The sequence below is a fragment of the Anarhichas minor genome, unplaced genomic scaffold, assembly GCF_050575085.1.
Source record: "Anarhichas minor isolate MPS153535 unplaced genomic scaffold, ASM5057508v1 ptg000012l, whole genome shotgun sequence".
Classification (NCBI taxonomy): Eukaryota; Metazoa; Chordata; class Actinopteri; order Perciformes; family Anarhichadidae; genus Anarhichas; species Anarhichas minor.
Window position 1 is genome coordinate 5,500,001 of NW_027466458.1, and position 118,609 is coordinate 5,618,609.

At 44.2% G+C, this 118,609-nt stretch overlaps 3 protein-coding genes across 11 annotated transcripts; 2 read left to right on the top strand and 1 right to left on the bottom strand.

Moving 5' to 3' along the window:
- Nucleotides 1-13,501: 13,501 nt before the first annotated feature.
- On the bottom strand, nucleotides 13,502-89,922 carry add3a (adducin 3 (gamma) a). Of its 7 annotated transcripts, none has more exons than XM_076090395.1 (15): nucleotides 89,766-89,922; nucleotides 39,252-39,498; nucleotides 30,250-30,388; nucleotides 29,168-29,319; nucleotides 28,594-28,674; nucleotides 26,706-26,855; nucleotides 26,384-26,527; nucleotides 26,145-26,243; nucleotides 24,640-24,816; nucleotides 23,316-23,570; nucleotides 22,568-22,672; nucleotides 22,389-22,475; nucleotides 20,568-20,691; nucleotides 17,917-18,009; nucleotides 13,502-16,308 (listed from the first exon to the last, which is right to left on the bottom strand). In XM_076090395.1, the coding sequence occupies exons 2-15, from the start codon at nucleotides 39,444-39,446 to the stop codon at nucleotides 16,058-16,060; spliced, it is 2,052 nt and encodes a 683-aa protein (XP_075946510.1). In that variant the 5' UTR covers nucleotides 39,447-39,498; nucleotides 89,766-89,922; the 3' UTR covers nucleotides 13,502-16,057. The 7 variants fall into 7 exon arrangements, with proteins under 7 accessions (XP_075946510.1, XP_075946512.1, XP_075946509.1 ...); XM_076090397.1 differs by lacking the exon at nucleotides 89,766-89,922 and adding an exon at nucleotides 89,687-89,705; XM_076090394.1 differs by lacking the exon at nucleotides 89,766-89,922 and adding an exon at nucleotides 64,978-65,313.
- A 3,622-nt stretch (nucleotides 89,923-93,544) lies between these two features.
- Nucleotides 93,545-104,632, top strand: cusr (Copper-only SOD repeat protein). The gene is made up of 10 exons (XM_076090400.1): nucleotides 93,545-93,809; nucleotides 96,062-98,147; nucleotides 98,680-98,779; nucleotides 100,749-100,823; nucleotides 100,977-101,078; nucleotides 101,607-101,739; nucleotides 102,039-102,153; nucleotides 102,672-102,796; nucleotides 103,922-104,002; nucleotides 104,169-104,632. The coding sequence occupies exons 1-10, from the start codon at nucleotides 93,770-93,772 to the stop codon at nucleotides 104,258-104,260; spliced, it is 2,949 nt and encodes a 982-aa protein (XP_075946515.1). The 5' UTR covers nucleotides 93,545-93,769; the 3' UTR covers nucleotides 104,261-104,632.
- A 742-nt stretch (nucleotides 104,633-105,374) lies between these two features.
- Nucleotides 105,375-114,584, top strand: xpnpep1 (X-prolyl aminopeptidase (aminopeptidase P) 1, soluble). 3 transcript variants are annotated; one of them, XM_076090402.1, is made up of 20 exons: nucleotides 105,375-105,522; nucleotides 106,599-106,723; nucleotides 107,056-107,119; nucleotides 107,689-107,793; nucleotides 108,000-108,092; nucleotides 108,595-108,738; nucleotides 109,007-109,102; nucleotides 110,040-110,121; nucleotides 110,261-110,471; nucleotides 110,885-110,974; nucleotides 111,083-111,133; nucleotides 111,619-111,677; nucleotides 111,946-112,023; nucleotides 112,138-112,209; nucleotides 112,369-112,429; nucleotides 112,639-112,708; nucleotides 112,989-113,162; nucleotides 113,375-113,451; nucleotides 113,893-113,991; nucleotides 114,287-114,584. In XM_076090402.1, exons 2-20 carry the CDS (start codon nucleotides 106,607-106,609, stop codon nucleotides 114,404-114,406), a joined length of 1,863 nt encoding a protein of 620 aa, XP_075946517.1. In that variant the 5' UTR covers nucleotides 105,375-105,522; nucleotides 106,599-106,606; the 3' UTR covers nucleotides 114,407-114,584. The 3 variants fall into 3 exon arrangements, with proteins under 3 accessions (XP_075946517.1, XP_075946516.1, XP_075946518.1); XM_076090401.1 differs by lacking the exon at nucleotides 105,375-105,522 and adding an exon at nucleotides 105,602-106,321; XM_076090403.1 differs by lacking the exons at nucleotides 105,375-105,522; nucleotides 107,056-107,119.
- The last annotated feature ends 4,025 nt before the right edge of the window (nucleotides 114,585-118,609 follow it).

Here is a 118,609-nt window from a genome sequence, read left to right on the forward strand (position 1 = left end):
CTTGCACCCCGGTTATGGGTCCTCTGCAGCTAAATATGTGTCCTTACTGAACAGCTGTGCTTTATCAAAAGCAAACAACTCTCCTCTATTCATGTCCCACTCTCATAGCCCCTGAATGGCGATTTGATGTGTATTGTTCAGCTCTGTGGTCGTGAACCCTGCTCTGTGATATTTTACTCCCAGGGAGGTTTTTTTAAAAGAAAGTATCCCATTTCCATGGCTGATTACATGTCACATGTCACCTTTTTTCCTCTATTTCATCCATTCTGCTTCTCGCCGGACATTAAAATGAGTTATGAGTTAAGCCGCGGCTGTCAACGGGGAGGCGTCTCTTTTTTCTTTTCTTCTTCTTTTTTTTGTGCCTTTGCATCATGTTTGATATTCAGATGAACAAATCTTAATCCACTGTTGGTTGAAAATGACTCTGGTGAGAAGTTATTGCTCTGTTGAATAATTCAAACATTATCTTTTAGGGGGGGTGTCTGGTCTCCCCCCCCCCCCCCCCTCCCCCCCCCAAAAAAAAGTCTGGGCAGAGACAATGAGCTATGTGAACAATTTCTTTCAGCAAGTCAATCGGCAACTCCCAGGAAAACACAGCCTCTCATTGTGTGCCAGTGTGATGGGAGAGACCGAAGAGAAAAAAGACGAGAGAAAAGTTGATATTTCATACTGAGTGAGTGAGAGGAAGGGCAGAGCTCAACACAGCCAGCTGCAGATGACAAGAAATGGCTACTCCAATAAGAATCCTCTCCTCTTTTCTTTCTTTATTTCCGTCCGTCCTTCTTTTTTAAAGTGGAGAGAGACGGGTCAAACAAACAGATAGACAGAGAGGGGTGGGATCCCTTCCACCTTGAAGAAAATCTTTAATTCTGCTGTCCTTCTTGCAGTTGTGTTTGTGTGTCTGAAGGAGTGTGTGTGGAGAAGAAATGGGGAAGCTCTCCCCCTCCGTAGACAAAGGGCGCAGATGGCTGGCCCTCCTCAGCTTTGGGGTGGGGTGGTGCAAGCAGACGCCTGCGACGGAGCGCCGTTCCCTCCCATGGAGTTCATTTCAGTTCCCCACTGAAAGAGACAGCAGACAGGGGGGCCTTGCTCATAACAAGAAGGGCTTAGAGACCCTGAACTGCCCCCCCTCAACGCCCCGACGCCCCCTCACTACTGGCCCATGACCCTTGCTCCTAACCAGGTCACATGCACAGCTACGAAGGTGGGAGGAATGCCGAAGCAGAGGAGGGAGAAAGGGAACGAGACATAGGGCGACAGAGAGCACACAACCTGGCCATAAAAACAACTCGTCTAATCGTCTTGCAACAAAAGCAGAGTGCGCTCAGTTTGTATTCTTCCTCTTTAATCTGTAAGAGAGATGAGAGCCCGAAAAAAGGAGTACAACACACTCTAAATTTAATAAAAAAAACTTCCTTATCAATGAGTTTGTGGGCAAATTCTTCTGTAAATTTGCCAACTGTGGTTAAAATAATAAATTTATCCCAACAATACATCTGTTACATGTTGAATTAACATGTTGAATTGTTTGACATTTTGACGATCAATAGGCCAACTACTCTCGTGTTCATTCACCAAATATGAAGCTAGAACCAGTTAGCTTAGCTTAACTACCCAGAGTTCCAGCAAATTGACGTTGCTACATTTCAAATACTATTTTATTTTCAGAATTAAACAAACAATATATAACATGTAAATGGTGAGCTTCAAAGAGACCGGTAGGTTGATTTGTTTTCATTTTGAACAGAGCCAGGCTATCGCTGTTTCACCCTGCTTCCTGTCTATGCTAAGCTAAGCTAAGAGCCTGCTAGCTGCAGCTTCATATTTACCAATCCTCCTATCTAAGTCTCAGAAAGAAAGTCAATAAGCATATTCACCAAAATGTTGAACTTTTCCATTAAAAATGCCAAATAATTTGATATGTCAAGTGGTGAATTAATGAGAAGAAGAAGAAGAAGAAAGTTATCCACTGACCCAGACTCATCAGTCCCTTCCACCTATCTCAAATATTTGTTATCTTTGGAGGAGGTGGTTTGTTCGTGTCATTGTGTGCTCGTGTTCATGTCTCAATAATCCCTCCTTAACTTGACCCAGAGCACTCGGGCACCTTGTTTTGTTAATTTAACCCAATTCAGATAGCTTGTTCTTGTTTTTTGGGAGATCTCCCAGGTCGGCTGGCGTAACACTGTCAAACTGTTTCAATGTGGCTGATTAGCAGTGATCCCATCCCGCTCATGTTTAGGCTACCCCAAAACATGTCAACATACATCGTCTACTTTCCTTAAGCGGAGTTTGATTAAGGGCAACATTCGATGAGGGATAATCTGCAGGTGATTATCTGTGGTGGATAGGGAAGAGGAGACACATTCATAATTCCTATGTAATACACAGCACTTAGTCCCTTTGACCCAATGACCCATATCCTGTCTTGGAGAAGGGGGAGCCTATATTTTGATATTGAAAGGCTTACAATGGCTTATTGGGAGGGACCTCAGGCACAGTGAGGCGCTTGTCAGCCCACTCCAGATCCAGGGGGATTGGACCACAATGTGTGCATTATAATGGGCAGTGGGATGTATGTAGGCGCTCTGGCAGCTGTCCCACACACTGTACGGAAAGTATAGTAGTTGTGTGTGTGTGTGCGCGCTAATGGAGGAAGAAAGGGAGGGAGGGAAGACTGTTTGCAAAGACTAAGTGTGTGTACGTAATAAAGATGGAAAAGGTGGTAGAATATATTGTCTGCCAGTCAAAGGGGGCATGTGTTGTGTGGCATATATTAGTGTGTGCCTGTGGGCATCTTTGTAAGAGCCTGTGTGTGTGTGTGTGTGTGTGTGTGTGTGTGTGTGTGTGTGTGTGTGTGTGTGAAATGTAAAGAAAAGGGAGAAAATACTTAGTCTTAAGTTTGTGTGTGTGCATTGTGTGTTTTCTGAGAACATGTCTAAAAGCTTAAGTGTGCATGCGGACAGTGTGTGTGTGTGTGTGTGTGTGTGTGTGTGTGTGTGTGTGTGTGTGTGTGTGTGCGTGTGTGTGTAAGAGAGATTGACTGAGTGCATAGACGAGTAATGCTTGTTTAAAGCAGTTCCTGCTGAGCCGAAAGGAGGACATGCACATGCTTATGAAACATTTATGCATATGTTACTCGGATTGTTTGCAATTCTGAGTATGTATTATACAGCATGTGTGCATTGGTGTGTGTTTGTGTGCACATGGGTGTGTGTATTGTACAGTGAGCGGGAGGATAAGGGACGGATTGTTGTCACGGCTGTGTGCATGAAAACATTGTGTGTAACTGGAATGAGTGAGTAGAAGTGACTAAGAAAAGGTTTTGTGTTGCAGTTGTACAGTGTGTGAGTGTGTGTGTGTGTGTGTGTGTGTGTGTGTGTGTGTGTGTGTGTGTGTAGAGTCCCAGAGTGTAGCGTTACAGTAGACATGGAGCCCCTGTTAGTAGCCTGTGAATGGAGGTCAGTGTGACTCCTGAATAGAAGAGAGAGCAAAACATGACAGAGGAGGAATCAACAGCTCTCACATATCTCTCTCTCTCTCTCTCTCTCTCTCTCTCTCTCTCTCTCTCTCTCTCTCTCTCTCTCTCTCTCTCTCTCTCTCTCTCCTCCCTTCCCCCTTTTGTCTCTCCACTCCCTCCATCTCCAGCCACAGCCATGTTGCAAAGCAGTGTTGACTGGAACTGCCCTGTAACCGATAGTGAAGGACTGTTATTTTACTGTGTGGCTGTTCCATGTGAACAGCGTAACTTTATAAATGTGAGGCAAGAGAATAAGTCTGAAGAAAAAGATCTAAAGCAAAACCTAAAAGGAAATCATCAAATACTGTAAAACATCATGAATTACTGCACTCAAAATGCTAAAGACTCTTTCGCTATTTTGAGGCCACTTCAGTGACCCAAGATTGTTTGAAGTTGGTGTGAATGAGCCACATGACACACAGGTGAACGGGTGAACAGACGAAGAAGGGATCGTTCAAATGTGGGTTGAAAAGCTTTTGCATGATCCCACATCAAACACAGTGTTATTGTGTTAATGAAGATGATTTCCCCTGTGGGAAGCATGAAATTGGGCAAATTCTGCCAGCAAACGCGATTACAAAAAAAAAAATTAAATCCATATAAAATCCCCAATTAATGTGACATTAATTATTCCTGCAATACACAATTTTTACAGCAGTATTTGCTATTTAACCTTCTGCCTTCATTCTTCCTCCATGTAATGCCATTGTGATGTCAGCCTGGATATGTCTTGCATCAGCTAAACGTCAGGGCGATATACATGCAAATGAACCGGGGAGGTAAATTGATTCGGATGCAGTCATATTCATTTTTTGACTGTTAAGCTGTCAAATGAGATATCTGCTATTTGAAAAGTGACAATCGAAAAACTCATCTTGGTAAACCGCTGAAGTTATTGCCGTCATTACGTGCTTTGGATTGAAATAAATTGATCTATTTGAGTGATGCTTTTAAAAGTGCAGGTTTAGAAAAAATAAAATACATAAATACATGAAACCATTCCTCATCTTGCTGTCTCTCCTCTGCCCTGTCTGTTTAATCTCTAAACCGCACTCTGCCATGATGCCTCTCACATAGCAGGGGCTCAAATTCCACGAGAGCATGAAGATATGACCGAGCAGAAACTTTATCCCGATCCATATTCCCCCCTCTCTGCAGTCCTCCAGCTCTTCTCCACGTCTCACATCTCTCCCCTGTCTGCTACACCACTACACCACCCTGTGCCCTTCATGGCCTCCATCCACCTCTCCCTCCCTTTATTTTCCCCTCTCTCGCCTCAGCAGAGAGATGGTCACTGGGGAGTCCCATTTCTGCCTCCCTCCTCCCTTCAAAATCCCCCACTGTTGTTGTTGCCCTCCAAATCTCTGCTGGAAGACTATGGAGGGAGCAAGATGGCAGACAGAAAGAAATAGACTTCTGCTTCCCCCCCCCCTGAAACCGTCCTCACCCCATCATCCCCCCGCTGGTGTTATGTTTGTCGCCCCTCCAAATTTCTACTGGCAGGCCAAAGAAAGAGATAGAGAGGGATGGTAGGAAGGAGAGAGAGGTTTGGGAGTCTTCGCAACAGGGGGATAGTTCTCAGGGCGGCAGGAAATTACCCATGTTGTTTTTTTTGGTAATCCTTTTTTAATATCAGGTTTTGGGACAAGGGGGTTGGGAGAGGATAAGAAGGCAGGAGGAGGGATAGAGAGAGAGAGAGAAGGAGGGAGACAAAAGAGGGATCCGGGCCAGACAAAACGATTGGCGGCTCCCAGGGGGACGATATGGTGTCTGTGTGTACATAACACACATCTCAAGCGCTGGAGATGAATAGCATTATGAGACTCTCGCAGTATGTCGTTGCTGCACAGTAATACCATTGGTATCCATTGAAATGAAAATACATGAATGAGCTAGTTTTTCCCTTTAGAAAGACCTTTCACCCCAATTTTTTTTTTTACAGTCCCAAAGCTCCCACTCACAAGGCTTTGGTTGTAACAAGATAAATCATTGAGCGTAATACGGCCCAGTTTAAGTCCGAATAATTCTGCATGAAAATCCCCTCAACGCGATGGTTTGAAATGTAATTAATGTTGGCTTTTCTCATTTGCCACTAACTTTTAAGACGTAAGCTGTACATCCCATTATTTTTCTATGATTTGCTAGCATTGTTAACATCCTACAGTTTGATCAAGGTATGAAAGTTTAAAGTTGCAACATTTATTTTACATTAACAAAGCAATCATATCACTTTGTGAAAGATGTTGTTAGAGTGACAAAAAAAGCTCTGATAAACCTACTGTAGTTACTTGCCCGGCACCAACAAAGTTAACAACTTCATACATCTAGAGTTATTGACCAAGATATTGGTTAGATAGTGAATATTGGAGATACATTCATCAGGTGGCCAGAAACAGGACTCAGTGAAGGTTAAATGTTGGTCTCTGTCTGTTGGATGTTTATCGGCAACTCGAGATTTGGCTATTAGTGCATTTCACAACTTTTAAGACCTATAGTTTTAAATAAGAGCTATTTCAGTGGAAGTTAATTTACCTAAAAAGAAAATGATCTGTTGATTAACAGACGTCTCTTTCCCAATGTAAGTCTATGGGACTAAAGTCTTTTTGGGCCCCATGACATCACCGGGGAATTATTTGGCCACTATGTGAAATTAGCTTCAAAGCCCAGCGCACTTCATGGGGGCTATAGGGAATGCAACTGTGGATTGTGGTTTCCTTTCATTACAATAATAAACATTAAAAACATTTGTAAAGCTGCACGAATCTATATTTTCATATCAACAATGGATCACATGTAATGTGAAAGATGTCAATTGAAGTCAAGAACCCACAGATATTTATCCAGTGACTCTACAGTTTTAAACGTTACGTTAGCATCTTTCAGCTCAATGCTTTGATTTTGCAGCTGTCAGTGCTTTCAACATCCTGATAGCAGCAGCAGAGATCTGCTACCTACTACCTACTCAGCACCAAGTGGCAGACACCTGGAAGTGAGCGACCAGCTGGTGAACATAGTGGAACATTTAGCAGCTAAAGAGCCAGATTATCTCCCTCAGGAGCTGGTGGAGACCAAAAGCAGAGCTAAAAGAAAGTGAATATAGGAGTTACACTTATTGAGTGGCCAGAGAAATGTCTCCAAATCATATAGACTGTATTAAAGAAGTGGATGTCGTCACTGTGACGTCACCCTTTGATTTGTGGACCACGGTTTTGAAGCTTCGAGTTTGGGTTTTTAGCTGTCGCCATCTTGGTTTTAGGTCGTAGGCAGAAATGACACAAGAGGGTGGAGATGAGTACTACCGAATGCTGAATAATCTTCAGGCGACCAACGTGTTACAACTTTCATGAAATGAAAACGCACTGTGAAAAGGTTAAAGTTGTAAGACGCCTAATGTGGCAAAACAACCCAACTGTAGCTGCTTTAACTTGTCAAGACATTTAAATGTAACTTTTCGAAAATTCAAAACGTTCCTTCAAAGGCACACTTCACCTCATGTTTCAAGGCTAAATAAGTTTGGGCTTGTACTGATAAGGAGAATGATCTGCCTGCATTCTCAGCCATTAATCAGTGTCACTTAGGGAAATCCAAGCCTCCCATCAGCGTGCCATTGAAGATAGTGGCTGACACAAAAGAGGAGGATCAACCCACAGTAGCCTGTTGGTACCTTATTAACCCCCTTCATGGCAGATGCACCCCTTCAGGGAGCTATGGCGCTGTCTTCCACTCCTCCCCCACCCCCCTTTCTTCAGTGGGGTGTGGCAGATAGTGAAAGAAGGAAGGATGGGAGAATAGAGAGAAAAAGAAAACTATACAGTGTCTCTATTAACACATTGTCAGCGAAGATGTACACCCTCTTTTCAGCAGGCCTCCTGACCCTGGTATTTAACGCAGGGATGTTATATAGTCAATCCCATGCAACGCACACGCCACGCACACACATACAGACAAATGTGTGCACCTTTTTTATCTAGCAGGAGTCGGACAATTGCTTCAATTCCTGGGGGTCGGGGTAGGAAGAAAGAAAGTGGGTGTTTCACTCAACTTAGATGGCATACTGTTAACACCAAAACACCAGTAAATGTATCTTGGGTGACTATTTGTGACCGGATTTCACTTTCGGGAATGGTGGACTCCGCCACGTGAGATGAAAAATACGAAATAGAACGGTAATTATTGCGCATAATACATTGAATGGCTACTGTTAGAAAAAAACACATAAATAGTATCAAAATTAGGGTTTGATTTAACTGTGTCTCAGGATGACATTTCCCCTCCTAAAATAATCCAACAGACATATAATTCAGGTATATTTGTGTCTGTCCAGTCTGGTCCAGTCAAATCTAGTTCAGCTGTCAGTCTACTGGTCCAGCTAACTAAGCCATTCACAATTTAGCCTACTTCAGCCCACTTCAGTCCAACCCAGCAGTTTGGCCCAGTTCACCCTCGAATTGTCTTGCCAGTTCTTCTTAACCTGAATGGCAAAACAAGCCCTTCAAACCCAGCGTAGATCAGAGCGCTTCTCTGTCTCTTCCATCCTGGAGCCCTGGTTTGTGCTGATAAGGAGGTTAAAGGTCAGCGTGTGTGTGTGTGTGTGTGTGTGTGTGGTTGACATGGGACTATAGATCACAGCGAGTAACCATAGCTCTTCCTTTTTTTTTGCAAAGGATGCACAAACATGTCCCTCCATCATCCCCAGTGCAAAACAACATTGATCCGTGAAACAGTTTATAGTTATATTAATTAAGAAACAATCAGGTCAGATTGGTCAAGGTGGTGTGGTGCATATGGTAGGAATGTTCTGTTAATAACCAATAGTAAATCATCATCTATGGTTTGGGATCCAATAAATCCTGCTTTTTTAAAACATTGAGCAGACACCCAGTCCACGCTAGAAATCTATTGAATCCTTGACAAGGGAAGAGGAAATAGGATGCTATTGATCTCCAATGGAGGATTAAATTTCCTATAGCAAGAGGATGCAGGTCTCATTCGACAATGGGAGGAGCATGTGACAGAGTGGCCTATATATAACCCATAGAAGGGAGTCAATAGACAGCAGAACAAATGATACTGTGGCTGAAGGCAATCCATGCCACTAATTTCTCTGTCCCTGCGTTTCGTCACATGGATCTATCAATCGTAGGAAAGCTTATGAAGCAGCTTTTCATAGGTTTCCAGAGCTGAAGTCAGTGGGAGCTCCTGCATGGCTTTGGTTGAAGGGCACTCCATGTGCATCACTTCACTATTGGTTAGCTCCAACATGTAGCCACTGTTCCTTTTTGCTGGTTTGTTGGGTGTTGTTGTTATTCTGTTATTTTGAAGAATCACTCTTTTGTGGTTCTTAGTTGTATTCTGTATTTCTGCTATTTAACGTAGTAATTCTGCCACTGCTGGGCCATATAAGTAAGTGTCTTGATTTTGTTTTCACTCAAATGCACACCCATACAGAATGTTCATACCCGATGAGCACCAAACAGCAGGCAGTCAAAGTTAGCGACTAGCTGGTGAACATAGTGGAGCATTTAGCAGATAACAGCCAGATATTTCAGATAATTAACACAGTTTACTGGTGACCACTACTCGAACCTGAGGACTATCGCACACTGAAGAGGGCATAACTCCAGAAACACACCAGAGCAGTGGCAAGGTGTGGTCACACTGAAAGTTGGGGATAGTTTGGCTGCGAGTTGTGGCCAGCCAGAGCTCCAGCCAATCAGTAAACCCAGTCATGTGATTCCTCCATCAGGTCATTGTTGACGACTCCCTTTTGTCCCCTGCCCTTGAATGTCGATGGTAAAAAAAATTGCACCGCGTTGCCTGTTGGGGGAGGAATGATAAAACACCAAGATAATGCTGCTCAGCACATTTCCTTGTCTTGGTTTCCCAAACAACATCTATAATGTCGGCCATCAATGAATTAAAGATTAAGGGGCCATAAGTGAGATCCTTACTGCCCAGCAGCACAAAATGAACATAATACATCTTCACGGATTTGACAGAGCAGTTGATCAATACCACAAAATAATCCCCCCCAACCCACACACACACACACACACACACACACACACATACACACACACGTACACACCCACATGCACACACACTGACTTGCACTTTTCACCCGACCCACTCAGTGACGCAGGACAGTGCTATGAGGGCACCATTATGTACTCAAGCCAACAAAGCCACTAACACAGCAGTACTGTACTCCCAGTGTACTGTATCGTGATTACTTCATCACAAGGCACTTTTGCAGACAATGTTACTTTATTAGTTCTGTTGATTACAGGCCACTGAGGTCAATAAAGGATGTCGATTTCATAATACTTTACTAAAACTGCATTAACTGATTATTTTTGGCCTTATGTGGGCAGCAGAAAAAACGTTTACGTTCTCTCACACAGAAGGCTTCATGGATGAACAAAATTTACCACCAGCTTGTATGACTGTGTGTGTGTGTGTGTGTGTGTGTGTGTATGTGTGTGTGTGTGGTCCCATGGGGTGTGCATTTGTGCTCAGACCAAACTGACCTCTCATGTTGTTTATAAGTCCCTAATTCATCCCAGAGGCCTCTGGGCATAACTGCATTCTCTGGTAGCTGAGAAGCTTGGAGTGCTGGGGTGTCTAGCAGGGTCTGTTGGGGTGGGGCGGTGCTTGTGTGTGTGTGTGTGCGTGTGTGTGGAGGGGTATGGTTGTCCTGAAAAAAAAGGCCTATCAAGGTTTCCACCCTCCGCCAGCGGATCATCCATCTGGACACAAGTAGGGTCATTGTTTTGACACTCCCAGCGTGGTGCTGTCTGGAGAGGAGAAAACCCCTCTTAACCTCCTTAATTGTGCAGTACATGATGCAATAGGACGGATGTGCGTGTGTGTAATGTATGTGTGTGTGTCTGAAATGGGACACTCATGTGAAAGAACGGTGGCCCTGAAGGCTCACTGCACGGCAACTCAAGTAAACACACGCAGATAGAAAAAATACGAGCAAGCGAAGAAAACACCTTCACCAACTTGACGGCTCACGCGCAGCATGCACACTCAGAAACACACTCAGAAACACTGCAAGTCAAACAAAACACAACTGATGATACAAAACAATAACAGTCTGTATGGGGACACTAAACATGGCCGGTGTGTTTTAATGAACGTCCCCTGGTTACTTTTTCGTGACTTATTTCCGTTGTAACTTTAAGCATTTTTTCTGTATTCGGTTGAGGTTTCTCACTTTGAAGCGTTGTTTTCTAGCGGTTGTCAAGTTGGTGAAGATGTTTGCATGCGCTTTTCTGAGTTGCAGTGCACTCAGTTTTCAGGGCCACTAAAGTAATCAGACATATTCCAATATAACTGTGATTAATCTCTGTTTTTGACTAAAAACTGGATGATTAAATTGTTTTGTTTTCCTGAATTGATAGAATTGACAATATACTGTAACTTCCCAACATAGAACTCGTGAATATACATTCTCCACTTATCTTCTATCCGTCTAAACAGGAAGAGGAACACATTATGAGAGATGAAGCTTTATCGAGCCAAACTCAATTTCCCAAGGGATCAATAGTTTCCTCTCTTATATTGTTTTTTTTTTTGTCTTTCCGTGAAGTCTGAACAACAAACCAATCAAATGACCTCAGAATCTCATCCACACCTCATGCTCTTCCTCCAGTCTATTTCCTTCACTGGTTTCAACTTCACAAAGGCGTACCATCCCACCACTGCCACCACACGGAGAAATTCAAATCATTTCAGTAGGTTTATTTGGAACTGAACGACATTACAGCTGGTTAAAGTGGAAGCGCACTGCTTCTTCTTAAAGGGTCAGGCAGTTGAAGTCCTCCCACAGAAAACCTTTACGCAGAAACACAACAAGCATTTCTCAAACATCACAAGTTCACTGCTCATATAAATATATAAATTGAACGTGAATTAACACCACGGCACTGATTAAACTGCCAGTAACAGACTTCACATTTACACAATCATGAGACACACAAGTCACAGGATTGCTCATACGCTTTTATTGTTCATATCAGGAACGTTGCCAAATAAAGTGCTGCAGACTGATATCATGTTCACTGACGCCAGCACCGGGTTACAGATATATGGAAGCTACATGTAAAACAATAAATTATCCTAGATAAAGGCTTTCCCACGACATCCTCCCCTCTCACTAAAACACTTCCTGATGGGGCTCTTAGTGCCTTTAGCGCTCATGCTTGACTTTCCTTTTAAAAAAAATTACATTCAAGTAACTTTTTCTCCAACCATTCAGCCGTTTCTTAAATTGTCAACTAAACTATCTGCCGTATATGTCCTGAAAATGATGATCTTTGACGGTAGTGAACTGAACTGTGTTGTTTTCCCAGGTAGAGAACAAGTAACAACAGGCTCAGGTGAGAAAAGGCACCATTACTTTGATGACATTTCTAATCCTTTCTTAAATAAAGTGACATCATCAGAGGCAATGGACAGTCCACAGTGGACATCACCAATACTATCTGCAGCAGCTTGGTATCATAATGATAGATTATTATTATTATCATGATTTAAGGTCACTGCAGGGTAAGGACAGGTTTGGGGGTAAACTAGTTCTATGTCAGGATGTAAATATTAAGTCAATCCTCCCACATCGTACGGTTAGCACACACCATTATGACACACATACTGTAGGTTTTGCATATTTAGTTTTGCATCTGAGGATATCAATGCAGTCAAGGCACACCGGCTGCTCGCATGCACACAAAGTTGCCTGTATACTCTGCTGGACAGTCGCTGTGCAACACAGACGCCACGTCGTGTCCATCTGCGACAGGTTTGCACCGACATGAGACGGGCGACCGCGCTGCGGGAGGAGTGCAGCTGATTTCAAAGTTTAAGAGAGAAGCGGACTCTTTGGCAGTAAAGTGAACATCTGTGGACACATCATAAGGACGCCAGACGAAAAGTCACACCTACTCATACAAAGAATAGAACATAACCACTGTTTAAAGCAGCGGCTCCTTCCCTCTTTCTTTACAGGGGAACTCCACTGATTTTACACTACAGAGTCTGTTTACAGGTCTCGGGGACTACGTTGTATTTGTAAAAAGTAGTTTAAAGGCTTTTGTGGCTTGTGAGATCTGATTAATGTCCTCATGTGATGTCACTTGAGTGAATTGGGACTACAAATAAAAAAAATCAAATAAAAAATCAGGGGTGTGAAGTTCGAAAGAAGTGAGCTGACCAGACCTCTGTAGCCCACTCCTCATCTCGTCTTGAGGCTAATTCTTTTTTCTTAAAACTAGACGGTATTTCACAAGAAAAAAAATCAAAGCTTATAAAAAAGGTGGTGCAGCAGAGTTGAGATATTCTTATTTCCTACACCAGTAATCATCTTGCAATCCACCGTGGCAGTCCCAACACTCACTGGAAAACCACTGCTCTGAAGAACACAAAGAATACAACAATGACACACAGTATTTACAGTATGTCACTAACCAAATACATCTCACACAGAACGGTGCATTTCAGGTAATGTGTACCTTCTGTTGGAGAAACCACTTCTTATACACTGCTCTCTCTGTGTTCACAGAGTAATGCAGATCTCAGTGTGTCCAGTGTCATTCTGCTCACTCCGCATTTCACAGCACGTCTGCTCGAGTGCTTCCACGTTTCCTGTGCCTCTGTTATCATCGTCACATTTGCCATAAATGTGTCATGACTTTCTGATTGAACTATTCACACATACAATATATTCATTCTCATATTTCAACATCTTGGATGAAGGTTTAAAATAAGGCACCAGGTACTGTGTGTGTGTTTCCTGCTCATTTAACAGCAAAGCCCTGTATTTCAGCACATAGGTGCTTCACTTTGAAGCCGCTCTACTCTGCTGAATTCATGATCGTGGCATAAAGGAAAATGAGCGTGCATGGATTATGTTGAACTTAAAACTGTTTTGAGGAATGAGGCAAATTGTGATGAACAAACATGAAAAATGAGCTTCCGTTTCTTAAAATACAGCTTTATTTGTGAATTTACACTGATTAGCAATACATCTAAAAGCAACTCCATTAGATAACCATTTATAGAGGATTTTCACAGGTCACAAAGTAGCTCGGCTTATTCTGGCATGCCGAAGCAAAACTCGTTATTTATTTTTAAACAGAAAAAGAGGTGGAGAGAGAGAGAGAGAGAGAGAGCATTAGTGAAGCAAGGTGCAAACAGTCGGAAACAAAAGTGGAGAAAATAACATTCAGTTCACCTCATAGAATGGTTAATAAAAATGAAATAAGCCTAGCGCTCTCTGCAAACTAAAAGAACAAAAAGAAAGCGTATACTGCGATAAACATGGAGGATGAAAAAAAGAGAGAACTTTCCAGGAAGAGGAAGACGGTCCGAGTGATGAAAAGATGGTGCGTTAGTGTCAGGTTGTCCTTACCCACTGCCCCTCTCTACTACACACACACATGTATATAGATATATACACTATATATTCACTTCCATTTCCAAACTCACACCTCCCTTCTCCATCTTCCAGTTGTGTGACCTCAGCAGCTCGTTGCCCGGAGCCAAAAGCCATCGTTTAACACAGCTAAAGATGTGTTCCTCCCTCCCCCCCAAATCCAATACTTCACATTGCTAGTTGGGATATTGGTACATCTGGTTAAACTGCTGGGGGGAGGACATGTGGCAACCCCTCACACTTTGGCTTTGCAGAGTTCAACTGTGGGTCATCTGACAGTTACAGCACCATCGTGTTTACTGGAGAAATGACACGAGGGGGGGGGGGGGGGGAGGCTTTAGAAGCTGAAAAGAAAATGTCCTTATACGACCTCCTTGTAATGTTCCAGTTCCAGGAGAAAATAAATGGCAAATAAAGCTGCAGTGGATGTAGCTACTGAAAAAGAAATAAAAGTTTCCGGGGGCCTGAGGGGTGTCGATGCAGTCACGGGGGAGATTTAACAGCGGTCTCGTTAGGGTCCATTGACTGCCGAGCAGGCAGACGACAATCGCAACCCTTGTCTCATCATTAAAAACAATGGAGGAAAAATAAAATTTGAATATGGCTTTAAAAACAAACACAGAAACACATCAAACAAAAAGGTCCTCAGTCCACGACCCGCGACTCTCATTTCAGCTGGCGACTGCAGATATTTGGACTTAGTATTTCGACACTACACTTCCTGTTTTGTTCCGTTGAGAAGTAGATGATTTCTCACGAGCGACACCAATGAGAGACTATTCTTGTCCCGCTTCATTCGACTCACTTTCGGGGTCCTCGACCTTCCTCCCGACACCATGCCTCGCTTGCTACTTTGCACAACTTTTATCAAATTACTTCACAAATCTCCTTCACTGGTGAAACCACCTGCAACTGAAACAGGTTATATACCACAAGAAAAGTGCAGCGCAATACAATAAAAAATATAGTTAAAAATCTATAGCCAACATATCCAGTTTTCATATATCTGTGTTATATAGTAAATTTGTGTACTCTGAAGATTAGAATATAATTTCAGCAATCAGGCATCACTAAAGAACATAGTCGGCCATATAAGAGAAAACGTGCAGAACAGCTGTAATTCTCTGTAAAAGCTTACAAATGAGTACAAAACAGAGTCGACTAATACCGAATGTGTGTAGAATAAAAAAAAAAAGATCACATTTCATGAGATGACAAACTAGACACAAACGGTGAAGCGCTACTGAAATGAGGTTGTGTCTTCTTCTCGTCTTTTTAGTTTTGGCAAAAACAACATTGAGATGAAGAGGAGATGTGAAAATGCCACATAAATAATTTGAGTGAGAGTCAGTGGCTCTTTGCGATTATGTCAACCTGGTTGTGATAAACTGCCGGCCTTCATCCTCACTATGTTGTTCCAGTCGGCTGAAGAGGAGGTTTGTGTCAGAAGCCTGTGAGAGAGCAGAGACAGAACTCCTCACGCGGTAAATAAATCAACACAAACCCTTCGGCTGTCAATTCTGATTCAATAACAAAACTTTAAAAACTAATTTAGTGTCAACTTTTAGGTTAACATCACTCAATGTTGCAACGTAATCATTGAACACAATTGGATTTTAAAGCGAGATACACGCGAGGTGGTTTCCAGTTCTATTTTCAGCCTGGGAAACAACACAGGAGGAGCCAGTTATTCAGGATCTAAAGGGCCTCACGTGACACCGAGGAGCCCTGTTAGAGGACTGCACAGGTGATCGCGTGTGCAGACACCCAACACCTTGGACGCATCCAAGTCACCTCCAATCTGCTGCAACTTTAATCTGTGCGCCCACATGCCCATCCCAACACTTCACAAACATTCTCGTCTCGCAGAAGGAGAGATCTTTCCTTTTTTTGTTGTTGTAGAAAACCCAATTCATTTTCTCTACGTGATCCGTTCTTCTGCCTTTTGCACATAAAACCTTTTGTTAGAAATTTGAATAAAATTAAAAACATGAAAGGACATTGAAAACGGAGACATAATATAAACACAGACATGAAACAGAAAAGGTGGCTGCCGCCCCTCTTTCTTCTTCCGTGCAGACGGCCTTTCCTGTCTGCTCTCAGGCCTCCGTCTTCTCTTTCTTTTTGTTCTTCTTCAGGAAGGACGGCGTGCGGAACTTCTTCTTCTTCTTGGTGTTGGGGGACTTGGAGGGTGAGCTCTCGGGGGACAGCGCCTCCTCGATCTTCTCGCCGGAGCGCACCTTGATCTCCACGCTCTCCACGCTGGTGGTCAGCCGGCCGACGCGCTTGGCCAGCTCCTCGTCCACGTCGCCGTGGTTGTCTTTGCCGTTCATCAGGCCCGTGTGGTTGTCTGAGGGAGAAGCAGAGAGACAGAGGTTGGGGCGAGGACAGGGATCAAGGAACAAAGGAAGGCCACATCACTCAACGCTTATAGACGCACCCTACTCACAGACAGCACCCATAACAAACATAATAATAAGGACGACGCTTCATATGACTAACCTCAGCGCAAAGTCAAAGGGAACTAATATGTAAGTGGAGATAATGTGGGAAATAGCGAGACACAACTGTCCACATGAATACACAGAATATATCAGGCTCATGTCCATCACACAGGGAGGGATGTAACAGAATCCATGTATTTGGACAAAATGACAGAAACAGCTTGTAAAATGATACGGTATCTGGTTAAAGTGAGACTTTCATGACCCTTGTGTACCAAACACACTGATACTATTTGAACTGTGCGTTGAACGTCACACAAAGAGACACGGTGTCCTAGTGCTCTACATATTTCATATAGCCCAGAGAGCCTGTCCTCCTTTCACCTTAACATAAATGGGGCATTGAACAGTGGCTTAGAGCGACTGCCTTAATGAATGTTCACCAAACAGGCCTGCCAGTGTCACATCTCTCTCTCTGCGTTGCAAATGCAGATTAGGGAATGCAGAGCGGCGGCATCATGTTGCATGAAAACAGAGACGGTTTCTTGTGTTACTTTTACACAAAAAGAACACGAAATTAAAAAGCGGCTCACGCAACAATTGACCTGGTCTCAGCACAACTGTGGGCTGACGTCGTAGCGGTGGTGTCAGATAATACGTGTCCCCTGAGCCAATGTGCTGTCGTGGGTTAATTGTTACTCATTGTGTGGTTGTGCGTGTTAGTGCTGGAGGGCAGCTGACAGGAAGTCAATCCATCAGTGTCGTTATTTACAACCCGTAAGGAGGCCGCTGCGATGCACACCGACTGGCCTCAGACACAAAAATCTCCTGGTTAATAGCTACGAGACTGTAGATCCAAGAGGCGACTATTCAATACCCAGAAATCATGTGATGCGACATTATAGCGCGTTCACGTACGGCAGGTCTGTGATGTTTTACACCAAAAGGCAACAGAGAGGCAAAAGATCTCGTCCTGATGTGAACTCGTTTGAACTCTAGTTTGTGGTGCGTTTAAGGACGCTGCGACACTCGAGGTTGAGGACAAACTTTGTGATCTATGCCCTTTAAAAAGCAACAGTATGACACTCATGTCATAACTCATGTCGAAGCTTTAAGGAGAGAGCGACAGCTAAATGTCAAACTATTCCTTTAAAGTCAGACCCAGAAGACTTTTACGAATAAGCAAATATTTACGTACGGAGGGGATGGGACATTATAGACATGTTTTTACATGAAAAATCATTCGTGAGGTACAAACTCATAGCACATTAACAATTAATTTGCCCTCTCATGCACACACACTCAAACACATTCTGACAGTCTCTCTCTCTCTCTCTCTCTCTCTCTCTCTCTCTCTCTCTCTCTCTCTCTCTCTCTCTCTCTCTCTCTCTCTCTCTCTCTCTCTCTCTCTCTCTCTCTCTCTCTCTCTCTCTCTCTCTCTCTCTCTCTCTCTCTCTCTCTCTCTCTCTCTCTCTCTCTCTCTCTCTCTCTCTCTCTCTCTGGGTGAGTGATACCTTCTTTAGCTGGAGTGCTTTGCGGGGACTGGGTGAGAGACAGAGACTGAGAGAGAGTGGAGCCGTCGTCGGAGGTTAGCTCGTGCTCTCCATCTGCAGGGAGGGTGAGGAGGGAGGGTGAGGGTGAGGGAGGGATGAGAGGATTGCAGGGCGGTGTGGAGGATTGAAGCAGTGGGACGACAGCAGGGGTGAGAGGTTGGGGGGGATTTGGGATGAAGGGTCAGGGGGAGGGAGTGGGTGGGTTGGAGAGATTAGTGGTAACACACATGTTAGAATCAGGCCATGCACAGCTGCTTTTACACAACATTTCCCAAAATCCTTGTTGATCGTTTGTGATCCGTGTCTCCTGGTGTCTGAGTGTCCCACTGACGAACAGAGACTTCTGGGCTGCAGGGTGGACATTATGTTGTCCAAACTTCAGGCTAAAAATGAACAAAAGGAGCAATAGCAACTTTTACCGCCCCTCATATCCTTAAAGATGTTCTTATTTCCTAACCTATCTTTTTATTATCATCTTCAAAAGCCCTTTGTGTTCCTTCATGGCTTTTAAAGCAATGACACTAAATGATCACGAGTGTTTTTGTATCTCTTAAATGATCAAATAACAGCTTTTGTACATACGGAGAATGTTACAGTCGAGCTCCGCATTAGTAGCTTTATTAGTGTTGAACACCGATTCGTGTGAATGCATGACATTCCCATCTCCTTTTTAACACGTTCATTAGCACATTCTCCACAGCGTATAGAACGTGGTTGCATAACAGCCTGGTCCGTGCGGTGAGAGTGTGAATATGTCCTCCGTCAGGTGTTACATGCACAAAGGCCTGAACTCAGCTCGAGGTCAGGGCATAGAATGAGCTGCGTGGGTCTCATCACGTCGAACGTTATTAAATCCAATGAAAGTGCACCTCACGCACTGCTTACAGTGGGTCCTTTTATTCAGTCAGTTTTGACATTTAATGTTAAAAATGGACTGGACTCTACTAATCAAGGGTAAACCTATACGTGTGTGTGTGTGTGTGTGTGTGTGTGTGTGTGTGTGTGTGTGTGTTGCCCAGGCGTATATGAGGCCATGACAGACGGTCTCCAGCTTGCTTCCAGATTGGCCATCGGGGGATTCGTGGGCCTGTGGAGGCAACACTGTCATAGCAACGGGCTCTGCTCATGCGGTGGGTGTGAAGACCCGCTGTGTGTTCGGTCTGCCATCTTTTAGTCATACCGGCCTCTCGCACAGTACATGTGCACACACACCACGTTTCATAAGGACGATCGATTTTGGTGAACACGCATGAACACGTGTGCCCGCTGATGTACGCACACGCTAATCTGCTCCAACGTGGCAGAATGGGGACTAGTGATCAACCCCCCCCCCACACTATCTGTTCACTATTGATTTCCCCCCCTGCCTGTCTGAAAGGCAGTGGGACAGAGGGATAATATGATTAGCATTGACAATACTGTGTGTGTGTGTGTGTGTCCACTGAGATCGCCGCTATGGTGACATCACTACAGACCGTGAGATTATATGGATGTTTATTAACAACAAAACTGCTGAGAGAGCACAGAACTAACTCAACGTGTACAGTAATCAATCTGCAAGTCAAGATTTTAAGGAGGAGGAGGAGGGGGAGGAGGGACAGATTTGCCAGTTTTAAGAAGTCCGGATTTGGATCGAGCTCAGTTTGAAATCTGCTCCGGCTGTTTTAGCCGATTCGGAGCACTTGAAAACGTCAGATGGGGCTTGTTAACCACTTTCACAGGCTTCAGCAGGACGTGCTCACATCTGGCTGTTAGGCTCTTGTCTTTTCTACGGTTGAATGTGTTCGCTCACGGAGCACACTGCAGGAGGACGGAGCCTGACACTCGTTAGAGAGAGGAACCTGCTAGGATGAGACTTCAGGTCAAATCCAATAGATTCTTAGAACAATATATAGTCAGTTCTTAAGGCCGAGACCATCATCTGGGAACTATAGAAATAAGATAATGTTATATCGGGTATGTGTGTAAACATAATATATAGAATTTCAGAGAACTTGAGGTGACAGTTATCTATAAAAACATTAACTATGAAACATATTTTGCTGCAGTTGATTACTGCCAAAATACAAACCGATATCTGTGATTGACCGCTCTTGTCTGATACTATCTGCCCCGCTGACACGTCAGCAGACTCTAATGAAAGACGGACTAACATGAGACGCACACATCTTTTGAAGACGGCAGAGAGCTGCGGCTCAAATCTAGTGTCGAGTCTGTCCGGCTCAAACTAATCTCTTCCTGCGAGCTTCCAAACTGTGGCTTTACGGATTGATTATTGACTGATCGTCTAAAAATCAATAAGTAGTTGTTAAATGAACCTTCACAGATTTGCATGATTGTTTACTGCTCACACACGAAGTACAAGTCACTGTGTGTGCGTGTGTGTGTGTGTGTGTGTGTGTGTGTCTGTGCCAGTGTGAGCAGTCCATATGTCTCTCAGTGGGACTGAGCTCTTGTGGCGTTTGCAAGTTGAGCGTGAAAGAGTTAAAAAAAACAAATCCACACACCTATGAACATACACACACCAGTCCATGAACTCATGAGTTTGCATGTTTGCTCAAGTGTGTGTGTGTGTGTTAATGCATGTGTGTGTGTGTGTGTGTGTGTCGTACCATTGGGGCCTAGATGCCTCCTCTCCACGTTTGTGCGGTACTCCTGCAGCTCCTTCTGTGTCTGCTCACTGAAGGGGTTGGGAGGCAAGGGAGCCATCTGCTCCTCCTCTGTGGGCACGTATGGCTGGTGAGGAGACAGGGAGAGGGGTGAGCATGGGCGCGCACACACTCACACACACACACACACACACACACACACACACACACACACACACACACACACAGTCAGGAGGGCACACACACACACTTTCTGAGATGCTAAAAACAAAACTCACACACAAAAACTGACACTGTACGCATCAGAGCATAAACGCATGCACACAACCACTGATTTAAACACACAAATGGAAACAAAGAAAACACACTGGTATCCACACAGACCCAGTGTGTGTGAGAGGGACAATCATTCATTACGACCCAACTGAGGCTGCTCACATAAAGATGAAAGTGTCGACCACATCGCACAGAGCTCATATAATCACCGACTAATTAGTCTGCAAGCCAACATCTTTTTAACAGACTGTGGAAACATAAACACCGAGCATGAGACACGCACTAATGCAATTAACACGATAGGGGCACCGGCATACTCACAAAACACACACAAAAAACACACATTTCACAAGATCTTTGTGTAAAGAAACATCCTCTGAAGACCATCATGCTCCAACACAACATGTCATTGTCAGCGACTCGTGCAATTCCGTCGACGGCAGAAATAAAACGGTTGAAAATGAATTCAAAACTGGCGTGACTACATTAATAAACACATGCAATGTTTTCTGTTCTGAACGGGCAATAATGTATAAAATGACCCCACAGCGACGGCAACAATTAGAAAACATTTGTGGATATTTACCAGAACTTTTGTCTGCGCCAGATCCTTCAGGACAAGAACACCAACCACAAGACCATCAACATGGAAATGTCTAAATGAGATATGTTCTACCTTATTCTTTCCTATGTATTCATCATTGTCTATCTAATCATTTATCTTGATAACTAAGTCCAAACATCAACTTACTCGAGGTTCCTTTTGCCTTTTCAAAATGTTCTCCTTAGCTCCACCTAGTGGTCAAGAGGTGTCACTACACTGTCTGTGCTTTCTGGTGATCTACTGAGGAAGGCGATTAAAGCTCCTTACACAACGATGGAGCGCAGACACCGGTGTTTTCACTGGTGTCTAATCAGCCGGAATAACTGAAAAACACCTTTGAGTCATTGCTCAATAACCAGTAATGAGGGAAATCTGTATTGTTGGTCCAACAGGCAATAAAGCACTGCATGCCCACAAAAAGACACACACGGGACCCTTTTTCTGGAGCAGAATGGAAACGAAATGTCTCCGACTCTGAACACAAAGAAAAACAAAAACACCCTGAGAAGCAGCTGCTGTTTGTGACGTTGCTGCTGTGTATTATGTGCACATTTAAAAAACAGCTAAAAATGGATGAAAACTCTCCATGAAGTCCAGATTTTTTTATATTTCTTAAAATGCCTGCATTGTCTGGTGCGTGACAAACAGATGTAAAAGGGTTATAAACAATACAAAACAAAACACAATATAATCTCAGTCATAGAATATGCTATAGCCCTGATGGGCTGCACAAAATACATCCTCAGCACTCCCAGTTCTGCCCAAGATGTATAACTGGTAGAAGTGTGCTGATACACGTGTTCTGGTCCTGCCAATGTCTAAATTCATATCAACTTCTTTCCATCTGGCACCAGTGAGTGAATGGATCTACATCAGGCCGAAAGGCCAGCAGACAAAGTGAATTTTAAAAAAATGTCAGAAGGTCCAAAGAGAATGATTCTCACCCGTCGCGGTTCATCAACAGGGATGCCTGCGAGGTGCTGAGAGCGCGGCCCTGACGACGTCATATCGAAGCGGTTCTGTTCTCTGATCTGTGATAGGACGAAAACGCACAGCGATGTCATCGGAAAGCATTCGGTGTCGGAAACAATGCCGACCGAGAGGAGACGAGCGCTGGACTCACTTTGTTCCTCTTCTGCAGCACCTCACTGGGGTCCGTGTTGAGAGGGACAAACTGATTGGGGTCCTCGATCCGGATCGGGGTTCCCGTCTCCTCCGCCTTCATCCACTGTAGAAGGAAGGAACAACAACCCAGCACTGTAACACATGTACCATCTCTATTGTGACTATTATATGTAACACTATTTATATAGATCTCACACTCAAATTATATTTCTAATCAGAAGTGTGGGTTATTAAACGGGGGTCTGAAGAGAAAGGCATCCAGCGGTCAGAGAGGGTCTGGTGAAACACTCTACAGCGTTGCATTAAGGGAACTGTAGGATCCACCATCATTATAAAAATACAGTCAGATATTTCAGTGTCTGCTCGTTGATTTTGATCATTCTTTTCAAATGCGTCTCCCGCGAGACATCCAACCTCGTAGAAGTGCAATACTAAATCACTGGACTACTCTTTTATAAAATCACGAAGCTAAATGCCTCAAAGATCAAAAAACAATGTAGATCTCTGTTCAGCCTGTAGGTGGCGACCTCACATCAGCTGAGGAACAACTGCCGACCAAACAAAGCAGTCAACAACAACCGACATTGAACTTCACTTTGTCACTGCGTGTTTTGGGTTTATTATATAAACTGCGTTGTAACACACAAACATAAATACACACAAACACGTACGTGCAGAAATCAGTATAAACACTAAAATCTTTCTTCCTCCTCATGTTTTTCACATCAACACACACACACACTCACCGTGGTTGTCCGGCTGTTGTAGCGCTCCTCTCCGCCCTCCACGCTGACCTTGGTGTAGCTGTTGGGCGAGTTGAGCCAGCGCGTCTTCTCCCTCTGCTGCCGCTGCTGCAGGAACTTCAAGGGCAGCCGCGTGGCGCAGTCCCCGTCCTCCTCGAACATGAACGCCGTGACCGTGGCGGGGATCTCCACGTCGCTCTTGTGCCTGGGCTTCTCTCGGACGATGACGTGCCGGTATGTGTAACCTGTCCTGTAGCCCTGCAGCAGGAAACAACGCCAGTTTGACTTCTTTGATCGGAGACGATTTGGTTTGTTTCGTCTCGCAATGACCAGGAAACAAAACAAAAGCTCATGGCCACACGGGAGGCTAATTCATACATTCGTACTTGTTGTATTTATGTATCCGCTGTTGTAACTTTACCCCACGAATGCTATTCAGTAGATCACATCATTATACATTCCCCTTCCTGCATCCCTGGTTGAGCTGCCAGTTCCACAGTTAGTCAAATGAAAGCAATAGAGACACACAGTGTTGTGAGCACGGGGCTTCTGGCAGCACAGAGGACGGAGTCAGAGAGACATTTCCTTTCTGACCCTTTCTCTCTTGTCCCTCTCCCTTCATCCGCCCATTCCACTCACCCCTCTCCTCTTCCTCTCTCCTTTCTTTCTCACACATCCCATTTCCCGGCCCTTCTTCTCTGTCGCTGAACTCTCACATGGGTCCCGCTGTTTGTTTGTCGGCTTCACACTGGCATTCCGTTTCTTTTTCATTTTGTCCTTTTTCTATTCATCTCAGTTCCATGCTTGAAGTTGACCTTTCAACTTGACTCGATCACCCTTTTCTGTCCAGAGACCGTCATGCTGGTGTGCTGGCATTCACTTTTTTCTACAACGTCCTGTTTCATATTACGTTTTGTTTTTTACACATTCAAATCAGGAAGGTCTTCGCATTTGTATGCTGGGTTGTAAGAGGGCGATGTAGAGAGTAACTAGTTTAATTCTGACCAATGCTGAGTTCATGAGGGGTCAGAAGAGAGAGGGATGAGACAGAGATGACATGCTGAGAGAGAGAGAGAGAGAGAGAGAGAGAGAGAGAGAGAGAGAGAGAGACCTCTGTTTACACCTTTTTTTTTGTCGAAAAACAACCTCTCAAAATGCCAGAGTGCTGAGATTCAAGAAAGGAGAAGAAATCTCGAGTATCCTTCTCTTCATGTCATTTTTATATTTACCTCCGAGCTTGTTTGTTCAAAGCGAACACACAGAAGTGAAGTGAAAAGTGTATTTAATGAGCCTGATGATGATGATTACTCTCACTTTGTTGACTCACCAGGTTATCCAGCATCCTCATCAGAGCCTCAAACTCCATCTCGCCATTCTTCCACTTATGGCCGCCACACATGTTGACATCATCTGCTTTGCCAACAGCCTTTACTTGTGCTTTCAACTTGGCCGAGTCCAGCACTATCAGGTTGTCCACCCCGCCAGCACACGCCATGGCCTTCACCTGCAGTCACAAAGGACAGAAGGGAGAAGAGTGTGAGACTCAGGACTGACGGCTCACGCGACACAAAATAGACAAAAACACTTATATCTAGGAGGAAGACGTTGTTTACCAAAACCAAAATGGGCTACCCCTTAATCTAAAGCTACCGCAGCACCAAGGAATATACAGTACTGCACAGGGCATACAACAAACACGACGGGGGGATTTATTTATAGAAATTAAGCTGGGCTTTGCAGGATGGATTAATGTTTTCTTTTGCTCGACCGGGGAGAGTCAATCAGGAGATTTGATATGCCCGTTACAGCGCGGGACGCAATAACATCTCTAAAATCCTCCGTAGGAGTGAACACAAAAGACACGCAAGAGTCTAACGGTAAAACACCGGAGAAACCCCCCACAGGACACACTAACGTTAATACAAGCATTGATAGATCACGACGTCTCTCAGAGCACAAGTGACCACATTTAATAGCTTTGAATCTGTTGATCCCAACACTCCTCGACATCACACCCTTCATGTTCCAAATGTGTTCCTTTGAAAAGACATTACTCGACCATTAATCATATAAGTGGATATTACAACGATATTGTCTCAGACAGTTGAATTGTCGGGGTTTATGTTGAATTGGTTAATTTTTGGATTCTCAAACATTCATCCAACCGTTTGTCCGTCACTAGACTGTCTCGACTCTTTCTTTTGGCTAACTGTTCCATTCATCCGTTACTGCTTCAACTGTTCATACATCACCTTAAGATAAACTACTCCACCGAACCGTTACTTTAACCGAACTGCTCCAACTGTTCATACATTAACTAGTTGTTTTAAATCAGCTGAGCTACTCCACAATCTTTCCACACATCCCGTTCACCATCCAGGGGTACAGATGATTTTTAAGAGACGATACACAAAATATGAATGTGAAACTGAATATTTTTTACTGATTTAATATCTCAAATGTATTAATTTCCCCTGCGCTTGATCCAGACCTCCTGAAATCCCCTCTGCTATTTTCTTTCCAGCTTTCTTAAGAACAACACCCTTCGGTAAATGCTGCTTTGGACAGACATCAACAACAACAAATCAGCTCGTTACTCCCTTCATCGCTCCCAATAGCCTGGCTGTAAGACTGTTTAGCCAACAGTTCCCACAAGGCAAGAGATTATGACGTATGGAGTGTTGCTAAAATAGTGAGAGTGGGGGAATGTAAAAATGGCCGTAGGGAGATTATATTTAGCGGGAAAAGCTGCGCCCTGCTAGTCTAATACATGTGCAGGGGAAGCTGAATGCGTGTGTGTGTGTGTGTGTCCGTTGGTGTGTGTTTGTGTACCTGGATTTCACAGACATATTGGATATTGTACATGTAGGTAAAGGCCTCTTCGATGCTCTCCCCGAGAGCAACTATACCGTGATTCCTCAGCACCAGAACCTGCAACACACAAAGTTACAGGCAGCATCGTTAGGAGCAGCAGAACAGTCAGATTTTAGAGCAAGTTATTCCTTTAAGACCGATGAGGACCGCCCAGCCAGAAGCCCTTGCTCCGTGTGTCGCTTTCTTGGTTTTCCTACCTTCGTCGTGGGCCCCAGGGCCTTCTGCAGCTCTCTGCGGTCCTCCTGGTCGTCCAGGCTGCCCTGGTAGCTGTAGTAGGCGATATCACCCAGGATCAAGGACTCCTGGGAAATGGGCAGGATGCCACACTTCATGGATGACACCTAAAGCAGACGAGAAGAGGGGGAGCAAAGGCAGATGAGAAGCTTTGACAGGTGTGTTGCAGCTGTTTTATTCGTCCGAGTCTGCGGCTGACATTTAAGTCTTCTCTCAGGACTGCAGAGACGAGACACTTTGTTGCATATCAGGTTTGAAGACGTTTCCAGCGTAACGTGAACTTACCGCAGCCATGGCAGGAGTTTGCACGTGAAGGATGCAGCGGATGTCTGGACGCATGGAGTAGATGGCAGCGTGGGGGCTGAAACCCGCGGGGTCGATCCTCAGGTTGGTGGAGCCCTGTTCGATCACATCCCCGAGGATGTTGACCTTCACCTGGGAAACAAGGAGAGGAGACAAGCTTGGTGAATGCTTCGTGGAGCCAAAACTAAGAAGACATGAAGTCAAAATCAATGAGCGTGATGACAGAAATCACATTATCAGCGATTCCAGGAAACATATAGTCGAACCAGTTATACCAGTTAGAGGTTATTAGATTACAAAGAGAGAGAGAGAGAAGAGCGATGAAGGGAAAGATGGAGGTAGGAACCTGGAGGGAGGAGAGTTGGTTAACCAGAGAAAATGAAGACGAATAAAGAGACTGAGGTATTCAAAACATGAAGAAAGAGAAACTGACCACAGATGACAAACAAATAACAAACAAATAAAACACTACTTTGCCCGCAGACTTTCTACTAAATCATCATCAACGCAACCACATGTTGCTCTGTGCTACAAACCAGAACCAGCGAGATCACAAAATCCAGGCGTGTGTTATTACAGCAGGACAGAGCGTCCTTCATCGAATCTGACGCTAACGAAATACACGTTTGTTTTTATATATATTAAATCTAAACCTGAAAAACTGCCATGAAACTTAAAAAAGCCCGCTGAAAACTAACTGAATGATATTGTGCTGCCAAAAACTTAAAAATACAGGTGTTATATTGGCACCGATATAGAAAAATATTGATGAATTAACAGCAGGGTGGAGTCCACAGCTTGCTGGTGATCTCTGAATCAACTCGAGCTGAAAGTCCTGAGACATGTCCCCAGTGATGCTCTGCCTTTTAACAGCCATAAGGATGTCCGGATGGATGACCGTCTATTGATCTCTCACCCAGCAGAGGAGAGAGAATGGCACCGGCCGAGCGTAACTAACTACCGCCATCTTTGTCAGCACAGACACCCCACGGCCGCAGCCGGCTGTCAGACGATGGAACATCGATCGGTTTAAATCACATGTCCAGCACAGTACGAGTTCACCCCGTCACGTCCGTCACCCTTTCAGTAAAACCTGCCCTGCTGCTGAGAGGCCCTGCTGACAAACATAGCACTTCTAATTAGACGCAAAGGACGCGTCAGAAAGAATCTGAAATGTGACGATAAGGGTCTGAAGAAGAAGCGTGGTCAGCTGAAACCTTGACCTTCTGAACTCATCATCGCACTGACATCAAACTAAACTAAAAGATGAACGTTATCTAGAAGCAAAAAACACTGAGGTGGACCAAAACAGTGAACTGAAATGACCGCAGCTTCACCTCCGAGATCGAACAGAGAGCTCCACCCAGCTGACTCCAACACGACCTCCCAAACCTCTTTATTCTGGATGACTTCCTCTTAACCACTCTGTTCACTTCTCTGAACACCTGAACTCAACCCGTGTAACCACAGAGGTCGCAGGATCAAAACAGGCCGACGTTAGAGGAATAAGAAGGGGAGGAGACCAGCAGCGACAGACTGGCATCAAAACACAAACAGTCAGGGCAATCTGAAAGCGCCAGACAACATCATTTTGTTGAGTCTCCCAAAAGCTATGTTGCGGTTGTTGCTCTCGTACAGACGACCACAGAAAAGATGGATGTGATCCAGACGCACTAAAAATAAGATGTTGGCTTAGAGCCTACATCTTACCCTGCTGTCGTCTGTGAGCTATACAAGAAGTAGCTGCTGGCAGAAAGTGCCAAGAAAGTGCACAGTGAGAACTGCATTGGTAGAGTTAAAATAAGTCTTTGTAGGAAAACAAAGCAACACCAACTCTGGATTGGTAAACACGGCTTCTTATGTGTCTTACCAGATTCGATGCAGACGCCTCAGCGAATGACAGTCCTCTGGGGATGATGAGGATGTGGTCTTGCTCTTTGCTGACTCGACCCTAAGACGAGAAAGAATCAAATGGATGTAAATGTGACAACAGCTGACTTTAACTTTTCTCATTCTGAAATTAAACAGGGAAACTATTCCAGTCAAAATTCAAGCGAGTGATCAGTCAAAAGGAAATCAATTCTTTATCTTTTTTTAAGTAACGCGGGAATCCAGACAATTCATTGATTAAACATCATCGAATCGATCAACACATTCATTCCTGCTGTCGTCAGAAACCATCGTTGTGTCCGAGATATCTCTCTCACTGCTCTCTATGGTCACTCATTATAGATTCTCAGATGTAGTGTTGCACCAGTGTCATTTTTGCTGTAAAATGTGACGCACTGCATCGTGGGACTTAAAATCCAGACACTGAAATACAATGGCGGGCAGTAAATGTGGTGCACTGTACGGTAAAGAGGGAGTGCTTTCGGACACAGCCCATCACTGTCAACACATTTAAGAACTCGGTTGTGACGTTCGGTCTCGGTGCAGCTCCTTACTGTGATGTAGGAGTTGGAGAGGTGGGCCCAGCTGAACAGGTCCACCAGTCTGTACGTGCTGGCCAGTTTACAGCGCGTCAGCCTCTCGCCTTTCACCATCGTGGTGGATTCCACTCCGTACAAGTCGTTGATGGGAATGACCATCCCCACACCTAAACAATGTGAAGGGAAATAACAGAATATGGGTTAAAGAACTTTTATCCTCTCTTCCCCACCACGACAGCAACAAAGGACCACCGTCAACATCTGTCTTTTGATCTAATGATGTACCTCACACATCTGGCTCCACCTAACGGTTACTTTACTATTGATTAATCGAACGATTATTTTCTTTATTAGTCGATTACTCTGACGACTATTCGACTTGATTATCTTTTAAATTACACACAAGTACCCGTAATAAAGATCTAAACTTGTCTAATACACATTTCAGTATTTAATTCAATCAACTTCTCTTAAAAACAAACAAATGTGAAAACAAAATAGACCCCAGCACCGCATGGTTGGGTCTAAAATACTTGCACACTTTAGAGGATCGTGGGCGAGTTGTTTTTTTTTTAGCTGCAGCTTGTTCTTCGGGATCCATTCTTGTGACCCACCAACACAGGTTATGCAAATGAATGTATTTTGTAATCGATTAGATGAATCGCCCCCAGATCAGGCTCCACATGAATCACACTGAGGTGCTGTAAACAGCCCTCCAACCAATACTTTTACTGTGTTTACTGCCAAAGCCTCTCAGACTTACTGATTAGCGGTATATCTTAAGAAAGCCGAACTGAACTAGTATATTGCATTTGACGTGTAATGCGGCATTAGTCGTGCATTCCAGCGCTGGGATTGGAAGCAGACTTCACATGTGGACTCCTGGACAGAAATCCTAGATCAAAACCCAGAGAAGTATGCGCAGCTCTTCCGGAGTCTGGGGTTGGGTTGTCTTGGGGTATTTATGCCCCCAAAGCACGCAGAGCTCATGCTTGGATATGGATCTCCTGTCTTCAAATACTGATGCTGCGTTTTGCAAGTTTGGCATGTTGTGCTAAAATGATAGCGTAACGTGCCACAGCACTGTGAGCACTTACTGAGGGGGGAGCTGTTGAAGCCGCCCACGGAGGTGGCCATGAAGAAGTCGGCGATCTGCCGGAGGGCCAGCAGGCTGGTGGGGTTGTTCCCGATCCGCTGCTGCTCCTGGATGAGACTCTCCAACTCCTCCTTGAAGGCCTGGAAGACAAGAGAAAAGATGAGAGAGGAAATAACGTTAAACAGGCAGGGGGATGGCACTGAGACGACGCAGTGTGTCGAAAACTAGAACCTGAACCCTCAGATCCCGAAATGCGGACGGGAACAACATTTTTTCCGATAAATATTCATTTTATATATTCAATATTCAATATTTATATGCTATACAAGAACATCAAGCCAAGAACTAAGAACTTTACTTTGTGCTACAAGATCGGACACCTCAATCAGGTATTATGCAGCTTAAACAGCGACCATTTCACACATTTCATTTTGAAGACAGAGCTTCGACTTTCTTTAACTGTAATGACATCTGAAGAGAGATGATGGTGAGGCAGATTAGAGTCAGAGGCAGAAGAGAGAGCAGGGGATTAGTGGTGACAGAGGGATGAAAGAGTAAAAAGATGTTGGGACATTAAGAGAGACAGGAGGAGAAGGACTAAAGAAGAAGACCTGTTAATCACAGATTAGACATTCCCCTTCGGTGTCAATCTGAATTGTCCTCAAACTGCTCGATGCAGCTGGATCAGGATAGGCTTCACAACAAGCCGAGTCGGGATTGGCCGTCCGGCCTGCTCACAGCCTGCGTAACGATTGGCTGCTTGACTGGAAGTGTGTGTTTGTGGCTAACTCTCATAGTCTCTCCAGTCTCCAGTCATCTGTTGAATCCACAGACACAATGCTAACATGCTCTTATGCCAGACCAGATGCACACATGGAGTACTGTATGATTTTACGCTTTCACTTTTTCTTCGAGGCAAATCTTACTCATCATGAAACCGCTCATAAAGTAAACGTTCAAACAGAAATCACAAGACTTCTCGGTATGCATGAAGATCGGAGCAGAAAGAGTTAAATGTAATGATGGTAAAGCCTATTCAACTAATGCAAACATGTTATATTCATGTTATATTAATAAAGCAACAGTCCAAGCCAGGCTGCAGAGAGCTATATTATCGCATCCTGAGGCATTTTGGTCTACGCCATTGCTGACATCCCCTGGAAATCAAAAATGAACTGAGGTGTTCCGGACTAATTCACATTTGCGGTTTGGTCTGGTGATGTCAGGCTACTAACCCATTGGATCAACTTGACCTTATCATAGAGTTAGCAGACAATGTCTGACACTCTGAGTCTAACTTCCTGGTGGAAAGCAGTGATGGGAATCTGTGGCAAGATCAGCATAGCTTGAGAGTGAAAATAGGGCACGACACTCCTATTGCAGGGCAACATCCAATATTAATGCCTTCATTTCGTCTCGCTGCTTAACAACACATTTCCAATATAGCTGTGCACAAAAGCATCCCTGACAATTACCTTCCCCTTGTCTCTGCCCCACGCATCCCCTCGAGTCTCCCCATGGGACGGTCCATTAGTCTTATGCGAATGGGAGTTGAGGCCTTTGGTTTTGTGCCCATGTGGGGGTGTTTTGTTGAAAGTGGAGCAACCCCCCCCCTGTGAGGACACACACTGTCCCGGAGCACCGCTGATTCTGAACCCAAGCCAGACATTCTTCAGTCCCTAGTGACGCCTGTTGCGGATGTCTGACAGTGGCGGGTCGGTTTTTTTTTTGCTTTCAGTTGCTGTTGTTGTTGTTGTTGTTCTGGGCATTTCTGTTTCAAAGACTGTCGTGCCTTCACATTGACATTGGAGCCGCAGCGCTAAAGACACAGTTCATTGGAGTCAGAGACACCTGACCCTGATTGGACTAGAACGGTCTTTGTTTCAGGTCTGCGCCGGAAGATTTCTGCTAGTTTGACGCTAGTCGCTCTAACAAAATGACGAATGAAACGCACATCAGTTTGTACAGTGCTATTAAACCTGCATTAAGACAATACAAGATGTAAACACAACACTGACTTATTATCATTGTATAAGTTGAAGTTCCGTTATGTTCACCTGCAAGTCACCGGCTCTGTCTGCTTGCTATCTGCTGCCGAGCAGGTGGTGTACACTTTTAGAGCTTTGTGCTAAAAACAGCTGCCTGTCATGGCTGAAAGTGCACCAAAACTGAAAAAGTTGTGGGCCGGAAAAAAAACACTAAATGGCCAAAAAACCTCATCAGAATCAATTTTGTTTTAAAATATCGTCCAATCAATTTTAGAGAAACTTTCAAGACTTGCAATGTTTTGGAACAAAACCTAAAAAAAAGCACATGAGCATGAAAACACATTCAGAAACACACTCACACACACACACACACACTAGCCAGCATCTGGTCTACAATTTGTGTGTGTATTCCCAAGAAGATTATGACAGCAGGGATTTAATTCTCATCATCTAAACAGATTAACTCTGAGGCCTAGAGTGGATCCGACCATTATTATTTTGGAAAGAAATCCCACATCTGCAGCAAAAACAAAACGCATCAAGTGTGTTTTTTAACTGCTGTGCCGTGACTGCTCAGCTAAAGACACTCCCTTCAAAACAACATTACATCATTGCAGTTACAGCACATTTGCCTCTGGAGTTAAAACCCCCACAGATATCCATCATCTACCTCGCCTGTTTAACATCAACGTCTCTCCACTTACTGGAGGAAACACACGTGATCTGCTGAGAAACAGTCTTTAAGAAAGACATTACATCCGGGCAGATGCTTCCTGGAAAGGGAACTTTATCAGACTTTACTATTTGGTGGATGGTAAACAAAAATACATTTTCACATGAGTATTTTACTCTTACTACTACAGGAAGTTTCTAGTCTTCCAAGAGCTTGTGTCATATGATCTACAGAGACGTTTCCTTTTGTCTAAGTCAGCTATTGTTGCAGGCGACACTTTAACTGTCATACGTCCTCCTGTGGGAAAGGAAGACAGTTAGAACTTTGTTGGAGCGCTGCCGATCATGCACGTCTGTGCTTGTGCGCTGAAGAAGTGATGGTTTCAGCATTACCTCACACACACACACACACACACACACACACACACACACGTCCTCATACGAAATGAAACTATTGCAGTTTGACTGACTCACTTTAATTACTACCATTGAAACGATCGGGTTATTGTTGAAGTTCACACAGCGAACTTGAAAAGGCTTGAAAACAACACTCACGAGTAGCTTGTGTCGGACAGATCCTAAACTAGGCTTCATCTGCTGGATATCAAAGGTCCAATTCGGTTTACTTATACCTGTGAACACAATGTTTTTGGGGTCATTTCCTGAAGCAGGTTAGTATTACATTCACACTCCTACAAAACGTGCATCTCAGTTCACCTGGAAGAACACAGTGACCTGCATCTTCTCAGGTCCCTTGGTGATGTCATTCAAGCTCAGATTGCGTTAACTGGCTGAATAAACGGGTAAATAAGTAAAGGAGGCATCTCAACAGATTATGAATAAATCAACTTGCCGTGAGAACTTAAGACACACATGTAAAGTTAGATGAAAAGGCAAACACACACACATTATCCTCACAGCATGCAGACACACTTGCTCACCAGGTGAGGCCTGTAATTTCAGTCACAACCTCCCCAGTTATGTCAGCACAATGCTGTTCTTTCAAGCTGCCAACGTGACAAAGTAAGTGAGCGCCTGCCTGAAAGCTTGCCAAAGCTATTGATTTCCCCCCATCTAACCTCACAGTGTGCGTCAGGGAAATTGGTCCCCACTTTTAGCTGCAACAGCTTCTTTCCTTTTTGACTAAAACATTACTGAATGAACAATGTTGATTTCAGTTGCCAGACGTGGAAAGCTTACACACCAAGCACCCAGGAGAGTCTTTTGACTGTTGGCCTATCCTTTTGAGGTTGCACATGAGCTAAAGTGGACTTAATAACATTTTAGTATGTTACCCTCTAATCCTGAGGGCACTGCTCCACTGCTGGAGGTTTTGCGAAGTTCAGCACCCAAGAGATGTCGTGAAATGCCAAAAACTGAAACACAGTTGCTGAGACATGGCTCTGAGGGGAGCAGAGGACTTGGCAGAACCCGCCAAAGCACCATAAATCATCCACTTGTGTTTTCCGGCAAGTGGGGGGGGCGGGGGGGGGCGAGAGGACACAATGTGCCACATGACTAGTGCAAATGAGACTGAGTAAATTGACCCCTTGGCATCAGTAAGTCATTCCTATGGATGATGTAAAATTGTGCCACAAGACAGGGACAAGAGTGGAGAGGAAAAGCTAATAGCAGGGGAAAAACGCAAGATGAGCGGAGATGCAGAAAATAGAAGCAGCATGTGGAAGTAGAACTCAAATTCAATTTCATGTGATTTAATTTCAAGCCTCTAGGGGGGTTTTGACCTTTTGACTTTTTGGGTCGCAAATAGAGTCACGTCAACCTAGTTCCCATCACAGGGAGAAGAAGAAGAAGAATTTAGCACAAACAAATTAATATCATGATTTAACAACCAGGACATCATGAGACTTGCATTTGCAGCCAAAATCCGTATCCAAGCTCTCGAAATGCAACGGAAAAATCCCCTCAGCGTGCCTCACAAACCACCTCAAGGCACATTGTAATCCTTGCATGTCATACAAAACACTCCACCAAAAGCTTTCTGAAGAATCTTTCGCTTCCTTTCCTCTCTTCCTTCCTCGTATGATTTTAAGTAACCGAATAAATCAAGTATTATTAAAACTAAAGCAGATTGTCGTACAAATGAACCAGAAGTTCACCGAGGGGAAACAATGCTCGGCTGTTTATCTTAAGGAAAATACATATGTGGACATTTCTGTCTTTAAGTGTTTTAAATGACATTAACTGCATCCAAAATCTTCAGGTTTGTTTTCCTCTTATATATATATATATATATATATATATATATATAGATCTCTATATATAGATCTCTATATATATATATAGATCTCTATATATATATATATATATATATATATAGATCTATATATATATATATATATATATATATATATATATATATATATATATATATATATATATATATATATATATATAGAGATCTATATATAGAGATCTATATATATATATATATATATAGATAGAGGAGATAAAAACACTTTAGCTTTCAGGTTGAAAACGAGATCAATATGTTTGCCTGTGTCACTTCCATAAATGCATCATGGGACTTTGCAGACTATGTATTTGTTTCATGTGTTCCAATTTACACATGCATGCATTACCTCCCATCCACCCTCATGCGTTGTCTCACGTTGCCTCCCTATGCACATTGTTGCTGCATACAGGCAATGTACTGTAAGTGTCCAAACAGCCTGGTACAACACAACGGGGCTGAATGGGTTCAAGGTTCAGCTGTAGCTGCCAGTTTATAAAGGTAAATACTGTTGCATGAATGAGGCGAGTGGATGAAGTCAGCTGAGTTGATTCAGTCCCGCCTGGTCTATATCGGTCCGACTTTAAATACAACCTGCCATCCGAGCGCTACAAACATGTAATCTGGAGCCGCCACTAGTCCCATAACACCGGAATCAAAACAAACAGAGAGAGAGACAGAGACGGAGGGAGGAAGAGAGAGAGAGAGAGAGAGAGAGAGAGAGACGGAGGGAGGAAGAGAGAGAGAGAGAGAGAGACGGAGGGAGGAAGAGAGAGAGAGAGAGAGACGGAGGGAGGAAGAGAGAGAGAGAGAGAGACAGAGACAGAGTGAGACAGAGCGCGAGACAGAGACAGAGAGAGAGAGACAGAGGGAGAGAGAGAGACGCCATGTGCGGACACCCAGCTGGTGACGTTGTTGTTGTAGCTGAATAGGAGAGAGAGCAACCGAGAAAGAAATTGCGATGAGAGAGGGCACGCGTGTGCATGACCAGCTGGTGACACACTTGTTGTTGTTGAATATGAGTAAACCACTGAGGCCAACTGTCCTGATGTAAGGCCAGAAAAAACCCTCTGCAGCCAACAGGGAGCCACCTGTTGCTGCTGACTGAGAGCTGAGGGGTTTACCATCAAGCAGGTTCAACAGAGCCGGCCTTCTCTTTGCCTGAGCTGGCTCGATAAAGCATTAAGTTCCGTTGAACAAGTACCACAAATCAACTTGCTTTGTGACGTGAACTCAGGCTTTCTTCCTCAGCACCTGCGAGCATTCCCATAAAAGGAGGACGTTTGGCACGTCATTTGACTCTACTACCGAAAAGCGGGAATAATATGCATAACACTGTGTGACCACAGAGAATAGAGCCAATGGTCAGCAGCATCCATGTGTTCTCTGCACCTGCCTGAGAGTTTCGCAGAGGCATGAACAATACGTTCATACGTTTGTAATACAAAGGGTGGGCGTGTTTGATGGATCACCGTGGCCGGCACTGTTTTGCTTTGCCTCGCGCTGGTGTTGTCGGGCTCAGACAGCTCTTCGCCGTCAATTCAACACGCTGAATCTTGGCTGATAAGGACGGACTGGAGCCAGCTGTGCGAGACACACCGCAAAAAACACCAGTGATGGTCGGCCACAGACCAGCTTGACTGTCTAGTTAGAGCAGGGAACTGCGATGCACTCACTTCATTTTGCTCACCCCCAACTGCACTTGTGGTACTCAATCACGTACACAGACGTACACCAAGTATCAAGTGGAAACCTGCATCAGCAGCGCTATGCCGGTGCCCTCCAGACATCTGGCACAAAGCACAGCGTGCCAAGAAAACCACACTGGGCATGTGCAGAATGCGGATCACATTTAAAGCTAAAAAACGAGACGGGCCAAACCACGGCGGCCACTACCCAATATCAAATCACACACGCACATACACACCTCCAGGCTTGTATAACAGGCTTGTATATGCTTGGGAGGAACATTCATTCATGACATTCATTGCCTGTGCAACGTTTAAACCTTATCCTTTATCTAACTTTAACTTCACCATCCGTCCCCACCGACTCCTTCAAAGTGCATTTGTCATCGCAGAGTACAAATGCATACAGACCCACACGCACACACCTCGTCTTTGCAAATGTAAGGTTCCATTGTCAAAAGTGAAGAGCACTTCAGTCACAGACCAGCCTTGAGTCAATAGTGCAGAGTAAATATTCCCAACACTGTGTGGGCTGAACTGAAGCAGGGGGCTGGTTGTAAAATCTTCACTCGAGGAACTGTTCAAAGGGCAGAAAGCAGACAGGAAGATAGGACAACATTGAGCTTGACTTTGTTCATGGGTTAGTAGGCAGAGAGTGTTGGGCTATTGTTACCAGAGTTAGGTGCCGAGTTCCTCAGGGATGCAAATGCACAAGGAAACAAGTTGATCTACATAGCACGGCAAATATTGAATTATTGTAAGTGTGTTCAAGTGTTCCTGTGGCTTGTGTTTATTAAACCTCTTATCTTACAATATTTGCGCTGGATTCTGATCTTTGCAGGTTACAGTCATCTGCAAAGATACAGCCCAGTACTTTGCCTTTACAGTGCCTAAAAAATGAGTATGTGTGGTCACAAAAAGGCCTCAGACCCCCAACTGTACCTCCAGCACTTCAGTTTGGCTACTAGAGCAACAGTAATTCTCAAGAATCCAGACCTCCAGGGAAAGAAAAATCAAAAGCACAACATGATGCGTGTTGGCTGACATATGCCCGGCGCTCACAGAGTTGTTTACCTCAGCAAAACCTGACCCAACACGAGAGCCGCTGGATTGGGACTGCTCCGGCAGTAAGCCCGAGCGAGGGCGCGGCAGCTGGTGGTTATAATCGGGTTATAACAGGCCGCTGACTGCTTCGATTCTGTGGTCGGTGTCGCAACATCAACACAAGCACATGTGATGCTGTAACGTCTTTAGAAATCACTTGATTGGGGAATAATAACTGACAGAAGAGAAAATGAGAACTGATTACCCACAGTGAGGGTAAGATGGAGCGGGAGATCGACAGACGGATCGGTGCAGCTGCAGCAGTAAAGCAGGCGCTGCACCGGACCGTCTTGGTGAAGAGGGAGCTGAGCCGGAAGGCAAAGCTCTCAATTTACCACTCGGTCTACGTTCCTACCCTCACCTATGGTCACGAACTCTGGGTCGTGACCGAAAGGACAGCGTCGCGGCTACAAGTGGCCGAAATGAGCTTCCTCCGGGTGGCCGGGCTCAGCCTTAGAGATAGGGTAAGGAGCTCGGTCATCAGGAGGGAGCTTGGAGTCGAGCCGCTACTCCTTCGCGTCGAAAGGAGTCAGCTGAGGTGGTTCGGGCATCTAATTAGGATGCCTCCTGGACGCCTCCCACTGGAGGTTTTCCAGGCACGTCCAACTGGGAAGAGACCCCGGGGAAGACCCAGAACACGCTGGAGAGATTACATCTCCCAGCTGGCCTGGGAACGCCTCGGGATCCCCCAGAATGAGCTGGAACATGTTGCCGGTGAGAGGGAGGTCTGGGTCGGCCTGCTTGACCTGCTGCCACCGCGACCCGACCCCGGATAAGCGGTGGAAAATGGATGGATGGATGGATTACCCACAGTAGGAGTCAGTGAGGGGACAAATTCTGTGCTGGCAGCAAGTTCTCCATTTGGAAACTACCACCCTATTCTGTCTATTCGTCCTTCCACTACATTTCTGTAAAAAAAGGCTCCAGACTCCATATTCATAGATGGAGGAACAGGTGGGGTACACCCTGGACAGGTCAGCAGTAGTCCGACCAACACATTCACTCTCGTGTTAACAGACAGAGGGGATTTAGAGTTGCCAGTTTACCAAAAGAATCCGGATCCCATCCATCTTTCAGGACTCTCTACGCTCTATGCAATGTATCGGTTTCATCTACCTCACACGGGTCTGTATGTGCATTGTGTAACTTCAAGGGTCATCAGCTGATACCATTATACTTTCTTCTTCTTCTACCATTTTAGCAGCTTCCCATCCCTCCAATGTCCTCTAAACGATGTCCCTCCAGTGAGAGATTTCATGCATTTCCCCCAATTTTGAAATGCAGTTAACGGACTTACGGGGCTCTGCAAGATCTGCGTGACACGTTTCTTCTGCTCCAGGACATTGAAGTCCTGCCGGAGGTCAGGCGACATGTTCCTGGCCCTGATGTACGCCGGATCGTTGACGTCGACGCGGTCGAAGTAGCGCTCCTTAGTCCCTCCGCTCGGTGGGGGCGGGGTGGTCACCACCTCCTGATGGCTGTCCACGCTCATGCCTGCTTCACCGCTGTCTCGCTCGCTCTATGGCCGCCGCTCTGACTCCCGCCTGAGAAGAAGACAACACAATGCAAATCATGTCATTTGAAAGGCAAAGTGGGTTTTAATTGCATTTATAGGTATTCAATTGTTTTTCATTTAACTTAGTTTAATATTTATACTGACAAACAGAAACAACACGTCATCAGCAGATGACAGAGTCACGGCTCATGGAAATGGACGGCTCTGTGATTAGCGCACGAGGAGGACACGAGCAGTTTTTGTTTGATCGTCCAGGCCTCGGCTGGTGAGGTGGTTTACTCGCACCGTTCACTCTCAGGTCAGCTGGCATGACAACAAGCATTTTGCAGGATACAGGAATTGTTGCAGCAACCAGTGACCCCAAATCCCTTGGTGTCACGCCAAAAGGGACGCAGACGATAGAGACAAAGGAAATGCATTTGAAAAGATGACAGCGTTTTGTTGTGCGTGTGAAAGAGTTGACTCTGTGATGCAACACGCATTTTAGAGGAAGCCTGACAAAAAAAAAAGAAATCACAAACTGGGAAACGAGAGATTTCCTTCTGATTTAAGCGCTTCCTGTAAATCCTGACCGACGACCAAGTGAAGAAACAAAGACTGATTCACTGGTCCGTTTGACTTCTTACCTTGTTTGGGAAATGCAAAGAGGAATTCCCTGGAAGAGACAGACAAAACATACAAAACTGCATTTTCCAGGACGCCTTGCAAGAAGGCTGCTGTTGCAGCAGCAAAGGATAAGCTGGTGGTGTATTAGGGAGAGGCGGGGCTTATGGGAGCCCTAACAGATGGTGTCTTGGCTTGAAGAGCAGAGGAATGAGAGAGAGAGTTTAAGAAAGGAATCACGCTGCTTCAGGCTTTCAAAAGCCCAGTGGTCATCTGACAGCAGCAGGATAGAAATGTCGTGGTTACTCCACCAGAAGTGACTCTTTCTCCCTTTTTAACCTTTTCTCTGAACTCCCGTCTGATGGGAAACAGGGGGGTTGTTGAGGTGATTTGGTCTGCACATGGCGCTAAGCTACTCGCTCAGGTCAAATACACTTAAAAAGATGGTTGAGATTAGTGCAGCGACACACTGCTCGGTGTATAGAGGAGTCATACCATCATGACCTCTTGCCTTCACTTGTTGGATGAAACCCACCGTGTTGCCTTAACATTTACAGTATTACCACTGTACCAATTCAAATATGCAAGAAAGCTAGCAACAACATTCAGCATATCCTTTCCAAAGGATTGCCAATGGGCTAAAGTGCCCATTATTCTCACCCTGATACAACTAACGCTACTTCCTCTACTATTGGACACTGAGCTGCCAAGTGTTCAGTGCTTTGCTCAAGGACACTTCAGTGGTAGCTCAATGTGTTTGTCAATTGGTTTTCCCACCTCAATGCTTTCCCCATTGGTACTATAGTTGCCCTGCCACATCCCCTCTATGCAGATGATCTCCGTGTTTCGGAGATGACATACAGTTACGAGTTCCAGTAAATCGTTGGATAAAGAAAGAAGCTTACACCTCAAATACGACAATAATGTGCGGATATATCCATGTTATCTGCAACACAGAGAAACCCTAAGAGCACAGGAAGCCTCTCGCTCACTACCTGATCCCACAACGAAAGCTCCGATTTATACTATGGAAGCGAATAAAAGCCGCCCCCAAAAATCCTCTTTAATTGAAGGCAGCTATGCGGGGAAGAGTTATGTAACTTGATATTGAATTCATCCTCCTGCATGCTGGCCTGCATTGTTCTGCTTCCTGAGTGCACAAGACAGGCTTAGGATGAAACCGCAAAACGATGGGTTGGTGATGGGAGTGAAAGAAGAAAGACATGAGGAATTATTTGCCGTTGTGCCATGTTTGCACTGCGTCATCAACACGTCCCCTCTGCCGTTTTTACAGTCTCTGTCTCAGCTTTTGAATTCCTTTACCTCTACATTTATTTTTCTTTTGCACTCTTTCAAAGTGTCCAATTGCTCCGAAAGTAAATGAAATGTGATGAGCCGAAATGCTCAGAAATCTGAGAAGTAGTGATTGACAGGAGACGCTCACGCCTGAAATATGCTGAGTGAGTGGAATTCTGTCACTGCCGAATGCAACAGCTGTAGCCTCACCAAAATAAAGCTACACCCCCCCTCCAAGCTCCAAACCCTGCCTCCCCCTCCTTTTACACAAACACCACTCTGTCACAAGACGCACTACAGCAGTCCTCAGCATGAGCTTCCTCCCTCCCTCCCTACGCCTCTCTCAATAGATCATTGTCCCCATCCCCAATCCTCTCGGTCTGGTCACATCCAGAGAGATCGATGGTTGGGAGGTTTGGGAGGGTGAGAGTGGCGGTGGTGGTTGGGTGAGTGTGTACAATTAATCTGAGTAAGAATGAAATCTGATCCACTGCATTACAGCACCAATGTTTACACTTGAAATGGCATGCTTCACGGCAGATGTTCGCTTGCGATTCGTCCTCCGAACACTTATCCGATGAGATACACATTGAAGCGTTCACAACAACGCCAGAAGTTCAGTGACCGACTGGAAATTCGAGACACGATTGCCCTTTAAAGATACGACTTCAAAAAGGACAGCGCTGTGTTGATTTACGCTCCATTAATATGTGGCAGATATAGACGAGGCCGGCTGAGTCTACTGAGGGGCGCTAGACTGCGACCGCTGCCCGAGGCAAGGAGACCGCAACCTCTCACCCTGTGACCTTTAGTGCCCCCCCCCCCCCCCCCCCCCTCCCCTCCCCTCCCCTCTGCAGACATAACCCGTCTCCAACAGTGGGCGAGTTGTCCATGAAAACTTTCTCATCTATAAACAATTACTTTAAGAGTGCTGCAAAACCAATGACTGCAATAAACCTAACCATGCTCAACACGTCTTTGGTTACCAGGAGCTACATGATGTCCAGCCTCAACCCTCACAATACGTCACTTTACTTCCATTTAAACAGGAATGTCCCGTTGAGAATCAAGATCTCTTCTTCTGGGAGCTCTGGTCACGTGAGAAGCACTCCTCTAGGTTTTAAACATAACTTGACTGTGTAGATTAAACTATATTCTACTAGGGTTTATGATTATTTTCATTATCCATTTTTCTGGCAATCATTTCCTTGATTAATTGATTGATTGGGACAGAAAAAAAAAGCCAAAAAGGCAGATCGCAATTTGTAAAGCCCAAGCTGATATCTTCAGATTACTTGTTTTGTCTGATTTACTGTTGAAAAGTTGAAGATATTCAATTTACCTTCACAAAACACAAAGAAAAACAGCAAATCCCTTCAATTAAGAAGCAATAACTAAGTAAGGTGACGGCTTTAAATGTCTTGTTATGTCTCAGCAACAGTCCAAAACCAAAATACATTCAGTTTACTACCAGGTGTGACAAAGAAAAACTAAATCCTCACATTTGAGAGGCTGAAAGCAGCAAACCTTCGCTTTAAAACTATTTAATTATCAAAACAGTTGACAATTAACTTTTCAACATATTTATTTATTTGATAAAATTAGTTCCTTTCTTAATCTCTATTACGGGAGCTAACTGTATACCTCTATGACAGTGCTCACCCATAATGCCTCAGTCGTCCTCTGACATTTGGAGCTGCAGCAGAGCCAGCAGGCTCAGACAACACACAACTCTCCATCTTCATCTGATGACAGCCAGCTAATCTGGAAACCTGCGTCCGACCCGCGTATATCTGCTGCTGCATCTCTCCGTCTGGTTCCGCCTCTCTGGTTTCCTTCAACATTTATTTTCTGTCCTTAAAGACTGTGAACAACCCACCTGGAGCATGCAAAATTTGTAGAAAAGATACTGAAAACAAAGTCACAACAATACAGGCAGTCGACACAACACCAACCAGCTCTCACACACACACACACACACACACACACACACACACACACACACACACACACACACACACACACACACACACACACACACACACACACACACACACACACACACACACACACACACACACACACACACACACACACACACACACACACACACACACACACACACCTCTTATCTTTATCTTGCCCGGGGGAAAGCTTCATAGCCTGGCTGCTTGAGTCTCCACCACTAAAAATAGACAAACAGCCCTCTGGGTTGTGTTACGATCCCCGACGGCAACAATACCAGGAAAGAATCTGTACGTTGGCTAATTATATCCACACACACACTGTAAATAAGCACACGCAGGCATGAACAAATATGCACACAAGTCACCTGCAGTGTAAAACCTGTAGAGGCACACACACACACACACACACACACACACACACACACACACACACACACACACACACACACACACACACACACAAACAAACTCAGAGTGTGTTTAAACACGCCTGCATGACAGATCCAGCAGTGAAACTGGAGGACGGTGTGTGTGTGTGTGTGTGTGTGTTTCTCCTAGACGCTTTATGAGGAAGAGAAAACTCTTCTTCTGAGCCAGCCGTCACTGCATTCGTCAGCCACTGCAACCCACGGCAGCGGCTGGTGGTAGTTTGGGCTGTTGGTTTCTTGTGCAACCTTATTGTGCAGATTGCAACACAAACACACACGAAAACAAACTCATTTTGGGTTCGTTTTACGGGCATTCCCTCAAACTATTAAGACAAGTATCTGCTGAAGGCTGATTCTTGTTAAAAAGTGTCTTCCTTCACATGCAGCCTCTGCCAGTCTACACATTAGAGATAACAGCCACAGCTAATCTTCTCTGGAGCTCACACTCACTGCACTGTTACTGTTTATAGGGCAGGAGTGTGTGCCTGCGTGCATGTGTGTGTGTGTGTGTGTGTGTGTGTGTGCCCGAGCAGCCATACTAACATGGAATTCCCCTAAAACTACAAATCAGTTCGAGGGATGAGAGTTGGAGTAATGCTTTGGCAGCTTGTGGGAACACAAAAAAACAGAAGAGGGATTCTGGGTCTTTAACAGAAATGTGAATATCTAAACCACAATCTAGGTGTAATGACACAATAAACCAGTCCATAAACAAATGAGCCCAACCAACCTTGTGTTTCCTCCTCGATCAGTCAATGGGAGAGATCAGGCAGCAGTAGTAAGCAGCTGGGGCAAAACACATGTCTCTATTTTTCTCTGCTGCTTGCAGTCTGCGCTCAAATTCCAACACCGAGTCCCAGAGAGAAGCCGGGGAAAGACGAGAGAGAGAGAGAGAGCGAGAGAGAGAGAGAGAGAGCGAGAGAGAGAGAGAGCGAGAGAGAGCGAGAGAGGGATGTGAACGACAGAAAGTGAGAGCCAGGCTGCGTTTAGAAAACCAGTCGGTCCACTTATCCGACTAGATCGTCCATATAGATGCTCTTTGGTCCGAGCTGCCAGCAGATTCTCCTAGATTCCTGCGGGCTCTGCTCCTCGGCTGCCCCGGCGTTTATCACAGAGAGACGCCTCAACAGCTGTGAGTGTGTACGTGAGAAGATATGTGTGTGTGTGTGTGTGTCTGTGTGCCCTCTGCAAATGAGGGTGTGTTTGTGAGGAAAAGAAGCTAAAGGGACCACGTGACGCAGGCTTAATCCCCCGCCCACTGGCCACACACACACACACACACACACACACACACACACACACACACACACACACACACACACACACACACACACACACACACACACACACACACACACACACACACACACACACACACACACACACACACAGGCTGCTCGACCAATCAGAGCTCAGGCTCACACACACTAATCACACCACCACCTCCTCCCTCGCCTTCTCTCTCTCTCTCTCCCCCCCCTCTCTCTCTCCCTCCCCCCCTCTCTCTCTCGCTCTCTCCCTCCTACCCCCCCTCTCTCTCTCTCTCTCTTCGTCTGTCTAGTCATCTTTTTTTCTTTGATCCATTCACTTTCTGGTCTCCCTGCCCACATTCCACAATCTTCTCTCTCCGACTCTTCCTCTCTCTTCACATCCTTCATTCACACTCGCTGCTACCTCGTCACCCCTCAGGCGGCCGTACTAAAGGTCAGTGTTTAAGAGTCCGGCTGGCAGCCGCACAAAGCTGCACTGCCTTTATAGCTGCTCCTCCTCAGAATCAGCGGTACCTGGGTCTGTGGTGGACTCAAACAGTCATAACTACACTGATCAACAATGTCACAGTTAACTGATCCTAGGTCAGAGCTGTGATTCAGTGTCTTGCCTCAAGCAAAACTCCATTATAATCCTGGCTTCCATTGTGCGGTTGATTTTTTTTTTTTTTTACTGCCGATTGATTCTCACCAAAGCTGCGACTATACCGACCCACTTACATGTTGCTTTTCTACAGTACATTCTTAAATGATGCTTTAAAAACCAGTTGTATGCTCAGTACTTTCCAAACACGTGCATCTCACACACTTCCTCCACCACCGTCTCGTGCACAGATTTGGACAGACACCGAGCCGACCGAGCCTCTGACGACGTGCACTCAAGTTGAAGTCCTGCCAAAATGAAACTCGGCACGAAATCCTGCATTGTTTTGTGAAATCTGACTCTGCATTTCCCTCTGATATCAGTTCAAACCAGCGTCCACAGCTGTGCAAGTATGATGTCGTCCATGCTGTCAAACAAGGTGGAGAGAGTTGTGTGCTGGTGCATCACTACGGTAAACAAATAAATAAAAATCAACTTTAATGGAATTAAAATTTGTTGGTAAGCTCTGTTAAATAGAGATACGGAACAATCTTAGGTTGTTTCTGTATGGCCCTGCCCTGCGTCTGCACACAGTGTTCTCATCTGCAGTGCAGTGAGTGTATGCGCCAAGTACAGACTGGCATAGAACGGAGACTGATCCGCCACCACCACCACCCCCTCTCCTGGATGTTGGAGCATCACTCAGCACTTTATGCCCAACTCCACCCCCCACACACACCCCCACACACACACACAGTCCTGAGTTGTCACTGCCAGGCCTGACTCAGGGAAACAGAGCTACACACACACACACACACACACACACACACACCGGCACTATACTGAATGATACTTCTAAACAGATTCTAGCGGAGATTGTTGTATGGAGACATTACACTGTACTATGGATTGTGTAACACACATCCCAACCTAGAAATATACACAACTGTCAGAGGTGAAAACTAAACTGCTCGACAAACTTAACTGCCCCTTTGTTTTACCTAAACCTCTGCTAAACCTCTGCTTAAAAGTGCTAAATCAAGCCGGGACAGTCCCAGGACGGCGTCCAAGCAGCTGTGTCTCACTGCTTAACGGTAGATAATCACGACCCTGTGGAAACCCAAATTACTGTTATTGCTTTAGGTTGACTCATGTGACACATTAGAGACAAAGTTAGACTAAACCCAGGCGGTCAAAAAAAAGAGGCTTCACACTCTACGCAACTGTTATCAAGTCTGATGATTAACGAGTCCGCTGCACACCACGGTGCTCTTGAGTAATCCCGTATTTCTGTGGAAGTCGCCCCCTCCTTGACCTCCGCGATAAGCAAAAACAAAACACAGAAGAGAGAGGAAGACTTGAGCGTCTCCTGGTCTAAATGCATGCAGGTGTCCATTTACCGCCAGAAGCCCTGCTTATCGGCGTTTCCCACCGAACGCCGAGCGGTAACAGGAGAGGAGCGCGGGGGCACGTTCACCGACGCCAACCGTTCAGGAATGCGCAAACACTTGAGCTCATTATTGGGCTCTCGGAGCCTTTTCACAAGAACAGAAACAACATGGTGGTGAGACCCCTCGGTGGGAAATTGACAGATGTGGTTATGCTTAAGAAAGTAAAACTCATTCAGTTAATGGCTGTGAAGCAACCCCCAGTGACATCAGGAGTAAGCTCGTTTGGACTGCTTTTACTTCAAAACGCCTTTCACCCGCATGACAGGGAGGTCAAGTTGATTCCCAGAGGACAGTACAAAGCCACATGACGGCCTCCAAAATAACAGCTTTTGGTAACAGCTCTTGTCCGTTCGTGACAGGAAACCCGACCTGCAGGAACGATGCAGGAGAAGCAAGTCTACAGACCATTTTACCGGACAATTAGACTAAAGACAGCACTGAAAAAGACTTGCTCTGGGCTGCTTCGGCTACCGGTGAGGCGATAAAGAAGGATTCAGGGAGTCCAGCTTGAGTTGTACTGTAGTGTAAATCCATTCATTTGAAGGCTTACCAGGTGTCAAAGCACTGCAGCCATTTATAATACTGCAAGAAACAATTTAGCAACTCTGCAGAGTTAGGACATTCATGTATCCTGCGTCTCGATGATCGCAAGGTTAACAGTTACAATTACGCTGTTCACGTTACAAAATAATCTGAGAGTGCACTTACACACATCGGACAGGCCGAAACAATGGTTGCCAGATGGTGTCGACACAGTGGTCCCAGGGAAATGAACGACCAGCCGCGTCTCATACCTTTTTATACATTGCCAGTTATGTGTTGGTTTTAAACTACAAAGGGCTAGTTTCCTGGATTAACTTTTTTCTACTGTGATTTATGTAATGTCTGCAAGCCGTAAAACGTTCATTCAAAACTGTTGAAAGGTGTCACGTTTGCAGCCATTATAATCATGAAAAAGCTACACAATCACACGGAACATATAGCCGGTGAACCTTTTCAATATTGCGGCTTTTTCGCAACTTTTATTTTTTTCCATTTCTAGGAAACAACATTGCATTTTTTTCATGCTGGGCCAATGCTGTTGTGAACATGGCCTCAGTTTATATATCAGCTATGTTCGTAAAGGTTGCTGCGCTAAAGCGAGTTTTTTTTTTGGTCATTTTTTTAACCCTGCAGAGCTGAAAAAACGGCCGGTATTGCATCACCTGCTGTATATACACACACACACACACACACACACACGGAGAGGAAAACCTATAAAACTGTCATTCCTCTGTTTATCCGGCTCTTAACAGCCCGTCTAGTTTTACACTTGTATGGGAGTGATCCTAAATAGCCTCTAATCCATGTTCGAGGGGTAAAGAGGCATTTAGAGAGCAGCTAATGTTTAACGCACTGAGACGTGCTCGGAGCGTTCACTGGGAACAATGCTGTCCCTGTCTGAGCAGCTGTGTTACTTAGCATGGAGAAGAAGCACGCACACACACATACACACACCATTACAGGGATGTACTAAAGCATGACAAGGGAAGTCTGCCTCTGCCTCAAGGTTCAGGTAGAGAGACAACAAGCTTCTTTAGAGACAGCAGAGAGAGAGAGAGAGAGCAAGAAGTCGTCGTTACTGCTTTATTTCCTCTGTTGACGGAGGTAAAATGAGGCCTGGAAGTGACAATGGGAAGTCTCCGCCCAGCCGTCACCTCGGTCAAATGTGCAATTCCAGGTCAAGTTGAACGAAAAGCACCTCAGACAGATGGCTGAGGAAATACAGTGTTTGTCTGTTGGACATTTAGAGCACGTATATGCTCGTTAAGGACCCAGAATAAACCATGATTCACGCGACGATGCTCGTAACTAAAACCAGGATGAAGATGGAAACAGCTAAAAATAAAGACCCATTGATTTCTATTCACTCTCTCTTGCCCTGGTGTCGCAGCATGGGGATAGGATGATTAGCACTGAATCCATTTTCGTCTGATGCGATTGTATTTTGAAGCCATGAAAATAGAAACGATCGCCCGGCACGAGTGTTCCTGTAACATCTTTATCTGTGCTTCATGTGCCATGTGGAGGCCCGAGAACCTTTCTAAACACAGGCTACAAAACATGTGGACTGTCGTCACTCCCAGAGCAATCACAGCATATCAGATAACCACACGCACACACACACACACACACACACACACACACACGCACACACACACACACACACACCTTTTCCTCTCCCTGTTGGCAAGAGAATACACACCTTGAGTCAACAGAAAAGGAGAACAAAACATCACGTCCTCTGGTTGTAAATTCAGCTTTTCATATTTATGTTCAGTAAGTTTTCATGTCGACACTCCAACATACATAAATACACGTGTTTTACTATGTCAAATGTAAAATGAGGAGTCAAAACATCATTTTCTGTCGTCCTGGTTGTCCTGCAGTAGTTACATTTTAAAGGAGCCAGAGGGAACGATTTGAACAGAACAACATGTCAAAACGTCACCTTAAGTCCAAAGCGGCCGGATCAACTTTGAACTAAAACTGCAAATGAGTTCGGGAAAGCTTGGAAAAAAAGTCCACACTTGGCGGTCAGTCGCATGGGTCTTCAATGAAACCGTGACATGAAAACCAAAGCAGTGCGAGTCACACTAACTTTCAGGAGACAAAAAGGTGCTTTGTAGCTTCACATCCATCCCACCGGCCAATTCCTCTGAATCAAAGCCGTGAAAGGAAGGGGGTCGCCCGCTTTCATCCCCGGCACCGAGCGCCGCCGTGCGTGTAGCATGAAAGAAGGTGGTGACCTTCGAATGTGGAGAATGTGCGTGTGCACGCATGTTTCTGTGTGCACGCATGTCCTACGCCTTTGATTGGGCCGACAGCAATCGGTCAACACCGTTTAACAGTGAGAAGTAGATTTGTTTGTGACGCACTAAATTGAATTGAAGTGCACACATTTGATTTCTTGCTGAGAGTTGAGATGAGAAGATCCATGACACTCTCACTGTCTGTACCCTGAATATGAAGCTGCAGCCAGGAGACGCTTAGCTTAGCTTAGCATAAAGAGGGACACAGAAAGCCTGGTTTTGCCGAGAGCTAATAAATTCTGCCTACCAGTACCTCTAAAGCTCAGTAATTAACAGGTAATAACTTGCTTGTTTAATGTTGTCCTGTCACAGAGAATCCACAGGTTTAAGCTTCATAGCAGCCATTGCTGCATTTGTACAGAATACGTCAGCATGCGATAGTCACACAGGTCATATACTATCGTTACATTTAAGTTAATTGGGCTTGCTCGGTTAAGTGATTCAGACATTGATGTTGCAATTTAGGACAATTTAAAAAGGATTAAACAAACAAACCCCACTGAAATGTTAGAATAAACTCGCACACACACACACAGGCTGCTAATCACCCTGTGATTGTAGCTGGTAATGACAGAGCCAGAGACACAGTTTAACAGGACCCTGTTTCTTTAACCACGCTAACAAAAACAATCCATCGCCGGGTGCTGCGGCGGCTAACTGCTACCGTATGTCCTCACCGCCAGAGGCCCGGCTTTGTAGTCAGACGGGCTGAACGGCAGAGCGGTCCACGCTGCTCCGTGGTTACACCGACACAATAGACTTCTACAGGAGAGCTGTATTATCCGTGCAGAGCAACAGTAGCTTTTGGGGATTTCTGTGCTGATGTTACAACCACAGAACGGCTGGAGTCCAGTCAGCTATTTATTTATTCAACATGAAATGTCTGCTTCTTGAAATCAGAAATCTTGCATATAACAGGATCAGTAGTCATGTGTATCCAGATGTAACAGATGTGGGTTTTCTCAGCTTTATCGAGCCGTTTCTGAATGTGCCCGTTCACTGTCAGTTCATGAACTTTCCGTCTCCTTTCCTAAAGGGACGTATGAATCAAATTAATCTAATTCCAACCTCACGCACGATACGAAATGAAATTATCCAGAAATCAAGCTCTGTTCCTTTTGTCAGATGGAGTTGGACTATCGTTGCTAAGGGACCCGTGAATCGTCTGTGGTCAAGCAACGAGGCACAACACTGAGGGGGCGTCGGCCCAGAGAGCTGGTGTGTGTGTGTGTGTGTGTGTGTGTGTGTGTGTGTGTGGGGACTATCCATTACACAATCCCAGGAAGCAGCCGGATTCGAAATTTCGGGGTCTGTATCTGGATGAGGTCATTACGCATGAAGCAGAACTGCAGCCCCATCACACCCGTGCACACACTCTCACACACACACACACACACACAAAGAGTCACACGCTCTCATGAGTTACTATAGCAACTCCAAACAAACAGTCCGTGCATGTGGCGACCCCGCCCCTGCAGAAAAAAGAGGGAGAAACGGAGACAACGAGGCAAAAAAACAGACTTAACAGTAAGACAGGAAGCGAGAGCGGAGATGACATCACACTGCAGCTCCATGTGCTTCACTTTATGCTCGCTCTGTGTCTCATTCACAGCAGAGAAGATCACCCACTGCCCATGAAGGTCCTGAACTGTTTTGAACCTTTAGCCTAAACTTGCATTTGTATTCCTAAACCCATCTTCAACTTTGGTAAGTTCACTTCCTAAAACCAAAGTCTCTTGTTTAGTGCACCAGGATATATTTAATTACACAGGAAAACAGAGGAATTGTGAAATAATCACATCCCATCAGACTCTCAGGGGCCTTTTAAGTTGTTCCACCGCAAAGGTCGCAACCGGAGGACACAGTGACCACAAAGGCAACCCCCGCCTCCCCCCCTTCCCAAAAAAGGCCTACTCATTCAACTTGGAGCTCCAGAAACAGCAAGGGGAACACTCCAACAGCAGACATGCAGCTTTGTATCAAAGTGAAGTCCGGCTATTGAGGCTTCGCAGCCTCCAAGGTCAGTCACGGTTGCACAACGCCCACATCCGCACATTAAAAAGACACGGGCATTTAGAACAAACCTCTGCGTTTGGACTTTTGGCATTTTTCCTTTTGTGTTTTTTTTTTCTTTTGAGTCCATCCTGCCAAGATGAAAGCTGTGACTCTGCTGCTGCTGCTGAAAGGTTGTGGGATAGATTCCACTAAAGCAGCACATGAACGTAGATGCGTTTCACTGCTTTATGGTTGCATGCATAAAGAAGATATGAAGTGTCAAACTACCAATGATACACAAGGTATAAATGTCACGCTGCTGTCCGTTCTAACAGTGAGCAATCCCAAAAGCTCCTGCTCTCTGGGCAAGACGTTCTGGACCCATGTGAACTATGAAATGGGTGGTCTCCACGGACTGGAAATCGGCCGGGGGGGGGCCTTTGATGAGTTCTTGTTTTATTTGAAAGGAAATCTCAGCATGTCTCTCCCACAACAGGAAATGGAAACAAGCAGAGTTCTCCCCAGTGACTCACTGTCACTGTGCTGCGCTTTGACCCTTTCTATCACGTCTGACCGCTCAATGACACGCCGTCAGAACAGGGTGGAAAACAGCCTCCAACAAGTGTGTGTGTGTGTGTGTGTGTGTGTGTGTGTGTGTGTGTGTGTGTTTATGAGGATGTTTCCGGGCCTGTCAGGCTCGGGCCTCGGGGGTTGCGACACAAAGCATCCATCATGGGAAAGTGGCCGCATCTGATGCTGATGACATGCAGGAGTTCAGGCATCTTGCTGCCCCCCCGCCGCCCGGGTCCTTCCTCGCCTCGTCAACAATCCGTTCACTGAGCTTCACTGTCACGGAGAGTCCAGCAAACGCGGCAGAAGATAGAAGAGTTTCCGCTTTGAGGGGGAAAGATGTCCATTTATCTGGTGCGAGCTGTCAAAAGTACGACTGTGTCGTTGAGATGAATGATGCAACATGGCATGTTGTCATCGAGTATCCAATATTTCTTTTATTATTCAACTGTTTTCTGTCATTGTGTACTAAACAATTCATGCAAAAGATAAATTGTCAGTTCGCAACCTTAAAACAGAAGAATTACATCACTTCAAGTTCCTCGACCCCGAGGTGAAGAGCATTGTTTCACCGTCTCCTGCCGAGTGTCAGTTTCAAGTCTGCTCTATTGAACCTGTAACCACACCCAACAGTGATGATGTCAGGGAGTACCGACCACACCCCGAGTTCACCTCTACATCACTGTAGCAAAACCACTGCAGGCCAACAAATGCCTAAATAAAGTGCATGTAAATATGATTAAAATAGTTTCCAGCTTCTTTGTAAATCTGCTTCCCAAAGTCATCCTGGAAAACTTAGCATCTTAGTTCTGCTTAAAGCCAATGGATAACAACACTTATTATAGCAGACATGCTTTTGGGATCCGTGCTCTCTATTAAGGGGTTCCGGAGTAATTTAGGATCCATTTCCCTCCATTTGTGGTTGTCCAAATGTGGAGCCTGCAGTGTTGCAGTGCCTCTCTCCCTCTGGGACAGTGTGTGTGTGTGTGCGTGTGTGTGTGTGTGTGTGTGTGTGTGCGTGAGAAGGAAGAACAAGCTTCCTGTCAGGATGTGGGGTCCAGCAGGGGGACAGTGGCACTTAGCCAGAAGTCACAACTTTCTGCTGAAACCAAGTGTATCAGAGTGTGAGTGTGTGTGTGTGTGTGTGTGTGTGTGTGTGTCACATGCAGTTGTCCGTGTCCTGATTTCTCGGACCGCTGAGCAAGTATACTTCATTTCATTGACTGTAGGAAATTCCTCTCCAACATGTGGGGCTCATGCTGTAGCAGAGATGTCAGGCATGAACTCTTATACAGCAGAGCTCCAGATGAACCCGAATGAGGCAAATTATCAACGTCCCTCCTGCGCCACGATCATAGTGACTGTAGATAATTAGACAACTGAGGAGGAGAGAAAATACTCCAGAGCCTGGGCCTCGGAGATCCCTCCTCTGGCCTCTCTACCTTTTCTACTCTCTCCATTGATCTCCTTTGCCTTCTCTATCTGCATTCTCGCTTCCTCTCACCATAGTTCATGTTCTCTCCGTCTTTCTAGCAGGTGAAATGCATAGAAATAATTCGGTTCTGCACAAGAAGTGCAAAAACGGTGCACAGTTGCTGATGCTCTGAGCAAGAATGGAGTTTTATTGAGCAAGAAGTATATGCTAAAGAGAGTGCTATGGAAGGAGGGGATAGTAGAGACCTATTTACATCAGGACACATCAGAAACTTCAGGAAACTTTGTCATAAATACTATAAAATTACAATTTTCTTATAACCAGGATAATTTCGATCATCCCAATCATCATATGATATCTCACACAGATTTATATCATCTTTTCAGTTGCATTAATGTACTTTTATGCCTTCAGAAAAACAACAAAAGTGGCAGAAAGACAAATGGCCTCAATCAATAAGTAGCATTTTTACAACAAGGACCATCTAAAAAAAAACTGTGGATGCATAAATGGAGTAAGTTTGTCTGAGGTACCATGCTGCACCATGGTGCTATTTAAAGGTACCACACACATTTCTGCACAAATGTATAAATTACCTCATTACCAACTGCTATGGATGTGGATGAGTGTTCTTGTGTATGTTTGTACAAGTAGGTCCAGCTGTTTCCTCACACACCCTTCACATTCCCACTTACACACCAGCGCGCGCGCACACACACACACACACACACACACACACACTTCCCAGTCAGGAAGAGCTGCTTTAAGCAGCGTTATCATTCTGGCAATTTATTGTTCCCGACTACCAGCGTGTTATATTAAAGCCGCCACGGAGACCGAGGCCTAGTGATGCAATCAGGAAGGAAAACTTTGACGCAGTTGACAATCCCCACAGCTGGCTGCTAAAGTACGTTTTCCCTGAGAGCTGCTAAATGCTGCCTCTGAATATTCTGACTATACTGAAGTAATTTGGGAAACCTAAGAAGCTAATTGCATTTCTCAGATTAAATGAACGACTTGTGGCAATTAAAAAAAAAAGTTTTTAGTTAGAAGAGATTAAACACGTGTATGTTTCAGGGAAGGGTTGGTTGATCTTAACTTTCTGGGTTCAGTAGTCATCAAGATGGTGACGAACAGTAAAAACCTAAATCCAGTCTTAGAGATGTTTGTCTGCAGAGTGAGCTGTTCAATAAACAAAAACTTTAAACGCTGCCTTGCTCTCTCATCTATTTGGCATCTTGACGGGAGGATCTTTTCTCCATAGCCGACTTGCAGCATCACACGTGTCACTGTCAACTTGAGGAACATAGCAAGGATCTAATGATTGACATCGTAAAGATATCTCAAAGCAGGCAAAGGAAGGATTACGCAACCGACGACGGATCGTTGAGCACAAGGGATTATCTTTCCAACCTTCAAAAACTCATGCAGGCTAATGGTTACTAGTAAGTACGGCGCGTCACTGTGCATCAGCGTCAACTCCAAGTGGCTCAGCTCACTCGTCTGACAACACTTTGAGATGAATCAGGAGTCCTTTGGTGAAACTAAATAAGACCTTCTCTTAAAGGCCAAGCTTCAATTCAATGTCAATAAGGAAAAAGGTAACGCCTGCACACTTACGAACTTATTAATGTTTCGATCATACTTGGATCTTCGTCACACTTTCATCCACACTGGACAGGAAGTTAGATGACCCTACCTGTGAAGCATGCTGTGGCCTTAAGGATTCAAACTGGTCCTCTTTGACTTCATAAACTTTGGAGTGGAAATTTGTTCATGTTTTTTTTTCCAAAAATGCTCATGACACCAGAACCCCAACGAACCCTTGGCATTTGTCTTCTAGTAATAACCTTAACTTACCATATCCCGCTGTCATATCTACTTCCCGTCTTTGGTAACTAAAGACATTTTTGGAAGGCTTCTGACCCACAGCACTGATGTCATGTCAGCTTTCAGACATGCCACGTAATGATTTCAGTTGGCATCACAGACATGGGATCCCGCAGTTGGACCTATGTCAAAGGCCACAGCCTTTTTTTGGAGGGAGACGCAGGGTCTCATGTTACGCCTCGATTAGACACTGATTTGTCGGCCAGGCAGGTAAATGCGAGGATCGCCTCCGGGGCCTTCATGGCAGTGTCGGTTCCAATTAGCATGATCAAACACAGGGAAACGCAGAAAGGAAAAGAGAAAAGAAAAGAGGGATGGAGGTGGAGAGTGAACTCCCCGATGCCTGTTGCTGAAATATCTGTCTCCTGGACCACGATGAGGGGAGTACCGGCAGCGAGATAGATCGCTGGGATACATTTTTGAGCTGTGCAAGGCGATACCGAAGCTATGCACCGAGAAATTCCACAACTCCCTTCTGTCTGTCTCTCTCCCTCCTCCTGCTCCTTGGCTGACAGCACCATCCTCATCCCTCTTTTTTCCTTCCCCCCGTGATGCCTTTACAATATCCTCATCCATTAAAGTTTGTCATTAGATAAAAGCTGACGGAAATACACAGCAGTTTGCCTTGCCGTAGGTTTTTCCCTTTCAAGTCATCCCCTCTGTTTAAACGATCAGAAGAAGCGCCCACTGTCACAGCAGGCCGTTTTTTGGATCTGGTGTTTAAAGACGAGCATGAAGGGTTCTTTCCACATTTGAGATGAAGCCGAGGGAGATGTATGGCTCGTTGAGGGGCGATGTAAAGCATGACTATGGAACTAAGAAGATCACAGAAAATGTGACGCGATCAGAGGACTCTTATTAACAGCCGGCAATGCTATACCGGCAATACCGCTCACATTTACACACATGTGCAGCACGTGAGAAGAAGACATGAAGCTTGCAATTTGTCACATCTGAAAGTCCAAAATAAGTCGTGGAGGAACAACCTTAAAACATTTGTAACTAACTTAATGGTAATTCATTCCCATCATCCTGCTCAGCGTAATCACAGTGACCAGCTGTACAGCTAACGTTAACACAGGTGGATGCTCATGTTTCTCTCTCTTTTACTGCTGAATTCCTTTTTTAAAGCCATGTCATTTGCTTTAACCAAACCAATAAAAAAACAATAGTAAACGTTTTGTGACATTTCTGTCTAAATTTCACTTGACAGTTGGACAAAATGTAGTTCTATACTTCTGTCCTTCCCTCCCTCAACTCCTCTCTCCCGCCTCCAACCGCTGTGACAATCCATCCGTCTCTAATCTGCTTCCTGTACGGACCGCTAAAACATCGACGTTCATTTGTCCGACCCTTTGTTTGGCATCCAGTAGAGGGTGTCTGCCTCTCTCCCTCCTCTGACTCCATTCATCCCTCCGTCCTCAGTTTCCCTCTTTCATCCACTTCCACTCTCCTCCCTTCCCTCTTCCCTCCACCCGTCTGTCCTCCGTTTCACTCAGTCCTCCCCTCATCTGTCTTTCATCTCCTTCGTCCTCCATCAGGTCCTCCTTCTCTCCCACACTCTGTCCATTCTCCCTCTTGCTGAGAGACGGACAGCGCAGCGTCCCGGCAGCTCTCCACCCTCCCCTGCCCGGGCGGAAAAATAAACAAGCGTCCACATGTTCCCGAGGAATTTTAATGACTTCCATAACTTTTACTTCTTTACCTGCCAAACCCCAGGCAGCATCGGGAAGAACAGTGGACTCTGGACGAGCCGCCGTTAGCGGCACCGATGACGAGCTCTGTGAGGCTGAGCCAAGTAGGATCCTTTGAAGAGCTGAGCAGCTTCAAAGAGCTTCTCAAGCCAGAAGCCAGATAGACAAATCTCTGAGCTAAAAATGCCAAAAATAAAACTTTAGACAAAAAACAACAACATACATCCTAATGTCTCACCTGCATTTTATTAAAGCAGAACAGCAGAAAATATGTATCAAAAATGTTTGACCGGTGGGTAGCACTATGCCAAATGTACTGTAACATGCAGATTGCACACAAACAATACATTTGCACCAATAATAACCATGGACCTTGAATGCCCCATTGGGCTGACCCAATAAAGCTCACATTAAACGCGTAGTGGCCTGTTCACCAGGGATCAATGCAGCCTCACAGAAGGGAACAACTGCATACGAGTGACCCATGACACCGTGGGCCTTAATATAGACCAAAAACAGTTGCTTAGAGTACGACATGCAGCGGGTATCCCAAACAAATTACTTTTCCCCAGCGCTGGAAAGTCTCTGGTGTGTATGAGATCATGTGCACACATGATCGTTCAAGAGCGTATGTTTGTGTGTGCAGCACTTGAGGTGCAGTAGAAACTCACTGTCAAATGGGAAAAGCCTTGTTGGCGGTGTGTTTTAATGGGGCCGTGACCCACAGACTGTCAGGTCAGACTCCACTGACCTGACCTGAGAGCAGACATGGGATTGGTCTCTGTTAAGAGCCAAGGCAGGGCAATAACTCTGTGGGATTACTATGTCACACCAAATATTTAGGTCTATTTAAGAAACAGAGAAACCAAAGAGTTCATGCAGCTCAGAAGTAAACAGTCCGTTAACTACGGTGATCCAATTCCTGACCCAACCTTTCACATGATTACTAATGAATTTGTACCAAAATATCAGTTTTGAACTTGTGTGGAACCGTGAATCTTTGCTCTGCATCTGTGCATTTGTCACCTGCATGGCCTCCTCTTCGCCTTCATGAGCAGCACATTATGAAATCAGACTATGTGTTGTATTACAGATGTGTCAGCGGTGGGGAACACCCAGCCCGCTGGCAGGACCACTGTTTAGATTTCTGATCTCCTCCGTTGTGTTTTTCTTTCCCTCTCAACCCGGGACCAGCTGCAGAGGAAATGACAATACGAAGAGAAAACAACAGAGATTAATAACACCTCCTCCCACCTACTCAGGCTCCCTAGTCTCGTCTTCCTCCATGTAACTGGTCTTTTTCAGTACATGTGGCTTGTTTGACCTCCCGGTCCTCTCCTCAATCTGCATTTCAGCCCCTTTCATCTACACGATCGCGACCCCTGACCCGTGGAATTGATACGTCACTGTCTTGCACAAACTCAGGAGGCTCACTCACTTGCAGATTTCGTATCTCCCCCTCCTTCCCCCCTCGTTGGACCCCGTCCTCCGTCATGCGTGAGGAATCTGGGCTGTGTTCTCCAGCTTTAAGCCCACAATGATTAGCAGGCCTCGGAGAGCGGACCCACAGAACTCCCCCAAAGTTGTGATGTTAGAGCTTTCAATCAGGAGAACTGAGGGAAAACCACTGCATGTGTATCTGAACAGTTAAACGTTTCAGCGCTTTTATAATCCCCCTTTCTCCTGTAGTTGTCACAGTGTGATGAATACAGGTACATGCTGACTTTAAAACGCTCTCACAGAAGAACAAAAAGGTACAGACAACCACAAAGAGTCTCAAACGCATCAAATCAGAAGATTTTCCAGTAAACCTGATTAAGCAGATCAGGAAGAGAAACCACAATCAGAGCAGAAAACCAGCCATCTCCTAGCTCTAATCCAGTTTGTGTGACGGACGTAGGAGACGAGAGCAAAGGGAAGTCTGACAAGATTAACAGGATTCACAGAGACAGAACGAGGATAAAAGGTTAGAAGTGAAACAAGCTATGGGGGGGGGGGGGGGGGGGGGGGCTGTCCATTGACCATGCCTACATAGTTTTTTTGAGCACATTTAGATGTAAAAATAACCATCTTTGTAAGATTACACAAGATGATGAGTCTCTACACCAAACTGACGTATATTCCAGCACTTGGGAGACTTTAACCTTTAAAAAGACTGTGTTAAAAATACAATCTCTGCTTTAGTAACTAGGCTTGGTTTTAACGTCGAACCACAGCTGGTTCCAGCATTGAGATCTTCAGCCTCACTCTGATGCAATTCCCTTGATGGGAGGTGTGGGCAGTCCCTCCTCGCTGAGCCCTATACTCACATATCCACTTCTGGACGGGAGAAACCCCATCCCGACTTTGTAAATGACTTCCAGGTTTCGGGTTAAGAAGGATGGAGGAAAGAAATGATGGTAAGAAAAAAAGAAAGGAAGAGAAAGGGATTTTAGGGGAAATTGGGAGGTTGTGTGCTCAGCCCCCTCACCACCAGTCAATATTTGCCGGTACAGAAGAGCTTCCCACTGAACGATGAAGTCATTGTTTTTTGGGACTTTAGAAGGTTCTGTATTGTTTTGCAGTGAATATCAGGGACGTCTAATGCGTCCGTGCTGGTTGGTTGGTTGGTATGTTTCCTAGTCATGTAGAAAGTGACGAGGCCGGGATGAAGAACGCAACATCCTCCACCGGGTATGAGCCATTCTTCCTTTGACAAGTCCTCACCCTGCCACACGTCACATTTCACAGAGGCGCAAATCTGGAACAAACAGATCATTTATCAAAAAGTTGTGCCGTTTGATTGTGATTCTCACTTTCCTCTGAGAGCCGAGAGTCCAGGCTTCCCCTCTTTATTCAAAGCCGAATGTAGAATTACAGAAGTCTCTACTTTACTAGATGTAGACCACGCATTACGTTGCATTTGTTAGCAATTATAGTGGGAATCAATTAAACATTACAATAAAAAAAAGCTCATGAAGTACATTTCAAACAGCTTTTTTCCACTTACCACAGCTAACAAAGAAAGAGGAAGGGCTTCAGTTGGATGCTGAGTGGTTTCTTACTCGGATAGCTTGCATCATTGCCAATAAAGGGCTGACTTTAGTTTTATGTAAATAAAAAACCTGAAATTCCTCCATCTGATCTGGTGCAAGACACATGATAGTCCCTGTGACTCAGCAACAGTGCCAAGACAGGGAGGGAAGCTGTCCTTGACAAGATAGAAACGGAGCAGAAACCGTACTCGGATGCAAACAACATGCGGATCTCTGCAGATAAAACTGCTCATCGGGCATCTCAGGTCAAAGTTCAAACGGCAAATGAGTGGACTGTATTTGCAGATAGGAATAAATCAACGTGAATGACATGAGCCCAAAAGGAACTGAAGCGTAATGGAAAGTAAAGGTTGGTCATAGCTGCGGGGGAGAAATGTCCTGTTGCGTCGTGTCCCCGAGGCCTGAGTCATCGTGTGGTTTTGGTGAATCTGGTGGAAACCTTTACTCATAGCATCTTGCAGCATTCAGTAACTAACTGGATATTGAGTAGCCTTTACAGACAACTTGACTTCTAGAAATAACTGAGATCCAATTATAGTGACGAGTGCAGAGGCAGCATGGCCTGCCACTCTGGTGAAGACAGGTTGATCAAAGCTCTCCCGTGAACTCTGACCCGACCAGAGCAGCCTATAAAAAGTGTTGGGAAAAGTTCAAAATGTTCTTGGTTTCAATGTACAAGCCTCAAAGCCGTGTGGTTTAAGGCCAACTGGGGTCAGAAGGGTCTAACAACTGCTGGGCAAAGAGAAGGGCAAGACCGTGCCAGACATTTCTATTGGCATGTAGCCCTTTAACCGATATTATCATCCAGAGGAACACAGCGAGTACACCATACACCGCCCTCTCAGACAGGAACATCAACTGCAGCAAGATCCTCAGTAAATCAAACAACCACTCAACCACACAGCGTCAATTCTCCTTTTATTGGAGCCGGTTTTCCAAGAATCCGATTAAGCAACATGACAGCAGAACAGTCTGCGTGAGACGACAACAGCAAGTCAATCAGCCTATGTCAACAAAACACCAGATATCATTTTAAGACTGAAGGAAATTGAGGATCAGTTGTCCGTGGGAGTATCAAACTTCAAAAGACCCCAGTGTCTACGAAATAAAATAACCGAGACTGTAAATGTCCATTCAGCATTACTGGTTTTCTTTGTGCAAAGAAACGTTGAGAGTTTGGACCCGTGCGTGTGAACCTTGCATTTAAGATTTAAAAAATGCATGCAGTCCTTTGTCAAAGCTCACATCTAAAGCCCCTCAGTGGGACCGAGCCCAAATACATTTGCTTTAACTTAGAGCTGGATTCCTGAGTTCAATGAAAACCAAATCACAATCATCGAAGAGTCTTCATCAGCCAGAACCTGACGGCAACGACTGCTTTGCTCTGCGGGCCGACAGGTGACGCTCCACAGAGTTTATTGAGTTTGTGTCCACTTTTATACAAACAATTAAGCACTAATTTAAAATGTAGAGTTTTCTCTCACACACACACACATCAATGTCTCTCTCTCACACACACTCTGTGGTTGGGGATGACGTTTTTGAAAGCTAAATCAAATGCAGCTGACTCAGACAGCTGGAACCCATGCTGTATGACATAATCGCAGGCAGGCTAGCAGGGCTATTTAACACACACACGCACACACACACACACACACACACACACACACACGGTCTATCAACCCTGCTAAAGTGGAAACATAAGGAGAGGAACTGGAGAGGTGCTCGGGTCACGGAGGTTGATTGAGACACTGGGACAATGCTTCACCTCCTCGGCCTCAGCGTGGGGGAAACGTGACCTCTTTTCACTACTTTTTAAAATGTATTTCGAACTACATGTCCAAGGTAGAAGTACAATAACTCACATGGAACACTGAGAAAATCTGTCTTAATGGAACACAAAGATATTGCATTAAAACCCTGACCCGAGAGCAGGCATGTGGTGTTGAGTTCAGATGAATGCACATTTGCCTGGGGAGAGGAAATCAAGGCCAGCAGGACTGCAAATCATTGGGCCTGAGGCAGCAGTATTATTATTCAAGGGCTCCGGCACACAGAGCCATTTCTGAAACAATGAGAAAACCTCAGAGAACGGCCAAAAGATGAAGACCAAAGAAAGCCCGATGCAAAAGGTCCCGTTTTATTACTTCTCTACAAGAACAGCTCTGGACAAATATTTGATTTGACGATTCAGGATTCGTCAGAGGCCTGAGGCCATCCCCATGGCAGCGAGTGCCATGGAAGCAGGATGTGTATGCAGATTACAGCTCTCCTCTACAGACAGAGTCGCACCTCAAAGCAGAATACACTTCAGCAAAATGGCTGCGAAGCAAGACTATCAGCGAATGGAACTGCACTGGAACGGACCGTCACAACTTTCTTGATCAAGTGTTTTGAGGCATTTTGAGCATTATGGAAAGTGTGACTTTAATCTACTTTTCAGCAAAAACAACATACAACATCCTCACACATTCAACCAAATTACATAATTAAAAATGTTTCTTCTAATATCTAATTTTTGCTTTAGCATTCCTCTACCCCATTGTTATATTGTGCAATCAATAATGTTCTCAGAGGACCTCTATTTTAAATGTGCACCATGGTGAAGACAGACATGGAACAATAAAAGGACTTAATTGTGTGTGTGTGTGTGTGTGTGTGTGTGTGTGTGTGTGTGTGTGTGTGTGTGTGTGTCTGTGTGTGAGAGTGAGAGAGTGAGAAAGAGAGGTCACTGCCTTCAGGAGGCAGCACCATGGACGCAGGCGTCTGCTTCACTGATGTGAATCCATAACACTTCGTCACTTCAGCGCCGAGCAGACGAGCTTGACAGCAAGTCGAGTATTATTTGCGAGCGGCTGGAAAATGATGTCAGCCGTGCTCGTCAGGAGGACCGACCGGTGAGATGACGGGCAGAAGACGTGAGCAAATATACACACGTTGGAGTGTTGACTTTATATGGACATGACACACACACGTTTGTAGATTTGATTTTTGGTGATTTGGTGCTGAAATTGTAACCCACCTCAAAAGCAATAGCAGCACAATAAATAGTTTCCTCTGTGGACTTGATATTAAGCCATAATCACGTAAAAACAATCTGGTGACTCAGTGTTGATGTGTGATTAACTGGTGAGAGCCATGTCCTCTCCTACTGCTTTTCCTAACATTAATTTGTTTAATTTTATTCATTTAGCGGTTGGCTATTTAGCTAGCTAACGTGTTCATTTTACCATGCTTTCATGCTACAGTTACATAAAAAGCACCGCGTGAACCTCTGGGCTCGACTTTACTGCCACCTGCCTTCAGATCAGCCAACAGCAGAGTTCTAATGCAATAGCCACATTTCAACCAGCAGAGGGCAGACATCATGCATATGTATGACCACAATATGTAGAATTCAAATACTTTTCAGAAATATATGTCAAGATCTGGAGCTGAAACCATCAGCTGGTTTGGGCGATTAGTTCCTCTTGGAGAAGAACAAGAAAACAAGTAGAAATGCTCCAAGCGATATGGAACTGAACAAAGTGATGTTAGCAACACATTCAAGGCTGGTAAACACATACAATACGTGTAAAGCGCAACCAAGCCACAAGCATTCCCATCTTTCAGTCAGTTCTCAGACCATGAAAGGGGGCCTTTCATAGGAACACCCAGAAAACAACAGTCAGAAATAGAAACAAGCAGCTCCACACAGCTCCTTATCACTGTTCAGCCAATGGTAAATGGACACCTTTGAAAAGATGAGAACCGCCAAAGCACTTGACTGCATCACTCCGCCTTTCCCTCTGGGGTTTAAAGAGCAGGACAGGAGTCACAAGACGAAACATTAGAAATATGCTACTCTTAAAAGTTATGAAAAGTGGAGGAGTCTACGAAGAGGCAATAGCTCGTCTCTTATTATCAGTGGCCCAGATGCATAAAGCCCAGCCCCCTCTATAAACTACAAGCACATGAACCTAACCCCCCACCAGCAACGCACTAAGCATGCTGACACTTGAGAGGGCGGCACCTCTCTTCTGCACACAGAAAGCCATCTCGGGGGCCATTCACAGCTCCCGGCTCCATTCTTCTCCAAAGTGAAAGCAATCTGAAAGGAGGGAAGAGGCCCTCTGCTATTTCATTTAGCACCAAGCAACCAAAGCAGAAAGTTTTCTACTCCCTTCTTAGAAGTTCTTCATGTCGCCTGAGCTCGTCATGCATGGGGACAGCAAGAAAAACACAACTCGTGTACGAGTTTGTCACAGATTCCCGTTTGTTTCCTCAGCAGTGTTGGCTCTGGGAAATGGCACAAGTGCACAGCGGCAACAAGAGTAGACAGCAGTGAGACAGCAGCCCTTGATGGTGAACACAGCATCCATTATATCAGTCACAGAAGACACACAGACACACGCCGTGCAACAATCGGCTAGCATTGTAAAGGAATTGCAAACTACAAACCTGCTGGAAAGCCAGTTAGAGTTACACTGCTGCCTCTGAACCTTCCTCTTCAGTTGTGATCCACCTGCACTGCAGTGAGTCCTCTGCCTGTGCTGCACTCTCTCTCTCTCTCTCTCTCTCCCCCTCTCTCTCTCTCTCTCTCTCTCTCTCTCTCTAACACGCCTCTCCCATTGTAGCTGCACGCAGTGTAAAACTGTTGCACCGGCTGCCCTCTTTCCTTCACGCTCCTCCTCCTACAATACCTCCCTTATCTGCTGCAGGAGCTGCAGATGACTAGCCGGCATGCATGAGGTGGGGGAGCTGTGAAATCAGTGGGTGATGGTGGTGGTGGAGGGGTAGAAGAGGGGACAAGGAGGGGGACGGAGGGGAGACGGAGGGGGAGGGTCAAACCTGATTAAAATTCACACGCACACACACACACACGCACACACAGGAGTGAGATGACAGGGTAATTTCCCCTTCAAAAGATATTCAGCAATAGAAACACTTATTTCTTTCATTCTTTTCTTCCTCCTATTCACCTTAACTTCCCTAAACCTTTTTATCCACCACCTCCTTTCTTTTGAGATCAGAGCGTTTTTTTCTTTCTTGGCGGGACAAAAAGAAAAAATCCCAAAGTTTCTTTCAGCAAGGTCTGATAGGAGAGCCTTCCCCTACTTTCCCTCTGCTAAAAGAGTCCCTCCTCTTCCATTATTCCTCCATCCAACACGTCCCCTGATAGCAGCTTAACAACCTCCTCGTGTGAGGAATCTCACCTCAGCACAAAAGAGTTTGGAGGAGAATTTGACCAAGAAAGGAGGGAAGAGCTAGTATTTAGAATCAGGGGAATACGTATACAACACAGTGACTACTCCTTTAAAGGAATAGTTTGACATTTTGAAAAAATATGCAAATTCACCATCTTGCAGAGAGTAGGATGAAATGTTTGATAGCACTTTAATATGCTAACTATGAAGGGAGAGTCAGCAGGCGGTTTGCTTTGCTAAGCATAAAGAGGGAAACAGCTAGTTTGTATAGTCAGGCACATAACACTCCATAACAGGGCTGTGCAATTAATCACATTTCAATTCCAATTTCGGCTTCAAACTATTATAAAAACAACATAATTTGTGATGGCTGGCTGTTTCCCCTCTTTCCAGTCCTTAAGCTAAGCTAACTGCCTGCTGGCTGTCCCTTCACATTTACCATAAAGGCATGAAAGGTCACTCTCGGCAAGACATTGAATAAGAATATCTACCAAAATGACTTCAAAAACACATGAATGGTAAAATGTTAAATACTGCTCGTTGGTAGACATTGTTGGGAGTATATTTCAAAGAAGAAATGATCAGATTAACAGATAATTAATATGTTTCAGTGTTGTCACATTGTTGTCGGGTCAATTTGTTAACATGATAATAAAAAAAGAGGGCAGATGAATGACATTAAATTAGCATGTGAAAGGCTGTCTCACCGGCGTCACGCTGACTAAGCCGTCCATGCAAAGTTCAACAGAAGAGGCGTCTTCATCGTCACGTCTTCCCTCCGTGTCCCCCTAACAAGTCCTCCGCATTAAGCAGGAGTGCTCTCACCCTCTCTGTACACATCAATTCATTAGTTGTTTTTAAACTGATTTTGAGGAGATTGATATTGAGGAAAAATCATGTTCCAAGAGATTTCTCTTAACTCCATTTAGAGGAATTTAAATGAGCATCGGCGGCCATTTAACTTCCCTTATGTAAAGAAACGCTTGGTGTGTGTAACCTTTAGTCAGCCGGGGCAACAAACAAATCTCAAATTACTTTTTAATTGCCGCTTCCTCGAAAAACGCTTCCATTTGGAGGGTAACAGCTCGGCTTTATTGCTGACTAGCACAGAAACAAGGCAGACAATGATTATAAGAAGCAAAAATACATATAAGGCAGAAGAAGACAGTGAGCCAGCTGAGACCTAAATCAATTCAGAATCAATTAATTAAGCTGAGAGAGGGGGATTATGGCGAGACACAAGCTACTGTACGCCCAGCTGTCAATCTCTAAGTGGCAGGGATTCCCTGCCGACTCCGTTTGTCTGTGCGGCGAGTGTGGTTTTATATTTGTGAAACTGCGTCCAGGACGGGGGGGATCAATCCCTCGTCAGGGCTGGATGCAGTGGATCTCCCACACTGGAAACTATTTAGTTGTGGTGTGTTCAAGCTGCACTGGAAGAAACGGCATCCTCAGAGTTGTATCTAAAACCTGCGTAGCCCTGCGTCGTCCTACGACCTTCTAAGCCTTACATATTGATGGTAAGATACTTCATGTGAAAACACCTCACGCATGCATTTATTAAACAGGATATTAAACCACAAGAAGCAGCACCACATCCACACTTGCGGTGTCCGTCCGGCTCTCTCAGACTGTGCATACCTGTCCCAGAATAAACCTCGCCCTCTGGCCTCCCGCTGGATGCCTGGTCTAACATTAGCACATATTTGAGTGAAATGTGCATATAGGCACGGCAGTCTCCGTGGGGCAAGAAGGGATGCACGTCTAGGTTATTTATGAGCGGGAATCGCTAGTTGTAACTTTCTACAATAACTTAAAAGAGAGGAAGGAGGAAGATGGAGTGGAGCAGTGCACTTTGCAACAAATGTCAGAGGGAATATGCACGCTGGACGTTAATAAGCACTTATAGGTCGGTAATTGTACAGCTCGAGTAGAGCAGGGTGAGCTCTAAAGCCAGTGTAAAGTTGTAAATCTGTGCTGGGTTGGTAATTCTATGTGCGTACATATGATCTGTGCACAAGATCGATAAATCATAAAATTGTTAAGTGCCGACACAACATGCTGCTGGATGTCCACCATACGTTCTTTCCACTGTTACACGTGACCAATGTGCAGCCTTTCCTAATCAGCCAGCAGCGGTAAAGAAAGTCGTACCCACAGAACTGCAGCAACGACAAGAATAAAGCAATAATAGCTGTCTTTTCATTTGGCAGAGTGTTTTCTTAGAGAGAAGAAAATGTGCATTCAAAAAAAAAAAAAAGGTATTTATCTTCCACCAGAATCTAACTCTGTGCATGCAGGGTGAATAAACCCCTTCTACTCCCGGCAAACACGAGAAGATTGCAAAGCAATGTAACTGTTGAGCTCACATCCCATGAGAGACCCAGAGGAAGTGCTACGAGTCACCTGCAGCGGACCGTTGGCCAGCGACCAGCATTGTAAATAAAGTATGTATGTGTGCATATCTGACTGTATGTATGTATGTATGATTTATCCTTCAGGAGTATGAATCTAGGCATTGACAAAATAAGACATTCAATAAAGAAGTCATGGGTATATGTCATGCTTTATAATAACCAAACCTGAGAAAAGCACGCGTCGTTATTAATCATCTAGATGTGTTTTTCCTTGTTTATTCACAGAATTCGGTCGACTTGAGTCCCGAGGTGGACTCCCATCGCAGTGTGGTGAGTGGAGACCCTTGCCCCGTTTGCAATGGAGGTGGGGGGGGGGGGGGGGGTTGTCTTTAATTGCCCGTGTTGACTGTAACACCATGCGACAGAGGTAAACATGGCGTTTCAGCTAATGAGTCCATGTCTGACTCAAGGTCAGGGAAGTTGTCATTATGGCAAACGGGGACTTTAACCTCACCTTGTGATAGTCTGAGCGTGTTTGCAACTCGTCTTCATAGCGATGCAGGCATGTAGTCTAAAACTGACCTTCAATCAGTCCAATGTCTGTTGATATTTTTCTAAGAAAGAAACACTCATAATAATGATGGCAGGTTTAGCAAAAGCATAAAAGTAATCCACATACAAGGGGCCGTAAAGATGGAGGAGGATGGGGGGGGGGGGGGGGGGGGGGGGGGTCTTGGCTGTGAGAGCCCCTCATGGACGGGAGGCCCGGGCTGTAAGTCTGCCTGACTCCAGTGGAGACAGCGAGGGAAAGACCCAGACAAACACAGCTCGCTGCCAAGCGTCGTTACTCACAACACCCACTCGACTCCACGGCACATTTCCACTGCCCGTTGCCAGATTCGGCAATCGGGATATTAGATTAAAAAAACAACAAACCTCCCCTGCAGAGCAATTTAATCATTTTGGGATGAGCTATTGGAAAGAAAAGGGTTTGTACTTTGGAGTGTTTTCATGCATTAGGACAGAATGACCGAAGATTGTAAATATGTTTGAATCATCGTTGAATAAGTGATGTAATGGTGGCTGTCGGTACCATTTAAATCTTGGGGTTCTTGAATGTAGAGCTAATAAAATGGAGTACTTTTTATGACTCTGGTAATGTATCTCTTCATAATATATCTGGACCTTCTAAGTGAAGTAAATAGTTTGTACTGGTTGTTATAACAAGGAACAAGATGTGTCATCCTTCTTTTACCAGAAACATCTTATATAATCCATGCTTCTCATCCAACATGATTAAAAAAGAGACAAACCGAGAGACAACCAAATTAATTGGGGAATGCAAGGCTCAACACACACATCACAAACAAGTATTCTAGGTGGATTTTTCTGTTGAGACTGACCTGAACACTGTCAGGTCATGTGAGCCTTCGGCCGCAGAGTGCTGAGCTGTAACACTCCCGTCTCCTCGTCCTCCCTTTTCCCGCAAGTCCATGTTCTCCTCTAGTGTCATGAGGAAGCTCTAATGAATCAGCCCATTGAGCCTGAACTGTGCACAGGCTTTGACTCTGCCAAAGTGTGTGTGCGTGTGTTGCGGTCCAACTTTCCCAGCCTCCCAGAACACAAAGCTGACGTTTGTGGCCCCTCGGCACTACAAAAGCCCCACAGGCCACCAGAGCTGAAAGTGAATGGATGTACATGTACGTCTGTGTGCATATGAATGTCTACGTGCATGTCTTTTTTTTACAAGTGTGTGCATGCGTTTGTGTATGTGGTCACGATGTGGCCACATACAACCTGTCAGCATTGTACAAGGATGCCCCTAATGATTACAAAACACACGTCATGTGGCCCAGAACCAGTCGAACACAAACTCAACCGCCCAACCGTTAGACAGACAGACAGACATACGGCCGCTGCAACAACACCACAACTCTTCCTTGGATCTCGACACAGCTACAAACGGAGGCCGACAAACCGTATCAAATATGGCTGTAAAACACAAACCAAACATAAGAAACAGATGCAAACACACAAACCAAACTCCTCCTCTGGCTGCTGTCAGGACTGATGAGTCACAGAGGAGACAGCTGTTATTTATCAGGGAAACACCCGTTCTGATTATAATTTAAAACTGTAGTCATTACAAACCAGTATCAGCTCTTGGAAAGACCTCTTTAGATCAACATCAGTGCACATGGTTACCACAAATCTCTCTCTCTCTCTGTCTGTGTGTGTGTGTGTGTGTGTGTGTGTGTGTGTGTTACTCCAGGCCTGCCAAGAGAAGAGTCGGTCAACGTGACCCCTTCTGCATTCATCTCTGTCTAACCTCGCTGTCTTCTTTCTTACAGCGACTGAACTACACACACAAAAGTATGAATTGCACGGTTACACAGCTCATTGAAATGTGAACGCTGATGTAATAGCCCAAAACATTTCCCACAATGCTACGGGATTAACAAGAATTAACTTGTAATAAACTGAACCCCTGTTATGCTGGAGGGCTGGGCTGAACATCACTACGCTGTTATCCATGTCAGATGTGCCCGGCCTTTGATGATTTACGCACAGACTCTCCCTGAAAGGCCAAGAACTGCACGCCTTTTATTGCTTCCGCCATCTATGAAGCCCGTCACTTTGGCTGGATGCTTACAGTCTTTTTATGTTTCTGTATCACAGCCTGGAAACCCACCAACAGCCATCTCCGTAGTAAAACATAAAAAGGATAATTCAAAACCTCCTTTGTCCTGCAAATTCCCCCCCCAGTAGTCTCTAGACTGCAGCCAGTTTATCATGTGTGTTGACTAGTCTGACGGAGTAGGTGAGTGAGAGGCACAGACACGTCTGACTCCAGATCTATTAGTGAGGGAGAGAAGATGAGACTGTGACTACGTACAGTACGTGTGCACAGATCCTCAGCTGCACTCATCTTTAAGGAGCAGAGCGCTGGATGAGTCTCTCTTTAAATGCACCAGGAAGCGGCACTTTTAGTTATACAATTTAAAACCACACAAAAACAAAAGCTGAACATGTATCAAATTACACTGCATAAGAAAATAAACAGATCCCAAACTCAGAAATGATGAAATAAGGTTTAATTAGGTTGCATAACTGTCAAGAGGCATGTCCGAAAAACATCACCTGATTTGCATTTATAGTTAGACTTTTACAAAAATGCAGATTGCACCCGGGCAGTCATGTGGGCGGCCGGGCGTGTGAGGTTTGGACGGGCCGGGACATAAGAGCATGTATGTGAGGCCATCCAGACGACTGCTGGAGAGGAGACAGCAGGCAGTCAGCATCTCAGGTCACAGAGCTGATTAACTTCACCAGGGCTGCGCTCGAAAAATTCCAAAAATGACCTCCTAATGTCTATTCCTCACCATGAGGTCAAGGAAATATGTGAAGGAGAAGTCATGAGGAGTTAGGAAAAGACAACGTGGTGTTTAGAGAGCTCAACTCCACTTTCACTAAACTACGTAATTATGACGTAGGTCTGCCATGGCGAAACTACAACGAAGGAGGACTACAAAAAGCGCAAAAAAAAAGGCCGAATGGGGGTGCGTCACTTTAAATGTTGCCGCCGCAAGGAACTATGGGGCGGCATTATCATCTTTCCTTTGGTAAAGGAAGGTCCAGTGTTTCCTCTGCTAACAGAACTAAGAAAGGAAGTATTGAAGCACGTTTCCTTAGCATTTAGAGAATTCAAACAGCTCTTATTATGACGGCCACTGAGATACTTCCAGGTCATTTCACTCAGTGAGGAACCTTCTTAAGCAAAAAGGCCTTTTCAACCGCAGCCCAAGTCTGCAACGTGACAAAATGATGAGAGGCGATGGAAGCCTGGAGGATTGAAAAGCTGCTTCCATCACTTTCTTGCTGCAAAAGAAAACTGCTAGAGCCATTCACAAAAGGCAATTCACTATGAGAGCAGGCCAACAAGCCACTGAAGTCATTTTACTTCTGTAAAAACTCGTAACTTTTAATGACATTACAAGCAGGTGCGTGACATCAACAGGCCGAGGCAGCCAGGACCAGACTGCAGGCTGAGGCATTTATCCAAGTCAGAAGATGAGGAGACTTTAAATGAGGGCGAAGGGAGACGCTGACGTCTCTTTACTGTCCTGCTGAGTAGAGGACAGCTTGTCTTACTGAAGTACAGAGAAGAGACAGAGAGGAGGAGCATGAACTGACAGGAGGAGGACAGAAAAACAGCAGTAGAGACAGAGGAAAGACAGAAGGAGAAAAAAAGAGGACCAGTGGAAACTTTTGACCCAGTAAACGGTTTAGCAGTCACGCGGTTTTATATCTCTATTCTCTTTCTTGGGACTTTTTGCTTGGCCTTCAGTTTGTCTTTTCAGCCTTCCTCGTAGTGCCGACACCCTTCAAAGCCCCAATAATGGCCGGTCCTTTCTTTTTTCCTACCTCTCATTGTGTCTTTGTTACCTGGTAACATGGACACCTTGACTACTATATGTGATGCAGAGTGTTTTGCTCTTTCGCTGTCGACCTCTATTGTGGACATTAGTCGCGTTAGACTGGCTGACAGGAATGCTGAGCGAGCGAGAGAGCGAGCGAGAGCGAGAGAGAACCAAAGCACTTGTGATGTTTTTGAGACAAATTACTCATAAGCAATATTTTTTATCCAATTTAAAATGGTAGGCATCTTCGCATGTCTGTATCTATGTATGCATGTGGCCTCTGATAAAGCCACTGTGGTCTACCTGCCAAATACCCAACAGCAGACACACAAAGGTAGCGACTAGCTGGTCAACAAAGAGGAGCATTTAGCAGATAAATAGCCAGATATTTGGCTCTTTATCTTTAGCCCCCAGGAGTTGGTAGAGACCAAAAACAGAGCTAAAAGAGAGTTTGAATATTGGACTCATTTTCGCCAACTGGACACAAACTAAGACATTCCCCACTTTCCTAACTTTATACGGTGATAATATGTCAACGTTGTGTTTACAGCTTGTTGTTCTGCCAAAAGGGGTTGATGTCTGTGAGAAAGAGGCAGCTTATAACGTGATGTTTTAACCTTTGATTAGCTTATATTATAAATGTACACTTGCATGTGTATCGGAAAGACATGCAAAGTAGCTCATTCCCAATCACGGTGTGTGCAATACCGTTCAACATGCTGATGCAAATATAAATCACGGTATCATCAGCTAGCAGGAGCCGCAGCTGTGATCAGAGAAACCAATAGAGTCATGAAAGCAACTAAAGCTCTCAGCAGCTAAACCTGGTGAGAGTTCAACTGGTCCCGTACAGGGATACAGTACCAAGATACGAGGACAGCTATTGCCTCGCTCAGTCTGCAACGGTACTCAGCGAAGACACATTATGAGACATGTCAGCAAGCAGTGCTGCATTGTCCCCCGCCCCCCCCCTCAGGGACTAAGAGGACGAGAGAGACGCTTATAGTATACGACGAAGAAAGTCGAGATAAGACTGAGTGGAAGCGAGACAGGTCAAAGGACACACAGACGGGGAGAGACAACCCTTCTCAACATGGACAATTGGAAAAGAACATATTTACACAACGAAGACAAAAAGAGAGAACAAACAAAAAAACAGGACAGACAAGACAGGTAGAGAAAGTCAAACACAAAGAGGTATTAGGGAGGGAAGAGGGAAGACATCAGAACCACAGAGAGAGAATAAAGAAGACTAACATGGGCCTGCGCAGTCAAAAGCTATTTAATTCTAATGTCCTGAAAGGTTGAAATTAAAGAGGTGTTGTCCTGCTATAGAGATGGCATGGATGACTAAAAGCGTAGTGTACTTATCCCGTCCAACCTTTGCAACACTGCGCTTCTTGCAATAGCACAGCCGCCATCAGGAAGTGTTGCAGTGTAGTGACACATGACATGCCTCGCCTTCATTAGACAATCTGCAGCAGCATTATGAACGAGAACACGCACAGACTGTCTGAATCCCTCAACATGTCTTAATTAAAATGCTAGTTCCGTCAAACTCACAAACACATCCACTTAACTGCAATGAAGTGGTTCTCAATCTTATTCTCACTCTTTGCACAAGCTACTGACAAAGTGAACGAGAGACAGAACGTTTTGACAATCTCAGGAAAACAAATTGTTGGGAACAATGAGAAACAATACATCATTATTTAACAAGCCAAGATATGAAAGGGATTAACGATTGGTAAAGTCACCATGCGACAAACAACATCATGGTTAGTTTTCTTGACCACAAGTGGGCAAGGAGCGAGGGAAAAGTACAGAGAGAGAGAGAGAGAGAGAGAGAGAGAGAGAGAGAGAGAGAGAGAGAGAGAGAGAGAGAGAGAGAGAGAGAGAGAGAACTATTTCCTTTCCAGTAAATTCCCAACACAGTGAAATGTCTGGCCAGAAGCAGTTTGTACGTTTACCACTGACCAAAAAGAGCTCGCTATAATTCTCCATTTAACTCCTGTTTCCTTGGGAAACCCAAAGAGCAGGGCGGAGGCGTTTGGACGTCTCCATCTTATTTCCCCTCAACTTTGAGTGTTATGGTGCAGGATGATCCTCAAACCTGTGCTGCGCTGTTAATGCAATCAACGGGTGTGTTAGAAGCTAGAGCAGGAGCTGAAATGGTGCGTGTTGATGCAGAAATCCTTACCTCCCAGCGGCCTGCTCGCATGAACGCAATTAACGCAAAAACAGAGAGAAACACATTATTACTTTGCAAGTTTTCTGGCACCTCTTACATCTGTCCGCTAAACCTTTGAGCTATATTGTGCGTCTGAGGTGAAGAAATCTGTCACAACTAGAGGCAGACGCATGCATTTGCTTTAAACATTATTTACTCAGTTTTTTGAAGTTCTAGATACAAAAACACAACTTAACTGGGAATGAGTGAAATAAAAACCTGAAATTAAAGGGAAGAAGGCTCCCACAATAAAGCCTGAAGCCTTTTCATTATCCTTGCAAACTCTGTGTGCTCTGTAATTCTGCATATTTGACATACTCAAAAAGATCTAATTAAAAAGTAGATATTCAATTTTAGCATACACCTGTAATATTGGATTTATGTTGTGTATAAATACCCCACCTTAGGGGGGGGAGGGGTTTGCACACAGGCCAAATTATAAAACAGCTGCCCTATTTTGAGCTACAGCAGACTTTGTAACTTCACAAAGGAAACAATAAAAGCCTTTGTTCCTCTCGTATGAATCATTAACTGGAAGGAACGTGTGATGAATGAGCATGTGCTCCGAGAAGCTGTATGCATATATTTTCATTATGCTCTCCCAATGCTCTCTGCACTAAAAGGAACCGCTACCATCTCTGGATGTGGCTCAACTACTGCCCATGTATACGTGTTTGTACTGGTGAAGCCGGTCAGTAGTTTCCACTACGGAGAGTGGGCTGTGCCCGCGTACTGTACTGGTGGGCCACAGCCGGGCCTCAGGGACTCGGTCTGTGCCCTTGATAGTCATCTATGTCATCTGCACAAACACCAACTGTGTCAACACCAGGGAGCCCGGCTCGCTGTTGGAGAACATGAGCGCTATTGATAGCATGCGAGACGTGTTATTGTCGAGGCTGCTGCGCCCGCATTCCATTAGAACGATAACTGGCTACTATAGGAATTTGGGATTGGTCCAAAATAACAACTAAAAAAATAGAATTAGGGAAGAATGTGTAGGAAATAGTCCGGTGACATCAGGTTGTATTTAGCAGAACGGTCAACATTTTGTAACCGGAGGTGTTGGCTGCTTCTGGGAGTTTGTGCGAGAGGTTGCAGAGCACCCGAAATGTGAAAAGCCTCAGACGGCCCAGCAGTGGTGGAAAGGAACACACTTTCTGCCCAGGTTGGCCGAGTGAACAGGAATTGAAACCACCTGCTGAATCTGGTGCGGATGTTTTTTATGTTAGTGGAGGAGGAGAAATGAATTTTCCTTCAGGTGTGGACGGACAATGAGAAGTGTGAGAAGCGTGAAGCTCGCTGACAGCACGTACACATTCTTCCATAGTTCAGATCCATCTGCCAGTGTCTCTCGATTGACCACATGTGGGTCGGCTGTGGCTCAGGGGGAAGAACAGCTTGTCCAACAGTCCCAGGGTTGAGGGTTTGATCCCGTTGCTTAGGCCAGTGCCTTGCCGCACGTGTGAATGGGTGGATGTGCGACAAAACTTAAAGCTCTTTGGGGAAATGCAGTCCGTTTCCAAATAATGAGAGGAAGTCAGTGATACCTTTCATTCAAGTCCTTTAGACGTTGGTCTAAATTTACACAATGGGATTGTAAAAATAAAAAGGTTGAATCATGTGAAATAACTTATTTGACTCACGTACTTCGGTCTCTCGCCTGTGTGTTCATCTCACTGGCATTGCGACGCTTATCGGAATGCACATATTTGATTGGCTGAGCATCACGTGATATGATTTACAACGCAAGGAATTGGTCCGTTTGTTTCCTGAACCGCTGAACGAGTGCCCTAAAGGCTAAAAAAGCTGCGATGGTTCAAATAAAAGCGCTTCTTCAAAATTTTACAATTCTTGATTATCGATATCGTTATAGGTCCGGATACAACGCTGGATCCGGACAGCGGTCCGCCTATTAGTGACCCCTGCTATAAAGGTTGCTTCATGGTCCTTTCTTGCACATCCAATTTGTGTTGCTTCTTCTTCCCGCACACGCTCAGAGAGTACAGGCAGTATAAGCAGACCAATCTCCAGGAGTCACTTGTATCAACGACTTCACCAGCTTCCCACCCAACACCACTACCAATCATTTGTGATCAGGCCAAGGATTGATTTTGGGTCTCGTCAGCAGTGGGCCAGAGCTTTTTCCCCTACACCATCTGAACGCCCAATCAGTCACTTAATCTTTGGTTTCAGCTCGATCGCTACAAATTTGTAACAGAAATAACTTGGTACCTTTATGGTGAATCAAAAAGGTTAGCACCCGCTACCACGAGGGCCCATTGTGTGTTATGGTGCAAAAGTACATACTGTACAAGAAATACATCAGTTAAAGGGTACTTTAAAGTACAAAAATGTACTCTGTCGTACCTCTATTTATGTGTAATCTATGCAGAATGAAGTTGAAAATGGTGTGTGGCGTTTAAATAGTCAGCTGTTTGAAGTCTTCCATCACCCATATACCTCCTGGGGTCAACCACCATTTTAACGCAGCATGGCCGCTCTTGCCCCTAAAAATCGTTTGTTTCACGCTAAACTTTTGAGCCGTCGAGATCACACAGCCTGTAGCCCGAACATTAGCCTCACATCTGGGTTCAAGCCACACTGTCAGCAGTATGACTTCTACCAGAGCAAGTTGAACAACCACAGTGAATTCCGCTTCACGTCATTAACTAAGCAGGGCACCGCACTTGGCATACTAATTATTTTTGCTTCAGGCGAGATGCAGAGAGACAAGGAAAACCAGCACAGTTACATAACAAGCGTTTCTGCTGACCGCTGTGGTGGCCACAGTGATTTGGTGGATGTGACTGTCCGGTCACACAGCATGGCCCCCTTCGGCCTCATTATATAAGATCCAGGCAAATGTTATTTTGAACTAATTATTGCGCAAGCCATAGTAGGGGAGGTGAGGTCACTTCTGATGAACATAAAGCACTTGCAGGCCTTCAATAAGTGGACACCAAGTCAAGCGATGAGATGACAGTGTGGACGTTGCTTTCTGTCTTGTTAGTTTTGCCACAGTTACACAACAATTCCAACATCTCATTAAACTGATTCTGTCCGACGGGTATAGAGAAAGAACGTGGGAGCTGCAGCGTCCAGTCTGTTCAGCCCCGGCACTCTCTGACGGCGTGCTGGTTGGAGACTTAATTCAGAGGTATGAGGGGGGTGACAGGTGATGCTTTTCAACTGCCATTAGAGCCGAATAATGGAACATGTGACTTTAAAATTGAATGAGGATAAGTAAGTGAGATGAGGAGACGGCAGCCAGCGTCAGACGGAACTGACTGGCAAAACAATTAAGTTGAGGCGAAAGCAAAAGCAGGCGTGTTTTAGAATTTGTTTAGCGTCACATCGGCGGCAGCATAGATGGCAGACGGGACAGTCTTATCTTGCAGTAAGTTCACTGGAGAAAAGAGCAGTACAAAAACACGCAGGTCACTATAATACTTTACTAATACTAAATTAATACAGCTGCTCAGCTCTGGAATAGTATAATTACAATAGCTCTGCAATAAACACATCTGTATCTTTGTGACACACCACTGAGGTCATTTGTGAGGGAACAGCAGTGCTGTTTCGTCAACAGCTCCCCTTCATCTCTCATCCCTAACACAAGACATTTGCTTCACACCGCTGACCTCATTTCACAAGGGGAACCCCACCCATAAACATACACAACTCTCCAGATATCTTTCCACTGTATAACATTTAGACATACTTATACACAGCCTTGGAGAGTTTGTCCTGTGGGTGGAAAATGCCATATTAACATACAAGTAAAGGTTAAGTGTGAATATGGAAAATGTAGAAACCTTAAATAAAGGCTCACTCATTCATTAGAAAATGAACCCACATGGTAAAACCAGATTGTACTTTTTTTTGGTGGTAGCGAAGCACTTCAGGTAACATTAGGACTGCAGGGTCTTTAAAGCCTCTTTCCCACTGGACAAAAAAAACCTTCTAACACCCACTAACATCTGGCTTTTGTCTTCAGTGGGAAAGGTAACATTGGTTTCAGCTCCAATCAGCAGTGATGGAAACATGGCACCCAGTTGGAGACGCTGATTTTCAACCCTTTTCGGTAACTTCGGTAAGTTCTGCACGTCTCCGTCCAAGCGGCGCTGGAACATCGTTTTAAATTAGTCGGCACCGAGTTCAAAGTAGTAACCACCGTAACATTGTCACTGGGCTCCAGGCGGCTTTCTACCGTTTACAAACCCTGTTTTCCACACAACTGATACAACAAAAAAACAAAAACAGAAAGGCAAACTCGTATACTGGCAAAAGGAAAGGAGTCCATCGAACAGCTTTTCCAGCGTTAGTATGGTGCTAGTTTTGGTGGAAGAAGGGCATAAGAGAAGCACACGTGCATCGATACACACTCACAAACACATCCCAGACCACCTGTACATGATAATCCAATATGGAGAATTACCAGAGAAACAATTTGTTTGGAGGAAAACAACACCACACAGGCTGCAGAGAAACACAGAGGTTGTGTAGAAGTGTGCGTAGAAAGATGACACGTTAACCATAAGGTCACAAGTGAGACGCCGGCTACAAATGGACAACAGCATCCGTGATTAATGCACACTGATTACCCAGCCCATTTGTGCACAGTCATCCTACGGGACGAGCATTCAACTGCCGTGTGTATGATGTTATATACGTTTCCTGTTGTTCTGGAGAGATGACACAATCTCCCCTCAGCTCGATCAGTGTTCAGTGCTGGCAGCCCGCCCTGCTCTACAAAGCCTTTCTGAACAGATCACCCAGACAGCTGTCCTAACAGGAAGAGAGCCTCGCTGAAGGATGAGTTCAGGCGGAGTACATGGCAAGACCGGTCTGGAAACAGCCCCATTAAACACTCACTTTTGTTTTCATTTGTTTGCTCAATAAGAACAACTTGGAAATGTGATACACTATTAATCCAAGCAGGCAAACACTCCCTCCTCAGGGAGGTCAGGGGTCGTGTTCAGCCGTACAGCGGCACCTCTGGAGCTGATACAGTATCAGTGCTTTGCTCAAAAGCACTTCAGCCGGGTCAGTGTTTGATGATGTGACGTGGGCCGTGTAGTTGGAGGATGCTAAAGGATAAAGTCACTAATTTAAGATGTGTGAGGGAAACGTTTACCAAGTCACCATGTGATGTGTTCTTTGTGGGAAAAGAAAAGGGCTCGTTCCCATCGTTCAGTCACATAACTAATATGTTAGTTAGCTAATTAGCTGAGCGGCTACCATAACTGAAGAGACTGCTCTAGAGAGTCAAGTCGTACTGCAACAGGCTGCAAGTCTTTTGGACAATCCAAGCAACCGAATAATTCCAATGTTAGTTTGAGTCTCACGTTTCTTGAAACATGGTCCGTTGGCTTCCAACCCACAAACTGGCGAGTTTAAGATGCATTTGGGGCCTCTGAGAGGAAACCTGCTGCCAGTCCCAGGAATCATAAATTGTAAAAAGTATTACTGAAACAACCCACAAGCAAAATAAATAACAAGACAACCAGATTGAATTCAAGCTATGGCAAGTCGCCCTTTGTGGCTGTAACAGCCAAACATATCTGTACACGCACTTACATTACACGTCTGTGAAGTTCAGATGTAGTTTTGATTTCTCCATGCGGCTGGTTGTAGAATCCTTTGATTCCTACACTTACAGTATCACTCTGATGCACATCTATTAGTCCAGACCAGCTCACACTGCACTTCAGCAAAATGTCCAGCTCTGCCAATTAAAAGTATACCAATACATCTCAGACCTTGCGTTACAGGAGCTCTAACCATGATATGACAGAAAGCTATGTTGCCAAATTCTGTTTGAATTATAGATTTGAGGGTCAACACCATTACTAACCTAACTTCTTATGAAAGATCCTTCTCTTCAGGTCATGCTGGGAACATTTTGGACTCGAAAAACCTGTAACACACACAAACCACAAGCCTAATTGTCCTCTTTTCCCCTAATTGTCATGTCCCAGAAGCCATGAAACACCACAACGAAGCTCAAACTGATGACGTCATCTTTAGGCCACGCCACCACAGTCCCTTTGACCACAAAATGAATGACATCACTCGCCCAAGTTATAAACAACCCACAGAGACATCTTATGTGGGGATATCACATGGCCTTGTCCTACATGTTGTGACTTCCCACCCCGAGCGTATCAGTGACCATCCTGGAAGGACAGAACAAAAGATGGGTCCTATCCAGTGATTTCCTCTGCTGAGGTAAAGGAAATGCAGCCTTCCCACACTTCCCATACTGCGACAACATGTGACACGACACCACGCACCTCTGACAGGGTATCTCTCCCCGACTCCGACCAGATACATCCTCCGTGGAAAGTCTGTGAGTCTGTGAGTGTGTGTGTGTGTGTGTGGGCAGCGATCCGTCAGGGGGGGGAAATGATAAGCGAGTTCGTCATGAGAATCTGTTTTCAAATGCTTAGAGGAAAAACAGATCTAAAATAGTTGTTCTATTTGATGAAATATAGAAGCAGCTGCTGGCAGGAGTCTGCTATGGAGGCTTCCGTTGAAAATAAAGATTAAAGTTATTTTTGTCTCTAACCCATTACATATTTGTCTTGTACAAGAAATATCTACTAGTCTACCTGCCGACACTTGGAGCTGATTTTTCAAAAAGCTAAAACTCTCTTTGTTTTTGGGTGGATTTTTCCTTTAGAGGAAGGGTTGCGTTGCCATCTGAATGCGCAGGATGTAATGCAACATTGCTCCTTGAGTAACTGAAACTTGTCACAGACGGGGAACTCTGGGTGTGACAGGTTGTGACACTGAGAAAAATAATGTCAAGACTGAGCTGGAGAGGATGAGTGACAGTCGGAGGGAGCAGAGACAGATGGAGAAGTGTGGTGCTTTACCTGCACAGCAACACACAGATAGACAAAAAAGGGTTTGATTTATGGAGCTTCATTCTTTTGACAATAGATTCTGGAGGAAAATTGAATTAAAAGTGTATTATTAGGCACTCAAAATTAAAATTGAAAAGGCAGACTGCTTGTGATGCCCTTATCAGCCAATGGCTATGTCTGGTCATTAACATGTCAAAAGAGTATATTATGGCTAGAGAAATAAAAACCTTTGTTCAACACAAACAAACAAAAGAAACCAACAGATTATCCAACTGTAAGAAGACAAACATTCACTTAAAAAAAGTGTGTCAATTTGTGCACTATGCACACAAGCAAACACGCACTGTGATATTCGTTTTCAGGCTCGCTAGTACGGCCAGAAATCATTTTGCAAACAATGCTGAAACACCCGTGTGGACGAAGATCAACAACAGATGTTGTAAGTGACATGCATTTTTTCAAAACCAAGACCAATGGAGTACCTGGATCGACGTGTCCCGAGTGGTATTTTTGGTCACGTAGGGATGAGAGGCCAATGCAACTCCATAAACCAATACAAGGAGACACACGACTATTTGTGGCCCAGCAGGAGTAGACATAAACGAAGTGTGGACTAGCACCATGGTGGTCCTGCGGATCTAATGTCACCACACACGTAGCTCACGCTGCACCACCAGCACCCCTATACTGGTACTGTGCCTTTAAATACAATCTATCACTATGGCCAGCTCGGTCAATGTGCTAAAAACCACACTCTTGTCACGTCCTACTACCACAACACACGTACAAATAGAGCACTCTATATCAACTAAACCATGACGAAGGACAACACATAGCTGTGCTGACCAGGCATTTTAGTTCAGTGGCAGCGAGGATGAGAATCATCATTTGGTACACAAGCTGACCCAGTTACAACCAACAACAGAGGACAGTGCAGCGCATACAAACCCCGGCACCAGGATTCAGCAGCCAGCTAAACTCAGTGCTGCCAACTGTGGCTTGTCACTGTGTGTGTGATGTGACAATACCATGGTGTGTGTGTGTGTGTGGGTGTGTCTTTGTATGTCCACAAACAGGAACCGAGGCATGGGTGTGCCTGCTAAAACAGTGGCAGATGATGTGGTAAATAGATGTTTGGTCAGAGAGGTAATAAAGCATGTTTCCTGGACAAATAAGGCCAACAAGAGTTCACAAACACACAGATTTTTATTTCCTGGATACAATTGTAATTTCCACTGGATCGCTGTATTCCTAAAGTTGAGTTTGACTAAACTTACATGAATCAATGAGTATTTTGATAATTGATTAATCATTTCAGTAATTTTACAGCAAAATCTTACATTACAGTAAATCAAATATTTGAGTTTTGGACAGTTGGTCGAACAAAACAAGACATTCATTGTCGTCACTTTGTGCTGAGGGTTTTCCACTGTTTTCTATTGTTATAATCAAACGATTACCCAAGAAAATAACATGCAGTTAAATAAATAATGAAAATAATCACATGAATGAAACAGATGAGAGGGAACTGGATGGTGCGCGCTGCGCTACGCTTCTGCAGCAATGCAGAGTGGCGGCCATGAGCTCGCCAGTGGGGCTTGCTCACATGCACAAACATTCACATTATACATCCCATAACCAGAAATTATATCTTTCCTGTTTTGCGATTACAAATTGTGTTGGTGGGTATATCAGCGCTGCTGACGGCTACTCAAAAGTCTCTGGATCGTTCTTTTAATTTGTTTGCATGTCATGGAGGAGCACTTGCAAACGGCCTTCCTCCAGCATATCTTCAGCCTTCCCTGTGAAAACATGCTCCATGTCTCGATCTGGTGGATGAACTGTGGTACTGCACGCATCCTAAAGGCACGAGCTGGTCAAATAATGGTTTGAATGGGAACATATATAGGAGGTCTACCGTATTTTCCGCACTATAAAGCGCACCGGATTATAAGGCGCATAGAATAGAAGCTACTACAGTCAAACGTTTGACTGGGGTTGCGTTATGCATCCACTAGATGGAGCTGTGCTAAAGGGAACGTCAACAAAACAGTCAGATAAATCATTCAGTCAAACTTTATTGATTTTTGATCAATAGAGGCTGCGTAGCTGACAGCCTTGAGTTTGAACTCAGCGTCGTAAGCGTGTCTCTTGAAAGGTGCCATTTTGGGGTCTTTATACACACAAGTGGTGTTGGACTAGGAGTAAGCACAGTACCGGTGTTTACCGCGGTGCGGCTTTGTAGTTTACCAGTCGTACTGAAACATTTTGACAGAGCGCCGTGTACAACCAGTATGGATCAACCAATTAACCAATTGATCCATATATAAGGCGCTCCGGATTACAAGGCGCACTGTCGTTTTTTGAGAAAATTAAAGGCTTTTAAGTGCGCCTTATAGTGCGGAAAATACGGTAATTGATTGATGGTTATTGATTAAAACCTATAGTGACATGTATATTAAATTAAATTAAATTAACTTTACAGTTACCTGAAAACATTTTCGAATGGCACAGTTGGTGCCAAAATGTACCCAAATGGCCAATTTACGCCTTAGCTTGCTTCAAATAAACCTCTCCAACTTCGCTATGAGTCACTTTATTAGCATCCGTCTGTGCACAGGTAGCGTTTAGATGTCCGATGTGTTTTTGTTCATAAGTACCGACATCCACTTGTTGTGTCGTGTGCATTATAAGAATTCAAAATCCAGTGGAAGACACATTCCAAACCAGCGTGATTCATTACACAGAAGGTCAGTGTGCGATAGACCTTTCTATGCAATGAAGGAACAAAGCAGATAGTCTGAGCTGAATGTCACTGCAGGATTCAGGGCCGAAACTGTGAGAGGTTTATTTTGTGTGTGTGTGTGTGTGTGTACATTTAGAAGAGTTATGTTGCTAAGTTGGACTTTTATAGCAGAGTAATAAAGGCAGCAGAGAAACATGGCTAAATGGAGAAAGGAAAAGACCAATAGTAGCAGGGATTTAGATAAGGTGCACACACACACACACACACACACTATGCAATTTGAGCTTCCCACCACACTCAGAATAGTGACAGTGCATCCTTTCCAGATCCCCCCACAGCGAGGGGATCAACACTTGTAATGAGGGCATCCACAGAAGCTTTTCACGTGGCCAAAAACACACACACACATACATACACACACACACACACACACACACACACACACACACAGCCTCCGCTATGTACCTCACATGAACACAACGAGGACTGAATTAACACTCGCTTTACAAGCCCTAATGACTGCACTTCACTGTACATTCTTCTTTGCCAGTAAATATGAGAAATGACAGTCAGTTAATTACATGGATTAAGTGACCCGGACGTTTTCTAATCTAATCTCCATACTAATGCAGACCCTCGGGGCACTGTGATGGGGGAGGGGCTGGCTGCACACTCACTCTCATGAGCCGTGGCAAAACAAGTTAGTGGCCATTCTCTGGTCACAATGGCAGCGCAACATTGGTCATCAACTATAAAATTGTCGATTAAGATTGAAGATTGAATAAGGATTCAAGACTTCATGGATCCAACATCACGAGGACAGAATGAATCGAGTGTTCTGGTCGATTAAACTGTAATCAGAACCATCTGAAGTTAAAAACACACAGATTGTTGATAATTGCACATTTCCAGCTCATATCTGCACAAGTTCATAAACTGGATAATGACAGTGTTATATCAAATTAGATACAACATATTAGGTCTCATCGTTCATGAACACTACAGGTGATTAAAAGTACAATCATCCAGCAGTGAAATCCACATTCCCATGTCAGCTCGGAACTTTCATGATCTCAAATGTTTGACCCTCGGAGAGACGCGACCGCGGGGATCAAAAGCCTCAAAAGCTCATTTGGCCCAAAACTTGGCACCTCTCCTCCTCCCATGGTCGGAGGCTGACCCCGTTCCCATGGTTACCCCACTCTAATATCTATGCAAACGCCTCCTCGCTGTGCCGGGAAGACCCACTGCTGACCGGGGCCGACGCTCTGCCAGGGACTGCCCCCTCACACAGAAACAGAGAGAGGCCTGTGTAAATACAAACACATTACCGACCCAATGCAAAATAAACACGGGGATGTTAAAACACATGGACGCACACGTGGACGTTAACATTTCCCCGAGCTGGACAGAAGTCAGCTGTACTCCATGTCAGGCCCGGATGCTTTCAGTAATTCATCCACCCTCAAGAGTATAATAACGTTATTCTAACCCAAACCCCGCTGGGACGTCTGGCTCTGGCAACCAAACAACTGTGGTATCTAAACACTCAGCCCACACATGAATCACATCAAGCAGCAGCATCCTGACTGTGAATGGATGCACAATAGTATGAAACAAGAGACTGTTCAGCTTTTGCCTTCAGAGGACAAAAAAATAAAACATTGAAGTTGCAGATCAGCAGACAAGCTCAACGCAACTTTATTAAAATCGCCCACATCGCGTAAGCATCAGTACACCCACCGGAACCGATGTATTTCAAACTAAACTCACTGAACCAGCAGCCAAAGAAGAGAAAGAATAAACTTCCATTTATACAACTATAACCATAAATTGTCTTACCTTTGCTGTTATGTGACAAACAGCTGTGTACGAGGGCATATCAACACTGCTAATGGCTCTCTGGGTCACTTCTGGGTCACTTCCAGTCATCTGTATTACACTTAGTCTGCTTTCTTTCAGCATTAAAAAGAGCATATTCAGCCTTCCATGCCAAACAGGGTCTATGTCTCCATCTGGTGGATGGATTGTGGTACTGCACTCATCCTAAAGGCAGTGGCCTTTACAGGCATGAGCTGGTCAAATAGACCAATGGTTTATGGCCGTTTCTTTTTTTTATAGGAACACGTAGAGTCTGATTTATTGATCCTTCAAAATAAAGTCAAAAACAGCCATATTTAGATGGAATTCATACATATAATGACTACAAATTAAATGACTTTTACAGTTACCTGAAAAAACGTGAAATGCACATGAGGTACCCAAATGTACCCAAATGGACAATTTGAAGATTCCACCTCAACATGCCTCTATTGAAACCTCTCCACCTTTGCCCTGCTTCTCTTTATTAGCATCAGTCTGTGCACAGGTTATGTTCGGATGTTGTGATATGGTTTACCAGAGGTTTCGGGCTGCAACTGCATCTTTCCAAAGGGATAGTCACTACAAAAGGGCACAATTGGGTTTGACGGAAATTAAATCCGTCATTTCTGCTGTGTTCATTCTGAAATTTCACACCAACATTATTCAAATCGACCTCGAAGTTGCATAGATATACTATTCATTTTGGGCATGTAACTTTCAAGCAGAGGCCGGAGCCCGAGGCCTTTGGTTAAAGTAATAGTTGGACATTTTGGGAAATGGTTTATACACTCTACACATGAGTGGCATCAATCTTCTCGTCCAACGTTTGGTATGAAAGCAGATAGCACTCTATTGTAAGGTTGTGTAATAATATCATGTTTTTTGCCTGGTTTCATTGGGCGTAACAGACACGTACACACAAGCTTAAATGCTCAGGCATGGTGTGTAATCCGTCTAACTGAGCAGGCCTCAGCCCCGTCTGACCAAACCGCTGAACACGCTGAAACAAGCCAAATGACTGACAGATGAAGTCAAAACCCAGAGAGACAAGAAAATCCAAGATAAAAAAAATTGAGCCCGCTTGCGGACAAACACACACGTCCTCTAACGAAGGAAAAACATTGGAGTCCAAGACTCACTCAATTTGCAGTGTAGAGGGAGAGTGCAGCCACATGTTTCTGATAAGTCTTCTAGCAGAGCAGGGTGAGGTAATGATGAAGTCATCTCTGTCCTCTGGACAGGTTCAAATTCACTGAGTCGTGTGTGCGTTTTAAATGGCTTCAGACTCACCAACACGCACACACACACACACACACACACACACACACACACACACACACGTTTCTTTTATTATTTCGTGGGGCGTTACGCATTAACATTTTACAAACAACTTTCGTGGGAGTTTGCAGAAGGTATCAAGACCAGAAAATGCCTGAAGGAGCTGCAACATGTGTTCACACCTCATCTCCTTCTAGACACCTGCAGTCCCTCAAAGAGCACAAAAAAAACTACATTCGTCAAATGTTTTCTCCCTCCTCGTTTCCCCAAAACATTCCCATGCAATTAAGTCTCACCATGGACACGCCTCATTAACAGTCCCTGCACACTGCGCCCACTCAACCGCTCACTGCCACTTGATAATGTATAAGGCTGTGTGTCCATTCCCCTATACCACAGTGGACACTGTACTTCCTGTGTTTCAACACAGATCATGAGATTAGCCGAGCTGCCTCGGGTTAGTATTAAACCATTTATTAGGGCAGAGAAAATAAACAAGAGAGAGCAGCTCAGACTGCTGCAGTCGGGACAAAAGATTCCCTTCCGCTCAGCACTATCTAAATGTTATTCTGCAAGCACCGTCAAGGCCAACACTAGAGGCAAATTTCAAGTGCATTACGGACATGGAGAATACTAAATTCTCATTGTCGGGTGCATTATTTAGGGACTAGCCGCATGGCTCTAGTGTACTCGTCACTGTTCTAAATACTCACAGATGTCCAAGTAACAGAGCAAATAACAGAAAAGAACACAGGATGTTTTAATCACTGTAGTGTCAAAAACACATTCTCCGGCGAGCTAGTAAACGTTGTCTGGAGAGTCCGGGACGACGCTTCCTCCTCAAAAGCAGTTTTGTAGTAGCCGAGGGTGTTGGATTCCTTACGGGCAGCGCAACTAAACTGTATGACGTCTAATTATTTAGGTGTCCGACTGATTTTGCGGAACAAAATAATTAGATATAAATATTGATTAGATATTTATAAAGAAGATGAAAAGGAGTGCAATTAAATGGGTAATTTGGACTAATCTGGACAAACCCTCACGGTGAGTCTGATGGGCCTGTAATGCGTAGTTTGAAGCTGTGTACAACAACATCAATCATTTGGAAGAAGCCTGTGATTAGATTCCATAGCAATGATGCTCAGTGAGTTATAATGTCAAGCTTCAGAAGTAGGTGCCATGCCTCTTCTTTACTCAACTAAGAAACATCGCCGTCTTATCGCCCCAGAGTCCCAAGCAACTGTTCACGAGGACCGTATGGAACGCTAGAAAATAGAGTTCACATAAAAGAGGATGTGCGGAGAGAGGTGGAGGAAAAATAAACATGGAGCATGTTTGCATTTTCAATCTATTCCGTCACAGGCTCTGGGTTAAATATCGCTTTTGAAAAGTAAAGGCCCTGGGGCCCCCTCTATCCGAGTAAATCAGAGAGTGGGGGGGGGAATACCGTTTAAGATTCCAGGTCCACATGGTGAACATTCACAGCTTCGTAGAGGGCTATGTGGAGCAAAACAAACGTGAAATCAAGTATGTCAGAGCACAGGCCTTTTGGAGACAATTATCATATGTGTCTGGGTCCTTTTTAAGTTCAGACGGCCGGGCTTTGGTGTGGAAACGGATATCCCCAGAGAGAGTCATTACAGGTCGAGAAATGTCTGGCAGCCAGAGGTGCTTGCGGGTAACATGCCATTTGAAGAGGGAGGGAGGGGGGGTTAGAGCTGTCTTTAGCTGCGTTTATACTTTTAGCTGAAGTGTCTTTTTTATCTGCAGGTGTCATCCAGCAGAAAGGATAAAAAGACATTCCCACCAGCCAGTGAATTAAACTGAAGATAAAGTAATTTAACCTGTATGTAATGTGCACCTCATGGTGACTTGCAGTATTACAACAACAGCAAATATTTAGTAACAAAGAATAAACTCTCACTGACAGCAACCCGCCATACGGATCAGACATGGGACTAGAAAAATGAACAGGATAAAAGCAACAATACACAACAATTTCCTTCAGCATTGTCTTATTTTTTATCAGATGAAGATGCTGCACACAAATTAAAAAGGTGCTAAATTAGAAATTCAGAGTATTAATATAGCAGCAAACACCTATTTGTTACGTAAAGACATGAGCGGAGAATAATATTAGTCGAAATCTAAATGACCGAAAATACGAATGGATCATCCACATTGCGTGACGCTCACCGGGTCCCGAGCGGTCCCGGGTAAGGAGCAGCCAGTCGACCAGCAGAAACACAAGTGCCCCCCCGGCCCTTTTTCTGACCTTGTTCCAACGCTTTGAACTCAATGGTTGCGTTCAAGTGACGTGCCCGAGCACTTTCGCTGACGTTCAATCACCGCGAGGGTGTAAACAGCTGCTCTCTGCGGGCTCGGCGGGCAGCAACGCACGCTCTGTAGCTCCACGCCGGCTACGGCGGAAACGCGGGCTCACAATATGGCAGGAAGTGGAACGTCATTCACCCAAACGGGCGACGCATTTTCTGGCGGATACCTTGCTCTGAGACCGGAGCACACGTGATTTCAGGCGGGCTGTTGTTGACGTGTATTATTTATGTTTGTCCCAGTTCAGACAGAAAGACACTAGCAGACCTAGCGGGGGACATGTTTCTCAGCACAGGCGTTAAACAAATGTAAGCGTATTGCCTAAAATATACTTTGTATACGCCTAATTAATAATAATAATAAACTGTATATTATTCACGCCTCATGCAAGTATATCACAAAATATACCTTGTTGGAATCCCTGTACTCACTGTGTAGCTTAGCATACAGGTGCATTTCCTCTTCATTCATAAGTATTGTTCATTTCTGTATGAAGTGTGGCTTAAACATTAACTCACATTGTCACATAAAGTGGATTTTTTTTTTGTGTGCACAGAAACATTGTGGCTCAGACAGACAACAGTTGGCATCCAAGTCAAAAAATGGCTCATACAAATATGCTGAACTGCCTCCATCTAGTGGCCTTAAGGGTGCTGGTACAACCTGTGGCTCCAATAGCTTCACTTACCTTAATCATGATTCATATATGTGCCATTTTCGTTCTGTGTTTGTTTAAGTAATTGCAGCAGCCAATTTCACATACAAACCGTGAGTGTTAGTGTTTGACACTGGAGTGTAATATTTGTAGCCTGTGTCCTTAGTGTAACATGGGGACACTAGCGTCACATGTTTTCACATATTTAAAGAAACATATCAATGTGCATTATTGTATTTTATGTGCAACTGTGAATCAGGTCCAAGGCAATATAGACTTTGAAATCAAAAGCACACTGTACAAGATTGAAACCCATTTCATTTGTGAGCTAAAACTGATGTGAAGGACCACTTAAAGACAGATTCCCCGGAGTATGAAATATACCAAATGTTGATTTTGATCGATCGCTTGTCTTAGTGCAGTTACATGAATGCAAATGAATAGCAACCGACAAGGAAAATCAACATAATGACTAATGCAGTTCAAAACCTCCAGTATAATCCAATATCATTTCTGCTGTGGATATCACATCAGACTGCAAAATGTGCTCTCTTTACATTTGTCATAAGTGTACGTGTCAGTTGACATGATCACCCATTCACACATCATTTAAATAGCTGGTTAAAGCCATTTGTTGACACCTCTTGTTAGTAAACGAAATGAAAACCATAATTAACCAAAGCTTCATTAAAAATAAACTATGTGTGTTGTTGAAGCCATTGTTGCAAACCAGTTTATCAATGCATCACATTGAAAACATTTCAAATATGTTTTAATGACAGAAAAGAATGCAGACACTGTGTCACTCCCCTATTCCTCAGAAGAGATGGCATCTCCTCTACGTGATAACATAACCAAATTATTGGCTTATGGCCTATTCAATTTAATTACAAATGCTTGGTTGAATCAGCTGCCAGGACTTTTTGTTCAGACCCAACCCTACCAGTACTCCTGGACAAACTAGACACTGCTCAGTGACTTACTCAGAGAAGAGCAAGGCCTTTCTATTTTTGCTGGCATTTGTCATCATTTGGCAAAGATACTGGGGAAATATTATTCACCACAGTGACGGGGCTCAGAGTTGATACTCGCTGCAAGAAACGCTCATAATGGCTGACCAGGTCTCAAGATGACTTGAATGAAGTCACTAAGGCCTGAAATAATTGGAGGGGTTTGTTGCTCTTCATCCTCTTGACTCTGAAAAAAGCACAAATTGGTCCCGAGTGCAGGATGTATATGGAAACTATCTGCACAGGGTGTGTGTGTGTGTGTGACACGGGAGAACCTGCAAACTCCACACAGAAGGGCTGTGAGGTGACAGTGCTAGCCACCACGCCACCGTGCAGCCCATATAATAGCATGTAGAGGCCAAATTAAAAACAACCACCTTTGGCTACTGAGTTGTCCAAAGCAAGGATGGATCGGTTTATTTAGCTAGCTGGATTTATTGTTCCGGAGAACAGAACACTCTTTGTTTGAGGAAGAAGGCTGCGTGTATATGTGTCACTATTTTTGTTTTTGTCGGCCATGTTAACAAAATGTTTATTTTGTTTTCTTTGGCAACTCTTGACAAGTTTCCTTCAGCTGATGACGATATTTTTTAAATTTTTATCATACCCTGTTGGCAGCTGACAGGTGATGATAGATTGTTCAGTAACCTCCAACAAAGACATTTCTTTGTGCTTACAAAACGTTGCCAGCTTGTCTAACCAGCAAAATGCGACAAATCTGATTTTGATCTTGCGTATCCTTAGCTTTTCATAAAGGGGCGCATCAAAAAGTCAATGTTTTGTGCATTTTTTTGTATCAGCCTATTGAATGCTTGACAAAGCGCATCACATTTGCCGTTGTGAAAACAAGTCATAGAACTATGCTGCATGTTTTCACAGTACAATCCTTTCCTCATAACTGTGATTTTAATGATCATCTTAGCGCTAACTGTGACTTGAGTGTCCATCCCGTGATGCCCGTGTTCTTACCAGACCGGTTAATGATGAACCTGTTAATATCAAAGTGCACGCAAGGACAATTATTGGTTTCCAGTAAAAGAGAACCAGAAGATTTTCTTCAATCTGATTCTCTATACTCTTAAAGTCTCTTCATACAACTTATAATTGGTATTCTATAAATATTGAGATGCTAACATTCTACGATCACTAAAACGGTTTCTGCTCTGTTTCTACTTGCCGCAGTCTTTTGCTGTCTCTGCCTGTTGTCTGCGTGTGTGTGTGTGTGTGTGTGTGTGCCTGCGAATTGTAAACCTGCGTCTACATGATCACGTCACAATCTCAGCTCCTGCTGCAATCAGTGATCTAAACAAAGAAGTCAAGGACCTGACCCACTTCACAGGTCCTCCAATATGTGTGCATAGCTGCATGGCCTACCCCAAATAGCCCACGATGATGGGCCATCGGGCTGCTATTCTTAGAACAAGTTACTATTTTCTCTCCTCTCTTTTGTTTTTTCCCTCAACCCTGTCACAAGGACAGCTGAGGCATATGTGAGTAGAAAGAGGAAGAGGGTGATAAAAGGGTAAAGAGAAGAACGGATCCACTGAGAGAGCATGAAACTGTAAGGCTGACTGGTTCATTCTGGGCACCTTATTTGTCTTTATTCCCACCAATTTTCCTTTTTCTTAAAAACTATTTGTATGTATTTATTATTATTCATTTAATATTTCGACTGCTGCTGTTGATTGTCATCATTATGTTCCTTTTGATGTTTAATTATAACATAGCGTACAGTCCAAAGTGTCAGTTTATCTTACAAACCATAATGCCTACTCACAAACATATAGAGCATCACTTCACTTTCAACGCAAACAACTGAGGAAGTTCACTTTTATCGGAATCCTCAAACATCTTGAACAGTAAATACAGCAAGCGCTTTCCTTGGCATGGCCACGCCAGGGATGGGCCACCTACACCCATCGATGCTGCCAAATATTCATCCCTCCCTCCTCTGCCACCATACCCGAGCCACAGTCGCCCTGCTGACCAATCACAGGAGGAAGACTGCAGCTGAAAAAGAGAAGCGCAAGGCTGGCTGCACACTTTTGAAAACGAGCTACACCTGACACGTTCTTGGAGAGCACACTTAGATGCACACTCTATCATCTTGCTGTCTTTGAGCTTTTGACATTGTAATTTAGTTTTTTTTGGGGTTTTTTTTTTCTTACATGCACCCTTTAGAGGATTTGTATGACTTCAGTGAAGTTTTTTTCAATCATTTTCCTCCAGTTCTAAATATAGCTTTTCTCTTTGCTGTGCGTCTTTCACACTTCTGCAATCATGCGTCCGCTGACAGCTGTCCTGCTGCTTTCTTTAATTGGTGAGTATTTGGTCAACTTTAACCTTTGTTTAATTAAAGTGCCACATGGACCTCATGAATGATTTACGCACTAGGCAGTCTAATGTTTATGTCAAGGATTTTAAACCATGTGCCACTGCACGTTTTGACTCTGTTATTTATAGGCCAAAGATGAAACTTTCTCTATAATGTCTAACTTGTTTTGAAACCAGTTGTGCAATATTCCCTCCAGCAGCTTAGTTTTATTGCTGAAATATTTAGCAGGTTGCAGCCCTCTCTGTAAATCCCACTCCGACGTGGAAAGGCTTGAAACAATCTTAATGTTTGAATTAGAATCATGTGATGTTGCTCTAACTATAAATTCAATTAAAAAAAAACAAAAAAAAACAATGTCCTTCCACACCATTTTCATTTATGTTTCTATTGATCATTTGAAGTCCCCGGTAATAAATGGTGCAAGCAATCCTTAGAATCTGTTTTTGCTTTCACAGGGCGGTATTACGGAGGCAACTTATGAAACCATGTTGTGATATAATACATGATAATGGTTCGAAGAATGTGGTTTTACAACCTCCAGACTACCACTTTAGGAGTCTTTCATAGCATATCACTATAGCACTATAGGTCAATGCTTTGAAGTTGATCACACTCATTAGTTAGAAGTCATTTTATTTGCTTTTAAAAAATACTGCAAACAAGCGTTTTATTGTCTTGTTAATCTAGTTTAATAGACTTCAAATGATAATCGAAATAGAGCTAATGACTGATTTCAGAGCAAGTCTGTAGTCACACTGTGAAAGTAACATTTCCACTCAATGCAAATGCTGTACAGGCAGAATGATATTCATAGCCGCTATAAATACCCTTTAAAGAATAGAAACTAAAAGGCGTGTCACCTCTTGTACACAGTGCCAAAATCTAACTATGATTTAATGATATTACACGAACACATATCGAAAAGTAGACTACTAGTGTTAACGAGCAATATACTGTTATGATACAGGTGGAAACCTGTTTAAAAATTGTCCCCGCTTCAGTAATGCACACTTTTTAAAATATCTTTATGATTATAATCATCCGGCTTCCTCATCTTGAAGCCCTTCTAAAGGGCTCTAACTTCCTCATACAGGAAATTGATTGCAATTCCAACCTATTTTGATCGCTTACTAGTTAGAATATAAAACTATTTTCAACTCTTTTACCCTTTTTAATCTTTTTAATTTTTAAATTTGAGTCTCTTCATACTTTAGAAATGTCATTCGACTTTATACAACTTAAAACAAGGTTCCACCTTTTTATACTTTATCGTATTTTTTAAGCTTTTTCATATCTTTCATAGCTCTTCAGTAAACACTTTTTACGTTGATTCTCACTTCAGACCTCCGATTTTTCTGTTTGTGAATAAAAACAAAAGTTCACACTTATAGCGTGCGGGACATTGCGGTTAGGTTCAGGTTTAAGATTATGGTAAGGGTTAAAGATTTGGCTAGTAGCGGTTAGAGTTAGGGTAAGTCTCCAGGAACTGAACTGAAGTCAATGTAATGTCCCCAAAAACATGACTGTGTGTATGAGTTGGTTTCTGTGCGAGAAGAAATAAAATTTGATACTGGATGATTCTGCAGGACAAAGTGTGGCGTCCATGTTGTGTGGCGAAAAGTAAGGACATGGAGGTTGTGGTGATGGATGCATACTGTATTGTTTTGACGAATGTGTGTTTTCAAAACATTGGTCCGGCTCCTGTCAAAACATTTGCTTGTTGTTACTTCACTTGGGTATTTGGCGCTCAAACATCCATTGAATGATTTGCGTTTCAGACTTGAAGGAAGTTTGGTTAAGGTCACATGGTTTTGTGACATCACAACTAGCGTGGAAGCCAGTCATAGTCCAATATGCAGCCATATGAGACATCTTGTTTCCATCAGTTCAACTTTTGAAATGAAGTTGCATATTTATAGATTCTGGATTTGTGGTAATGAGAGAGAAGCATAACAATTTATTTTCAGAATTTTTGACCACATCGGACTCAAAGTACTACTTCAAGCAAAGCATCTTGTTGTATCTTGACACACATCTGAAGGGCGCTTTTAAATCTTTCCCTTGCCTTAACTTAAATGCTTTAGTTGTCTACCGTATTGTATTGTATTGTAGTGCACAGATATTATCGGACCATTATTTAAACTTTGATGATTGAACATTAATTTGTTGAGGAGGGTGTATTAATAAGTGTAGGAAAACTGATACTACCATCACTTCCTCCTTGTCGTCCTTTTCAGATTCCATTTCCTGTATTCAGTTTCTGGCGCCTCTGAACATGGAAGGAGTCACAGGGCAGGTGCACTTCAACTCCACCTCCCAGATGGCCACTGTCAACGTGTCTGGTGCTGGAAGCTGTGGTTCACTTAACTTCTCCCTTAGCCCGTTCCCCGTCATGTATGGCCATTTTGCCCAGCCCTGTTCTGAAGCAAATATCGGCTCCAGCGTCTTCACCTTCATGGCTGATCCCTCCTCAAACCCCACCGTCAACGTGTCAAGCTTCCTCGAGGACAGCTCAAACTTCGATGACTACTCGCTGACTTTGCAGACGTGTAACGGCACTAAAGTATGCACGGTTGTAAGTCGAGGTCAAACGCTCAAGACCTATCAGGCCAGGTTCACCGGCCCCATCGCGGGTAATGTTTACATGCGCCTTAACAAAGGAAATACCGACCCCAGGCTGCTTGCAGATCTAGTTACAATCGGTCAGGTCAATGCCTCACAAACCAATGTCACTATCTTTGGATCCACAAGCACTGCTGCAAGCTGTGATGCCCTTCTTACAAGCTTGAATTCCTCCACTTTGACCAATATGGGCGTCGTAAAAGTCGGAACCCCTTCACAGCCTGAGAAATCCCGTCTGGACCTGACCAGCTTCAACATCAACAATCGCTTTCTTCTCCTCCGCATGGGGTCAAGTTACAAGTGTGCTCAGATTTATATTGTGCCGGAGAAACAGGTGAACGCTGTCTTGAATATGAGAGGGATCAAAGGATACTTCATCTTCCGTCAGGCTTCCCCGTTTGATATGACAGAGTTGAGGGTGAACCTGACTAACTTACAGAGCAGAGTGGGCCCTTACCATGTCCACAATTTCCCTCTCCCCTCAGTCAGGTCGCCTTCATCAAGCCGGTGTTCAAATGATAACGTGGGCGGCCACTGGAATCCATTCAGTGTCAACACGAGCAGCTCAACATACCCAAATGGGCCAGGTTCAACCCACGACATGTATGAGATCGGTGACCTCGGTACCAAGCACATGTCCCTCGCAGGTAGAAACGAGATGGACATGATGTTCACGGACTTCAACCTCCCTCTGTTTGGACCAAACAGCATTGTAGGTCGCTCAGTTGTGATTCACCAAACGGATGGTGCTAGGTATGTTTGTGCGAGCATCAGCTATCCTGGTGAAGTGATTGTAGGCAGAGCCACATTTCAGAGCCCTGTGGTCGGTGAGATCTGGTTCACCCAGCTAAAAGACAACCCTCTGTCTGACGTATCCATCTTCACGGACTTGTCATATGGAAATCCCTCAATGACACCTACAAGAAACCACAACTGGCATGTTCACACCTACCCCATCAGCTCAGAGAGGGATGACGATGAAAGACGCTGCAGCACTACAGGAGGACACTGGAACCCCTTTAACATTAACACAGGAGACAGCAGCTATGCCCTCCACTGTAGCCCATCCGGTCCCTTATCCTGCGAGGTGGGAGACCTCTCCAGCAAACACAGCACCATCAACCTTGGCACCACAGTGGGCGAAGTGCAAGCAAAAAACTTCTTCACTGATCTCACTTCCTGGTTGTCCGGGTCATCCATAATCGGTCGTTCTGTGGTCATCCATGAAGCAGAAAGGGGAGGGCCAAGGATTGCTTGTGCCAACGTCACAATGGTGCGGGTCCCCAAAGCTAGCTTAGGTAGCTGGTTTGGCAACCAGATTCCTGGCGGACAGGTCCGGTTCTCCCAGGCCGTCCCACAAGGCCCCACGACTATAAGCGTATCCTTGATTAACCTGAACGCCTTAGCTGGGGGTTACCATGTTCACATACTGCCCGTCAAACCTGGCAGCACAAATCCCTGCTCCAACGCAAACATCCTGGGCCACTATAACCCGTTAGTCGTGAACGCATCAAACAGCCCCGCACCTGGAGCAGGCACAGTGGACCAGTATGAGATTGGGGACTTGGGCGGGAAGTTTGGGACTCTGAATGGCCTCAACCAGTCTGAGGTTGTATACATGGACCCTGACATGCCATTGACAGGACCCTACAGCATAGTGGGAAGGTCAATGGTGATTCACTACTCAACAAACGGATCAAGGTGAGAACCTGTGTGCATTTGTGTTTGTGCTTATTAGACAGAACGAAACCAAAAGAGTATGAGTGAGGGAAATATGAAGAAATATTTCACATTCAGGGTGACCACAGGTTCCTGTATGTGAAGAAGTAGTGGGCACTGTAACAACCATACTGTAGCCACTGACTCTTTTTCTCATTACTTCATGTACATTATGATACAGATACAGCATAGAGAAAATGGCATCAACTCTAGCTGCTTTAAAGTTTGAATGGTCACTGATGCCTTTGCAGATGCCTTTACAACTAAGCTTCACCACCCAGAGTGGCCCTCTGGCACAGTGACAGACTTAGCCAGACTAGTGAGGGCAATCAAAGGTGTAGGATATCAGACATTGTGTCATATCCTCATGTTTTGTGTTGTAATACACAGATAAACCTCCTCATTCATTGTGGAGGAGAACAATCTAAAGGTTAACCCTTCAGGATTTGGATATGTTTTGCTAATCTTGTGTTTTTTGTGTCTTCCTGTGCGTGTCTGTGTGTTTTCTGGACAGAATGCGCTGTGCTAACATCTCAGCTGACAGGGATACAGACGGACAATGGGTTGTTGCTAAGGCTGTTTTCAATGATACAGTGACTGGGACGGTGAAACTGGTAAGAGCCACAGTCTTTTCCACTATAGATTCAGGTGTTAAGCTAGTAGCGGCTAATGTAGCCTAGAGCCGCTAGTTTAAGCAGACATTTACAAACTTGTAGTCTTCAGCCCCAATCTCGCTGACTCAATGGACACCTTTATACAACTTTCTCATGCATGCAATAGTACACTACTGACCAAGACTCATAAACAGACTGTGATGTATAAAGATGATGAAGTTCCCCTTTAAGAAAGACGGTGGTTGTTCTCATGTCCCACACCACCAAGATTGCATTTATCTGTGGGTGGCTCACGCCCACAATTATAGAAATCCTAACTCTAATTAAAGTTCAGGTTGCCAAACTAAGCCACAGTGCACAATGTCCAAACATATTTAGTAGACGTGAGAATAAACAAGGTTGCCAAGGAACAGGAAGCATTGCCTATTTAGAGGCAGGGATACATTCTCCTTTGCATTGCAAATGGCTCATAGTCATGTAAAACACCACACTCCATAATTAGGATAACACAGTTAGCCTTTGTCTGTAACTTGATGTTTTGACGTTGACATTTTGATATGAATTTTGAAGGTTTTTCTTCAATTCCTAAAGTCATAAAGTATTCTTTAGAAAACGGCCTAATCTGTTCAAATGATAATGACCAAGCCCAGCCCATCACCAGAAGCGACTTCCACATGACGGCAGCAAATTGAAAGAATCTGAATCCAATGGTTTTCTTTGATGGCCACAGAACACACACACACACACACACACACACACACACACACACACACACACACACACACACACACACACACACACACACACACACACACACAAGGATTTCTCTCTTTCTAACCTGTTAGGATCCAAGCTGCCACAAAAACATGACAGAGAATTTCTGCTGCTCTGGACAGACAGTGAATTCATTATGCCTGTGGTGGGTTGCAACAAGGAGCCAAGGGAAGCAGGGGTGGGATCATTAGCTTAGCTTAGCATTTGTTTGCTGGCTAGTTAAACCGCCAGGCCCCCTGAACTACGAAGCTCCCCAAGGGAGCAGCTGTCTCTGTCAGCCACCCTCCAGAGGCCCCATACTGAGCTCTGCTCTACATCTATGGATACGAGCTTGTGATACTGTATCTCCTAAGAGGCTATATTATCAAGGATAGTCTGGGGATTAAACATTGTCATTAACCTTCACTGTCTAAATTTGCAGTCAGATTTAACTGAGAGTGAGTATAAGAATGGTTTAACAGGTTACAATGCAAAATCCTTAAACTTGCATTCTTAATAGCAGGGTGTCACTCCTCTGGTTGCAAAAAGAAGTCTCTAGATGTCAATAAGAAAATGTCCCAACTTCTCACTTGATTTATTACCTCAGTAAACATGAGTTTATGGTCTCAATCCCTACAACATGATGTTCATTTAGAGTAAAATGGACAACAAAGCAGTGTATGCCTAAGGACCTAGTTACCTTGTGATTGACAGGTCGCTACCATGGGCGTTGTCCGGTCTGGGAGTTGTCTGCTTTTTCGTCCAACAACTTTAACCCTTTCACAGTGTTTCTTTAATCTCATGAAAGTTAATTATAACATTTTGGTTGTCTAGAAAATCTTATTCAGCATTTGGTTGTAGTTAGCCCTCTTGTGTCACTTCTGGTTGGAAAAAAAATAAGATGGCGACGGCCAAAAACCAAGATGGCAATGACAATGTAAAAAAAGCTTTCGATTTTGGTTACAAAATGCATGAAAATAGAAATGAATCTTAATTTTTTTTTCTTTGGAAAGTGACAATTGTAAAAGGATAATGGCCTTCGAGCTGCATGTTGTCGCCCATTAATTCCTGATAATGGACACCTCATCGAGCATTATCCATTACATATATTTCAGCAAAACCAGCTCTGGTTGAACTATTTACTATGAGATTATGTTCAATTCAGTCTCTCTAATTGCCTGTTAATATTGGACATGTTGATGTTTCTTTCTCACAGCGCCAGCAGATGTTTCCCGATGGGAGTAGCAGTGATGTCACAGTGGATGTGATGATTCAATCGACAACACAAAATGTAAGACCCATAAATAGGGTTGTGATCTTCACTCGAACAACATTAATTGTTGGCCATCAAGTTCATTTCTTTACCTTTTAGGATCAAGAGATTGACATTGAAATCACATAAATATACAGCAAGTACACCCGTATTTTACCCCCCTCCCTGCAGACAACTGTGGCATCCATGTTCATCACAAGCGCACGGAGCGGCGAAGCCCGCCAGTGCACCGGTGTGGGAGATACATTCAATCCCTTCAACATGACATCAATGGTGAGACCGGCCTGTCTCTTCTTTAATTCCTGTGCTTCTTCTTCTGATTCTGTTGACTGCTCTGGAAGGCTGATAGTAGTACTTAAGTAGTCAAGCTGTTAAATCAGCAGTATAAATCTAAATCAGTGTCCTTGCTACTGCAGAGCTGTTTGCTGGTATTTAAGTATTCAAAGTATTTAATTTGTTGTATATTTTTACTCTTATGTTAGTTCTAACATCAGCAGGATGTCTGAGTAAATAGCTTGATGTCCCTTACAGTAGTATTTGTTTATAGCAGTACATGTTATACAATAAGAGTTATACCTCTCTAAATGCTTCATCATATAAAGAATGTATTGCACCTAACCTGGTGTCTACTACAGGCATAGTATGCATATTCATATGCATATACAATAGGACAACACTTTCAACCAGTGCAGAGAAGGAGGGCTAGGTTTTTCCTAACAATAAAACATGACCGTTTAATGCCAGATAACATGCATAATGGTGCTTAACTGTGCTTGCTCGTCCTTTCTATAACCCCTTCAGAGCTCCAGCTGTTCACTGTTGAACCCTCTGAGCTGTGTGGTGGGAGAGGTGTCCGCAAGACACGGCACAGTCAAGCTGGCTGGGGGACGGGTCTTCACTGACAGCATCATGCAGCTCTCTGGAGACCACACAGGTACACGGACATTGTTTTGTATTTTCTCAGTGTATCTAGCAGTGGTAAGAACTAAAGATCTCAATAAAACTTTGCTCTTTTACTTGCAATTTAGATTTAGATGCATTTTTAACATATAACAAATAATAAGAAAACAAAACAAGAATAACCCATAAAATGAGAAATAATGTCCTTTCAAACATGACAAATAATAATCCACAAAATAAAACAATATATGTTAGAAAAGGAGTAGGCAGAAGTAATCACTTAAATGGTCGTACTAGCAATGCCGTTAAAATTAATGTTTCATGCGTTTGTAGTGGTCCGTGGAACTGTAATTCTGAAGAATGGAGAAAGCGTCATCGCATGTGCGGACATCATGCCAGAGTCCCCTTCAGCACTGCAGACCTTCCCGGCAGTGACTAACTTCAGCAGGTGAGTGCAATTAATTAAATCACGTTTAGCCTGAGCTCCAGGTAAAGGGTTTGGTAATCCGAGGACAAATTCTACAGGAGTGATTCAGAGATCACGTGCACAGTACTTACAATACCAGTTCATCTTCTCTATTCATCATAAAATACCGGAGCTGTTGAGGAAATGCAACAACTTGTTTTCTTTGACATTGTCGTGTGATCGCGAAACTATCCAAAATAAGGAGTGTACGTCAAGTGAAAGTGGAACAACATTTACGATCATCTGACTAACAAATATAAGTCTGAATTGATTAATGGATGATCCATAATGTATTAACTATTAAACATAAACTTTACCCTTATTATAAAGTGTAACTGATAAAGCATTACAATTCCTGAAGATTGGTTGAACACTGTTGTTTGATCATATCTGGATTGGATCAGAGCAAATAGACTGACTACAATGTATTTCTGAGTATCTCCAGGTAATTATCATATTATAAGACCAGCCGAGTTGATGTCTCATTTCTTTTTGCCCAGATATGACTTTCGTAAGAGGGTTTCAGATGTCCTGCTGTTGGAGACAGCGAGAGTCACCATCCTGCCCAGGTCTCCCAGCTCTGCAGCTGATGGAAATTGCCAGCAAGTGAACTTCATGGTGTCTGGTGAGACAGAAACCCATAACATGCTCTCATATAAACACAGCAGTGTGTTGACTGTTTAATCATAGTAACCAGAAACACCAGTAACAGTGATCTGAGAGAGTGAGTCATATTCATTCCTCTTCCTCTGTTTATTCTGAACGTCATGTAAAAAAGATCAAAATGTGGCCATTCACCATTCCAATTCTCAACAGACGCCACCCTTCATTACTAATAGTGTGTTTATTAACTTAGGTAAGTCTTCGGCAGTCACTGAATGTAAAACCTCTCTGGCATGTCAAGACAGATACAGACATGCCGGAGAGAGGGAGAGAGAGAGAGAGAGAGAGAGAAAATAATACTGAGTTGAATGTTGAAGGAGGAACAAAATGACATAAAAGCTGATTTAGCAAAGAAAGTGCAGCATAATGCTTACAATGTGGCCAGATTGTTCTGTTCTGCGTTCACAATTGAAACGTTTTTTTGTGTATGAGATATAAATCCATGCGACTGTATATGCACAGCATGTTAGCCTATAAAGATGTCAGCTACTTCAAGCTTCCAGGACCTATCGGGGCAAAGCTGTGTGCCCAGGCTGAGTCCATCAGGACAATGAACAATTACAGCCATTGAAGAATCTTTAGAAAACCTGAAAAATTGCACAGTTACCTGATCCTGGAGTTGAGTGTCTGTGTGTCTCTCTCTGTCCCAGGGGGGAACAGAGAAGTATCCGTTCAGAGGTTTCACACAGCATAGCACAGGACGGGCATTTATGCCCTCACAAGTCTCCCACAAGCTGCAGTAATAAGGCCTCCTGTATCGTGATAATGAGTGTGACAGCAGGAAGATGCACACACACCGAGAGATTTAAGACAGCATGCAGCTGAGAATGTGTGATGATGATGATAACGTTTTCAGTGAGGACAGAAAAATAAACAGTGCAAAGCAATCACACCTATAGAAAGTTAAAGACGTTATTTGCTTGAAATACAGCATTTCAGGTATATCATCATCCGACTTAATGATGGAAAGGCAAACCCATAACTACTTTGGACTGCTGTTATACAGTAATTATCAAGTATAATAACTCAGTCATTGCGGCTTGGACAGTCTGTGTGTATTTAAACATTGCCACATTGTATCTTAAAGGGGACGTCCGCACAGATCTACTGCAGTCTGTCAAAACCAGCGAGAAGATGGGCAGGTTCAGAGAGTCTGACTCATGTACAAGTAAGTACGCTGCAATCACAAGCAGACTTTAGTTGGAATTCTGGGAGTGTGGAATGGTCGACACATTCAAGCGAGAACAACTTTTGGAACTCCTTTGGTGTCTTGCTTTCTAATTCTTATGTAATAATGATAATAACGAATAACCTTTCCGATGTGGTGCCCTCAGGAAGCGCAGGTCCGATGCTGATGCCAGGGACTTGTCTCCTGGGCTTGATGTTTGCTGCTGCCTGCCTGCTGCCAACCAGATTTTCGTTATAGCTCAGAGATTTGGCCACACCGTGCATCATCATGGATCCTCATATTGTAAAACTCTGAACATGTTTACGAGCGCACCAAATGATATGATGGTCACTTAATCGGGTTTCTTTGTACAACTTAGTAATCATTTTAGGTATCAAGCTATTCTTTAACTGTAAAATGTAGCCTTGGTGTAGAGACACTTCATTGTTCCGCAACAGATGTTGCTTATCTTTTAATATTTTAGACTGTTAAAACGGGTGGGTGAATTTTATGCTGTACATTTTTCAGATATCCAGACTTTATTTCTTCATTTATGCACCATCCTTATATTCATGTCAACATGTATGTAAATGTCTGGAAAATTGTGAATAAAATATAATAATGTGTGTATGTCTTGTGATAATAATCTGTGATTATTTATTTATTTTTCTTTGCCTAAACATATCTCGGCACATAAATATATGAGTATTATATTCCTGGTAAGTGTCCATCCTCGGTCTTTCAGCTCTTTAGTTCATCAGTTACACTGCTGCCATTGACCTCTGACCTTCTGGAAAATTGCTGTAGAGCATCTAGACCAAAATCCATTTATTAATAACCAAAATCCATTTACAACTAGGACTTTATTGTAGTAAATGCGATTTATTACTAACTTATCAATGGCTTATAACGGATATATACAGCATTAGTCGATTAATTGTATTAATTAAGCCTTTAAATAAAACCAAAAAACTACCATTGGTCTTTATACCCCCAGTGCAGGTAATGTCAATCATGCTGGGGAAAAATAGACAAATTATTAAAATGTGTGTCAAGAGGAAAAAGGGAATAAAAACAAGAACCGCCTAGTAAAGCACACATTGACGAGTTAAATAACTTGAGTCCCAACAGTTTTATCAAGTAATTTGATATATCTTTTGAAAGTACATGGTATTACCAATGATTTACACGGTAAGTGCCAGACATCTTTTACTTCCTGATGATAGCTGCTGCCTGTGGTGCCTGTGGTGTAACTTAGACTCCTGGCGTAGAGCCAGTATATGGACTATAATATTGGGGATATTTATAGATTGTGGTATTTTGTTCGGATTATTATGCACAGAAAAGGAGGCGAGTCTGGATCCCTCTGCGTCTACTGGAAGAAACTGCAGTCACGTGACCAAAAACGTCAACAACGACATGGCAGCCCCCTGTTTTGTAAAGTAACACACGGTCCGAGCTGATAAAGGAGCGCTTCGTTTGTTAACCCAAGAGTCACGTTTACAAGACGAAAACACCCGGTGTGTATTCAGCATTTCACTGGCTGCATGTGGGGGTGTTGTTGGAGGGGGGGGGGGGCACTTTGACGTAAACTAGCGGCGGTGTGGCACGGAGGGAATGGGGGTTGGTTACTACACGCGCTTGTCTGGAGCGTATTGTCCGTTCTCAACGCGGGAAGAAATGCGTTTACTTTGAGCCGTAAAACCGAGCTAATAGAGGGGGAAAGTACTAATATCCTACCAGCGTGCTACCACCACACCCACGTTTAAATCTACGGCGACTTAGTGAATATATTAACGCTACTAGGTGTTGGGTGTTATGGCCTGTTGATAACAGTGATCGCCCTTCCCCATCAACCCAAACCCCGTGGCTGTGACAGAATACCATAAGCAGCCGTTTGACTTTATTTTAGCTCGTTAGCTAGCGTAGCTAACGTTAGCGGGTTATATGTAGAAAGCTACCGATTCGTAATGCCTACTTGTAAACAACAATCGCATGCGGAGTGCGTAGCCAATAGGAGAGCTCATCGATGAAGCATACTGCAACGTGATTGGTCAGCTCGTAGAAAGTTCTCTCGCACGGGTGAACGTGAATAATGCAAGTGAATTCACTGCACGAGTTTCCAAGCCAATTGGACTATTCTTTTAATATTTAACTTATTTGACAGTTGCTCAGTCAGTGTATTACAGCAGGTTAAAGATCCAAGTGTGGACTGTGACCTTTGAGCTCCACGATAATAGCCAGGTAACATTAGTCTACACAGTCGGTCACTGTCCTGCTCCAGGCACCTGAAAATCAACATGACTTCCCAAAAATCAGGTAATCTCTGGATAATTTGGGAGGGTTTGAACAACCATAGAGGAGGGAGCGTCCCCATGTTTGTTGGTCAAAGGGTAGTTGTGTGAAATGTGTGTTTTTTATTTAGATTGAACCGATTCTCTTTACATTACACATGCCTACGTAGATATCTTGCACTTGGTAAATCCCAGCAGCATTTATCTTGACATTCACCTGTTCGTACACGATAAGGGCATTGCAGCTTTGTTTTGAAAAGGTGTGGTAACAAATTGTATTAACGTGTTTTTTCTCCATTCAGACACTGCCATGTCCCCAAAGATCACAGGAGAGCTGCTCAGGCAGCTTCGCCAGGCGATGAGGAATTGTAAATTCTTCTCTGAGCCCATACAGGCGTACATCGTCCCTTCTGGAGATGCACACCAGGTAAGTGAGATCACCCACATGCCGTACAGTACACTACGTTTATACCCGATTACACCCAAATATAAACTGAGACGCTCACGGTCGTGCAGCTGCTGTTCCTTCCCAGTTTTGATCCGTCTTGTCTGACCTTCGCAATTAACTGTAGCCCTTTGCTCACTGCTCCCCTCCCTTTTTCCCCCTCTCGTGCACAAGACAAGATGTGAGAAGAGCAGCAAAGGTGGCAATTCAAATGTCTGACTGGTTGATGGCCACTTCCCACTGATTGTTAATGAAGCTGATCTCTCAATCGCTCTCTCTCACTGTCTTTCTCTCTCTGCCCCCATGACTTTCAGAGTGAATACATTGCACCGTGTGACTGCAGACGTGAGTTTATCTGTGGATTTAATGGCTCTGCAGGTATGTTTTGCTTGTGCGTGAATGGCAATGTAACACATCCTAGTCGGGCAGACTGGTAGCTAAGATCGAATTTCCACTGTGGATAAACCTAGGCTTGGGCAATGTGATTAATTCACTTTTGTTCAACTTTTACTCTGTGATGTATTTCGGTTAAACCACCCAGATCCCGATGCGTCGTCTCATGTTAATTTGTATTTGTACAGTACGATGACACATCAGTTTTTTACGATGTTAGCGGAGGTGTACTTTCAGGCGAGGTGACCTACTTTGGAATAATCCCTGTGAGAAAACAGCACCTCTTGAAAAAATAAAATAAAAGAAGAGCTCATTCATACTCAGACTGTTTGTTCACTGCTCTAATTTCAGAGGCATATATTGTTGTTTGCTTCCCAGAACTGCATAAGCACAACTGACACATGAGGCATGTAACAGACAGTAACAGACTAGTAATAGTAATGTTTTACCGTTCCAGAGTCAGTTTTCTTGCTTACGTCTGTTGCACAAACCAGATCCAACAAAGCATCTGTGACTGAAAAGGTCAAACCCGCTTTGTGCCTTGTGACGTGTAGGTACAGCCATCGTCACGGAGCAGCACGCCGCGATGTGGACCGATGGCCGATATTTCCTCCAGGCCAGTCAGCAGATGGACAACAACTGGACCCTCATGAAGATGGGTAATGTGGCCCCAACGGAGGTTTCTACTGTACATGATGAAAATGAAAATGGCCCGATAAAGCATGAATGTTTTGACCTAATTTAAGAATAAAAAACAAGGCAAGATTGTCCTATTTATGTCTAAAATGATGCTGTATGTGAACTACTGACATGACTCAGGCCTTTTGTTTTACGCCTCTGTTTGTTGATTCATAATGGTATCCAGGGCTGAAGGAGACACCCTCTCAGGAGGACTGGCTGATCAACATTCTGCCAGAGAACTCCACGGTGGGTGTCGATCCTTGGATCATCGCTGCTGGTAGGTTGCGGTACAACAGAACTACGCTAACACGATCAGAACTGCGTGAACACCGTGCTCTTCCCACAATACACATGCTCCGGAAAAAGAAAAATCTTTCCATTTTGACCACAGAGAGAGCGTGATTACTAATAACGTGCTCTCGCTGAACAATAACTTCATAAGCTTTCAGACAGGTACTCTCGTGCTGTGATTTTACCACTACTAACTGTGGTGGAAAAAAACTATTTAATCGTACCGAGTGAGTCCCATAATACTAAATACTGAAACAAGAAAACATTGAGAAAAGAAGTTTGTCTTTGGAATATTTATTCTCTGGCCAGAGAAGGCTTCATCCTCTGCCAGCAGTTTACAGGGGGATGGGCCAAGAATGCAGTCTGAGTACATCTTTTAAAGGGTTAGTTAGTTAGTTAGGCACATAAAGTCACAGCAGAAAAGCACTTAGCACAATGGAATTGTCTATCGCACAACACATCTTCACACTTCTCATGTTATGTTTCAGATCAGTGGAAGAACATGTCCAGGGCGCTGACCAGTGCGGGCCACTCTCTGGTGGCCGTGCAGGACAACCTGATCGATGCGGTCTGGCTGGACCGCCCAGAGAGACCCAGCACGCAGCTGCGCACCTTGGGCTTAGAGTACACCGGTCAGTGCCAAGCAACATTCACCACCATTATTATGACATACTCGCTTATTTTACAGGAGCTAAACTAGAGATACAGAGAACATACATTAACAGAATGGAGACAATATTTTATTCTTGAAGAATTATCTATTTTATTGAGAGCAGACGTATTTCCCATAATTTGGATTGTGTTTAAGGCTTTTACATTTACAAAATACAGGTATGTAACCAGCTACACAGGTTGTGGAGGTAATAATTTATTTACTTCTCTGTGACTGACTTCCTATAGGTATTTCCTGGCAGGACAAGATCACTGCACTGCGAGCCAAGATGACCAAGAGGAAAGTCACCTGGTTCGTTGCCACGGCGTTGGATGAGATTGCATGTACGGATCTTTTTTTTTCCTGTAATTACTTCTGCCAAAGAGATACTGGAACCTATGGAAGCGTCGGGATGATTTACTTAAATCGACGACGTGTTGAACATTTCAGACACAAACACCTTCGGTGTGGAGATGTTTCAGTAAAGTACATTTATCAGGAACATCAGAAGTGGACTTGAGTACAGTACAGCCATCGCTCGTGAAAATCTCACAACAACTTCTCAGTTGACAGCAAACATTTTTACTGTAATCATACAATAGATCTTAGCCCTGTGTTTGTTGGGATAACAGCTCCAGAGTGTGCTTTGTTGAACCCAGGTTTATGTTTGGAGATATCCTGGTTAGCCCAGAGCTTGTAGAATTCTAAATGCGGGGTCCAAACATTTCCGCCCCAAAGGAACGAAGAATGAAAGGCCCATTCGGGAGCTCTCTCGTCGATGTACAGAGTCGTCTCATTAGGTTTTAGCAGTTTTTCTTGTTGCGTAAGCAGCAGTACCCAACATCACTTCTGTTACATAAGTCCGTTTTGATACATGATCACGATCCAAGGACCCAGGGATGCACCGGTGCCCCTCTAGATGCCTGTCTGAGCACCTCGTTCACCGCGCCTAATGAGCTCTTGTTTCTGATTGCCTGGTCTGGAGGGTTTGTGTTATTTAGAGTAATGCAGCTTTTTGATTGTCATCAGGTAGCATTCGGACAAGAGGGTCTCAGTGGGCATTATGTTGAAGGGGATTCGCTCGGGCATCCACATAGGATGAGTGAAAGTCCAATCAGAACTTTGATGTTAAACACCAAACAAATTGCAGTGAGATCCATACAGTATATTAACTGTACTGTTTACCGACACTGTCACCGTCCTAATGGGATGAAACTGTTTATTTCTTTAATTTCACCAAATGTTATAAAAATGTAATGTTCTGTTGTTTCCTTTTCTCAGGGCTTTTTAACCTCCGCGGTGCAGACATCGAGTACAACCCTGTGTTCTTTGCATATGCCATCGTGGGGATGAACACAATAAGGTGATGGAATATAACAATGCAGCGTCATATTGGCAGCGTCAGCGCTCTGTTAAATCACCTTAATGCTACTGAACAAATGGTTATGGTAACTTATGGGTCAGTATTTCTAACACACTGGACTTCCCCTTCCTCTCTGCAGGCTTTTTGTGGACCTCAAGCGTCTTTCTGATCCCGCACTGAGAGAACACCTGCAGCTGGACTCCCCCAGCAAACCCGAGCTGAGCATCCGTACGTTCCCGTACGAGTCGGTCTACACGGAGCTCCAGGCCATCTGCGCGGCACACGGCCCCAAGGACAAAGTGTGGATCTGTGACAAGGCCAGTTGTGCTCTCACACAGGTCGTCCCCAAGGTGAGAGAGCACCTTAAAGATAGCTAGATTTTGTTTTCCTTGTTCATACACAGGGCCGTGCTCCCAAGCGTCACCTGTCTCCTCATACTTATACTATACGTCGTCCCTTACACCATGAATTGCAGTTTTTCTGATGGGAGGACAGAAACACACCTAGTGTCAGGGTTATTATTGGGTACAAACTTCAAAATAGAGCGAATCCCCTTGTTTTAACAAAAGCACTCCTAATGTGCATCGTTGTACCAGACATATCCTCTTGGCTATAAACAGTTGATTGAACCATTTGTCAAGGCATTTTGGTGACCATCATAATTCTCTCGGCTTTGACAGGTGGCACATAAATTCGCTTGAAATATTTCTGGTAACACCGGCTACTTCTTAAACTGTCAACGTTTCCTCTTAATGTGTTCCAGTCCAACAGGTCTCCGATTCCCTACACTCCACTCTGCCTCGCCAAGGCAGTGAAGAACGCAGCTGAGATTAAAGGCATGAAAGTGGCCCATGTAAGAAACTCTGGACCGCCTTAGAATCTGTTGCGTGCATCACTTAAGGAAAGGATTCATGACTTCTTCGTAAACTGTCCGAGTTCACCTGCTATTTTGCCCCAACAGATCAAGGATGCAGTTGCCCTTTGTGAACTCTTTGCTTGGTTGGAAAAGGAGGTATTTTCATTACACCCTTTTAAATCCATAGCAGAAAACCACAGATTCCTCCAGTCGCTCTTCACAGGGTTCCCACTGAACGTTAAAGAAAATGAATCAAGGATGTCATTGTTTTTTCTTTAAAATGAAACATTTTGTTATATTCACCAATGAGCCTCGACTTTCTTGGCATCTTTTTAAACACTTTTTGTACGGAGGAAGCTGCTGCTTTTTGGATATTTGTGATAATGTGATACAGCAACTGTTTGAATAATTACCATTGCATGATTCCCAAATTTACGGTATCTGTTATTTTGACCAATACACCAACATTTTATCCTCTAATATTCTTGTAAACAAATCTTGAATGCTTACTGATTGGTGTGTCGATGTGATTGTGGGAACCCTGTCTTCAGTTGGAGGTTCGTGCGTAACTTGGCTTTCACTTGAATTGTAAAACATGCCAGTGTTTTTTTTTTTTAAAAAGCTTTCCGCGTGTTTTATAGATTCCAAAAGGTGCCGTCACAGAGATCTCCGCTGCCGATAAAGCAGAAGAATTACGCAGGTGGAGTTGCCATTGAGGTTTTGCACATTTTTATTGAGAGATAATGATAGTAGCTTTTCTGGAGGCACATCCCCCTCTACTGGACATGGAGGTGTAGTAAAATGTCTACTGAAGGCCTTGAAATGAACATGCTTTGTTCAATTGTAACATGTTTTATTCTCTCAGTGTGCTGAAGAGATTACGCATTTGGATATTTAAACATCTGTAATCAACATGTGTGCATTATTGTGTGAGAGCGTCCCCTCTCATGCTATTTTGTCTTTTTCAGCCAACAGAAAGATTTCGTTGGCCTCAGTTTCCCCACAATTTCCAGCGTCGGCCCGAACGGAGCAATCATACATTACAGGTGAGCGGGCTCATGAAACAGACCCAGGTGTATTAGATTTGTGTAACTCTATCTCCTGTTTTCTTTTTATGAATAATAGGTGACTAAGCCCTATTTTTTGTCTTTTTTCTTCAGACCTCTGCCTGAAACCAACAGAACCCTCTCCATGAACGAAGTTTACCTGATCGACTCTGGAGCTCAATATGTGTAAACGAGATAATCATTACATACATCAACTGCATTTAGCCTAACCAGCCATGCCATGACTTGTATCATCACCTCCATGCCAAGAACACGGACCACATAGGAGCAGTTGTGTGTTGTTGTGCTTTACACGCAAACATCTGCTTATTGTGTCTTTGGCAGTGATGGAACCACGGACGTCACACGCACCGTGCACTTTGGGACACCATCAGCTTTTGAGAAGGTACATTCAGTTATTTGCTAGCGTAATGTTTTCATTGTCACAATGAGTCTAACTCAAGTTGGAGTTTAGTTTGTCGACAAAAAGCTATTTGAGCTGTTAATATTTTCAACATGTAAAAGCATTGTCATCATACATTAGCTGAATTTGTCACAACCCTGATTATATTTCATTGTATTGTTTGTGTTGTGTGCTCCCTCTCTTTCCTCCAGGAATGCTTCACCTATGTTCTGAAGGGACACATAGCTGTCAGTGCTGCTGTTTTCCCCAACGGGACGAAAGGTGTTGTCCTATAATCTGACACCTTACACTGTAAATAATATACCAGGATGATCAGCATTGACAAACACTGACGTACAGATGAATTATTCACTCATACAGTGTTTACAGTGTCTCTTGTTGTTAGACAAAAAACAAGTCAACAGTAAACATGTGGTCGCTCAGGAATAGTGCATGCATGCTTTCGGTCAGTAACTAGTAAACAGGGTCCTGGACAGTGCCAACACATACACAAACCCATTCAGTTTCACATTTAAATGTTAATCCTGCGTTACCTCTGCAGGCCACCTGTTGGACTCATTTGCCCGGGCAGCTCTGTGGGAGTCGGGGCTGGACTACCTTCACGGGACGGGCCACGGCGTGGGCTGCTTCCTCAACGTCCACGAGGGGCCATGCGGCATCAGCTACAAGACCTTCGCCGATGAACCTCTGGAGGCCGGCATGATCGTCAGTGATGGTATGGCAGGGAGTGCTTTTGATTCAGCCAGTGAATATCACAGTAGCAGGACTCTGTAATGTCTTTTAATTCATACTGTCAAATTGAGCCGTTTGTCATGCTGGAAACCTCTGCAGAAGTTAAAAGCACCATCACACTAAACTCAATTCTTTTTGCCTTTTCTGCGTTTGAGTGTGTTGTAAACTTTCACCTCAATTCTTTCTTTCTTCTAGAACCTGGGTACTATGAAGACGGATCTTTTGGCATTCGTATCGAAAATGTGGTTCTTGTCGTACCAGCCAAGACCAAAGTAGGTCCTTCAACCTGAGAGCAAGGCCTGATGTTCATATAATCATGGAACCCAAAGAGTTTGATGCTTGGAAGGGTTTTATTCTCAATACACATGCACTGGTAGCAGGCCAATGGTGATCTTGGGTTACAGGAAAAGCAGGTTATGACACGGGAAATGCAAACGCTAAGCGTTATCGATTGGCCTTGGTGTGTGTTTACCACTGAGGTGGAGACAACAACTTGGCATGGACTGGTTGGACAGCCGGAGTAGATACATGGAGTAGATATGCGGCCACGCCAGCACACACAGACATAACAAAACACAGAGAGAGACACTTACAGGGGAATAACCAGGAAACAGAGGGGAAAATACCTTATTCTCATTTAGGTGTTCTTTACTATGTTTGATTATAGCATCAGGAAAATCAGTATGTTTGTGTTTTTTTGTCCGTGTGTTCAGTACAACTACAGAAACAGAGGTAGTCTGACATTTGAGCCCCTCACTCTGGTTCCTATCCAAGTGAAGATGATGAGCACAGAGCTGCTCACTCAGAAGGAGGTAAGGAGCATCCAGTGGGATTATGTGTAATATTTCAAATAATCAAATCCACCCATTAAAAGATTGTCTCAAAACATTTTATTGGTGAAGACTTCAAACACAACAAAACAATCAAATGTAGCCTACTTAACACTCCGTAAGAGTTGCAGAAAAAATGTGACACATAGGAACAATTTCAAATCACGATCCATGCACTTAAAAGTTTTGTTATTATTCCCATATATTTCTATTACAGTATGCACTACTTAACCACAGTCTCCTCAGAGTGTCATGGCCCCTCTTTTCTGTCCTGCAGCGCGACTGGGTGAACGAGTACAACAGAAAGTGCCGGGACGTGATTGGAGCAGAGATGGAGAGGCAGGGCAGGAAGGAGGCACTGGAGTGGCTGACCAGAGAGACCCAGCCAATCGTCTGAGGACGCACTCTCGCGCAACCCGATCCTTTTGCCCAGGAGTACTGTGCGATCAATTGCTCTGCAGTGATAATCGGTGGTATTTTTCCTCATCTTTCTCAGTGTCTCACACTCGGCTTCTTTTGTAAAAGACATTGTATCAGCAGTTTTATTAAAGATCATTTAAAAAATCAAGAAAGAATGTTTATACGTCTGCTACTTTGTGTCTCTAATGAGCTTTTTCAGGTTATTCGGATGTGGAAGAACCTTTCTTAAGGTGTGGAAAATATGAAGTGAAGAAAGTAAATAACAAACATACATAACATATTCAAAGACTATCCCTAATATGCATTTTCAAAAAAAAATCCACAATGACAACTTTAGACATATGCATGATTATTAGGCCTCTATTTAACTAGTAGCATAATCCTCCATTTACATTTTGCACCCTGATGTGTGTTCTGTTTACATTCAGTGTTTCTCACCACAATGCAGTCATGAAGGCCTTACAGACATGAATGCATCGTCTGTTTTATAAAACACCTGCAGAATATTTAAAACCTTGCCCTGTTTGCATCCATGTTTGCTAGCTTGCAGTCTTCTCATCCCCTGCTTCTGCTGCCACGTTGCTACGCTTCTTAGCCTCTGTACCCGCCAACTGTCTGTCAATAGAACAGCTGTAAGCATGGCAGAAATGTGGATCACGTTGTCGTGTGCTCACGACTGTACCCGGAACAAACAAAACTGGGACTCACTAATAAATAGCAATGCTCTCCATAGCACTACTAGTGGTGGAAAAACTCCACGGGTACCTGCTTCTATGTTTCAGGGACAGAGAACTCTTGCTCCACCTTCTATTGGCTAAAACTGTGATGTCGGAACAGGTATCGGTAGAATCCAATGCAGTTGCGTGGATCAATATCAGACACACATCCTTGTTTGCTCTTGCACCCGCCCATATTGATTTTCATGTAAAACTGTTAACACACTTTTTAACTTGGACGTAGGCTGAAGCTTTAAATGGTCACACCAGTGATTACATTTTGTACTTTCATAAGACACACAAGTGACAGACTGAAACAAAGATGTTATAGGGCTGCAGAACTAGTGAACCCAAAGTGAGATGCAAGGTTAAGGTTATTTATTTTTGAAAAATACGGGCTGGGGGAGATATGGAGCTGGTAGCTGAGAGGACGAGCAGGATGGTATTTAAGTTTTCGATCTGGCGGTTTGGAGACAGCAGACTAGTTGAAGAGGCTTGATTATGGTGATGAGATGCAGCTGATGGTTGTGCCCTGACTCCAGCGCACCTGCGTGCAATCACACACACACACACACACGCCTGCAGTGAGAGAGACAGAGAGCTGCCGTCAGGTTAATCAGGCACTTACGATGTTGATGTGCAGGGGCATATGTAAATAAGAAATGGCCAAAATTGAAGCAGCAGTGGACATATCCTGAACTTTAGTCCCTAATATGGACCAAGCTTTCAGATCCTACGTTTCCCCATAATGCAACTTTATAGCGTCTCAAGTTCCTGGTAAACACCCGCCTCTTTCAAACGTCATAGCCCAGTCTATAACGCAGGGTTTCTGTTATCAATTCGTAGTCTCCAAGCCTTTGCTGAGACAACCCTGACGACATCACTATGACATCATCAGGGTTATTTCCTGTTTTTTCTTTTGTTTTTTTTACACCCATGATTACTAAACTTACTTTAATTTGTGAAATGGGTGGAGTGCCCCTTCAATGGCCTGTACATGAGGACATATCTTTAGTTTTGACTGACACATCTGCAGAGTCAAAGCTCAGACCTTCCAGGTTGCGATGTCTCTCTAGTGCCGCCTCGATACATTCAGACAACTTTCTCCCTCCCAACCCCACAGCACAACTCTTCACCACCTTCTAGAGCTGCATGTAAAATATGGGAGGGTCCAAGGTGACGCCACTGTTGGGATCGTTGGCGTACTCCTGAAACGTCAGCGGCAGCGTCACTGCACTTTGCCCCTCTGGTCCCCGTGGGGCTTTAGCGGCCCACTCATCCTCTTCCTCCTTCAGTCCGACGGGCAGCGGGTTACTGTAGATGTAGTAGATCCTGGAGTTGTCTCTGGCCGCCTCTGGTTTCCTGAAGAAGGCGAGAGGGTTGATGAAGCTGGTGGACCTCTTCACTGCTTTGACCGCCACGGGGTCCGCCGGCTCGCCTCGGGTCACTGCACTCTCATACACATGGGCTCTCTTTGACTGCCTGGTGGAGAAGATGACTGCACTGATGACTTTAACGTAACCTAATGTGATGCCTTGTGCTCTATTTGAATGTACGGTCAACTAACACTCAGCAGAAGGAGTACAAGTAGACTCAATATTAAAATGTCAATGATGCAACGGTCCTATGTGCTATTAAACTACGTAGGAACTTCCATGGATCCCAGTATAGCATCAAAGCAAATGTGAAATCTGATCCTCACCTGGTTCGGTTGTAGCAGACGGTGATGCAGTACAGGCCGGTGATAGTGAGGATACACAAGGCCAGGGCAATGATGACAATGTTAAACACTTTGAACTCTGAGAAGAAGAAGAAAGAAGAAGAAGAAGAAAGAGTTTCACATAAAAGAGTCAAAAGGAAGCATCATTCATTCAGTTAAACTCTATTGTGACAGTGCTGTGAAATCAAACTGAAGCGATATGAAAGAGTGCAACACACCAAACAGAGCCGTGTTCGTCTCCAGGTCGTGTAGTCCCAAAGCGGCCGTCCCGTTCAGATGGAGGCTGTCTGCCGTCATTGCTCCGTCCTGTTGGGCTCCACTCATCTTGCTGCCATTGGCTTCCAAAACATGGACTGAATGCTGAGCTTCACTGGTTTCAATAGAAACCCGGGCCATGTGACTCAAACGGCTCGACTCTGTCGCCGTGGAGACACCCCGTCTTTTGTCTAAGCCCTCAGTTCAAGTTGGACACCCCATCTTCTCCCTCCCCTCTACTCCCCTTGTTTACTGTTCATTATTCTGCTCAGCGTTTTGGGGGGACACTGAGGGGAGGGAGATGTTGGGCCTTTTTTTTGCAACAAGCTCTGAGTGGTGACCCAAAACCAGAGAGTTCAGCTTGTTGCAAAGACCACCTTTGAAACGTGTGAGAGGAACCTCAAATCACAGTTAACTTCCAATATGTTGTCTTGAGTTTTTAGCTTTTTGTTCTTGAAAGCAATCCGATGTTAGAGGATGCATCCATAAATAGAATGACAGACGTCTTGCTGCCATCCGTACTTATTATACACAAATAACGTTGTGTGCCCCGGGCTGTCCTATACTTCCAAAAACGTCTGTATCAAATAAGGGCTTCAGCTTCGACTATTTGCATTATCAATATATCCGCCAATATTATTTTTTATCTGTTTAGTCTCTAAAATGTCTAAACATTTTGAAAAAGGTAATTTATAAGTTCCGAAAGTCCAATTTTACATATATAAATAGTATAGTAATCCAAAAAACTGATAAAACTGACAAGAAAAGTGAGAAAAGCAGCAAGTGCTCATGTTTGAGAAGTTGGAGATAACATAAGCAAATAAATTATTAACTTTCTGTCGAATCACATCTTCAGGATTATATAAAATCTCATGAGAAGTTAACAAGTCATGTAAAGCATAAAGGACTTTCTACTGCAGCATAACAACTACAATTAAATGAAGCTTTTCCACAAAATCTGCTCTAATCAGACAGAATTCAAATCGTTAGCCTCTAATGTACTGGCCATAGCTGTTGTACTTCTCCACGAGTTGTCTTTATGTTCCTCACTGCTTGTTTTGTGTGTTTTGGGGACAGGAGTACAGGACTTGCAGGACCAGGTCCTCAGGCCGATGCCAGAGCCAAAACCAGCAAAAAAAGGGCAACAAAGACAGCATTCTCCTTTCTCCTTCTGCTTCACTTCACCCTGCAGCATCGTTGGAGATATTGTGCAATTAGTTAAGCTTCTAATTAAAGCAGGGTTTTGTGTCCCTGTTTGACGAGACAAGCTGCTCTATAAAGTGAACTTGGAGAGAATTTGTGAGTGACCTTTGTGTCAGCCTGCTCAGAGGGTGGAGTCACTACGCAGGATGAAACATAATGTGTGTCACAAACTAAAGATAAGAGCAGGAAATGGTTTGTGACTTAATTTAGTTTAATATGAGAGAAATAGTGATTTTAACCAGCTCTCACACATGCCACCTAGCTATGATGGAACAACTGGACACCA

What these genes read in the sequence shown, in the direction of transcription:
- add3a (XM_076090395.1), bottom strand. Translation starts at nt 39,446, where the DNA reads ATGAGCGTGGACAGCCATCAGGAGGTGGTGACCACCCCGCCCCCACCG. An exon ending in CTGTTGATGAACCGCGACGG is followed by an intron (nt 20,692 to 22,388) that starts GTGAGAATCATT and finishes TCTCCTCACCAG; the next exon opens with CCATACGTGCCCACAGAGGA. An exon ending in GAGGCATCTAGGCCCCAATG is followed by an intron (nt 18,010 to 20,567) that starts GTACGACACACA and finishes CCCTCCCTGCAG; the next exon opens with ATGGAGAGCACGAGCTAACC.
- cusr (XM_076090400.1), top strand. Translation starts at nt 93,770, where the DNA reads ATGCGTCCGCTGACAGCTGTCCTGCTGCTTTCTTTAATTG. An exon ending in AGTGAACTTCATGGTGTCTG is followed by an intron (nt 102,797 to 103,921) that starts GTGAGACAGAAA and finishes TGTATCTTAAAG; the next exon opens with GGGACGTCCGCACAGATCTA. An exon ending in AGAGTCTGACTCATGTACAA is followed by an intron (nt 104,003 to 104,168) that starts GTAAGTACGCTG and finishes TGGTGCCCTCAG; the next exon opens with GAAGCGCAGGTCCGATGCTG.
- xpnpep1 (XM_076090401.1), top strand. An exon ending in CTTCTGGAGATGCACACCAG is followed by an intron (nt 106,724 to 107,055) that starts GTAAGTGAGATC and finishes CATGACTTTCAG; the next exon opens with AGTGAATACATTGCACCGTG. An exon ending in AAAGCAGAAGAATTACGCAG is followed by an intron (nt 111,678 to 111,945) that starts GTGGAGTTGCCA and finishes TGTCTTTTTCAG; the next exon opens with CCAACAGAAAGATTTCGTTG.